Source organism: Tamandua tetradactyla, chromosome 9, assembly GCF_023851605.1.
Source record: "Tamandua tetradactyla isolate mTamTet1 chromosome 9, mTamTet1.pri, whole genome shotgun sequence".
In the NCBI taxonomy this organism is placed as follows: Eukaryota; Metazoa; Chordata; class Mammalia; order Pilosa; family Myrmecophagidae; genus Tamandua; species Tamandua tetradactyla.
This window is the reverse complement of record NC_135335.1, coordinates 97,941,561-98,085,739: the sequence shown is the minus strand read 5'-3', so window position 1 is coordinate 98,085,739 and position 144,179 is coordinate 97,941,561. Positions and strand designations below refer to the sequence as shown.

General features: G+C 35.3%; 1 long non-coding RNA gene across 3 annotated transcripts; it reads right to left on the bottom strand.

The window, feature by feature from the left end:
* Positions 1-46,685: 46,685 nt before the first annotated feature.
* On the bottom strand, positions 46,686-137,610 carry LOC143646222 (uncharacterized). Of its 3 annotated transcripts, XR_013157393.1 has the most exons (12): positions 137,526-137,610; positions 131,982-132,069; positions 127,147-127,423; positions 121,710-121,887; positions 119,633-119,750; positions 86,411-86,484; positions 84,466-84,540; positions 82,751-82,921; positions 80,261-80,353; positions 79,627-79,696; positions 79,058-79,130; positions 46,686-46,818 (listed from the first exon to the last, which is right to left on the bottom strand). It is a non-coding gene; the product is annotated as an uncharacterized LOC143646222 (long non-coding RNA). The 3 variants fall into 3 exon arrangements; XR_013157395.1 differs by lacking the exons at positions 46,686-46,818; positions 79,058-79,130; positions 79,627-79,696; ... (2 more) ...; positions 84,466-84,540; positions 86,411-86,484 and adding an exon at positions 117,344-117,570; XR_013157394.1 differs by lacking the exons at positions 46,686-46,818; positions 79,058-79,130; positions 79,627-79,696; ... (2 more) ...; positions 84,466-84,540; positions 86,411-86,484 and adding an exon at positions 118,334-118,436.
* Between the last annotated feature and the right edge of the window lie 6,569 nt (positions 137,611-144,179).

Here is a 144,179-nt window from a genome sequence, read left to right as displayed (position 1 = left end):
TCAGAAAGAATATGATAGTATAGTACTAAGGTAAAAAACTCGTACTAAAACTCGTACACTGCTCAAAACTGTGAGCAGTGGTTTGAATATGTAGAAATACCAAGGGACTGTACATAGAGCTCACATTCATTCATGGGTCTTACTTTTATTCAACGTATATTTATTGGATGTCGATTTTATATATTAGACACTATGAGTAGAACACAGAAAAATTAGACATAATCTCTGTAGGGGCTTATAATGTAGTCATTTCTTCTAAAAACTGGCACTATTACACAGCAAAAGGTTCTGAAAAGGTCGTTCAGATAATGGTAAAATATAATAAATAGCATTATTTTTTTGATTGAAAGTTTGGTATAGGTTTAGGTGGAATACTCCACTCATTGGTAGATGAGCCAATGAAATATGTTCTCATCATTTTATATTCATTCAATAACAGTAATTCCAAAATGGCCAAGTTTCCAAAATAACTGACTTCATTACTGCCTTAATCATCAAATCTAATACTAATGCACTTATTAAACAACACTAACCATTATTGAATTGCCAACCTTTTACAAAATAAATTCGAAATTTTTGGTAAAGGAACCACAATAAAGATAAACTCAGTGAAACTAAAAGTTAATTAAATAAATATATAGCATAGATTATGGAAAATTTTGGCTTGACTGTTTCTTTTGTTGTGTTTGCTAGGTAATTTATATTATGTTCTTCATAGGTAGAAATGATGTCTTAAACTTTATTATTGTTCCTCAAAAATTTCTCAGAGTACAACAAACATAATCAAATCTCAACAAACCTTTGATCAATTAAAGAAAAATGATTTCAAAACTAGAAATATACTAGGAACTTCACTGTTATTGTTTGGGCCAATATGACTTTCATTTGCCAGTGTTGTTTTTCATATTTGAGAACGATATAAAAATAAGGCAAGTAACAACCAAATTCCTCCAAAGGCATTTGAAAGAATGTTCTTTTATTTTTGTGTTTACATCCACTTTTTCTCCTGCCCTCATAATTTTGGTTAATTTTTAAAAGTGAAGCAGTTTTAGAAATGATACTTTATTCTTCCAGTTATATACTCACTCAAGTAGATGCTCATATTTTTATTTTTCTTAAGCTATATGTTTTCAAATTTTATTTCACAAAACAGAGCATTAAAAATAAAATTCTTGAGGATTTATAACCACTTTCACTAACATGGTTATTTGGCCTGAAATTTTACCATTGAAATGATTGATCAAGATCCTGTGTCTCTATAAATGAAGATGAAAACAGAAGGTAGAATTGAATTGACTTGCTTTAGAGCCTAGCTGTAAAATTTGATGAGACTCAACATTTAGCCTGTCAACCTATTGGTTCCAGGCACAATACTTATCAAATTAAGAACAACAAGAGAATGAAATTTTTTTAATTTTGAAGAGTGAGGAAAATGAGATTGTTTCAAACATGTGTACTCTTTACCACATCTGCAAAATGGTTTTGAGCTAAGATCCATAAACACAGAGTTGTAACTCTCTGTTCTATAATGTAGTCATCTGTTTTATAAGAAGGGAAAAATGATGCCTGTGGCAAGCCATGCCATTTTTAGAGATTATGTAAATTATATAAGCACCAAGGTAATAGTGTTTTAACAGAATTTCTGTTTCCACAACAAAAGTCTTACAAGGTAACTGTAGACAGCATTTTGACAATTTCTCTAGCCAGTAACTTCTCTCATTCATGCTTTTCATTTAATCTGATCAGGGAAAAAAAATTAAGAAATATTAACAATTTGCTGGAAAGTATACTTCTGAATTCTCACCCAAAGCTTCCTGCAAATGAATTATGACAGCCTCAAAATAATATTTACCTTTCTCACGACCCAATTTGAAATAAGGAATGTCTGTAAAGACTTGCTTTGTGTCTGTTTGTCATCCAGTGTATATAAATGTCCAGTGACAACTAGCTAATGAGTCGAAAGACCATATATCTAAGTCAGCGTTTCTCAACGGTGCAAATCATGATGTTTTGGGCTGGAGAAGTCTTTTTGGTTGGACCTATTATGAGCCTTGTTGATGTTTAGTGGCATTCCTGGTCTTTACCCCTAGATGCCAGTAGTGCTGCCTTCCTTTCCCCTCCAACTGTGACAGAAAAGAAAAAAGAACTGTACCCAGATGTTGCCAAATACCACCTGATGAGCAAAATCATCTCCTGATAGGAACCACTGATCTATACCATCTCGTTAAGTGAGATAGCAGGGGCTGAAGACAATACCATCCACAATGACAACGTGCAAATTTAGATCTCTTCTGCTCACTATTCTAAGTAACTTATATACTGATCTGGAAACCTCTGTATCATAATTTTTGTTTTAGAGAAACAATCTTCAAATTAGTCATGCAAAATATAATACAGTGAGGTGGATGAAAGTTTGGTGATTTTCCAGTTTACTCTACAGTAAAACTGTCTTCATCCCCAGTTTAAGAAGTTTCTCACTATGCCAAGTTTATAGTAACCTATAAATTTCAATCCATATCAAACAGCATATGGTTTCTGATCAACCAAATTTCAGCCACTATTTGCATATGTACCACACACACACCCAGAGGTGATTGTATATATTCACCCCGACTTTATTGTTTAATGTCACTTGATTGAAGGAATTAAATGGGAAGTATGCCCGTATGCCGAAGTCTTTCAAGTATTTGTGTTTCTACTGTTAATTCCAATTATTTTACAACCACATTTTTTTTACAGATTTTACACTATGTGGCTATACTTTAATCGTTATATTTTAAAGGATTCAAATGAGTTTTTTTAATTAACAGTATTCTTAGAAAATGTTTTTGTAGTGAAATATTTAAATGTGCAAATACTAATCTTAATAACAATGGCAATAACAAATATTTTGTCAACCACTTTCCTTTAAGTTTTTATTTGTTGTTACTCAAACTGCATGACTATCCTAAGAAAAAATATTATTTTCCCCATTTTAGTGAAGAGAAACTAGAGGAGTTACCAGAGAGGCTAAATATTTTTCCTGGAATTCCAAAATTATGAATTGGGAGACCCCGGGGTTTAAACCCAGCTGATCTAGCTGTAAAACTTGTATTATTAATCCATATCCTATACCATCCCTGTTAGAAATATTTTAAATTAATTCACTACCTCAGTTGTAAAGTATTGAAAATGTAACTGGATCTTCTTTCTACACTAGTTGTAAGCTTGAAAGCGAAACTTTGTGTTTCTACAATCCTTTAAATTGAGAAAAGTTGCCTGAATGAGAGCCTCTTCAATTGCATATTGGACAGCTATATGTTACTTTACTATCTCTAATAGAAGTGTAAATGTCGAAAACTTCATTCCATGATGTTTAAAAAGGTACTTTCATTGCTCTTCTCTGGATAGACTCTTATTCTTTGTAACCTAGATTTTATTTCTGCTATATATATATATATATATATATATATTTCACTTATACTAATCTAACAATGGGAAGGCTGGCTATCTAATTCAGGTCAAAATGCAATCCAGAATACATGTATCCAAGATGCCTAAGAAACCCAACATTTTCCCCCAGATGCTCTAAGAGATGAGAAAAAGGATGCATTCTTTCATAAATAACGACAAAACATGCCTTTAAGAATAAATAAACTATTTGCAACATTTTGAACTTTAAAAACAAAGTGAGAGAATAATTTACATTTGGTGTACTGTTCCAAGAGCCTGAGTAAATTATATTTTAATGCTCTAATAAGATAAGCATTTTACATTCTAATAATTTAATTCTAAAGTTCTTATTACTGTGGTTTACTTGTAAACACAGCAATCTCTTCTTTATAGATTACAGTCCTCTTGCCAATCAATAATGTGTTGATTGTTACAGCAGTATTATGCAACTATAAACAAATAGGTGGTGTTTTTACGTGACATTGCCCTTAACATTGTTTATAATATCAATAAAGTGCATGTAACATGGCTCTATTTACTCCCTTTTGATTTTTATTTGAAATTCAACATCAACAAAGTTATTTTTACATATGTGTAATTCCTAGGGAAAGCTACACCTATTAATGAATGCAAAAGAGTCTCCAGAAGGTTTCTTGTGCACCTTTCCATCAGGGTTGCAACAATGGAAACATCCATTTTAGTGATTGCAAACATGCATGCGTAATGAAGACATGTGGCTTTAAACAAGAAAAATATTATCAACAAAATAAATTCCCTAGATACTACTGATTTATGTTATCCAAATACAGATGGGGGAAGGTAGACAATATAATCTGTTTTTAATAAGAAACATAAGCAATTAAGCAATAGTTTGTATAATAGGACACTTGTATTCTGGAAATATTATGGAAAAAAGCCTTTGACATGTCTGGAGTAAGGTATACAAACAATATTCCTGCTGAGGAATATTTAGAATATTTCAGATACTAGAAATGACGTTGTCTTTGTGTATAGTATGCCTTTAGTACAATTTAGACCACAATTTGTCCTCAAGTAGGTCTATTTAAAGTATAATTGACTGCCCTAGCAATTATGGTGAATAGCAGCTGTCTGCTGATAAAAAGGCATATATATAATGAGGGAGAAAGGATCAAATACATGCAATAGAAAAGAAAAGCATAAAGAAAATATCTATATGAAGTATTTCAGCACAGATTTTATATTTGAAAGGGACAAGACCTATTAGCCATTTCCAATTAGGGACTAAAAAAAAAAAAAAAAAAAAAGAATGAAAACACTCATCTATTTATAGAGAGCAGCTGGGACTCCCTAAATCCAAAACTAGCAAAAGTTTATTTGTTCTAAAATTTTTACAGCTTACAGCATTACATTTATTTTCATTAGCTATGTTAGGTTTTGTGAAAACCTTTCTTGTATCATGTATCTTCTGCAACACACAAAAACACCTTGCTTTGTTTTTCCCCTAAATAGCTCCATAATTAAACGGATTATTTCATGTGTCTGCGCGTGTGTTTGCTGAGGAGAACAAGCCAGATAAATTAGCACTTAGCAGAACTCACAATAGCACATAATATGCCCTTGTGTTTCAGATAAAGCTTTATTTGTCATTCACGGCTGGTTGGCAAAACTGACTTCGCTTTTGAAATGACAGGTGGTACTCTGGTGAGTTCTGTATGGAAAAAGAAACAACCTTCACCAAGACAATCTCTGTCAATAGCTTCCATGATTTAATATTCAATATGGGCTGCATTTCTTCTAAAGTTCTGTTTCATTTGTAATTCTTGGATCTGGCATCACCAAGGCTCTTTAATAATTGGGATTTTATACTACAAGGCTAGAAAGGCAGGCCTCCTCTCTTCTCTGCAGGCCTGATTAAAAGACAGGTGAAGTTCAGTGTATTTCAATAAGCCTCAACATTCCATGTCAGGAATCAATAGCCCTCCTTCTTTTTTTTAGGGGTTATTAAATTGCAGCTGTAACATTAGCCTTCTTTATCTAATTGATTGTCTTTTCACAGGGCTAAGAAAATCAATAACAGTCAATGGGACTGCCCTGTTTTTACCTAATAGATGTTTTCTCCTAATTGGCTGCCTGGGTGGCTTCACCGAGCTTGGTATGTTTTCAGAAGTCCACAGTACGTTGCAACCCTTGTAAACTATTTTACCCTGTGCAACAGTTATTGATTTTATAATGAAATCTAGAAAAATCAATAGCAATCAGGAATATAGATCAGGATTCCTAGGTACATTACGACAAAGGGCAAACTCACTTTGCTATCACTTCATACTGTGATCCAATTACGTATGTCCTTAAAACACTCCATTTTCCAAAGACTCTGATCAAAGTCACTTGATTTATTATGCAAAACCTTGCTCAAAATCCAAGAATCAGAAGATTTTAATTAAAAAAGAACATAGCAATATTGAACTGAATATTTCTTTACAAAATGAGATAAACTAAAATCATTAGGAGCAAATGGTGAATTTGCTGGAAAAAATGTGATCCATCAAAATTTATTGTACATAATATTTAGTCAACCATTACAAATTGCTGAGATTTGATCCCAAAATTTAAAACTTTATATGAAAAAATACACTTGGTTCTTTTCCCAACTTCTTGCATTTATATGATCCTAGCAAGTAAAATTGCCCCTCTGTTAGAGGAGCAATTGTGCTTTCCAATTGGTCCTGCATCATGGAATCTTCATCCAGATTCCATCACTGAATGTTATTAGATTTTCCTTCTGAATCTATTTTGAACACTTAACTATATAAGTAAAACCATGCTTTAAATCAATTTACACTACAGACTATAAAGTTATCAAGAATGACTGTTTCCTATGGAAAAAAAATCACAGTTTAAGAGGTATGAATGTTAAGTTTTGCTTCTTAAACTTTTACTTTGTCTCTTGAAACAAAATATCAAGGTCTTTATTTCTAAAACTCAGGAAGAATGAGCTGCTCCTCATATTTTGTTCTTTCACATCTGTTTTGTGGTTACTGACTTCATTATTTTCTGCTCAATTGCTTAATACCTCCTCATTTTTGTATGCTATTATTTTTCTTGATAACTTAAATTCTAGATTGGTTATGTCTCTCAGGTGTATTATCATAGCCCATCTATTTTTGACTCTGTATGAGCTTTGTATTTCTGTACCTTTGAACCCCATTTTTTTTCATTCCTACTTAATAAAATCAAATGTTAAAAGTCCAGAATTTCTATCCAAAGTCTGCAATTTAGCAAGCAATTCTCCTTTCTCCCTTGTTATGACAACACACTGGACATTGTCATTTCTCAAACCAGAATCATAGGCTGCAAAACAGTTCCCTAACACTTTCCAGATTGGCATACATATAACTTAGTCTTTATCATTCTTCATTGAATTGACATTCCTGCTAAAATGTCATGCCATTTACTATGCCAAACCATGATGGGGATGACAGTTCCATAGTCGGTGACAGCCAGTCCATGTCTGTGGAGCTGTTTCTGGCTGTAAAAATCACACATCTTATGGTATATGTCGGTTTGACCTCAGCTCTACCAGTTCTTCCTCCCTTATCTGACAAATGAATAAATCAGTATATCGCACCATAAGCCTAATGCCATTCACAAGAACTGGGCATCCACTCATGCATACTATTCTTAAAGAATCTAGAGACAACAAATTGTTTCATCGAGCTTTGTAGTTTAGGAGTGGGGAATGAGAGTGAGGTAGAACATTGGAGATAATGACACCTTTCTTCAACCCGACAGACATATGTCAAAAAAAGACACCAGAGTGTCATCCAGACATTGTCAGTGATGTCTGCCTGCCTCGTAACATAAGGCTGCTGTGTCTGGTTCACAGAGTATATCAAGGTCTGCCTTGCTCTATAGCAAAGACATACAACAACAACAAAACAGTGGAAAATGTGAAATTAACAAAGCTGGTTTTAAATTTCCTTCTCCTCCTGGAGCTGATTTCCCCTATGATGTCCACTTCTCAATTCTCAGGCAGTTAATATTATTGTTTTCTTGCACATAATAGTTTCCTCTTTTTAGGTTCTAGGGACAGATTTTGATAAAGTGATTCATGCCGAGTACGAATGACTGCTAAAGATAAATGTGTCAGCTCTCTTCAGTGTAGGGGCATTTAGTATGGATCTCTATCCATACTAAATCTTGGCATCAATGCCAAGAGAATGAATCATTAATACAGAACTTTAGATCATAGATATAGGATCTTGCATTATTTTAAATTCATTTTATGTAAAGTATTATGTTCTCATGACATTTTTAAAAAGTGTTATCCTTTATTTATGTTCTCAATGTATTTTTTTTATGCTACATGGTGGGAAGTCACATTTCATTCTTTTTCCATGTAAGAATCCCATTATTGCAGCAGCATTTGCTGAATTTGCTTTTTTGGGGGCGGGGGAGGCGGACGAGGAAAAGTGCATGGGCTGGGAATCGAACCTGGGTCTCCCGCAAAGCAGTCAAGAATTCTACCACTGAACTACCTTTGCACCCCATTGAACTACACTTGCACCACTCTCATGGCATTTTAAATGTACAGCATGATGTTACTACACTCAGAAAGGGTACCCTGAAATGTAATAGAAATACATGTGTATACAAGAAACCAAAATATGTAAAATGTTTTAGGTCTTATATTTACCAAGGATGTTGTTTCATTGATCATGGTTATCACAGTCAGTTAGAAATGTGCAAGATTCTTTTGGTGTGTGTCTGGAAGAACTCCTATTTTGGTTCTTGTCCTAGTCAGGATCTTAAAAGTCATCTAATGCATTAAGGTTTATGATCCATTAAATTAACTTTCATTACTCCAACACTGTTCTTCATTTTCATCAGTAATCAACAATGTAAGTTCCTGAAGCAAACGGAAAGCAATTTCTGCATGATCCGAGTATCAGTCTTTGCCAGCAGAAGATTTTGGCTGCACCTTCTGCATTTCTTTTATTTGTGCATGCATTATTCAACGAAATCAATCTCATTTCTATTTTATCTCCAGATTTTATTATCAAAAGCACTGATTTCCAAGTCTAAATTTAAACGGATCAAATATGTATGTATATTATATTTAATAAAATGTATAGTTCATAAAATGAATAAGTGCATTTCTATAAGCAGTATATATAGACAGCATTCTGTGACTATTCAGGCAAGAAAACTTTCAGTTAAAAGTTTGTTTTCCCTACATTGCCATCGAAGACTTTATAACAGGAATAAAAATGACATTACTAAGTTATAAAATGATGTTCCATCACAGTGCAGCTGCTGCTTCACCATCCCCTTCTCTTCCTTCATTAACTTCACCACCATCATAATTAGTGATATGAATCCAATGTGATTAGAGTTCTGATGGTAAGGATGGTGATTTTGTGGTTTATTTCATTTGAAGGACTGTAGTTATCTTTTTGTACATTTTTTCACATCTTATTTAACCCAACTCAAGGGACTTTTTTATATCCCAAAACATAAAATATTTGTACCTGTGAGTAGGGGTAAATGAAGAAGACATTCATCCTTTTTCTTTCTTCTGTAAGTGTCTTTTATAGAATTGTGAGCAAGGATACTGCACTTTAATCTAAATAACTTGAACACTCTTTCAATTGCTTCTTCTTTGACTTGCCGATGTACGAAAAGGTGGAGCCATTGCCTTTAAGCATATATGACATTTCATTTTCAAACTGGCAAAAAGGATTGTAGTTTTAAACAAAGCAGTTTTATATGGAAATTTAATGTAAAATTTTACATTAAAAATTCTTGCTTTGGAAATGATTGGAAATATCATTTATCATTCAACCATTTCATTTATTTTTCTCAAACAGGACATATATTATGCTCTTATTGAAGTGTATGAATTGATGATCATCCTGCAAATATCCACTGGTGTTTGGCCATAATCTCAGAGAGGGTCAGGCTCCACAGTAATCCTGCACAGCCAAGGTCACGTGGGATAGCATAAAAGGACAACGTGCACAGACAAAGAGATGGATGCAATATCTCAAATGAAAGGCCGATTGCTTTATCCATAGAAGCTGAATTAAAAGCAATATATGGCATTTGAATGGCCTTCCCCTCTAACCTTTTTCTTGCCTTTGTATACTGTGCTAGATGAAAAATATAAGTAACAAGGAGAAAATGATTATTAGAAAAATCATGTACGTTAAACTGAGAACTTTTTTGTTATGCTGAGGACATATTCATTATGCAGAGGACAAGAGGAAGAATTTGTCAACAATAAACAAGAACAAGGGGTTTATCTGTGATCTCTGTACAAAATAAAAGTCAGATAATTTAGGAAATGAGACAAAATGATGGCCTTGTAGTAGGTAAATTCTAACATCTGTAGGCTAAATTGTCACAGGTTATTGAAAAGCCTGTTGTCAACAAACGTCTGTCTTGACGTGGGAGTAGTTACTGTTCTAGTTTGCTAGCTGCCGGAATGCAATTTACAAGAAACAGAATGACTTTTAAAAAGGGGAATTTAATAGGTTTCTAGTTTACAGTTCTAAGGCTGAGAAAATGTCCCAGTTCAAGCAAGTCTATAGAAATGTCCAATCTAAGGTATCCAGGGTAAGATACCTTGATTCAAGAAGGCCGATGAAGCTCAGGGTTTCTCTCTCAAGTGGAAGGGCACATGGCAAAAACAGTCAGAGTTTCTCTCTCATCTGGAAAGGCACGTGGTGAACACGATGTCATCTGCTAGCTTCTTCTCCTGGCTTCCCATTTCATGAAGTTCCCCGGGGAGGCATTTCCCTTCTTCATCTCCAATGGTCACTGGCTGGTAGACTCTGCTTCTCATGGTTATGTCATTCTGCTCTGCTCTCTCTGAATGAATCTGTCATTCTCCAAAATGTTTCCTCTTTTATAGGACTTCAGAAACTAATCAAGACCCACCCAAATGGGTGGAGACATGTTGTCACCTAATTCAGTTTAACAACCACTCTTGATGAAATCACATCTCCAGGGAGATGATCTAATTACAGTTTCAAGCATACAATACTGAATAGGGATTAGAAGAAACGGCTGCCTTTACAAAATGGGATTAGGATTAAAACATGGCTTTTTCTAGGGTACATACGTCATCTCAAACTAGCACAATTACTGAGTACAGGTCTCTCTCTGACAACATAATGAGCCATAATTACTACAACACTTGGACTTCACCTGAATATTAGAGTAAAGTTATGCAGTATCAATCCTGCAGTGGGAACCCATGATTTTTAGATATTAGATGTTCTCATCAAAAGACATATAAATCCGCCAGTGCAATGGTGCCTCAGTGGCAGAGTTCTCGCCTGCCATGCAAGAGACCCAGGTTTGATTCCCGGGGCCTGTTCATGCAAAAATAATAATAATAATAATAATAGGTCATCTATCTGACTGGATTTTCAAAGGAGACCTTACTTGATGATGAGTCTGATGATAAATATAGGTTTCATATTAAAATCATGAAAATAATTTATTCCAATGCATATATATGTGTTCTGCTATGTCACAAAGGAAACGTGATTTCAAAAGAAATTAATAGTTTTCATTGGGATACCAGCTATGCAAAGACGGATTGATGCTATGAATGTGTTGAAAACTGATCACTGCCTCCTGGAAAATTGACATTGAGAGATAAATAGGGGAATTGAAGATTTAAAAATGTTTCCACATTCTATGAAAGATCATTTGATTATCTTAGAGATTTATTTCTATGTGCACTAGAAGATTAGTCTGTCATGGAAAGGCAGAATTCTGGGGGGTAAGTTCCATGGTCTGGGAAACGAACCCGGGTCTCCTGCATGAAAGGCGAGCATTCTACCACTGAACCACCTGTACACCCAACAGAATTTCTTTTAAAATATGGAATAAATGTGAATGCCATGGAAACATGGAAAGGCAAGCTAACTTCTTCAGCTGTAAAAAAAAGACCTCTATCCAGCCCAAGTCCCTACAAGGGTCTATTTTTACTTGGTCCTCTAGGATTGGGATATGTTGGGGAGAAGTGGAGAGTGTGGGAAGAGTGCAAGGGTCAGATTTATTAATATTTAACAAAATTTGTTAATAATAATAATGAAATACCTATGTGGCGTTATTTCTTGAGGGCACCCATTCTGCCTTAACAAGCTCAACAATCAATATTCTCCAACATAGTATGTCTAATTTATTACTGCTTTAGTATAATTATATGTGAGTGATTTTGGTGATATATTTTGAGGGAGTTCATTAATTAAATAATACTTATGGTATGCTCAAACGGCAGGTATTCCCTGCCGTCAAGAAAATTAAAATGTGGGATAGTATGAAAATGAATATTAGCACTGTTAACCCAAACTCAGTAATTAATGACTATGAACAACTCAGTATGTCTCTTAGTCTCAGTTTCAGACTATCATATGAGAAATTTTTCCCACTCATACTTATTTCCTCACATTTTTCAGTGAATACTTACTAAGGACCTACTGTATGTCAATACAATTCTCACTCTGATAGGCAATAGTCTCAAGCCACACACTTTGCCATAAAACCACACTTTCCCTTTTTTATTGTGGTTCTACAGTTTTTCCAGTAATCATACTTGCAAATCCCACATTAGTTAAAATAGCTTTCCATCTCCAGGATCCAGAAGTCAATTAGTCACCAAGAAGTGCTATTTAGTACTATAAATTTACTTTCATATTCCTCAATCTGTCCATTTTCATCCTTTTAATTGTCATTAATAACTTTACTTCAATAAGCTCCAATCCATTTGGAATTTCTGAGCTTAATATATACTGCACTGCAAACTCTACCAAACAAGTGTTATTTACCTCCACTGTATACTCAGCTAACTTTTCTATAATATAGTCTCTTCAAATATATCCCACCAAATTTTTATAATGATGATTTTATCGAATAATAGAACATGTGCAGATTCAATGGGGAAAATGGAAAAAAATCCAGAAAAAAGCTAACAAAACCAAAAAATTATTCATGATGATTATAATTAGCCATTATAATTACTGTTAATGTCTTAGTGAATGAATTCCTAGTTTAATATTACATTCATAAAAGTTGAGATCTTGTCATAAATACTTAAAATAATGTTAAGGTATCATTTACATAAAATAAAATGCACCCATTTTAAGTACATAGTTTAATTAGTGTTGACAATTTTATATACTCATGCAACCGTCACCCAATCAAAACATAGAACATTTCCATAATTCCACTGTCTCACTTTGCGAGGGATGTTAGTTGACTTAAACAACAGGAATTTTTTATTTCACAGTTTTGGAGGCTTAAAGTTCAAAATCAAGGAATCAGCAGGACCATTCTTTCTCTGATAGCTGTTGGGTTCTGCAGGTGGCTTGGCAGCAATCTCTGCCTCTGTGAAATGGTCTTGTCTCCCCCTCTCCCCATCTCCTATTTCCCTTCCCTCTCCCCCTCTCCACATTTACCCATTCACCTATTGATGGACTATTGAGTTGTGTTCTTGTATTTTGGATATTGTGAAAAAAGTACTATGAATATTTATACACAAATCTTTTTCTGGATTTATGATTTTCATCCAGTGTCTATTAACTTTACGGGAAACTGCCAAGCTGTTTTCCTTATGGTTCTGCTCTTTTACATTCTCTCCAGTGATAGATGAGAGTTCCAAATGCCACACCCTGGCTAAGCCTTAATACTACATAATTTTTAAATTTTAACAATTTAGTGCATGTGAAGCAGCATCTTGTTAATTTGCATTTCGCTGAAAACTAATGGTGTTGAATGTCTTTTCATGTGCTTATTGAACTTTTTTTTTTCTTCTTCTTTGTCATGTGCAGGCTCTGGGATTCGAACCTGGGTCTCCGCATGGCAAGTGAGAATTCCACCACTGAGCTATTCTTACACTGCCCCGTTTATTGTACGTTTGTATATTTTCTTTTACGAGGCATGTGTTCAAGTCTTTTGACAGTTTTTATTGGGCTGTTTTTTGTTGTTATTGCTTCGGTTTCTTAATAGTGACTAGTTAAAAGCAAAATGTATTTTGATGAATTGAAATTCATCATATCATTTTATATGAGTCCTTTTAGGGTCTTATCTAATATAGTTTCACCTACCTCATGGTTGTAAAGATTTGCTCCTGTATTTTCTTTCTAGAAATTCTGCAATTTTTGTTTTTGGTTTAGTTTATTGTTTTTCATCAGTTTTATTTCATAGTTCAGTATAGACTTATTTACAAGTCTCCATCTTTCACACTGTTATTGTCATATCTTTTATTTCTATAGATGTCATTACCCCCTCCTTACAATATTGTTATTTCTGCTTTGAACTGCCAGATGTGTTTTAAGGAAATTACATGATTTTTAAGAGTATTTTATATTTACCCAAATATTTACCTTTCCTTTCTATAGATGTGACTTTTCCATCTGAGTTTATTTCTGTTCTATATGAGGAAAATCTTTTAACATTATAGTGCAGGTCTGATGACAACAAACTCTCTCAGCATTTGTCATGTACAAAATGTCTGTGGTTCATCCTCATTTCTGAAGTGTGTTTTCTCTGGCTATAAAATTTAGGGTAGCTTTTTTGTCTTTCAGCACTTTAAAGATATTCCAATTTCTTCTAACCTCCCTTGTTTCTTATTGTATATAATTTGTCTCTTATACTCTGGTCATCTTTTTATTAATATTGGCCTTTAACAATTTAAATATGAAGTGCCTAAAAAATGATTTTCTTTGCACTTAACCTGATGGGGGTTTGCTAGGTCTTGAATCTGTAAATATTTTCACCAATTTGGGGAAATTTTTGGCCATTATTTATTCAAACAAACTTTTAAGCTTCAGTTTTCACTCTCTTCATTTTCTGAGACATTTTTACATGTATTCCAGGTGATTTATTTTGTACCATAAGTACCTGTTCCTTTGTCCTCAATATTTTTTATCTGTTGTCCACATTCTATTCATCTCTATTGTTCTTTCATAAAGTTCATTGACACTTCCATCTGTCTTTGAAAATCTGTTAAGAAAATTTTCGTGGTATTTTTTCATCCCAGTGAGAGTCTTGATTCTTGTTTATAATTTACCTTTACTTGTTGATACATTCCCTATCTGTTCCTTCTCTAAGAGCATATTTTTATTTTTCTTTGAACTTATTTCCCTGTATTTCTATAAAAATAGTTATAATAATAGCTTTAAGTTTGTTTTCTGCTAAATCCATTGTCTGGGCCTTCTATTCATTGATTGCTATTGAATTTTTATAAAATCTTAACTATAGATCACACTTTCTTGTTTCTTCGCATGCAATTATTGATTTTTCATTTTGCTTTTTTGGCCAAAGATTCATTCAAATTTATGGCATCTCCTCCTACATAGATGTCTCCCCGCTAGACCCCTGTACAACTTCTTCAGCTAAACCAAATGCTGTTGGACTCTGCTTGGATCCTAGTTTGTTGTTTCATGGTCATAAATGTCTCCCTGGGAAAAGTTTAGGTGATCACAGGGCACAAATTGTGAGTTGCTCTTTACTCAAGGATCAGAATCTTGCTATTCCATGGTCCAATATACCTAAAAACAAATGCTTCATATATTTTGTCAGTCTTATAGCTTACAGTGGGAGGATAATTACTGTCATAGCCCAAAACATACACACATACATTATTTGTACTTTTTTCTCTTGCCAACAGATCACGTTTTTTTTTAAATTTTTATTGGGAAGTAGTCACACATATACATTCTATACATGGTGTACAATCAATGGCTCATAATATCATCACAGTTGTGTGTTCATCACCATAATCAATTTTTTAGAATATTTGCATCACTCCAGAGAAAGAAATAAAAAGAAAAAAAGAAAAAAACTCATACCATACCCCTTATCCGTCCCTCTCAGTCAATACTAGTATTTCCATCTACCAAATTTATTTTGCGCTTTGTCCTCCCTGTTATTTACTTTCATCCATTCTTTTACTCATCTGCCCATACCCTGGATATAAGGACCATCAAAAACAAGGTTTCCACAATCACACAATCATATTGAAAACATTGTACCTTTATACAACTAGGCTACTGGAACACAGCTCAACAGTACTTTCTTCCATCCACTCCAATATATATAAAGTAAAAAGGAATATCTGTACAAAACATAAAAATAACCTCCAGGATAACCTCTCGACTTTGAAATCTCTTAGCCACTGAAATTTTATTTTGTTTTATTTCTCTCTTCCCACTTTTGGCTGAGAAGGTTTTTGCAGTCCATTAATCCTGGGTCTTGGCTCATCCTGAGATTTCTGTCCCACATTGCCAGGGAGCTTTAATCCCCTGGAAGTCATGTCCCATGTACAAGGGAGGGCAGTGAGATACCTGCTGAGTTGGCTTAGAGAGAGAAGCTACATCTGAGTAATAAAAGAGATTCTCCAGGGGTGACGCTTAGGCGTATTTGTATATAGGCCTAGCCTATCCTCTGCAGGAAAAAGTTTCATAGGGGCAAACTCTAAGATTGAAGGCTCAGCCTACTGATTTGTTTGTCTCCACTGCTTGTGAGACTATCAGAAATTCTCCCAATGGGGAAGTTGAATATTTCCTTTTTTCTTCCCATTCCCCAAAGAGGGCTTAGCATATACTTAGCACTACCTAATCATCTGGGATCTATCAGCGTATCACACTAACCTAGACAAACCAACAAACTCTCACACCTTATTCAAGATTCCATTTATTTATGGTATTCAACTAAACTGACCATACAAGTTAAATTAGGAAATGCACTACCAAAGATATAAATTTTGCACCCAATAAATATCTCTCCCTTTAGTCTTACATGTTGAAGTTTCAAAATATGGACATCATCCTTTACCTTGTATTCTGATATACCTTAGTCCTATCAAGATCAGCTACATTTATATCTCCTCTTGATGTCTGATCACTTTATCAACTTTTTAAACAGTTCCTGTGTGGGGTACTACTGAATTTCATAACTTCAGACCTCTAACTCTGATTCTCAGGTGCAATATAAATACCCGAAGTTTCTGGGAAAGACCATGTTATATACAAATAGCTCAATATTTAGAATTAACATCTCCTCAATATATGTTCTGCTGTAAAAGTTTAAAAACTAGGACCCTTTACAATTGGCCCCAACCCAATCCATGTTCTCTACTTTAGTTCACCAAGTTTTTATATTATAGTTTGTTCATATGATTGAAGTATGATAATATTTGTCTTTTGGTTCCTGACATTTTATTAAACATATGGTCTTAAGGTTCATTCACCTAGTTGCATGTCTCACAACTTTGTTCTTTCTTGTAGTCACTCAGTAGTCCATTGTATGTATACATCGTAGTTCCCCCTTCCATTGCTCAATGTTGTACCCTTAGGCCACCTCCATTCCTTGTGGATCCGGGAACACTGCTGCCACAAACAGCAGTGTGCAAATGTCCATTCCTGTCCCCATTCTCAGTTCCTCCAGGTATATACTGAGCAATGGGGTTGCAGGATCATAAGGCAACCCCACACCTAGCCTCCTGTGGAACCACCCCACTGCCCTTCAAGGGGCTGCACCTCTTATTTCCCTACCGAGAGTGAATAGGTCCATCTCTTTCCCACATTTTCTCTAGCACTAGTTTCTCTCTGCTCATGTTTAAACAGTTTTATTCACACATCATACAATCCAACCTAAGTGTATATAGACTTGCCTTTACCACCATACTCTTATCTGAAAACATTTCCTTTGCTTCCACAAAGAAATCCTACCCTTTCCCATTCCCCTCACCTGTTGACATCTAGTTTTGGCATAATGCCTTTGTTACATACAGTGGAAGCATATTACAATGTTACTGTTGACTATGGACCATAGTTTGCATCGATTGTGCTTTTTCCCATATACCATCTATTTTCAACAACCTGCAATATTGACATTCATTTGTTCTCCCTCATGCAAAACTGTTCTTTTTTTTATTTGTATATTTAATCACCATTACTGTGCACTCTAGGCACTCCTAAATTATACGGTCTAAGTCTTTACCCTCTATTTTTCCTTCTGGTTTCATTACTTGCCCTCAGCCCTTTTCATTCTATCATACCCTCATTCAGCTTCATTCAGTGTACTTACATTATAGTACTACAATCAGGTAGTATTGTGCTATCCATTTTGAATTTTTACAATCAGTCCTGTTGCACAATCTGTATTCCTTCAGCATCAATGTGAATTTTTAACTTTGCATAATATTTTATTATAAATGTGAAGTAATATAGAATATAATATAACACGATTTGATTGATATATGGTGTGAAAAGATAGAGTATACATTACGTTATAGCCAATATTTTTCTATGTTCGGATATTTGGATTATATCAAATATTTTTTAGTGTTTTCCATGTGCCAGACAGTAAATCAAGTGTTTTATAGGCATGAGATCATTTAATCCTCATAACAAACAAAAATAGGGGTATAAAATTCTTGCTTTTCCAGATGCGAAAACAAAAGCATAGAGAATTAAAATTATTTACTAAAATTCGAGAAATTAATAAAGGTGAATCAAAACTTTGAACCCCATTATACTATACAGGAGAAACTAGCTGTTTAACTCTTAAAATAATTATTTTCTCCTTGATGAAAAAAAGTTGTTTGGAATAGACTCACCAAAAATTCATAAATACAGAGGTTTGCATTTTTTATAGGCAACCGGCCATCAGTGGTTGTAATTTGCCTATCTATTTGCTCAATTTTTTCTGGGATGTGCAATTTTTAATTTTTTTCCAAGATTTATTCTGAAGTATTAACTTATTAGTTAGTTCTTATATGTTTGTATACTACCTCTGCTATTCAAAAAAATCTATCACATTATGAAAAGTCCATCTAAAAGTTTCACTTTTAGTCATTATTTTTTTGTAACTTTTCAGTCTTATATTAGGTATTTATTCTCTAAATGTGATATCAGTGATTAAAATGACAAATTCATTTATAAAATAATTAAATACGTTTATGAACTTTCTATTTTGTTCTAGTTGAATATCTGGTATCAGTAATACATTCTTTAATTATTTTAAGTACATGATACATTTTATTATCTGTCAGTAGAGGTCTCTTTTCAGAATTTTTTTTGTCAAAATCTGTTTATTCTTGCCTTTTCCACATTCCAAATAAAATTGAAGATATTTGTGTATGTGTGTGTTTATATCAATATGCATACTTTATGTTAAATTTCATTTATACAACAATTTCTACAAAATTAAAACTTTAACTTCTCAGATGAGACAACATATATTTCCATTCACATGTATATGTATATATAATATCTAAATATTTTAAAATTATATTCACTCATGTAATGATATATTTGATTAGGACTACTCCAAGAAATTTATGTGGTTTATTGCTGTGATCGAATGCATAAAGGTTATGAATAGCATAAGGAAGTTATTTCATTTTGAATATTAATTTTATAATCATTACCTTACTGAGAATGTGATATTTCTTTTAAATGTATTGATTGTCTTGAATGTAATGAAATAGATTGTTTCCTGAAATGCAACAAATAATATTTATAAATATAATTATTTTAACAAATAGTTTCTTTTTCTTGCGTAGATTTAATGCCGAGATCTTTTGGGAATTTTTTGCTTACTTTCGTGAGAAAAAGCATCCTTGTCTAGGGCAGGCCACGGTGGCTCAGCAGGCAAAGTTCTCACCTGCAATGCTGAAAACCTGGGTTCTATTCCCTGTGCCTGACCATGCAAAAACAAACAAAAAAAGCATCCTTTCCTAATACTTGATTTTAATGAAAATATTTCTAAAGTTTCAATGATAAATAATGACTTAAATAATGACTTTAAAATATCCTTTTATACCTAATTTTATCATGAAGAGATATGGATTTTAATCAAATCACTTTAGTATCTATTTAAGTGGGCTTAGCAATTTTCTCCTTTCATTTTTATATGTGATGGATTTTATTAAAATATTGTCTAATGAAAATATGCCCTTAGATTTCCCAATGTGAACTATAAAGTTGAAAAAATCTAAAAGTTTTTAAACAAAAATAAAACTCATCTTTTAAATTAGTAGAATTCAATATAAATTATATTCACCAGATAAAATAAAATTCTTTCATTTAAAAATATATTCCTTCTCTTTTCTCAGTTGTGAATTTTTAATAATTTTTTTCTTGATTTTATTAGTTGTTTTGTCTTTTACAACATTTTTTATTTTGACAAAATTCATACCATAAAAGCATTTGTCAATTCTATGGTACTGTCCTTAATTTGCTTTTTAATTTAAAAATATGTTTCTGCTACTTTCTGTAGGTTCATTTTGTTGTTATATTCCTAAACTCCTCAGATGGTGCCTCTACTTCATCTACCAAAAACTGAGAGAATGCTAATAAAGTATTGAACTATTATTATGTTTCAATGGTTTTCTGCATTTATTTTTCCATTTGCTTTGTATATTTTGCTGCCAGATTTTATTGTTGGAGCATGTAAGAATTATAATTTTTCTGTGCTTGAATAGTACAAAATGCTTGTTATTTTCAGTTGGGAATAAGGAACTAAGTCTAAAATTATTGGATTACTAATATTCCCTCTGAAATTTGTAGTTGTCTGAACTTTGTTGTTATAAATTGCTATTCATTTCTACACTAAGGTGGTCAATTACCCCTGACTTTATTTTCCACATTACAGAGATATTTCAATATTTCAGGAATATCTTTAACCTGTTTCCAATTTCATCTCCCTCTTCAACATTTTAGATCTCAGACTGCGCCTTACCTCCGACCCTCCAGAAAAGCTCTCTGCCCACTGCTGCACTTAGTAGTATAGCCAGTCTCCCAGTGCAGCACAGCTTTCTATGCCATAATCCATATCCCTTATTGGTACAACATATGGGTAAGTACAGAGTAGGAGACATTTTAGTGTCTTCCATTCCCTACAGAACCGATGTACCACCATGGGTGAAGATACGCTAAGTAACTTATTGTGTTGAGTCCCTGCAAACTGGAATAAAACTCTTTGACAACCACATTTGCTATTCTCTGGAACAGAGGACTTGTTAGAATATATGACTATGATCCAAAAAATAGGTCATAGTGTTTAGGTGCAAAAAGGCTGTTTTAAGGATCAAAATTTAAAAAAATACATTTTAAAAACTATGTTAGACCTCTGTGCCCATTTGAAAACATTGTATACCCCCAGAAAAGTAATGTTGTAACCCTGATCCAATCTTGTGGGGGGTGGTCATTTATTTTAATCGGATTCAATATTGTAGGGTGGAACTTTTGATTAGATCATCTCCATGGAGATGTGATTGCCCAATTGCAGGTGTGACCTTTTGATTAGATGGATGTGACTGCACCCATTCCAGGTGAGTCTTGATTAGTTTACTGGAGTCATTAAAAGAAGAAACATTTGGGCGAGAGCTCAGAACAGAGACACTGGATGTTTGGAGATACTTACAGCCCAGCAGGCATTGCCATGCACCTGTCCATGAGATGTTAAGCATCTCTGGAGAGAGCCAAGGGAAGCCAAGAGATGAAAGCCAGCCCTGCAGAAGCAAAGTGAGGACCCTCATAGGAAAGAGACTGAAAGCAACAGAGCCCAGGAGCAAGGGATTCGCAAATGCCAGCTGTGTGCTTTCCCCACTGACAGTGCTGTTCCAAAGCCATCGGCCTTTCTTGAATTAAAGTATCTTTCTCTGGGTGCTGTGGTTTTGACATTTTCTTGGCACTAGAACTGTAAAGTTGTAACTTATTGAATTATCTTTTTAAAAGCCATCCATGTTTCTGGCATATTTCATTCCAGCAGCTTAACAAACTACCACAGGCCCCCTCTTAAGCACAGCAGCCCAGTAAGAAATCAAAGATAGAAAAACCTAACAGTGATACAGGAAGAAGTTATCTTATATGATTGTAGGAACTCCATTGAGTGCTGAGGTTTTTTTTTTTTCTCTCTCTCTCCAAATTTAATAGTACAAAAGACAGACATGGGCCTTTTTGATTCTTCCTGTCAGACCTGGAGAGTTCTTTACTCCATACTGGTTATACTGATCACTTAACTTCAGGTCCTGCTTCACAAGGAACAAAGGAAATATCAGGGAACCTCATTCACTAACTTCTATCCATTTCTGGCATGCGTTATTTACATTTCTTTGTTGTTATTTAATAGCAAACAAATAGGAAAACGTCATAACACTAAAAGTCATTCTTTGGTGCAGCCCCTCTGGAGGGTTCCACAGGAGGTCAGCTATTGGGTTGTCGTGTGATCCTGCAACCCCATTATTAGGTATGTACTTGGAAAAACTGGAAGCAGGGACATGAATGGACATTTGCATACTGATGTTGGTGGCAGCAATATTCACAGTTTGTGACGGAAAGAGATGGCATAAGGATACATCAACTGATGAACAGAAGGATGAATTGTGGTGTATACATGCAATGGAAGATTGAGCGACTGCAGGAAGGAATGAAGTTGTGAGGCACGCAACTAGGTTAATGAAACTTGAGGGCAATATGTTGAGTGAAATAAGCCAGAAACAACAGCAACAACAACAACAACAAAAATGCAAATATTATAGCACTTCACTAATATGGCCTAACTATAATGTGCAAACCGTGAGAATCAAATTCAAGAACATAGGTTATCAGGGAAAGGCCTATTGTAAAGCTTTCTAGATTGTAAGCTTTCACAGCAGTCACATTTATTCCTGTATTGTAATGGTTATTTCTAAACTCTGAGATGCTGAGCCTTTTGTGCATAACCTGGTCATTCCCTGGAACTATGGTTATCTATGTGATAACTGAGACTCAGAGAGAGCATTCTGCACCTTTGAAAGTCAGCATTATCCCATTCAGCAACTGTTAAAAAGCTGAAAAATGTGTGAATAGAGTTATGAATGAAGCTGATCTGGTTAGGACTAAGGGAAATCAGATTAAAATGTAAAGGGTTATAATGACTGTGTTTAAAACTTCAACTTCTGTTTAAGACCAAAGGAAGACATGTTTATTTGACGAAAAATTTATATTTTACATTGCACACAATCTAATATAACCGGTATGATCGATTTATTTGAATACCATAATTACATGAAAATTTGAATAGGGAGCGAGATCTTATTGGTTTGTACAGGTTAGTGTGTGATGCCCCAATATACAATCCCAAAGTAATCTAGGCAGAAAATAAAAAAGTATTTGCAAGTGCACTTGAGGAACTGGGGTAAAAAGTGGAAATATTAAACTTCCTCATGTGGAGAATTCCTGATATTCTCACAAGCATTGGGGACTAACAAACTTATTAGGCCAAGCCCTCAATCTTGGGGCTTGCGCTCATGAAACTTGCTCCTGCAAAGGAGAAGCTAAGCCTACTTATAATTATGCCTAAGTGTCACCACTAGAGAACCTCTTTCATTGCTCAGATGTGGCCTCTCTCTTTCTCTCTCTAAGCCAACTCTCAGGTACACTCACTGCCCTACCCTCCATGTGGGATGTAACTTGCAGGGGTGTAAATCTCCCTGGCAATGTGGGACATGACTAGCACAGATAGGCCTGTGGCATTGTGGAATGAGAAAGACTTTTTGAAAAAAAAGAGGAAGAGAAATGAAACAAAATAAAGTTTCAGTGGCTGAGAGATTTCAAACAGAGTTGAGAGGTCATGTTGGAGGTTATTCTTAAGCATTATTTAGATATTCCTTTTAGTTTCTAGTGTATTAGAATAGCTAGAAGGAAATACCTGAAGCTGTTGAACTGTAGTCCAGTAGCCTTGATTCTTGAAGATAATTGTATAATTATATAGCTTTTAGGGAATGACCATGTGATTGTGAAAATCTTGTGGCTGACACTTCCTCTATCAAGTGTATGGGCTGGTGAGTAGTACAATGAAGACAAATGGATAAATAAGTAATGGAGGGATAAAGGGTATGGAGACTCTTGGTGTTCTTTTCTATTTTTATTCCTTTTTTTTTAAAGTAATAAGAATGTTCAAAAATTGATTGTGGTGATGAATGCACAACTGAATGATGATACTATGAACCAATGACAGCACATTTTGGAAGATAATATGGTACGTGAAGATCTGAATAAAATTGCATTAAAAAAAAGCAGGCAGTGACATGAGGGAGAAGGCAGAGGGAAAGACAATTGAAATAAACTCATTTTTATAAGAAAAAACTCATTCTTGACAATTTCCAAGTGGGGCAAAATTATTACTGAAAGTCATAGAGCAGAGCCTTTGTAAATGTGACTTAAGAGTTACATTATTATTTTATATTTGAAATACCTGTGTGATTTATATGAAAATGTGTGGCACTATTACTATTACTGATACTTTTCCTGCTATCAGGACATACAATTATTGTTGCAAGTTTTGAACACATTGACACTTCAAGTATAATAGAGAAGTCAATTACAAACCATGTCCTACAGAGGCTATTGAAAGTTTATTACTTGAGGTCTGTGGCAGATTTTGTACATTTGGGTGATGACATTTTCTTAAAGGGAAGATTTTAAATACTCATGAGAACACTAATATTGAAGATATTTTTTCTCTAATTTAATCATGTTGCTTTTTTCTTTTCACCAAGTAGCTGAACATAACAGATTAAGCAAAGTATGTAATCTGAGGTAGACAAAATAGTAGTCTCTCAAAGATGTCCACACCATAATCCCTGGAATCTGTGAATATGCAAAGGATCTTTGTAGATGTTATTAGGTTAAAGACCTTGAGATAAAGAAATAATCCTTTATTACGTGTTAAGCTTATTGTAATTACATGTTTCCTTCAAAGGGGAAATTTTTTGCTGAATATGGTAATTGGAAGATGGAATTATAGATAATCGGTCAGAGTAATATCATATTACTGTCATTGAACTTGGAGTTGGTGGGTGGGCCACAAGCCAAGGAATGCAAGTAACCTCTAAAAGCTGGGAATACAGGGAAGCAGATTTTCAACCAGAAGTTCCAGAAAAGAAGGCAGCCCTGTGGATGCCTTGACTTTTAGCCCAATGCTATATTGAACTTCTGACCAACAGCTATTGGATAACCAACAGCACTGTAGAATAGTGAGGTATGAAATTTGTGTTGTTTAAGCAACTAAGTCTGTGTTAATTTGTTAACAGCATTAAAATACTAATAAACTACCTATCAACAAAAGCATACTAAATTTGCTTACTAATTGTTCTACACATATCCCCAATATTATTATCTGTATTAGCTTCCAAGGACTGCAGTAACAAATTACCACAAACGGGGCTTTATAAAACAACAGAAATGCATTCAGACACAGTTCTGGAGGTTAGAAATCTGAATTCAAGATGTTTACAGGGCCATGCTCCCTCTGAACCCCATAGGGGAGTATCCTTCCTTGCTTCTTCTAGTTTCTTGTAACCCAGACATTCCTTGGCTGTAGCAAAATAACTCCAATCTCTGCCTCAATCATCACGTGGCATATTCCCTGTGTGTCTGTTATCTATGTGTCCGAATTTCCATCTTCCTATAAGGACACCAGTCATACTGGATCTAGGATGCACCATAATTCATTACACTCTCATTTTAACTTAACTAATTACATCAGCCAAGACCTTATTTCCAAACATAGTCATAGTCATAGGTACAGGGATTTGGGATACATACATCTTTTTGAGTACACAATTTAAGCTGCAATACTGAGGTTTTTGGATCTTTAAAGAAATCCACTCTCAGTACACTTGACCCTGTAGCCTACACAATATCGGACAGTATAGTGAACTTTTGTCATACATGGCATACCTTCCTTTTATCTTTGTAATGGCCAGTAATATGAGCTACACATTCCCAGTGTAGAATCTAGAAAAATTTAATCTCCAGATTTTCTTGAGGTTAGTGTATCGTCTTCTGACCCAAGGTCTTTCAATCAAGACATTTATGCAAATCTTGATTTCAGAAGTAAACAATATGTGGTCAGGGCCCTCTGTGGGTAAATCACCTTTACAGTGGTAGAGGCTTCTGGTTATCCAGGAATGGCAGAGTGGCAAGCTTCTAGCATCTAGTTCTCAATCTTATGGATGCTTAGCCATGAAGGCAATAGTATTCTTGCTAGGTAAGTCTCTGTGGTTTTCATTGGCATTGTTTTTGACTGGATACCATTTATATCTAGTTTTATGGCCCACCTGTCTATGTTTTTTTCCTGCTAAAACTATTAAGAGTGGACTTTGATGCTTGAACTGAGACTCTTGATTGATTTTGCCAGACAATTATTACTCACTGTAGGCAATAGAAGGGTCAAGGTGCCCAAACTGCGCCAAATGGAGAAATTTTTTCTGCTTATAATCAGAAAGTTACTCTCCAAACAGAAATAGTTGAAAGCATTTGTTAATTTCCTATGTACATATAAAAGATATGCCAAATAGGAAATACCCAGAACTCTAGTTTTCAAACTGCCAGAATGCAATATACCAGAAACAGAATGGTTTTTTAAAACGGGGAATTTATTAAGTTGCAAGTTTACATATTCTAAGGCCATGAAAATGTCCCAATTAAAGCAAATCTATCAAAGTATCCAAATTAAGGCACCAACAAGAGGTTACCTTCACTCAAGAAAGGCCGATGAAGTTCAGGGTTTTTCTCTCTCAGATGGAAAAGCACATGGTGAACATAGTGACATCTGCTAGCTTTCTCTCCAGGCTTCTTCTTTCATGAAGCTCCCCTGGGGGTGTTTTCCTTCTTCATGTCCAAAGGTCTCTGGCTATATGGGCTCTGTGGTTATCACGGCTCTTAAGCTTTTTCCAAAATCTTCCTCTTTTAAAGGATTCCAGTAAACTAATGAAGATCCACCTGTAATGGGTGGAGTCACATGTCCATTTAACGAAAGGTTAATACCCACAATTGGATGTGTCACATCACCATGGAGATAATCTAATCAAAAGATTCCAACCTGCATTATTGAATAGGGATTAAAAGAAGTAGTTGCTCTCACAAAATTGGATCAGGATTAAAATATACCTTTCTAGGGTACATAAATCCTTTCAAACCAGCACACCCAGTTTTCTTCAGAGTTGAATCAAATGAAAACCCAGGAAGACTCAGAAGAAAGTATTCCCTTGGTTAATAAGTACTGTAGTAAAAATTTTGCCAATCATCTTGATAGACATGATGCCCTACATGATAAGTACTTAATGTCAAGGGAACTTTCAGTACCTGATTTAAGAGAACATAGTGTCTGAGAATAAGGACCATTTTAGCACAAACCACTACCTGCAATGGGATAAGAATAATTTGGTTAAAAATATAATCTTTAGAAATGAGAATGCTCCATCTCTGTTTTAGCTCAAATGAAATCCCCATAGTAAAGCCTTCCCTCAGCCCTCAGACTAGGTTGGGTGTCCTTATTACATGTTTACAAATCATCAAGTACCTACCACTCATATAACTCAAGATTTCTAATTACCAGTCATCCTTATCCTCCATGATAGAGTGTAAGTCCCATGACAGCAGAAACATCATCTGTCTTACTTGCTGTTGTATTCCCAGTGCCCAGCATAAGATGTGGTGCAGAGAATAAGCCCATTAAAATATTCTTTTCTGACTAGCGAACCGACTTAGCCAGAACATGAGACTGTTCCACAAAGTATATATGTAAACTTGGGAAAATAAACATCTTTCTTTAAACTAGTTCCCTCATTTGTAAAATTTTGAAAATTTCAAAATGCAATTTTAAAGGAAAGATCATCCAGCTCAAAGATTTATAATTTCCTGTGTTTCACAAAATTTATGGTAAATTATACATTGAACTTGGTAATTTCTGTCTCCTTTCATAGAACTTTTTTTACTTAAATGCACATAGCATATAATATTGAATATTTAAAGAAATTCTTTCTATTTCTTAAAATTGCTGTAAAACATATACCAATAAGTTCTCTCCTGTGTTGTTTAACTTAATTGACATTTAAAATTACTTATTAACAAAGCTTTTATGATACTTTCATTTAATGTACTCATTTGGGGTACTCCATACTACTTTTTACTGTTTTTAAATTTTTTTTATCTGTTCTTTTAATACTTGCCAGTATCAGGGTCCCTTCTCAAAATGGGAAAAAACAGTTCATAGACAATCATAGACAATCCCCAAAAATTGACTAGATCAAGTTATGACTTAGATACTGAAAGGGTTTGTCTCATAATAAAATCTCTTCCAATACATTATAATTTTATCTACTACAAATTTATTTGTCACTCTATGACATTGTTGGTACCCAGAGACATGATCTGAATGATGTTATTCAATAAAGCTACACATATTTTTCCAATAGTTAAAAAAAATTCTAATGACGTAAAGGAAAAGGAAGCATTTCTAGGCAAGCAATCTTACTTAAGTTGGGAAAAGAACAATAACCATTTTGTCAAATAAACCTAGAGCTATTTTACAATTACAGAAAAGAATTTTATCACATACAGTTCAGAGATTATCAACTAGTAAGCACTCAGTAAATAGTGTTAGACAACTGTTATTATTGTTATTGATATTTTGTTAATATTCAGAGAGTAAAAAATTTTTATCATGTGTTCTAACTTTATAATCCTGAAAGTCTTTTCAAAATACAAGTAAACATGTATACATGATTTTTTATCATTTAGAATCATGCTCCTAATTCATATTGAGTTATATACTACAGCCAAAAAACATACTTTAATATATCTAATATGTCAACTTGTGAACTAATGAATTATTTTTTCATTCATTTAAAGAGCAAACACAAGGAATAATCCAAGAAAACAAAAAATATAAATGACGTGAAAATAGAAGAACCCATTCAGCTTGTGATGACAAATGAATAAATACCTATACGAAATGTAAAGGATCAAAGAACTTCAAAATTATGGCTATTCTACCATGTTAATCAGTGTTAGAAGTTAGATGCAGAGGCCAAGAGAGGGTTTGATATGCAAATGAAAGGTTGAGGGTCATGCCTATGAAAGATTAAGTCAGGGGGAGTAAAAGTAGGTGGAGTGGAGAAGCAGGGCAACGTGGTGGCTTAGGGCTGCATAGAATTTAATTCATTCTCTAGGCAGCTAGTGAATAGCCAGGAACTGTCTGGAATAACTGTCTGGGGAACTTCTCTGCCCAGACACACATTGTACACAAGTCTGGAATGGATAGAAGACTCCCAAATGATGGAATCTGAAGTCCCTCTTCCACTGGCATGGCAGACTGTTACGTAGACACATTCAAGTAAGGAAAATAAGCAATCTCTACTAGGAGCCAGGGTGAGAAAGCCCAAGGAAACTCCAATTTCAGATTTAATTAGCACATTTCAATGCTAAAATATAAGCTCTGAGCATAGATAAACCCAGAGTAAACACATAAGAAAGCAGAGGTCTCTCTTGGCAAACAGGAGGTGGGACTGATGGGGAAAAACTTAGGCTCTGACTGAGCTCAGAATACTGGAAAAGGGTTGTGTCCCAAGAAAAGGGCCACATAGAGCTGTGTGTCAACTCCAGCTCTTGATTGGTGAACCCAGGTAGCTGGAGACTGGCTCTGAAAAGGACTTTTTCTAAAAACTTTTTAAAAACTCATTAAAGAAAGTCTCAGGAAATTTCATATGTTAGTATTGCCCCAAGCAAGGGTGAACTTAAGGGAGTTATTATGCAGGGAGACACAATAACTACTCAGTTGAAGAAAGTATTTAATTCCCTGCTGGGTATATCTTCCCTAAGAAAAGTGTGGGGCCATGCCCTGCACAAGTGGTGGCTCTCATTCAGAGAATTCAGACCCCAGGGGTTAGAAAATAGAAACAGCTTAGGATGTCCTTCTACCTTCGCCTTTGTTTCAGCCATGCCCCTGGCAAGGACAGTGTCTGTTGAGAATTAAAGGCACAACACCATTTTATGCCTGTGGGGAGCTGAGGGCTGACAAGCACCACCTGCTAAGCAGAATAAGAAAAGCAGAGTCAAGTAGCTTCACAAGAAAGGCTGGTACCCTGCTGTGTCACATCGCCAGGGAAACTTGATACTGATTACACTCTCTTCTTGAGACCTGGGCCTACTTGGTCTGAGAAAATCTGGTTGGGGCCAATCATACCTTGGGAGAAACTCCTCAAAAAATTTCCCTATAGGCAGAGCAAGAACCAGAAAAACAAGAGTTTAATAATTCTGTTCAGTTAAACTGAAATTATGTTAGAGGCCATGAATAAGTTGAACTGAATGTGAAAGAGCAGAGAGAAAACAAAGCCAACCAAAGAGAAAACCTTGGATAAAAGAGAGAAAACAATCTCTAGAATAAACCAATCAAGGAAATCAGATATCTAGACATCAACAAAAAGTCGTGTGTCAAACTAGGAAGCATGAAGATATGGACCAGTCAAAGGAGCAAACTAAGGATTCAAATGAGATACAGAATTTGAAAAAATTAATTCAGGATGTTCAAACAAATCTTCTAAATCAAAGTCCCTTTTGTTGCCCAGATATGGCTTCTCTCTCTAAGCCAACTCCGCAGGTGAACTCACTGCCTTTCCACCTATATGGGACATGACTCTCAGGGGTGTAAATCTTCCTGGCAGTGTGGGACAGGATTCCCAGGATGAGCCTGGCCCTGGAATTGTGGAATTGAGAAAGCCTTTTTTGACCAAAAGAGGAAAAAGAAATGAAACAAAATTTCAATGGCTAAGACATTTCAAAAAGAGTCAAGAGATCATTCTGGAGGTTATTCCAATGCATTGTATAGATATCACTTTTTAGTTTCTAGTATATTAGAATAGCTGGAGGAAATATCTGCAACTGTTGAACTGATGAACTGTTATACAGCAATCTCACTTCTTGATTATGATTTTGTAACTATACAGGTTTTGTGGTGTGACCAAGTGACTGTGAAAACTTTCTGGTTCATGCTCCCTTTATCCAGTGTATGGGCAGATGAGTAGGAAAATAAAGTAAAAAATAATAAATAATAGGGGCTTAAGGGGTACAGGATGTTTGAGTTGTTATTTTATTTTATTATTTTTTGGAGTAATAAAAATATTCTAAAATTGATTCCAGTGATGAATGTTCAACTATATAATACTGTAAGCCATTCATTTGGCTGATTATATGGTATGTGAATATATCTCAATAAAGCTTCATTTTAAAAAGAATAGATGGAGTGAAACTTCAGAACACATTGCCAGCCTGATTTCTTTGAAAAGAGAGAGGGAAGGAAGCATTGTGTAAGAAGAGTTACAGTCCACAGCATAGCTCTGAGAAAGACTTGGCCAAGTTGATGAGAGTTGACAGGGGAAGCTTGCTTGTAGATGGAATCCCAGATCAGGCATGAGTGGCCTGTGCTTAGTGACTCTGCTGTGCTAAGTCATTGGTTAGGAGCAGTTCAAGGTAAGTGTATACTCTGTGTGAACATCAAAGTCATAGCAGATGGAAGCTCTCAGTCCACTGTGCTTCCTGTGGCATTTGAGGGAGCTCTGAGCAGTTTACTTCATGGCTATCTCACACTAAGATAATCTTTTTGTAAATGTATCCACTGATAGCATCTAAATAGGAATATGTCATGGTCAGGTTCATGTGTCAACTTGGCCATGTGGTGGTGCCTGTTTGTCTGGTTGGGCAAGTGCTGACCTGTCTGTTGCTTTGACATTTCATGGACTTAAATCATGATTACATCAGCTGCATCCACAGCTGATTGCATTTGTAATCAGCCAAGGGGAGTGTCTTCTGCAATGAGTGATTCTTAATTTAATCACTGGAAGGCTTTTAAGGAGGATTCAGAAGAGACAGTTCTCTTCCTGCTTCAGCTGGTGAGCCTTTCCTGTGGAGTTTGTTCAGACTCTTCACTGAAGTCATCAGCTTCACAGCCTACCCTATGGATTTTGGACTCTTCCATTCCTACAGTTGTCCAGCCAGCCTCTCCTAAGAGTTCACTGAGGAACTTCATCAGATTTACCAGCCTATGGCCTGCTCTACAGACTTTGGCCTCTAAATTCCCATAGTTACATGAGACACTTTTATAAATTTTGTATCTATACATATATCCTGATGATTCTGTTTCTCTAGAGAACCCTAGCTAATACAGAATGCAAATATAATTATTTTTTAACACATTAGACATAAATAGATAAGTTTTAATTATTGGAGAAATTTGAAGAATAATGAAAACAATGGGACAATAGTTTTAGAAAACAGAGCCTATTTTTCTCTCTGTTCAGCTATTTTGTCTTCTTTAAGGAATATTCTAAATTCTTTCCTTCTTCAACTACTCTATCTGCTTAGAAAATACTCTTACTTTTACTCTACTCTAACCAAAATACTCTTACTCTAACCAAGACCACGTGTTGGTTCAGAAAACAAGCTTCAAAAAATTAAAGGGCAGGCCACGGTGGCTCAGCTGGCAGAGTTCTCGTCTGCCATGCTGGAGACCAGGCTTCAATTCCTGATGCCTACCCATGCAAAAAAAAAAAAAACAAGGTTAATTATTTAAAAAGGAGAAGATGTAAGGCATGCAATATTGTGAATGAACCTGTAGGACATTTGATAAAGCAAAATAAGCCAGAAACTAAAAGAGCAATTAGTGTATGGTCTCATTTAGAAAATCCTTATCAAGAAAACAGGGGCCTAAATTGTAAGCTCTTGTAGCAGTCACATTTTTTCCAGAGTGGTAAGTAATAAGTATTATTTCTGGATTTTGAGAGACTGTTTTATATACGCATAACCTGGTATTCAGAGTTAAAAACAAAGGTGATCAAGTCAGGATTAAGGTAATTCAGAACACAGGGGTAAGGAAGATATTGTCTATATTTTAGAACCTGACCTACACTTTGAGACCAAAGGAAGAAAACTTTTTTTTTTGTCCAGAACCTAAATTTTCTGTAATATATAATCTAACTCAACCTGTCTAGATAGCTATTTGCACAATTGAAACACAGGGAGCCCAGAATAAGAATGAAGGCCCTTAAACCTGCATAATGTGAGATAATGTCTGGATATAGCCCAGAATATATTAAGCAAATAGTCAAAAAGGATTGACAAAGTTCCTTGAGGGATGGGAGAAAAACTATGGAACTATTAAACTTTACCACTGGGGAAATCCCTGATACTGTGTCAAACATTTGGGACACCCAAATCAACAGGTCAAGCCCTTGATCTTGAGGTTTGCTCTTGTGCAGCTTACGTATATACTGGAAAAGCTTAGCTTACCTGTAGGTGTGTCTAAAAGTCACCTCCGGAGGATGTCTTTTGTTGCTCAGATGTGATCTTACTCTCTCTAAGCCCAACTCTGCAAGTGAAATCATTGCACTCCCTTCCCACACACACGTGAGACATGACATCCAGGAGTGAAAGTCTCCCTGGTGGCACAGGAGATAACTCCCAGGGATGAATCTGGCCCTGGAACCAAGGGATCAAAATGCCATCCTGACCAAAAGAGTGAAAAGAAGTGTAACAAATAAGGTATAAGTGGCTAAGAGAGTTCAAATAGAGTTGAGAAGCTACTCTGGAGGTCACTCTTACTCAAGCTTCAGTTAGACCTTGTTACCTATCATAACTTGCCAAATCCCAACCCAAATCATTCCAGCCAAACCTAAAGAACACCTAGGACAAGATATAAGATTCCACAAAGGTTCTGTGTACTAGAGTAACTTTCCAGAAACCTACAACCTCCAGATGGGTCCCTGGACCAGGTAAGTCCTGAAACCTAGAGGTGCCAGCCTTTCCAGAACATCAGCTTGTTCCCTCTCCCTACCCCTTATTATTGACAGCTCTTCCAACATGAAAAAGTTAGAATGGGCATAGCCCACTGTCCACTGAAGAAAGAGTCGGGGAAAGAGCAAAGGTAGGGTTTAAAAAACAAGTATGGCTGCTTAATCATTATATTTCTTTTAGTCTCTAGTATCTTAGAGCAGCTAGAAGTCAAAACCTAAAATTGTGAAATTGTAATCCATACCAAACTCTGAAATCTATTGTACAACTAATAGTTCCTCTGTGCTTTGAAATTTATTGTTTTTCAAAAAAGAGGAAAAAAAGTTGATTGTGATGATAAAAAAAAAAAAACTTATTCCTTCTAGCTTCCTATAATCTAGAGCAGCTAGAAGGAAAAATCTGAGATGATGCTATGGTAGCCCATGACAAACTCTGGGAACTGTCCTATAACTACTTGGTGAAGAGTACTTCGAAAATAATTGTTCTTTTTTCCTTTCTTTTCTTTGTATATATGTTATATTACACAATAAAAAAGTTAAATTAAAAAAATATTTAATTATGCAAAGAATGTTCTCTGATAATACTAGAATTAAGCCAGAAATCAACAACAAGTGGGAAACTGGAAAATCCACAAATATATGTAAGTTCAACAACACAATTTTAAACAATCAGTGGATCAGAGAAGCAATTGCAAGGGAAATCAGTAAATACTTTGAGACAAATGAAAATGAGAAAACAGCCTATTAAAGCTTATGGAATGCTGCAAAGGCAATGCTGAGGGGGGATATTTAGAGCCCCGAATCCTCATATTAAATGTAAAGAAAGAGCTAAAAGAAAAAGCCTTATTTCACACCTCGAGAAACCAGAAAAAAAAAAACAGCAAACTAATATCAAAGAAATATAAGGAAGGAAATCACAAAGATTAGTAAAGAAATAAATGAAATTGATAATAAAAAACACAATAGAAAAAATTAAGAAAACCAGAAGTTCATTCTTTGAAAAGATGAATGAAATTGACAAAGCCTTAGCCAAACTGAGAAAAAAAGTGAGACTACAAGAATAAATAAAATAAAAAATAGCAGGGGTGACTTTATTACTGAACCCACAGAAATAAGAAGAAACATAAGAGAATGCTATGAACAACTGTATGCCAATAAGTTAGACAAACTAGAAACACGAACAACCTACACTGACTCTAGAAGAAATAGACCTCAACAGACCAATTGCAAGTAAAGAGATTGAATCATTCATCAGAAATCTTCCAACAAAGAAAAGCCCAGGAACAGATGGCTTCACAGGTAAACTCAACCAAACATTCCAAGCAGAAATAATGCCAGTTCTTCGCAAATTCTTCCATAAACCTAAAAAGAAGGGGACACTACCTAAGTCATTCTACGAGGCCAACATCACTCATTTACCAAAGCCAGATAAACATACTGCAAGGAAAGAAAATTACCCTTATGAATATAGATGCAAAAATCTTCAACAAAAGTACTTGCAAATCAAATCTAACAGCACATTAAAAGAATTATACACCATGACCAGCTGAGTTTTATCCCAGGTATGCAAGAGTGGATAAGCACATGAAGATCAATTAATGTAATATGCCACATTAACAAAACAAAGAGAAAAGCACGCACAATCATCTCCATTGATGCAGAAAAAGCATTTCACAAAATCCTGCATCCCTTCTTGATAAAAACACTTAGCAAAATAGGAATAGAAGGGATCTTCCTTGACATGATAAAGAGAATATATGAAAAAAATCCACAACTAACATCATACTCAATGGTGAAAGAGTGAAAGCTTTTCCACCAAGATCTGGAAAAAGGATTCACACTGTCACAACTGTTATTCAACACTGTACTGGAATCTCTAGCCAGAGCAGGCAGGCAGGAAAAAAAAACAGACAAAACAAGAAAAGGCATCCAAATTGGAAAGGAAAAAGTAAAATTTTCACTATTTGAAGATGGTATGACCTTATGTTTGGAAAGTTCTGAAAAATCTACAATAAAGCTACTAGAATTAATAGTCAAATTCAACAAAGTGGTGGGGTAGAAGATCAACACAAAAACATCATTAGTGTTTCATATGCTAGTATTGAGCAATCTGAAGAGTAAAAAAAGAAAACAATCTATTTACAATAGCAACCAAAGAAAAAAAATCTAGTAGCAAATCTAACCAAGGTTGGAAGGACTTGTACACAGAAAAATACAAAATATTTCTGAAAGAAATCAAAGAAGACATAAATAAACGGAGGGACATTCCTTGCTCATGGATAGGAAGACTAAATATCAATAAAATGTCAACTCTATAAAATATTTACAAACTGATAACAATCCCAATCAAAATTCCAAGAGCCTATTTTGAAAAATTGGAAAATTCAACTGCCAAATTTATTTGGATGGGTAAGGGGCCCCAAATAGCCAAAAACATCTTACAAAGAAAGAACGAAGTTGGAGACCTTACAGTTCCTGACTTTAAAACATAGTACAAAGCTATACTGGCCAAAACAGCATGATACGGGCAGTAGGAATTGGTATATTGACCAATGGAATTGAATGAAGAGTTCAGAAATAAACCCTCACTTCTATGGCTAATTGATTTTTGACAAGAATGCCAAGTCCCCTTGGGTTGGTTTGAATCTGTTATGTACCCCAGAAAAGACCACGTTCTTTTAATCCATTCTTATGGGTGCAGATCCCCTGCAGGTGGGAGCTTTTTAATTAGGTTTTTTCCCAGAAAAATGTGACCCACCAAATTCAAGATGGGTCTAGTCCTTTCCTGGAGTCCTTTATGAGAGGTCACAGCGAGTTCAGAGCTCAGAGACAAAAATACCCTGGTTGGAACAAGCACGGGTACAGAGAAGCCCAGAGATATTTTGGAGAGAAGGACTAGCAAGACATCGCAATATGCATTTCTGTGTGGCAGAGGAACCCCAGATGCCACTGGCCTTTATTCAGAGTGAAGATATCTTTCTCTGGATGCCTTAGTTTGGACATTTTCATGGCTTTAAAACTGTAAATTTGTAACTGTCAATTTGTAACCTAATAAAACCCTTTTGTAAAAGCCAATCCATTTCTAGTATATCGCATTCTAGCACCTTTAGCAAACCAACCACGACTCAATTGGGAAAAAATATTCCTTACAAGAAACGGTGCTAGGAGAATTGGATAGCCATATGCAAAAGAATGAAAGAGGACTCCTATCTCATCCAAATACAAAAATTACCTCAAAATGGACCAAAGAGCTAAATATAAGAACTAGGAGAATGAAACTCCTAGAAGAAAATGTAGGGTAACATCTTCAGGATCTTGTGCTAGGCAATGATTTCTTAGACTTTACATACAAAACACAGGCAATTAAAGAAAAAAATGGATATATGGGATGTCCTCAAAATTAAAAACTCTTGTGCCTCAAAGAACTTATGGAAAGACAACCTGCTCAATGAGAGAATATATTGGAAAACCACATATCTGATAAGGGTTTAATATCTAGAATATATAAAGAAATCCTATGACCCAACAATAAAAAGACAAATATTCCAATTAAAAATGGGCAAAATTTTTGAATTGACATTTCACTGAAGAGGATATACAAATGGATAAAAAGCACATGAAAATATTCTCAATATCTCTAGCTATTAGGGAATTGCAAATCAAAACCACAATGAGATATCATTCACATCCACTAAAATGCCTACTATTAAAAAAATAAAACAGAAAGCTACAAATTAGAGAGGGTATGGAGTGAAATGAAAGGAACACTCATTCATTGCTGGAGGGAATGCAAAACAGTGTAGCCACTGTGGAAGGCAGTTTGGCAGTTCCTTATGAAGCTAAGTATGGACTTGCCATATGATACAGCAATCCCACTTCTAGGTACATACCCAGAAGAAGAAACGAAAGTAGGGACTCAAACTCACATTTAAACATCCATGTTCATAGGCAGCGTTTATTTACAATTGCCAAAAGATGGAAGCAACCCAAAGGTCGATCAACCAAGAAATGGATAATCAAAATGTGATATATACATTCAATGAATATTATTTAGATAGAAAAAGGAATGAAGTCCTAGGGTGGTGCGACGGTGGCTCAGTGGCAGAATTCTCACCTGCCATGCCGGAGACCTGGGTTCGATTACCCTGTGTCTACCCATGCCAAAAAAAAAAAATCCTATAAAAAAAGGAACGAAGTCCTGATGAATGAAGCAGCATGGGTTAGCTTTGAAGACTTTATGCTGAGTGTGATAAGCCAGACATAGAAAGACAAATATTGCATGATCTTACTGATATGAACTAACTACGATAAGCAACTTCATGAAGTTAGAATCTAAAATATAGGTTACCAGAGGACAAGTTGGAGACAGAGAATGGGAGTTGATGCTTAATTTGTACAGAATATTTATTTAGGTTGATTATAAAGATTTGGAAGTGGATGGTGGAAATGGTAACACAATATTCTGCATATAATTAACAGCACTAAATTATATAGGTGAATGTTGTTAAAAAGGAAACCTTAGGTCATATAGGTTACTACAATAAAAACAAAAAGATATAACATAGACTCTATAATACAGTGAACTCTATAAGAGACAATGGACTATAGTTAATAGTACATGTGTAAGGATGTTCTTTCATTATTTATAATCAATATGTGGCACTAATATGAGGTTTTAATAATAGAGTGGTATAAGGGAAAAATACATCTAATTAAACTATGGATGATAGTTAATAGTACAGTTCATCAATTGTAAAAAAGGTTTATAATTTTTTGTAAAAAAACTGATAAAAAGTAATACAGTTATAAAAATAGTGATCTCATCAATTTTAAAAAATATTCTATGCTAATGCAAGGTATTTGTGATGAGGTGGTATATGGGAATCCTGTATTTTATGCAGTATATTTCTGTAAACCCACAACTTCTGTAACAAAAAATAATCAACCTTTTAACAAAGTTCAAATGAAAAATGTTAATGCAATAACTGACAATGTTTTACTGAAACAAAATCACAGTTTGCAAGGGAGTATTACACGTTGCAGATTCTTTTTGTTTCCTTATATTATTTTATTGTGTGTTGCACACTGCTTTAATTTCTCCATCACTTTTCTCTATTTGATTTCTTGCCAATCTTTCATTTGCTCAATTTGTTGAGTTGTTATTTGGCCTTCACTCTTATGTACAAAACATGCCAGGTCTTTACCTAAGCAGCTATGATGATTAAATTATTTCTAATAAATGCCAATTTGATTGAAAATAAAAATATTAACACAGACACTGACATCTGCTATAAGATCATTATCTAAATGATGCAGAATATGTTTATATATTTTAATATATCATTCACAGTAAAGAGATAAAATAACTGCAAATATATGAGTAAATATCTATATCTATCGAATCATAAAAATATCATGGCAGTATCTGCTTCCCTGATGTTTTGCCCCTGCTAAATCAACTGTAATAATTCTACCTTCTATTTGATTTTAGGATTTTATGTCTGTATTAAATAGGCAAATTGTACATGGTGGTTTCATTCTGAAATATTACCAAAGACCCATTAATTCAAAAGGTCCTATAGTCTGGAAGTAAGAAAACAATATGACTTAATCTAGACTCTGCAACTAATTGTATTATATTATTATTTTATATTTGAAATACTAATTACAACTATTAAGAAAAGAAAGAGATTGTAAAAATTATCTAAATCTGCCATCTCATTTTACAGATGAGAAAAAGTAGAATGATCTGCTTTCGAAGTGTCATGCAGTTAACTATTGGGAAAGAAGGAAATATACTTGCCTTCTATAACTCTTACACATGTAAAGAACAATATGAAATTAAACAGTTGAAGAGAAATATAATTTTTATACTACAAGATGTATCAATCTGTAAAATGACCCCTTCTCAAAAGTGTGATGTCATTTTACTTAAGCCAGGCACATTGTTCTCAAACTTCCATTACGCTAAGAACTGTAAGACAATATACATTTAGATGAAATGCTCTTCTTTAAATGTTGTACAGTATTCTGGATATTAAGATCATAATTGCAATGTCCAGAAGAACCATCATGTATGAGATGAATTTTTCCCTTGATTTTTTGACATATTTCTCTCTGGTAGGTTTTGTTTTGGGAGGAAAACCATATAACCAAGTTGAGTTACCTGCAAAGTAGAATTTGAGTATATAATTAACTGAAAACTTAAACTGAAAAAGGAGATACTTACAAGGTTTTCTTTTGGCTTTTGAGACACCAAATAACAACCTTTTTGTAAAATATATAAAACCTTAATCAGGCTATTGCCTACCTAATAATGTTGACAGGCTCTTTTACTATCATAAAGATGAGGACATCTAATGGAACTGAACAGAAAACAATTGTTGCCAAGTTGTATTTTATCCACACTTAATATGTTAACCTTGTTTCCAGAAAACTTTATGTGATTTAGGAAATTTGATTGTGCAGATCCTATTTGTTACGTAAAATGAAGCAAGAATATAATTGTTTCCCTGTCTTTCTGTTTTCTTTTAACAAGGTCAACTGTAGACAAACTGTATGTTGCTAGTATGCTTGCCAAGTTTTAATTGAAATGTTGTGATAAATTTCACTGCCAGGTCAGATGTTATTTTCTGGTTAAGGAGGGTCAAGCTGGTCTCTTAAAGAACCACTTTTGATTTTTATAGTGTTCAATGATTTGTTCCTTGGAGGTTGATTTACTGCAGATTTGACCTCCGTCCTCTCGGTTGACCTCTGCCAACATTGTGGGGTCTCCAGTTCACCTATGGCCACTGGTAGAGAAAAGTATTTTATTAAACTCAGCTTCTCATTTTATTAGTGTGAAAATAGGCCTTTCCTAATCGATAGGACAGGAAGCATTTACTTTATTGCTTTAGACTAGAGACTAAAGGTCATTTAACACAAATAGTATAAGGCACATAACAAAAACAGCAGTAAATATTTGATGATTCAGCATAAATACCTCGATGAATGTAAAATAAAAAAGTGTGCTCTCTTGAGTTTACACATTAGGCTAATAAAAATACTAAAATTGCTGACATTTATAACATTATATGTGGAGTGATAATAGCTACAAATGGCTAATATTGAATTAAAGCTTAGGCTTGATTATTGAAAACATCAGTTCCAAGATTTTGCGCAAAGATTTACATGAAACCAGTGCTTATAAAGAATATAGCTTCTATTCCACAAGTTTAAAGTATTCTATTGTTATAAATACTATAAAAGTTCCTTTAGAGAAAAGAGGTGGTGAGTTTTGGAGAATGACGATAAAATACATGGAGAAATGAATGAGAATGAAGCAATAATTTTGCCATTTCACCAATGCAAATATTGTAAAGGTGACCTCATGAATCAGGGAGGCCTCACTCACTGTCTGTCTGACTCAGTATTTCCCAAGTGGACTAATGCATTACTATTGTACTGGCCGTGATTGTCCAAAGCCATCTGCCTCAATCATATCTCTCAGCTTTGCAAAACCTACAGGATCTTCTGGTTCAATTTCAAATACAAATAACTTCTCAAGCATCTTTGTACCTTAAACACTTGCAATTTTTTCATGAACACTTAAAAGTTCAGTTATTACTTTATCCACAACTTCACTTTTACCATTTTAAAATTAAACGTATTTAGTGACACACAAACTTATGCAGATACTAATATAATGACCATCTTTTAATCTACATTTCCGAAGTCTTATCAGTATTCTTTGCTATACGGTTTATTGAAATATGAGTATACATTGTACTGTGGCAATAACTTCCTGTCAGAAAGGTTTTAATCAGTATAGCAACAATAAAAGAACGATTCAATTCTGTATGAAGGGGTTCTCCCTGAATATTGGACAAGAATTCCTGATAAGAAATCTGAACATTTTAAACAGCTCCCATAAAGCTTATGACTCTATATGAGCAAATGATTGATATAAGATAGAATGCATATTATTTAGATTATAATTTAGAATTGAAGAATCATTATTTTTTAATTTAGTGTTAAATGAGATAATATACAGACAGGCATAAAACACAGTATATGCACCAGTATTTTTATTCTTTCGTGGTGGATTTTATGCCAGATTCTTACTTACCAAGCTAAATGCAATGCTGCTATCATTACCTTAGAATTGCAGTGTATGCACTTCAGTGTTCTAGTTATTTATGTAAATTATTGACGGTTGTAAAAGGCTCAGAAAAGTTTACTGCAAAAGAGCATAGTACTGAATAGAGTGCTGTGTCAGACTAATCCTTTTATTGTGGAAGGCAAGTAAGACATTTGTCTTTATAAAAAGAGCAGGATTTTACAGGCAGTGGTCAATCGTGCTTTGGGAGGCTTCTAGTGTACAACTTCAGTTTGAATGATTTCTTTAAATTCACATGAAAGTAAATAAATAGATACTGTCTTTCTATACATGAAGATGCATAATTTTCATTAATGAAATTTTCATTTTCAACCAGTTATTTAAGCATGGTGTTATCATTACAGCTCTGGAGTATGAGAGACACTGCAATGGTGAAACGAATGGTCTTGGACTTATTTTTCTGCAGACCGTGGAGCAGCTGGGAGGTCTTCAGAAGTGGGAGTTAGGAGCTGATTTCATGAGTTCTCTTTTGGACCCTGGAGCACAATGAGTATTCTGTGACCAGGTGACACATCGTGGCGGAGCACTGCAAGGGAAACCCTTCCCTCCATAGCTGCTGCAAGAACCCATAAGAATGGGAAGCTTTAAGAACCTGAAAAGACAGACACTTGAGATCTCATTGTAGCAATGGTGACAGAGAGGATCTTTCATGCAGCTTTGCTATTACTGTATATAAAACAGGGTCAACCAAATGATAAGGGAGTAGATACAGAGAATATCATGTGGTGATTGTAGAGGTCATACCAGTTAATTTAGGTACATTTTGAAATCTCAGAAAAGAGTGAGGAGGCTTTGAGTGGTGATGGTGTCATCCATGTGCATGTTGTGATTATTAATAATATTTAGTATCACAGGTAGGTAAGGTCTCAACAGCCCTAAGTAGCACATAATAAGAAGAAATTATAACACTCTGGGTTTATTATGTACCTAGCACAAAGACTCACTTAATCATTTCATCCTCACAACAATCCTATAGTTGGATTCTATACCCATGTTGTATAGAAGGGCACAAAATAAGCAAGTGGTGGGTTTGTGATGAAAACTTAGGTCGTTTATGTTGTAAAGTGTTTATTGCTCTACGTCTCATTTTTCAGGTGAGAAAATGAGTTAGGAAGTTTAAGTAACTTTCCAAAGTGCACAGACTAGCAAACCACAAAGCCTGGATTTGAACCTAGTTCATTCTGACGTCAAACTCAGAGCATTTATCCATTCCAGCATACTTAGGTGCATGAAAAATGTCTGCAGTAATGAAGTTGCTGAGAGTCAGGGCTTTTTGGTACTCTTGCTTTAGCTGATAGTGTTTCTACTGGTGAGGACTATTCTCTTACCTGTACAAAGTTAGCAAATCAACTATGATTTGACCCACTCCTTTCTTAATTGTCTTAAAAGGCCAGTTGCCTCAGTAGGGAGAAACTTTTTCCAAGTCAGCTATCAAAGCTACCATTTATTGAGAGCTTACTATGTGCTGGGCCCTACGCTGAGCATATGCACACTACGGCTAAGCGTATATACACTGCACAATGGCAGTAGAGAGGCCTTTTCAAGAGAGTTGCTATCACTATGTATATAACAGAATAAACCAAACAACATTTAAAGGAATATATTGTTAACTTCATTTCTACAGAATGGAAAATTGAGATCAATAAATCTAACGCACCTAAGGCCACCCCGATGGCAAGGAGCAAGCCAGGTCTGTCCAATGACACCACTGATTCCATAGCACCTTTCTTAGGATGCCCAGATTCACTTAATTGACTCCATGTTATACAATTATATGGACATAGGACATCTATGGTACATGCTTTGCTGAACTTGACTTTATCATGCCTGCCACCTCACTCAATTTGCCTATTTTATTTCCACTGATATTCAGACATAATTGGTGCTAATAGAAATGAAGAGGATGAAAACAGAACTATATATGTATCTGTATATATGTATATGTGTATATATTCTTGTTAATATACCCCTAGTATGAAGTAAATATCCAAAGTAGCTGAAAAAAAAGTCACTGATTGTTTTACGAAAATTATCTCATGTTTTACTTAATTCATATTTATTTATTGAAGGAGTTGCTTCCATATTTCTCACCTGCCTTCATGCACTTTGTCCCTTGGCTTATACATGAATGAATCACTATTTGACAGCACCCCTTTTTGTTTCGCTCTATTCCGTGTTTAGCAGATGCCACCTGTTTCCAGAGGACAGGTTGTTTGTTGTCATTAGGGCACAATGCAGAGTAAAGAGGATATAAACACAGTTGTTGGAGTATAATTACTTGAGCTCCTCACGGAGGTGGACCATCTCATAGTACAATGCTCAACAGGACAAAGTGGGGCCAACTGTCTTTTACAGCATCAGCTGCTGCACCGAATTTGGTGTTTTGCCACCGACACCAAGTCTTTTTTTGTTTGTCAGGTAATTAACAGTAATGATGTCTTGCAGCTTGGCTTTGTTACAGAACCTAAGCTCCTTCTTTGCAGATTCGGGTGCACTACTAAGCTCAGGCCGGTGGTCTGACTGTCACAAGCACCAGCAGGCAATTCTGGGCTTAATGATCTCCCTGTTTTGTTCTTTACATTGGGCAATAGACATCCAGTCTAAAGGCAATTTGAAGGAGAAACGGGAAAGAAAAGGGAGGGGGCCGATGCTTCTCGTAGCAAGGCAACCAGCAAATAAACTAACTTAAAAATGTTTTGACCTTGAGTTCTTAAACATTATTGTAATTCTCCATCTTATAAGGAAAAGCCTTTTAAAGAAAGTTATTCAAATAAAACACAACCCTACAGATGGGGAGTCTGTTTATGAAATATGAGGGAATTCAATTACCCATGAATGGATGAATAGATTTTTTTCCCTCTCTTTGTCTGGTCATCATTGTTACTGTGGATTTCTTTAACAAAAGATATAAAAATAAACAGAAATATCTTCGATGTACTGTGAGCCTGCAGTTAAGTGGCATATCTATGAGAGTGTGTCTCTCTGGGATGCATGCAGTACAGGTACGATTTCAAATTGTGGAAAAAAATTTCCTATCACATTTAACAAATTTAAGTAAACTTTTTGTGGAAAGTTTCATATGAAAAGGAGTGACCATTTGTACAAAAAAAGTGACTTTTATATTTTCCAAAGGAATTCTGTGAAATTCCTCCAGCGTGATTGGTTGGAAATGTTCCTACTACTTACTGATGTTCCTCAGATTTTTCTGGATGAGATGTGTTGTCTCTAATATGAAAAGGATTAGAAATGTTTTTCTCTCTAATATGAAAAACCAAGGAAGCTACTACTTTCTTTGACATTCAAGTAAGTATTTTTCCCCATTTTTAACTACATTTTGAAAAATAAGGCTTACTGGCTTCATCTAATTATATTCCCATTTTATATATGCATATAAGATATAGTATTTTCAGAGTTAAATAATAACCAATTTATTAATCACAAAGTGTCAGACTTTAAAGGCATCTATAATTTACCACAAAGCTATGTCAATGTCACTGGAACATGTACATTAAAGAAGAAACTTGCTTGAATTATTTTTCCACTGAATTTATTTGTTATTGGGTTAGAACATGTAAAATTAACTCTGCTGGCAGATAAGAAATGCACAGACGGTTGAAGTGGGGTAATTTGTGGAGGTATATAGATTTCAGTGCGAATAATTCACAGACATCTTACAAAGGTGATGCGACATTGAAAATCTACCAAAATTTATCTGCAAACTTCTAAAAATATAATGGCTCGCGCTCTCTATTCATCTGAATATTTTGTGCAGCCTTAGGATTCACTGAGGAAGCGAGAAGCCCTTTATACCACTGTTTCATATTTTCTCATACCTACAATAAAGAGTTTAGACAGAATTGGCACTGAATAAATCACAGCTATTTTATTTTTAATATCACAATGATTATTGATGCTTATTTTTTTGTCCAAAGAGAACATTGTAGCAATTATCCTGGAACCTGAGTTTTCAAATGCAAGAAAATAATATTAATATCCCTCTGTAGAGGGAAAGGATCACTCACTGAGAAATAATATCAGTATTGTTGCAGAGCTGGGTGATGGCAGGGATGAGAAAAACGTAACTGCCCTAGTGCCAGAACCCACCCACTTTTCCTCCAATTGGCAGATTTGGGGTGGAGTCCTTTTTCTACACTGTAAGCCACAGAGCAATACCAGGAGTGGTAAGGGATGCAACAATTTCTTCATTAACTAAGAACCTGCAATGCACTCCCTCCAGATGGAAGGAAGAGGTCCCTAAAATCAGTTTCATCTTGGTCTGTCTGTTCCCGACAGCAAAATGTTTTGGCAATTCAAATGTGTGATGACACAGTAACAGCATCAAATCAGCTGCTGCTTATTGGTTTGTGTAATTTGATTGTGTGGAAAGGAAGTATTAGGACACGGACTGACTGACTTCATTTGAAAATGCTTTGTTTATTTAGATAGCGAAGGTAGGTCTATATGCAAAACCCAATTAGAATATCCCCAATGAGAATATTCATAATTCTATTTTAGTATTAAAAACTGAAATTAAATTGTCAACTTGAACATGAATCTAAAAAAGTTAATGTGTGATCAAGTTTTAGGCAAGGATAAAATTGGCTAATATGATGGAAATAGTGTACCAGTTCTCGACATCTAGCAAATATTAAGCAGCTCATTTGGGCACTGGTTTTTCTTTCGCATTTCAGCGCCAAATTGCTTTTACATTTTCTTCACAAATCATGGAAAAGAAAGGGAGTAATAATAATGATGATGATGATGATCCATTTTGGGCATCTTATTATTTTCCCCTTATTCATTTGGGAGCTCCAGTGGAGTCTTAACCATCCCGTAAATACTTACTTAGTAAAAGGAAATAGAATATATTTTCCCTCAGACTCTCTACATTGATATATTGAAATAGCAGGGAAGAGAAAAAAAAAAAGACCCATAATGCTTCATTAGTTAATTGTGCAGAGTACAGCTCTTTAGGGGTAAACAAGTGAAGGACATTTGCTGAATGGCCCATCCTCGTCATGCATATTATGGCCTAATGATGCTAGTAATGGTAGAGGCTCCTGGAGAGTCATCTGTCAAATTAGCACATTGAATTATTTATTGCCTCACAGTAAAATTGTTGAAAGGTAGCAGCTGAGACATGGTTTTTATAAATCTAAAATTCAGAACAAAATACCAGATAACTTGTGCAGCTGCTTGAAGGGTACATTTACTTCTTAATGGTTGCATTTGTGAAGACAATAGTCCTCATTGGGTAAATAGACTTGAGTTTATTTCTAACTTTTAATCTGATACGTAGCACTAATATGTACATATGTGTGTGTACATGAAATCCTGAGTGTTTCAAGTCATTACTTATAATGTGGTAGTCTAAAATTTATATTGATGGTTATGTTAAAGCTTTGTAACTCACCAAGTAGATTTTCTATGTGAAATATAAGACAAAATGCCAACTTTTACTAGACTCTGTGCCCAGAAACTAATAGAGAAGGTAGGTTTCTTGACTTCAAGTTGTATCCATTGTTCATGTTTCTATTCCGGTATAAAGTTTTATATGAAAAGAAGTCCTCCTTCCTGAGACTCAGAGAAGCAAACAAACCTGTGTTCAGTTCTATAAAACAAAACAATAAGAAACATAAACTCAGAGGAAGCTAAGCATTTGGGTGTGAGTAGGCTCATAAATTTGGGGTCCTTCAAAATTATTATTTCAGGATTTTATTCAGTATTCATTTGGTGGATTTGAGCAGAAATTGATTTTCTGTTAACAGACATTATATAGAGAACTAAATTCACCTACCAACGTTTCCTTCTGACCAATGAAGAAGCACTGCCTTAGAGGGGATTTAAGAGAAAACTGTTTTTCAATTCTGTATGGCTCTATTAACTCTTTTCTCCCCAATTCACATTAGATAACTATTACATATATTTAGATAACTATTTGGGAGGATTTGAATTTTTTTTCTTTTTTTGCATGGGCAGGCACCGGGAATCGAACCCAGGTCTCCAGCAGGGCAGGCGAGAACACCTGCTGAGCCACCATGGCCTGCCCAAGGATTTGAAATTTTGGTAATGAAATGTATCACTAACTTCAAATAAGCAGAGCTATACCATGCATTATTTGGCCTCAAAGTAATAATGAAATCACCTCAAAAACACTACATTTGCATCACTATGTGCAACTGAAGACATACATACATACATATATACATATGTGTGTGTGTGTGTGTGTGTGTTTGCAAGTACCCTTTAAATTTGAAGCAGCTCCAGTTTATCCTAGGGATGCTTTAGTACCCTTAGAGTCTGGCATATGGTGATTTCTGGATTGGGTGCCCTCTTTTCTTTGTTCCCCCTATTATTTACTTATTTTTAATCCATATGTTTTATTCATCTGTCCATAAGGTAGATAAAAAGAGCATCAGACACAAGATTTTCACAATCACATAGTCTCACTGCGAAAGCTATATCATTATGCAATCGTCTTTAAGAAACATGGCTACTGGAACACAGCTCTACATTTTCAGGCATTTCCCTCCAGCCTCTCCACTACTTCTTGGATAACAAGGTGATATCTATTTAATGCGTAAGAATAACCTCCAGGATGACCTCCCGACTCTGAAATCTCTCAGCCATTGACACTTTATTTTATCTCATTTCTCTCTTCCCCCTTTTGGTCAAGAAGTCCCACGTTACCAGGAAGGTTCACATCCCTGGGAGTCATGTTCCTCGTAGACAGGGGGAAGGCAGTGAGTCTGCTTGTCATGTTGGCTGAGACAGAGAGGCCACATCTGAGCAAAAAAAGAGGTTCTCTGGGGGTGACTCTTAGGCTTAATATTAAGTAGGCTTAGCCTATCCTTTGCAGGGTTAAGTTTCATACAAACAAGCCCCAAGATTGAAGGCTCAGCCTAATGCTTTGGCTGTCCACACTGTTTGTGAGAATATCAGGAATTCTCCACATGGGGAAGTTGAATTTTCCCCCTATCTCACCAATTCCCCAAGTACTTTTTTATTCACTATTCAAATCACTCTGGAATGTATCGGGGCATCCCTCTGGACACTGACTGCCCCCTTAATGGGCAAAGGACTATAGATGAACTGGCATTAGATCAGAGTCTTGAAATATGAATGGGCCTTTGATGGACAGAGAAAAAGACAAAAACAAAGTTAACTGGTAGAAAAAACAGTCAAGGCGAAGGTATTGGGGAATAAAATAAAGAAAATTAAACTAAAAACTAAGTTGTGCCCGATCATGAAATGTTCTTGAACGTTCTGTTAAGAAGTTTAGAATTTATTTTTAGGGAAATTAAACCAAAACTTTAGTTTTCTTTTGAGCAGTGTTTGAAAACTCTGAAATTATGTAGGGCACTACAGGTGAAATCCAGGCAAGAAATGGAAAAGGTATTTGCTAAAATAATGTTGGTGGTAATTAAAATAAGGAAATGAATTCAGCAAAGAAATCTTTAGCTAAAGATGAAAAATTACAGGTGAAATTTGGAAATTACCTTCATACATGTAAATAGCCATGAGAATACTAAGTTGCTTATTTGGTATTGATTGGAGCACATGTTGTTTGCCTGCATATTTTATTGCTTTTGAGAAAGCGGGCATCATATTGTAGCAATATTATTTTTATTACCACATCAGTTTTGTCATCAAGACCTTGTTTTTCCTACTGCTGTTGCCATTTTTTAAAATATATTTTAGCTACCCTTTCCTTTTTTATTGCCTTTTCCTTTTTATCATGTTTTCACATCTACCATAGCCAAGGGTCTTTATTTTCCTATTTCTCTTTTAAACTCTTCAAAGGAAGGGTGAAGTAAATATAGATATTTGTGTATATTTATGTTATATTCCAGACCCTTAAGTTAAGCAGTTTATCTAATTCAATAAAAACAAAACACAGGGACTCTGCTATTGTTATTTGGTAGGAGCAGAAAAGGATTCTCAGCAAAGTTAAAAACTTGGATCAAAATCACAGTGCTAATGACCCCAGGTTTGTATAATTCCAGAGTTTTGATTTTCCCCTATAATTCTTTCTATATCGTATTGCCTCCCACACAGAGATGCCCCTCTAGTATCTTGCTCTATTCCTCAGCTTTTTGCCCCCATGCTTAGTGGTCATCTTTAATCCCTTATTTCTACTTCATTTTCCCTTTTACTTCTATGCTGCCATTCTAGGTCTACTCTACCAATCGGCAGTCTTCCTCATGGTACAGTTTTGTGTGTTTAAATTTTCTTTTTGTCTTTCTTTTCTACTGATCTACTAAATTGCCAACACATTACATTAATATGGTAAAATTTAAAAAGCTTTTAGTTCTGAAACTTATGAAGTTATAAGTAGTCTCAAACCCACCCTTCCTTTGCCAATACTGAAAGATGGAGCTACAATTGCATGCTTATGTTCCAAAAAGCAATAATGGGACTGCTGAATGGAGAAGAATAATTTCGGTTATACACCGTTGGCCAGAGAAATCACCAGTACATTCGCTGCTCATGTGAATATACTATGGATTGCGTTATTCTACATATCCATATTCTTGTGATAAATGTGGTGCAAAAATTATTTTGAAGATGGAAATTTGTGTGGTGGTAGAACTGCTTCAAAGCAGTCAGATAAATTTTGTTGAGTCTCATAAAATAGATTTCTACTGCAAATACAACACGACACTTTGGTTCATTGAGGCAGGATCTTGAGCTGATGGCTAGCTGACATTTAGAAACCCAGTTCCCTCTATCTTCCCCCAGTGAGCTGGGAGTGAGCTCTTGATTAAAGAACAGTTGCAGCTAACTCTCTCTGGAGGATAATTAAAATCATTTGACATCTTCAAAGCCTCTGTTGAAATCATTGTGTGAAGGCTTTGTATACAAACTGGGGTTTATTTATGAAGTATGCAATTTTAAAGGAGTCATATTTACATTTTAGACCTACGGAGCGGTGCTGATGAGCCAGTAGGTGGCAATCTTCCCTCAGAATATGTGTCAACGAAGGGTCCCAGCTCAGGTTTGGGGTGTGCCGGTTGACTAAATTAACATCAAGGAGTCTGTCACTAAAAATTCAAAATTCTTCCAAAAAAGCACATTTCTCCTTTTATGTTAGAATGTTTACCATTCTCTTTGTGGGCTAAATTTTACCAACTCCACTTTTCATCACCAAACTGAAGTAGGCATTCTTTGTCCATGGTGGTATTATATATTTATCATTAGTCCATGGTGGTATTATATATTTATCATTAGTAATAAAGGTATAGATATATTAGAAATAAATCTTTCTTTTCAAATCACTCATGTACTGTATATTAGCACCTGCACTTTGCCAAAGTCTTATTTAGAATATTTTCTAAAGTGTAAATAAGAAGCTGTAAAATATCATAACTCTTGCAAAATGTTAGGCAGAAAACTTAAATGATTTTGCGGTCTGCATCTAACTCTCCATTGTAGCTATCCCAGCCAATAAGTAATTTAAAGTTTAATGTTTTATGAAGGCTTGTTCAAAATACCAAACGTGTTTTTCATTGGGCAATTTTAAAAAATGCATTTTATGAGGAAGGACAAAAGAAATCCGAATGCCTTATGTGGGAGAGGAAGTTTGCAGGATATTTTCAATATTTTGTGACATTCTCATTGTAAATTTTCTGGAGATGTGTAGTATAACTGCTACCGGTGTGAATGCAGTTCTTCTTAGCAACTAGAAGGTAAGCTTGCTGTAGCCTTCAGTCTGCTCATCATTTCAAATCAATAAACAAACCCACAGCTTTATTTTAAATAATTGATTTGAAGTTGGTATTGTCCCGGGAATACTGACTAATGTTCAGTAATATCTAGCTCTTCTCTACTTTTGAGAAGAGAGAATTGTGCCTCGCTGCTCCCTTGATGTTACATGTAGGTCTAAAGCTTGCCCAAAGGAATGTATGTGGAAGAAATAAATGTCACTTCTGAGCAGAAACTTGAAATTGCTGGTGTCAGACTTTGCTGTACTCTCTTTCCCTTGCTGCAGCTGCCCAGCAGCTTCCCAGACTGTGACTTCTTTGTCACCCTCAGTTATTTAGTGAATTCAAGGGGAAATGAAGGCCTCAGTTTACTATAAGAGATATGTAGCATGGTCAAGGAATAGCCTTTTATTGTTTGATATTACCGTGGTTTAGGATTTGTTTGATAACTTAGTGTAATTTAACCTATGCTGACAAATAGATAAGAAGAAATTAAACCTTGCACTGTGGATTAGGCAATATTAAATCATATATTCTGCTTTATTCTCCCCTTTCAGGAAGACAAAAAAAAATACAATGCATGCATAGGAAAAAATACACTTAGATGGATACACTTGGGCATTAAAATTCCCTTCAAATTTTCAAAATGTTTTCTATTATTATCACTAATGGAGGAAGTAATTGCTGCTGCACCTTCCCTCCCTTGCAGGTAAAAGTTGAACCCGCTCTCCAATAAAGCAATGTACTCATTTTTTTTTTTTTTTCAGTAGTTTTGATAATCCACTGGCAGATGGATTCCAAGTCAATTTTAGAATACGAAAGATTCAGTTGAAAACAAATAGATGTGTTAAACCTCAGGACTAAGGTAAGTGATGGTTTTTACTGGCAGATAGCTAATATAAATGTTTGTTTGGTATTTGCCTCTATTGCAGAAATTTTAAGATACTTCAATATTTTTGTGACCTTCCCAGAATATGATATAGTATTACTGACAAAGCCAAAGACCTAAAAATTTCTATGAATTGTAATCAAACTGTGATTTGTGCATAACAGAAATGATATTCCTTTTTTGGGAAAAAATCGTCACATATTTAACGATTAGAGATAACATTTGCTTCACAATCATTCCATTCTAGAAGCATGCCTCTGAAAAAAATCACAGGAAAATGTGCAAATGCTTTATTCTTTTATATGTTAGAATTAATTCAAGGTTCTTCCTCTAAATATCATCATTCTCACTTGCTTGCATTCTGATATGTTTCCTGATTGGGAGAAAAGGGAGATGTGTTTAGCACTTTGGATATTGTACACTACCTTTGGTACACAGTTGTTATGTGCTAAATACCAAAATCCCATCCGTCATTCATCAGGGTATTAATGAAACTTAACTTGATGCATGGCTTCGCTGTCTGATTTCTTTATCTATTTAATAGTTAATGGTTTGAGACTCATTTAGTCAACAAATGTTTATTGCATACCTGCTGTATGCAGGCTCTGCGTTAAAGCAGCATAGATATGAAGTTGAAGGATATAAGATTTTTATTCTAGAGTAAGTCATTATGTATCTGAAGTAAGTCAAGAATATAAGTGATTTGGATGTATTGTAAATGCCACAATTCAGGTATCTTCAAATTCTTTGGATACCAGGAAGATGGAGCAATTAATGACATTCTAGAGAATGTAAGAAAAGAATGATGAGAAGTACAAAGTTACCAAAGGTTATATGTTATGTGAGAACCATGTGTGACCTGGCTTGGTTTGAATGACCCAGGAGTATTTGGAGTATAGGACTTACAGAAGAATATTTATTGATATAAAATAAATACAACCATATAACTTTGCTTGAGAAGAAACACTCTAGGTAATTAAAGATAGAAAATAACAAAGGATATTTGTCATTCACAAAATAATATATCCCATAAATTGTCCAAATAAGAGACAGATAAATATAGTAAGTTGGAGGATTGGGCCATAAGTGGAGGTGAGGAAGGGAAATAAGCACTTATTGATCAATTAGAATTTTCTAGACTCTTCGATGGCATTTTGCACGTATCATCACATTTGCCACTCACAACCACCCAGTCCAGTAAGCATTACAACTCTTATTGTGCTAACACTTTCAAAGGGGTCTTGGGCAGCAAATAGATAAAGATTCTCCTTAAACTATGATTGCAAGTCCCTTTTTTGAAAATAAATGTCATAACTATTAAATAGTGTGTCATTTTTCCTTATCCTACTTACAGAGTTGTAATTTGGTTTTACAAGGTTTACATTTCTTATAAAACTTATTGTTTCTATGGTATTAAACTAACCTTAATGGACTCTGAAGGGCAGGGGTAGTGTTTGCTGTCTTAGGCACAGTCTGTAATCTGAGATTCCTTTTTGCCAATGAGAACAAATAATAACCTATTTTTCTACACCCTATTTATTTCCTGGCTATCTTGCTCTAACTTTCATTAAAGCAGAAATAAAATTACTTCTAGATAGCTAATATTATTTAAGGTAGTATATAAATATTTTCCTACTAATCACCCACCCCAAAATTCTGTTTCATTTTTGCAGCAAAGCAGAGGGATACACAAGCCTTTCAACTATCAGAAAGCCCTCTGCTGCTTTTTAGACCTTAATATTGGGCAATTTGATCAAGGCTTCATCATCTCTTAGTCCCACTTTCTGCCACTCTTATTTACTGACCCTAGCTCCAGCCTAAAGCAACCACAATCCCTGGAGGCCATATGTCCTCTATATTCAACCAAACTTTGGCCAAGGATTTTAGTCCACATGACTTGCTTTGAGATTTCTTAACTCCTTCTGGTTAATACATTACCGAGGTTGTTCTACTCACAACTTGCACATACTGACAGAAATCTTCTAATATGCACAAATTTAAAGCAATATGTATTACTGATAGAATAGCCTATATAAGAGACAGTATCAGTGAAAGCTATCTATTGTGCACCGGGACAGTCCTGAAACCAAGTGCTTGCCACAGTAAGTTTCTGCTATTGGTACAAAAGTATCCTAATGAATTTTCTTGGTGCCTTAACCCTTTGTGTTAGGGGAACATGGCTGAAATTTTTCTGAGAAGATTTGTCATATCTCCTTAATTACTAGGTGCTTTCCTATCGAGCAATTTTCTTCTATTTTCATAAAATATGGCTTTATAGCAAAGGTGTGCATAGTAACCAAGAGTGCAGTAGCACCCTTCATGTCTAATTGCTGTAATTCATAAATTGTCAACGTATGCCAGATAAGTTGCGAAGTTGCAATTATTTCTTAAATATTCTCTGTATGGTAGTGAATGATATCTCCAAATCAGGATTCAGCTTCAAAGAAGATAAACAAGATATTCCACTGCAAGGACAAACACGTATAGCCAGTCCTTAACTTCTGTTTGTGTTTCCTGCCAGATTTGCTTTTGCCAGTGTCTGTGTTTACATGGTGAGCCACGGGTAATTATGGTGCCTAGTCATTCACTGGTGATTAGCATTAGCACATTTTGGTGCAGGCATCTGAAAGGGGAGCCAATCAACATATACAGATGTTAAAATCGCACATTTACAAATAATATTCAAATACTCGATATTTAAACCATTCCCTCCAATTTAGCAAATTTAACACTAGCAGTTATTATAGTAACCTTCTCCTCTTCTCCTCTAAAAACAAGAAACACACAACAATTGAAAAACCAATTTTAAAACAAATTGCACTGATTCCTCCAAATATTTCAATAACGTATTGCTAATATATACTGACTTAAACCCTTCATTCAAAATAACTTGAGAACAACTCAAGGAAATTATTGCACACAAGGATCCATAACATGAAGACCAAAAGCAGCTTTTGTATTATTGCTCCATGTCTTGAGTGTGCTACCCCATGCATTCATCTGCAGTACTGAAATCAGTCAAACAAAAGAACTAACTTCTGGTAAAAAATAAATGTACAAATTTATACATGTATAAATCTGATCTTAGAACATTCAAATGTGATTTTAAAAATGTGAACTCTCAATGCTATGAAATTGAAAATTTTCAACCTCCAATATACAGCACAGCAATAGCAAATTGAATTTCTGCTTACTTTTAAGACTCAAACATATACTAGTTTCAATACGTTTTATATAACAGATATATATGTAACTCCATTATAATAATAGGGTATATCAAGATGGTGTACTATACAAATATAAGGAGAAAGGTGTGATTATACTTTAGCAGGTATTTCCATTATCCATTCAACAAATATTTTTTGAATCTCTAATATGAGTCAGTCTCAATGAGGCATAAATGAACCTATACCAGTTCCTTATTAGAGGCAGTTTCTTTTTCCCATTAGAATTATAGTTTGTGTATTATAGTTTAATAAGCTTGTATCTGAGATTGTAAAAACAGCAGCTGACAGGCTACAATGTGACTATATAAAAGGTTCACAAGGTTTTAAAACACCTGAACTGAAATTTGAAAATAGAAAAATTTCACAGGAAATCTAGATTTTTGGTGTCTTTCAAAATACAAGAATATGGTCACAAACATGTGCAGCCGAATTCCATGTACTATCCAGATTTCAATGGTTCCCACTAATTCCTTTTGATTTGCCCCCAGGCAGCTGATTCTAGCAATCTCCATCATGGGTCTGGCCCCTAATATACTGAATTGCAGATCCTTGTCTTCGATTTTCCCACAAGAGATGGAATAAATTATGCATCTAATGTGTGTGTGTTTCCTTCTCAATCTCTACCTTAAGAGTAACTTTTTCTTTTGTCCCCTACCTCAATTTTTGCTCAAATATCCTCAGACCTAAAGCAATACAGCTAATGTTGACAATACATTCAAATTCTGATCATTTTTCACTTTATAATTAAAATTAGTTGATTTATAGCTAATCAATAAAATTAGTTGAATATATGTTGGAAACAAAATTAAAATGCAAGTCATTAAAAATTCTATGAATCAATTTTTTATTGCATTTAATTGTGTTAACTGCATTTTTAATCAAGCATCTATTGCTAACGATTTTATCTCCATAAAGTCTTTTGGTGTAAATAGTGTAATTAGCTAGGCAGAGTCTCTGCATCAGGTGGACTTATTTGGTATATCGTGGAAAAATAAATTGTTTTTGTGTCTTCTTTTCTTGTACCAAAGGCTGATCTCAACACCATACACTGCTGTTTATATACTGCAGTGACAAAGTCAGTGGGGAGGTGTTCTTTCTCCTGAAACGCTCGCACACAGCACTATTTTATTTTATACCAAAGCCTCATCAAATATAACTTCATATCTAAGATTTACCACAAGGAAGATTTCTTGTCATTATAAAAGTTAAATTCATAATAGGTTGTTAGAATGACAACTGATCAGCACTAGGCAGAGCCAGCAAGAAAAGCTCAGAAAGCTATGCTTTGAACACAAAGTCAGCAAGAAAACTTTAAAGAAACACAAAAATTCGGATACAGATAAATTTTGTCGGATGACAGAGACAGATACAAGTAAGGTAACAAGATACAGTCTCATGTGCACAAGAACAAAGAAAAAAATAAAAGACAGCAATGACAAACACACACACACACACCAGGATGTTAGAACAAGCAAGGAGCGTGTTGTGCTCCTGTTACAAAAAGGAAAGGGGACTAGTGAGACTAACTATTGAAGAGACAGTTAAGGTCATGGATTCCCGACTGGCCATTTTTGTTTGCATGGCAAGGGGTGAGCCAAATGGGGTATCCGCGAGGCGATATTGACCCAGGCATTCAGGTCACAGACAACACAATATAGAGTTCACAAAAGGGGGGGGGGGGTTTAGGGAAGCTGAGTAAGCTGAAAGGGCTGTTGGATCAGAACTCTACTTGGTGTATGTTTCATTCGATTTAACTATACAAGGAAGCTACTGTAACTTCCATTACTGTTTGCTCCTCCTCTGGAACTTTCAGGCCAACTCCATGAATTTACTCCTTCCTGTCTTCAAACAGTCACTTCCAACTGACTCACATGTGGGGTCTTCCAGAGCCTGATAACGAATAGTGTCCACCTTATTGGAAGGTAGTAATGGCAACAGATGTATCGAGCACTAGGTTGATTTCTTAGTTCTACGAGCAATCATTGATGTGTATGTGAGCCTTGGGTAGTGGCATGAGAAACAGGTGTCAGCTGTCAAGACACTTGACACTGTCAAGACACTCCTCAACATTTGGGAAAAGATGGCTCCACTCCATGGAAAGTGGGATTTTGGTATTTTAAGAGAGGTGTTATAGAAAACTCTTTAAACATCATTAATTATTTTTGCACTGTAGATTGTTTACGTGATTCTTCTCTAAGAGCCTAGACATGAGCTATTCTGGGTGAGCGGGTATGAACAGCTAGCAGACAAGCTGGGAAGGAGCCCTTTGAGGGCAGAACACGACACATATAGTGAAGGCTTGGGGTACACAATTACTCACTCCTCACCCTACCTTCTTTCAGCTTACTTGTGCCTGGAGGAACAAGGAGAAACATTGCATCTGTCACTACAGGTCTCCAGTTTTTTAAATTTTACCAGTTGTATGTAGTTCTCTTTTGATATAGTATAACCTTTTGTCAGGAAAAATACTTATGGGAAAAAATCTTTAAATTTAATATAAAACCTAATTCTTTTGCTCCTATTGAATGTGGGAAGACTGAATCTTTATTAGAGTGCATTTCTACAAAGAGATAAACATTTTAAAAAATAAGCATGAATGGAATCCAGGCTAAAATACATCCATTTATGCAGGAAAATAGCTTTTACTGAAGAAAATAGCACAGATTCATCACACGGAGAAAGATGTCATTTTCAAAGCCTATTTCCAAGATCAAAATGCAGAACTTTTAATATAATACATTAGCTTTCTAGCTACTTTTAAGTATGCAACTTTTTTTAAACCAAAGGATTTACTTTTTATCTTTTTTAAAAGACAACTTCAGCAATTAATTACCTCTATGAATAGAAAAATTGTCAAAACTAGTTCAAAGCTTCTTTGCAGGACCAACATACAAGCGGGGCTTGAAAATTGTTGTAAACCATGGACACTGTGCTGAGCAACAGTTTTATTAAAATATTTTAATTATCTTAATATATAGCTAAGTACTAAATGCAAATTACTAACTTTCTGAATAAACCCATGTCTGTACTGCTAGTTTTGTCTCATTCATGTTCAAAGCAATTCAACATGCCGTGACATTCAGCTAATAAAAGGGCATCTGTCACAAGGGAATAAGTACCAAAATCAACAATTTGCATAGCGAACAAGGTTTATATTGTGGCGACTCATGTTGCCTTGTACCAAACAATAGGATGAACACTCCCTTATGGCCTCTACTAAGTACTAGACATGTGGCCTTAGAAAAAGAAATCCCCTCTCATCCCACTTTTTCCCAGTGGTGCTTTGTTAGTTCACAGCAAGGGTTTGACTTCATGCCCTGGTCTCTGTCTGAGAGGAAGTCCAGCTCAATTCAATTTGCATCTTTCTGCCTTTTCATAATGAAACAGCATCTATTTGAGCAGGCCCCATGATAATGCAGAGCAGATGGGCAGAGTTTTGTCTAATTAGATTCTGGGCGGCCTGTTTGCTATAGTAAATGCGCGTGGATTTGCTTATTTCACACTTATTTCAGTGACAACAGCTTTGTGGAAACTAGATAGTAATGAATATAGCAGAGCAAGATAACCTCACCAAATAACTACTTAGTACAAATCAATAATTTTAATTCCATTAGTATTTACTATCACCTTTTAATGAGTTGATTGCTTTCTGTTTGATTGCAAAAGAATAAAATTTCACCTCATAAAAATCACTGCATCTCTTTTGATTCTCTCTTTTTTTTTTTTTCATTTAGCCTTTCTTTCCCACTTTTTTCTTTCTTCTTCACAGATTGTTGAAATATCCGGATCTATAATGCTTACCAATTATTTTTTAATCCAATTATTTAATCTATTAAAAATCAAATTCCAAGAGAGTCACTCTGAATTCTATTCTTTTGGCTTTTAGAGTTCTCCAAAGACACACAGAAATATTGCAAAACATACCCACAGACTTATAATTTACACATCCAATCGAGTCATATTTATGATTATCACTTGCAGTAGATTCACTGAGGTGTACTTGTTCACTCTACTTTCCAATTAGAGAATTGTCAGAGAGCAAACAAGTTCAGGTGTTAGTCTCAGAAGCACAATTTTCAGATTCCAGGCTTGACCTTTTCCTACTAACGTCTTCTTTATTTTTCACACACACACAAAGTTTGGGGACCTACATGAGAGATAATCAATAATGCTGAGATTGAAAAAGTTCATATTTTGGGAGTCATAGTTTTCTCTCATTACAATTCTCTCCCTTTTATTCCCCTGTCCCCTCAGATCGCCATTACCTAAGCACTTTCTACCTCAGTCAGTTACATCATAATGCGAATGTAAATCAATATCTTGCAAGTAAGGAGTTAAAGACTGTGTTTCTTATCACATAACAAAAGTCTTTATCACCCAAAAGAAGTTCATGCTTTAAAATTAATTATGTATTAAGCCTTTAGGAAAAGAGAGGAAGGGAGTCTTCTATGCGATTTCTCACCACATACACAGTGGACTACTTGATGTCATTATAAAGAAATGACACATGATAGTTGGAGAGACACATTGGAAAGATATATGTTTTATTTAGATTATGGCTAATCAATCATAAGAGAAGATCTATTTCCTGAACACCTGGAGGCTTTTAATATAAGTATCTCCTTCTATCTTACTTATTTGTAAATATCGTTATATTCATTGCGCAGAAAACATTCACCTAACCAGACTCTGAATTCCAAACGCTCGGCACACCTGTCTTTCTCATAGGCATCTTCAAAGGAGAACAGTGAACAGCTGGCTCAGTTCTAACAACAATAACCAAAGCGTAATCCCTGCTACAAAAATCCAAGGCTAGTTTGGGAGCCCAAATATTCTTTATCAAAATCAAAAGATGAAGGTCCCTAAAAAAATTAACATGCACTGATACACGTGGTGAATCATTTTCTCACATTGGATGCAATGAGAGATGTAGGCTAATCACCTTTTCTTCTTCAGGTTGAAGATTTATTTTCCCCAAATAGTGCAAAAAAAAGTACTGTGGACAACTCAATTTCAACATCCAGCAGCATGAATTTATTGTCTGTCCCTCCTCCACCTGAGACCTGCTTCTCTTCCAATCTTCCATATCTCAGTAAATGACACATCCTTTTTAAGTCACACAAACCAGAAACCTTACAGTGTTCTCTGACAGCTTCCAACTCCCTCTCAATTTCTCCCTCTATCACTGTTAATCCAGTCTTCTAAATAGCTCTTGAATCCACTCCCTTTTCTCCATGCTCTCCACCTGACCCAGAGAAGGTCTTCATTCTCCCATCTGGAAAAGAGAGGAATTCTGGTCATCTTTCTCACCTCATCAGCAATAAATCCCAACATAAATTACTATCTCTACAAGGTAAATATGATCCTATTATTTCCCTGCTTCACTGGTTCCCCTTTGCCTATAGAGTGAAAGCTGAAGTATGTGTTATCACCAGCAATGCTCTTTGAAGTTTTGCATCTTTGATCATCTTCACTCCCCCCACTACCTGAGCATCGAGAATCACCAAATGTCTCATCATCACCAGACTTCTGCATAATCTTGGTTTCCCCATGACTGCAAACATTGTCCTCTGACCTCCAAAGTTCTTCCCTCCTTTTCCAGCCTGGTAAACTGCTATTAATTTCTTTCTTTCTTTTTTTTTTTTGCCTGGGCAGGCACCGAGAATCTAACCTGGGTCTCCAGCATGGCAGGCGAGAACACTGCCTACTCAGCCACCATGGCCCGCCCTAACTGCTGTTAATTTTTAATGCACATCTCAAATAGGGCCTTTTCTGTGATGATTTATCTGACTCGTCTTCTATCAACTTTACCTTGTTCCCAGCTTTGTACTTATCGCATTGTATCACATTCATTTACAAGCCTCTCCCACAGGTTACGAGCATCTGGGGAGTGAAGATGCATTTCGCCATTGTCCTCTGGGTTCCTGGAAAAGTGCACAGGGTCTAGAAAAAATCAGTGCCTGTTGAATCAATGAATATCGAATACTGGTGTCTTCTTTATTTTTCCTTCTTTGCGAAGTTTCCCTCCATGTTATCAGTCGCCTAGGCAGAGAACCATGGGGTTGCTTGTAGGCAAACAGGTCTTCAGGCCCCATATCCATATTATCTTTCTTTGTCACACCAGATAGTCTTCCTTATGTACTAGATTGTCCACAATATATCCTCCAACTTCTGAATCAGTCACATAATGATTTCCTGAAACTTCCACTCAATCACTTTTCTCCCCATTTCTATACACCTGAATTTGATAAAAATAGCCTCTTTCAGGGATCACAAGTGAGCCTGCCATGTCAGATTATCTTCTCATTTCCAGTGGTGTCTATCACATATACGGGAATTTCACTAGGACTATACTTTGCTTGTCGATCTTGTAACACCCTGACTGACTGCCTCCTTTAATGTACTAAATATCTTTAAATTTGATTTTTAAAATATGATTGGCCTGCTAAAAAAAGCTTCCAATGCCTTCTTTTGTGCTGTTATGGGATATATTTTCTTAAAATTCTCTCCATACCTCTATCTACCTATCTTTCTAGGCAAGTGTCTTAGTTTGTGAGGGCTGCTATGACAAATATCACAAACTGGTTGGCTTAAACAACTGGAATTTATGATCTTGCAGTATTGGAGGCTAGGAGTCCATCATCAAGGTACTGGCAGGGCTTGTTTTCTCCATGAGTCTGCAGGATTCTGGCAAACCTCCATCATGTGATGGTTTCTCTCTCTCCTTGTGTCTGCTCCTCTGATTTCTGCTGATTTCTAGCGCCTGGTTTCTTGCAATGACTGCATCTGAGTTTCTTTGCTTATAAAGATTCAAGTTATATGGATTAAGCCTCATCCTGATTCAATTTGGGCTCATTTAAAAGGGAACTTCAAAGTTCCTATTCACAAATGAGTCCAAGCCCTTAATAATAACTATTTTAAAGGTACTATTTTCAATAAGTTCACACACACAGGAACATGGATTAAGTCTTGAATACGTTTTTATGACGGACATGATTCAGTCTCCAACAGCAAATATTTCCAACTGTCCAGGTGTACGTCCTTTGTCTTCTCAGAATTATCTGCAGAAATAATTTAGAATTTAATTGTCCCTTGCTCTATGCAAAAATTATCATAAATTATATTCAGGACCAGTGATATTCTAGGATGTGTGTTAGATAACTTTGGACATCAGAAGATGATTTGATGTATAGGGTCACTACAGATTCTAGCAAGAGGTCATAATACCCTTTTGTTAATTATTCTTTGGGTGGGACCTGTCTATTTTCTCTTTAAACCCTTCCATAGATATTAAGATGCTTCATTTTATTGAGAGGGGAAGCTTTCCTCCTGGTACATGGCCTTGTCAATAGATACGTTTCACTATTCCCAGATGTATCCTAGCCACTAGTCACTAATGCCTTTTCGAATTTAAATTCCTAATTTTGATTAACTGTACTTTTTTACTGTTGACAAGTCACTTTTATTCTGTAAAGAATAAAAATCTTTGTTAAAATCATTAGCAAAACTTCAAAATGGGGTCATAATTGATAACTAACATCACTTCTAAAGTAAAAGACAAAATCATTCTCCTTTTTCTTTTAAAAAATATGTAGATTTCATTTTACTTGCCACATATGATAGGGGCCAAGAGGCATTTTCTCCTCATCAGAGAGATATTCTTGATGCAAGGAAATGGCTTTTCTCAGCCTTTCCTGTCCCTTCAATTACATATTTCCCCTCTCACTCATCTCATCAAAACCCATATGATATTTTCTTGGCTTTCAGACAACTTCTGTGCTTTGTGGATAGCTGGTTTTCCCACTCTAGTTTGCCCTCCATCACTTTACATGAAATAATCTGCCAAATTAATTTGATTCCTTAATGTCAACAAATAAATGCCAAACCCAGCCTACCATTTACAGCCCCCTCTGATCTCGCCTTATCTAACATTTCAGTTTCATCTCAACTACCATCTTGAACATATATATAGATTTATACGTATTTATATATATGCATCTTTCTAATGAGAGAAAATTCACATGCTGTACAACTCACTCTTCTAAGCCTACCATTCAATGTTTTTAAAAATATTCTCAAGTCTATGCAACCATTACTATTTTTATTCCAGAAAAATTTTATCTGAAAAAAGAAACCCCACACCTCTTACTGTCACCCCCAACTCTGCTCTTCTAACAGTTCCTGTCAGCTATTAATATTTTTGTCTCTAAGGATTTCTTTACCTATTCTGAACATTTCCTATAAATGAAATCATCCAATATGAGACCTTTCGTGCCTATTTTCTTTTATTTAATATGTTGTCAAGATTCATCCATACTGTGGTACATATCAGCACTACAATTTTTTAATGGCCAACTACTATTACATAGTATGGATTTATCATATGTTCATCAGGTGACGGACATTTGAGTTGTTTCCACTTTATGATTATTGCAAATTACTCTTCTGCAAACATTTGTGTATAACATTTTGTGTAGAAATATGTTTTCAGTTATCTTGGTTATATATTTAGGAGTGCACTTCTTAGATCCTATAGTAACTAAATGGCTCACTTTTTGAGGAATTGCCAAACATTTTTCCACAGTCGCCTCATTTTACATTCTCACCAGCATGGTATGGGGATTCCAATTTCTCTATATCTGCACCAACAGTTGTTATTGTTCATCTTTTTTTTTTTTATTACAGCTATCCTAGTTGTTGCAAAGTCTTATTTCATTGTAGTTTTGATTTACATTTCCCTTTTCTCCCATTCTGTGGGTTGTTTTTTCACTTACTTGGTTGTCGTCCTTCGATGCACAGAACTGGCCCTACATCTTATCAATTAAAATTAAGCTCATCCTTCAGGATCATTTTTAATGCCACACACATCTTGTGGTTCTCCTTACCTACCTCAGAATAATGGTATCCCTTCATCTTTGCATAAGCAGATCAGTTAGCACCTGCTATTGTAGTTACATAACTTTACCTTCTGGAAGCAGTATTTCTCTCTACATTTGGGTCTCCAAGATCAATGACTCTATTTTATACATTTTACATTCCCCATGGTACCTTTGATTGTAGCAAGAGCCCTAAAATACATTTTGTTAATTTACGAAGAAGAGTCAGTACAGCTAACACAGGTCGACAGCATATGGTTGTGCACAGTACGTACAATTTTGAGAGCATGTTTAAAGTGACCTTACCCTATAAATAGACTTTTATGAAAACTGCTATCTCTTGGAATGCAGATGTCAAGATAAGACAATTAATTTGAATATTACTAAAAAAAAACTAGCAGTAGGAATTGTATATGTAAATCTGACATTATTTTGTTTACTTATTCTTCAACTAGAGAGTTTTAAAGTTGTAAATACAGTTAAGAATATTCTCTTGATCAACACACAATACAAACTGATTTTGACATGTTTCTTATCTTTTATACCCTTAATTACATTTTCTTTTACTGTTCACAACCAGAAATTTCCCTTCTGGTTGTCTTTAAAACTATGAGTTCGTGATTGCTCACTTCTCAGAGCTAAATTAGCATTGGTCTTCTTTCCTTCTGACTAGGTAATACTCTACTAATGAAAAACAGGGCTTCTTTATTTATAATGGCCTTGGGGTCAATTATCAATTTATCATCATGTCCTGTACATTTAAAATAAAATATGCTGTGCAGTATAACCATTGTACAAAATTGACATTAAGTAGATTCCCTGACTTTGGACTTAATAAAAAATACAAAGAGTGCTGCCTAAAAGGTTTCTCCAACTATAAATTCTATTAGGTAGCTTTTAATACAAGATAGTAGGAAACTGAACAACTAAATTACAGAGATTTTCTTCATTGCTGTTTTTTGTCTCATACATGTGAACTGTCACAGGACGACAGTTTGTTAATTCACAGAAACAATATTTCATATCTCTATATCAATAATTTCAAAAGCTGCCAAATTTTCACTTGTGTCAATTTCTATAAAAGTCTTAAAATAGTTGCATCTGACATTAACCTATTTGCATGGGACATTCTGTTAATCCTAAGGAACATATGCTTGTAACATGAAGGACAAAATAATCCGTTTCAGGGTGGTGCGACGGTGGCTCAGTGGCAGAATGCTTGCCTGCCACGCTGGAGAGCTGGGTTCGATTCCCGGTACCTGCCCATGCAAAAAAAAAAAAGAAATCCTCTTTCACGTTTACGAATTAATCTATATACATCAGGGTCAGACCATCTTGAAACTATCTTCCTGGAAGGTTGTGAGATAAAAACGATCTACGTTTCATCTCCATTTGAAAAAAGCACTAATTTCCACACTGGCATTTTATCATCCACCCTGAGACTCAGGTCCTGTTTCTGTGATGTGGGGGTCCGCATATCCTTCCCATGCATATGCCATAATTCACACAACTTAAGGCCACAAGACTCCAGGGGAATAAAAAGAAGACAAAGTGTTTAAGGCTGATCCTATATTTGAGAATGTGCGGGTTTTTTTTTGTTGTTGTTGTTTACAAATTTCTGATGACAGAAACTACCTGTTAAGTCATACCCAGTGCAGAACTTGATATTCTAGGTATTCTACTGTCTGCTTCTTAGAAGAAATAGCTCTACTTCAATGTGGCTGTATTAACTGTTGCATTGGAAAGCAGAGACATAGAGTACGTCTATCTCTGCAGCAAGTTCTACTGGACAGGGACCATTAGGGTCCGTTGTATCTCCATTGCTCTTTACATCTCCAGTTGCCTTGCTTTTGAGATTGGCCTAGTCTGGATCTGGAATTGTGGATTCTTCCAATTTTACATCCCTGCCTGCTCCTTACAATTAATGTTCTCTGTTGATAGGAGTAGAAGTGGAAGGTGAAAATGAAAGAGTGGAACATAAATGAAGAACAAGATATGAGGGTACAATATATTAATAATATCATAGGACTTTGTCTCCCTGTTTAGAAGATTGTTTTTAGGAAAACATATTCAGCCCACAGAATCTCTAAAAATCCAATATGAAAGTATAAAACTACATTGAAAAATTACTTTTGTTGGTTTAAATGGCTGCCAGAGCAGGGTATTACTTACTTTCTCAGTAACCAGTTTTCCATTTGTAATTCTTCATATTAATTTAAATGATAAAAATAAAATTTAAGGCATAAGAAAACAAATTGATATATAGATAGATAGATGTATATTATGTCAGGGAAATATAAATAAAATATCTGGTTTAAATACTGGTATCTGATTGAATTGGAAGTACTGAAAATATTTGAACATAATTTGCTCTATGGAATTCAATTTCTAATAAGCCAAACTATTTGAGCATATTGGTATTAGGGCCAAAAAAAAATGCATTTCCAGAAAAAGAATTAAACTCTTATTTCAAAGGAACATTTCAGGAAATACATATACTGAAACAAACATGAGTAACTGTCTGTGACACTGATTAAAGTACACTTTATTTTATGTGAACTACAAAGGCTATTCCGTCACTTTGCCAGGAGTAACCGAGACAGTAACTGGCTTTAGTTACAGATAACTCTTCCATTTTAATTCTTTCTCACCTTTTAATCTTAAAATGAGTCTTCCAAATCATCCCAATCACACTTGAAAAACTCATGAAAATATCTCTTAAAAATTCAGCACCTCTGAGGCAGGCCACGGTGGCTTAGCAGGCAGAGTTCTCACCTGCCATGCCAGAGACCCGGGTTTGTATCCTGGTGCCTGCCCATGCAGACAAAAAAAGAAAAAAGAAAAAAATTCATCACCTCTAACTGCTCTAGAAAGAATGCCCTACATATTAACTGGGGGAGGGAATAGTGTTCTTTGAAGGAAATGCATTACCTGCTAAGCACTTTGACTCTGGGTCTAAACTTTGGGTAAAGCACACCAACAGGTTGTACAGACAAGGAAGGTTTTCAAGAAGCACCTTCTGCTAAGCCCTCCCACAGCATGGCACGCCCAGATCCTGTCTGTGCAATTGATGAATGTACTTCAGGCAGGGCTAGGACACGACTCAGTACAGTTCTCTAAACGGTGATAAATGACCACCTTTGTGTGAAATGGGTTAGGTGGGAGGGCCACCCTTTGACAAGGCAGAAAATGAAATGATTACTGTTAGATTCTATTGACTTGTCTGGTTAGAACAGTTGTGCCTCTTCCTAGAGGTTAATTGGACTTGAACTCAAGAAATTAAGAGGTCAGTTAGGGTCACAGTGACAGCAGGCCCCCTTTTAACTTACTGCTAATAACATTTGGCAGAAGGAGGATGAATCTGGGAATTTTTGCCTGGGCGTAGTTCAATTTCTTTAAGAGTAATGGTTTGTACAAATTATTAAAGAAAACTTAACTTTGTAGTGCACACAAAACTGCAATGTGTTTTACATTCTATCTGAAACTCCTATATAATCATGGATTTTTGTGAAATAATTAATATTAGAATATATGCCCTGGTTTATTTCAATTCTGAAAAAAAATTTTTAGGTAGATAGATGATAGATATAGATTGATATAGATATAGATATTCTCATTAGAGTGAAGCCTCTCCATCAAGATATTAGATTAAAATTGACTAAGATATGCTGGAAAATGATATTCCAATTTATGCATTGGTATCTATATTGTTACTCAAAACTAAATGCTAGCCTTACTCAATCATAATAAATATAAGGCAACAGAATTAAATATTCCACAATATATACAGTAAGAAATATTCTAAATCTTTTTAAATTCTCTGATTTCATAAGTGTATTTGCAAGTATCACACATTGTGACTTGAGAACATAGTAAAGAAGTTGGAATGTTGTTACTACCTGAACAAATAAGCAACTTCAGTCAAATAAGATTTCAAGTTCACTGTTCTTTCTTTGGTGACTCTTCACCCAGGCCCTTGTTTGACACTGACCTTGGCGCTTTCCCATCATGCACCTGCTACACTACTGAACCCCATAAAGAACCCCAGTGAGAAGCAGAGCCCCAAGAGCTTTGCCTTTAGAGGGCAGAGGTAAGGAGGTGGTATCCAATGCCAGGGAAGGGAGCCACAAGGGAGACTTGGAATATGACTGGGCAGTATTGTCCAGATGGTCAGGGACGGGGCACATTGCCTAATTAGTGGCGCTCCTCCAGCAGCTGTGTTACCAGGGCAATGTAAGGGGGGGGGGCTCCTTGGTAGGTCACAAAACTGCTCTCTGGCCCTCTAGCTTTTCAGAGACCAGTTTGTGCAGGTCAACTACTCTAGCAAAGAAGAAACGTAGGCACAATGAAGAAGTGATTTTTGTTTCTTTGCCCAAGACAATAACTAGGCTTTGGTGATCAAGCACACAGCTTTATATGCATATGCGCGCGCACACACACACACACACACACACACACACACACACACACACACACATATTTCTCTCATATGTTATGGCAACCAAATAATAACAAAACCACACATAAAGTTCTAGGACTACTATCCTATCAAAGGAGCATAGTATACTAACCAAACTCTCTCAACCACCTGACACTAAACCTCATTGCTAGTTTATGTAATAGATTATAAAATACCTAGAGTAAAAGAAATATGCTAGGTTTGATCTATTCAATATAGAAGAAAGTGCTCTAGCTTATCAGGAAGTTCCTGATCCAGCCCCATCTCTGCCACTTACTCAAAATGATCCTAGACAAATCATTGAAATATGCTGGTTCTCATTTCCATCTGTAAAATGAGGGCATTGGTTGAGCTATTCACTAAAAGCCCTTATAGATTTTGAAAATCTGAGGGTCTATGGCTGTGGATCTCAACCTTGGCTGCACATTAGAATCACCCAGGGAGCTTTAAATTGAATTCATCTCTGGGGGTGAACCTGGGTGTTGGCATTTTGTGCAAGTCCCCCAGGTGCTTCTAATGTGCAGGCAAGGTTGTGACCCACATCTCTATGATATCATCAAAGCCAGGCCTGATGCCTATAACTGTACCACTACTTACATTTATCGAGCACTTAGCACAGGCACTGTAATTGCCATTAATTATCTAAATTATATAATCATTGCAACCAGCTATTGATTGGGTATCATTAGCCCTGCTTTACCCCATTTTATAAATATGGAAACTGAGGCTTATACAGAGGAAGTAAATCAGCTAAAAGCAGCCAGCTGAAAATTGGGGAGCCAATGGAACTGGAGCTTGTGCTTTACAGCCTTAAGACACCCTCTGATCTGCTTCTCTGATATTGAGTCTCTATTGGAGAATCCATGATGGGATAGATGTAACTGCTCTTTGCAGCCAGAAGCCCAATGCCTTGCCTTGACTGAGAGCATATATGTCTGCATTGATGCATCTGAAGAAAATGTCCATTCTGGATTTAAACCCCAGCCTTCACAGCACCCCTATATGAGCATGGGCAAAGTTTTTCTGGAAGCTGAAGAAGTATATCACTGCACTAAAGTCTTGGCAAAATCCTTGGGATCCTCCCTTGCAGAGCTAAGAGTGTCACAGATGACAGAATATTCAGATTTTTAATTTACTTTTCTGTTTCCCATTTAAATTAGAAATGCATGATGTAGAGTCAAGTTGGATCTTAGCTGATCATAAAATTAGTGTATCATTCTCTTACTTATTAAGATATGGCCTCAAAATTATATTATATTAGACTAAAACACATACAAATACGGGCACATTTTGCATTTGGAGGTACAGTAGTCAAGGGAATGTACCAATTGCATTCATATTCTTTGAAAAACAAAGCCTGGCCTTTTCTTTTTTAATTAACAAATCTTCGCATGCATGCATTCTATACATGATGTACAATCAATGGCTCACAGTATCGTCACATAGTTCTGTATTCATTACCATGATCGTTTTTTAGAACTTTTGCATCACTACAAATAAAGAAGTGAGAAGAAAAAAGAAAAGATTTATACATACCATATCCCTTACTCCTCCCATCCGTTGACACTAGTGTTTCCATCTACCCAATTAATTTTACCCTTTGTTCCCCTTAAAATTTATTTTATTTATTTTTTATCCATTTTTTTCTCATCTGTCTATATCCTGGATGTAAGGAGCATCAGACACAAGGTTTTCACAATCACATAGCCACATTGTTAATGTTATATCTTTATACATTTGTCTTCAAGAATCTAGGCTACTGGAACACAATTCAACAGTTTCAGGTACTTCCCTCTAGCTACTCAAATACAACATAAACTAAAAAGGGATTTCTATATAATGCATAAGATAACCTCCAGGATAACCTCTTGACTCTGTTAAAAATCTCTCAGCCAATGAAACTTTATTTTGTCTCATTTCTCTCCTTCCCTGTTTGGTCAAGAAGGCTTTCTCATTCTCTCGATGCTAGGTCTCAGCTTATCCCAAAAGCCTGGGCTTTTTAAAGAAATGCATCAAAATATTCTGGGTAACTTATAGTAAATCATCAAATGACTATTTAGTAAAAATGTTTTGATGCTCCAGGACCTGTTTGAAACTTTTAAAGATTATTAATTTTGTTTTTTGCTTAAACAAGAAAGTTAAAGAGTAAACAAACCTGAACTCACTATTTTCTTGTGAGCTTATTCTATAGGCATCTCATGGGAGGAATGCTTGAAAATTCTCTTGCTAGTTGTTAAATACCATCAGTCCTCCTCAGCTGTGTTGTTGTTTTCTGTACTAGTAGGGTTACTCAACTGTTTTATTAAATCCTGATTCACTTGAGAGAGAGCTGTAGGTTTGCTGTCATTCAGCTTGGCTTCAGTTCAGGAAAAAAGCACCAACCCATATTTGGGGTCAGACCCAGGTGAGAACAGATGTATATAGATACCATACATCAGTACAGATCTTCCACAAAGGAAAGCAAAAGTAGATTCTTTTCCTTTGAAAATAATTCCTCTGATATATACTGCGGCCTGTCCACAAAATGCAAACATTTATTTTACAACAATGCCCGATTAAAGGTAAGACAGCAGGCTACAGATGCCATATATGTATTCTTTTAACCTCAATCTTTTAAATATAACTTACCCAAATAGAACGGGTAACTTCAGGGCATATTACCATGCTTTAAGTGAGAAAACGAACTCATTCAGTCCACCAATATTGACTGAATACCTTCCATGTGCTTATCGCTATGCTAGGCACTGAGATAATTGCAAAATTATATTGCAATTTAAATTGCAAAAATTCAATATGCATTATTTTTGCCCAGTCTTGATGCTTAATACTTGGTTACTGTAGCAATGTAGTCTGGACTTTTATGCTTTGCATACTACAGAACTATTCATTTCTGATAATTTACAGTGCTTTATACTCTTCTCTCATTGTGTTATTAAAACCTTATAAAATGAGGAGTTATTAGCACTGATATCTGTATATTTAAATTGGGGAGCAATTAAATTGCTTTCTTATACTTTAAAGAGCCAGTGCAACAGAGAAACATGCCATTTAAATATGACGACTATTTAAAGAAAGTGATACTAAAAAAGAAATGTTTTCCTCTTCTCTTCTACTTTCTCGTTCCTTCCCTTCCTTTCCCCTTCTTTTCTTGGACTGGGCTTTTGCCCTGGTTGGTTATTGGGAATTCAAGTTCAGGTTATAGCTGGAGACATTTGAGAAGAGAAGAATCCATATTTCTCAAGATAATAGAAAAGTGAATAAAAACAGGAAGGAAAAAAAGAAGGAAATAACAAAAGAAGTTGGAATAATGGAAGGAAGGCTACGTGCTGGGAGAATGAATGAAAGCTCAGTACTGGCAGAATGCCCAGCATAACTGTTATGAAAACGACTGTCTAATGTAAGACTGAAAGCTGGTTTTATGTGATGTGCTATGGGATTCATCCTTATGCCTCCCACTTATAAATGCTCATTTTGCTTTCTTCCTGGCAACTAAGAAAAGGGTGGAGTTTCACACCTGGGTAGACGGAAACAGTGGATACAAACAGGAGGCTGAAGAAAGTGTGCTCATGGCATCTGCAGAGATTTTGGGGAAAGATTTAGACATCCAGAAAACCTGACATGTAAATTTGTGGCCTGAATTATCCAGTTTAAGAGATATAATGTTAAAATGCAGATTGAATGGTATAAGGAACCTCAAGGCTATCTCTGGGTTAATAGAACCTCAAGGGCCTTGAGAAATGAGGACTGAGGTGTTTTTACACCACGTTTTTTTCTAGGTTGCAAATGGCAGCAATAGCTTTGGAACTCCAATTCAAGTGTTTCCTTTTGTTCTGCTTTATTTTCAATAGCATCGTTTTGCATTTTTTTGGAGCATATAATATAAAACATTGTTTTCCACCCTCATTCCCCTACCACTTCTTTAAGCTTCCCAGTCTTACTGGCCTCAATTTGTTTTTAAATGCATATAGCAATTATACCCAGGGTTTTCTTGGAAAGCAAAACAAGATAATTGGATGTGAAAGTGCCTTACATACTGTAAAGTTCCATAAAATATAGGGTACTGTTATTGCTGCTACCCAATTGGGTAAGAAATCTGTATAAATATGTTCTCTTTCATTTGCTGAGGAACTCTGAATTTATTTTAAAATCAGCAACTGTTTAGAAAATATACTCTGCTCTTAACTGATATGGTACACCTTTCTATTACTGAGTTTTCCAGAAGACACGTACACTAGCACACTGAGAAATATACACGCATACACACACCCCTAGTGGAAACATCAACTGCGGAGGCGGGAGAATGGATAGAAGGGCGCTGAGGGTGCTCAACAGGCCGAAGGGAAAACCCTGACTACTCTATTCAGCAGTCGGTCTGCCTGGAATAATTCTCTGTCTCAGTTTCCTCCTCTGTGAAACTGGACCAAGGACCTTTTCCATGGGATTGCTGTGGAGTACAAAGGAGATAAAAAAGATAAAGCGGGCTTTCCCAAATGCCCTTAACAGGAGTGTGTGTTTGTGTAATCCTTGAAGAAATGACCCATGAATGAAACGGGAATGTCAGAGGACAGCATGCAGAAGACCTGGCGAGGAGAAGACACACATGGCAAATGCCTTCTCCCTTCCTTCTTCTTAAAACCAATCTTTTATAGATTTAATTTTGTGAAATTAAAGAGAGCTTTTTTGCTACAGCCATGATCATATTAAGACTTGGTTTCCTTTAGTCTATTAAAAAAAGAAACAGGCATGAGAGATAAACAAGGAGAAGCAACTAATACATACTTATTTTGTCCTGCAGTCCCCTGTCAATCCTTAAAACTGTTTACCTCAGTAAAGCGCTGCCATAAGATGGCTCTGATTTTCTGTTAGGGGGATTGTGATAATGTTAACACAGCTCCACCGGGTCTGGCACATGAAAGCATAGACCCAAAGGGTAAAAGCAGTCACTGAAAGGGAAAGAATAGAAGGGCTTTTAAACTCTCCAGTTTCTAGCGCGCGTGAGATCATATTGGATGTGGTACAGACGTTGCTTTGCCTTGAACAGTGGGGCAATTCAAAGACTCTTGTATTTTTGCATCACAAGCACCAAAGGGAATATTTACATTTTAATCCATTGCATTTTTAAGCTTTTAGTGGACATGTAGAATATGGCGATTTTGTCTCAACTTGAGTTAATGTAAAGACAAAATGTTTTAAAGGTAAACATTTATTCCGATAAATGTTTTTATTTCATCAGAGATTTAAACAAGAATATCCAAAAGTGAATGGAAAGGTAAACCAACCTTTAAAAAGTGAAATAGTAAGAAAATAGAATTATAACAAAGATATTTTGTTCCATCTACTAATTGATGCTTAAAGCAATTTAATTCTTGACTTGCTTTTAGATACTTAGAAATTCCCCTCACTCTAAGTTACTCAGCATTTGATAAGGATTCTGAGGCTTTGGACATAGTTTATAATTGAGTGTGATAAATAAATTTTTAAATGTCCTAAATGTTTTTCCTAAACCAAAATATTAAATTTTTGCAGTGTAAATGCAAAGCAGAGCAGATTGTGAAGGCAAAAAAAAAAGATCTATTGCAATTATTTTAGTTAGCAACCTAACTAAAAATGCATAATACACTTATAGGATGTGATATTTCATTTTTGCTTAGAATAAGCATGAGACTCTAAATTAACATTATGGAAAATGCTATCCATTTGGAAAAATACTATCCAATTTGATGATAATCAAAAGTCTCAGCAATAAAAACTAAAATATGTTACTGACTTAATATCAGTAGGAAAGTACTAAATACATTGTAATTTTACTTTGAAGAAAAGAAAATCAAAGACCAACGAAGTAAAATGAGTTCTCATTCATGCAAATATATTTCAAAAAATAATAAAGCAAAAATGTAAGAACTTAGAATAATGAAGTAATTCTTAATTGTATATAGTCCCTAAAACTCATAAGAACTCTCTTGTATCCCATGAACTCAATATTCCAAATATCAACAAAACCAGATGAATACAGGATGAACTGAGTAGCTATGTAGAAATGGGTATAAAACTGAACTTTGCAATATTAACCTAGTAGTATGCATTAATTCCTTCTGTTGATGTTCATACTATGCTGACTAAGTCTGGTCTGTCAGAATATATGGGTATTTTTCAAACTCCATAAGTATAAACTATGAAGTATCCAATGTACTGTTTAATTGAAGCTTTTATCTTAGAGGAAAAGGGTAACTGAATCCTTTTATTTAAGGTGACAGCAATATATTGGTAGAAGATGAAAAGAGAAACTCTTTGTTTAACCCTCCAAAATTCAGATTTAAAATAATTTTTGCCTAAGCAAAAGACACCATGGTGACAATTTAATGCTTTTAGACTATCTGGAACCAATGAGCCTTTTCTAACATTCCGCACCAAATTTCCAACTGAAGACTCGCCTTTCCCCTGCTATGTGCAGTGTGGGGGAGTTGGTAAATCAGGTCGCTGGGTCCTTCTACCAGGAAAGTCTGGTTTTTTAAAATTTATTTTAGAGACTTTCTCTTACTCCCTGTGCAGATAAAAAGTAAGAACATGACAAATATATTCAAATGAATGTTTTTCTCTCAAGAGTTAAAGAACACAAAAAAAATAGAAGGAAAAATGAAAAAAGGTCATGTTTGTTCTTTGGTTTTGGTTACAGATCATTGCCTCGTATTGCACCATCAGCAGCTTTCTGGCTCATCAGCATTCCTTGATATTCTGAGCAACTCCGTTTTCTTGTAGCCATTTTTTTTTTTTTGGCCCTAGTCAGATTGTTGTTAGAAACTAAATATCAAGAGTCAACAATGCAGTTCACCTGATTCTTATTCCTTTTAACTCCCAGACATGCCATTATGCATAAGTGAGTTCAGAAAGAGTAAAGCCAAGAGCTAAACTGGGCATCATGCAGTACACAGCACATGAGCTCCTACTGTACATGTTGCAGGCATTGCTTTGTTCTACCATGTATTGCATAAACATGTACAAGACATGGTCATGAGGGCTGGGATGAATCAACTCATTTATTCTCTATCACAAACATATAAGATAGCTGCTATGATAATGCCCACTTTCACATGGAAAAGTTGAGACCTAGAGAAGTGAAGAAGTTTTCCCATGTTTCAGAGCTAGCAAGTAGCAGAGTTAGATGAGATAAGCACCTCAGAGAAGAGCTAAAGAAAACATAATCAATATGATAAGATACATGGACAAAGATTCTCCCAGAGTTTTTCCCTCTGCTGCTGGAGGGATAAATTCTTTTCTCCTCCCCCTGTTATTTCCTTCTGTGGAGATGTATTTATTTCCCTCAGTTTTGCAGGTTTGCTTGGTTAGTGGATTGTAGCCATCGATCCAATTTCTCAATTGAGTAGATCTAATCTATCAAAAGTTTTGACTTGAGATTGACAAAATAAATTAATATCTTCCTTCTTCATTTTTTTCTGAGTAAATATCTGGTCTAAGGGCAACATTTCCAAAGTCCAGACCTCAGGGAAAGGAGTTAAGTTGATTTTTTTGTCCTAAGCCATAGCATTCATTGCAACTTTTTTTGATACTCAATATCTCATTTAGATGCTCAAATCTTCAAAATCCCTTCTACCATTTTTTAGTTAGTTCTGACCACATATAAGAGAAATTATAATTTAGTGAGGCCCCTAAAAATCTAAAGATACATGTTTTCATCTTTCAACACTGCCTCCATTCTTTACATTATAAATTTGTAGAACAATTTACCATTTTTCTTAATATTAGCAGTGGCTAGAAGAATGTCTCACCATAAAGCAATTCTCATATTCTTCATCTTTCCGGAGATGACACCATTGAGCTCACTGTCACTCCTAACATTCATGTTCCCAAAATAAGTGATAAACTTGGCTATTTTTTTATAAAGGGGAAAAAGGAGGCATATAAAAATCACAAAGGAGAACACATGCATTTAATAATCCTTGAGGTTGACAGAGATGAAGGTATTCATCTTTCTTTTCCCCCTGGCAGCCCATGAATATGATAAAAATTTCTGATAATCTAAACATTTTTTCAACAGGCAATATTAAAACACATCAGCAAAACTGAACCCACGCCAAGATCATTTAGTAGCTCAATAGGGAATGCTTTAAGGAAAAAATCTTTGTCATTGAAAGGTACAAATGGAAGGAAGGAAGGAAAGAATTTGCAACTTGTAGCTTTATGTAAGGTGTATCACCTATCTAAGTACCGCTCCTCCTGCCTATTCTATAAACTGAATTGCTTCAGGTAGAGTATGCCTAAAAAGCTCCTGCAAATAGAGAAATCATAGGATTTCTGAGCCAGACCACTCGTGCCAGAAAAGGAATTATTGGGTAGTTCGCTCAAGGATTATCATTAAGAAAAGTGAATTCAAACATTGGGTGGATGAGATGAGCCAGGACCTGGCATCACGGGACTGAGAAAGCTTTCTTGACTAAAAGGGGAAAGAAAGAAATGAGATAAAATAAAGTTTCAGTGACTGAGAGATTTCAGAGTTAGGAGGTTATCCTGGAGGTTATTCTTATGCATTATATAGATATCCCTTTTTAGTTTATAGTATATTGGAGTGGTTAGAGGAAAGTACCTGAAACTGTTGAGCTGTGTTTCAGTAGCCTTGATTCTTGAAGACGATAGTATAAGGATATAGCTTTTACAATGTGACTGTGTGAATGTGAAAACCTTGTGCCTGATGCTCCTTATATATATAGATATGGAGAGATGAGTAAAAAAACATAGGGATAATTAACAAATAAATAATAGGAGGCATAAGGGGTAAAATAAATTGGGTAGATGGAAATACTAGTGGTTGATGATAGGGAGAGGTAAGGGGTATGGAATGTATGAGTTTTTTCTTTTCATTTCTTTTTATAGAGTGATACAAATGTTCTAAAAATTGATCATGGTGATGAAGACACAACTACGTGATGATTTTGTGAGCCACTGGTTGTAGACTATGGATGGACTCTACATGAGTGAAGATTTGTCAATAAAAATATTTTTAAAAAAACCCACAAAGTTGGGTGGAGCTCTCTCAACTTTCAGTCAGAAAATTATTGAGTAGTGTGCTTTTCTTTTGGGGGAATAGGCAAAAGATTAGCTGAAATCACATGACCTGAGGACTTTTCCAAATAGGAACCAAGACCACCTTCTAGAGGTGAGATGACCTTCCCTTTCTCTTTGTGTTCTGATTATCTAGACAAGCTTAGATCATCAAGTACAGAACATAAGCTATAAAAATATGTTAGGATGCTATCATGATAAATTGATACCTTTTTTAAAAAAATAACACTTTCAAGACCGTTGTCTCTCTAACCAACTCATCCTTAACTATCTATTGCAATTGCACAGCCATAAGCTGCTCGTCGAGAGACTCTCCTTTTGATTTGTACATAGAATTGTTTAGTATATTGAAAATTAGTAACTTAAAATCAGGCTGCTGTAAAGATAGTGCTGTGAGTTACTGTCATTCTGAGAAAATGCCTGTTGTCATGTCAATCCATCAGAAGATTTAGCACCACCTAACTGATCACCATAGCGTGGGGCGATGTTTAGAATTTTTTCCCTCAAGAGTAACCACTTCAGATTCTATTTAAATCTCATTGGTACAGTTTGTCTAAAATCTAACAATATTAATAATGAAATGGTTTATTTTCCATGATGTAAGATTCAATGGACTTTCCTTAGAATTCTCGCTCTGGATTTTTCTAGTTAAGGACTTTGATATTATCTTATTTTAGTTTCTTCACTGGTAAAAGGGGATGCAATGTTTATTTAATAGACTGGCAGTAAGTTTAAATTAGACATTGTAAAGCATTCAATATATATTGATACTGAAAAATGCAGCTAGTAATATATGATTATTAACAAAATCAGACATCATGAGTTTTAAAATCCTTATGTAAAGATCATAAGCTTTCTGTAGAACTGCACAGAGCTTTTAGCCTTAGGGAGAGTTAAGTTACATGTCTCCTGTGTGTGCTAAGCACAGATTTACTTGAAGAGCCAGGGTTCGTAGGGCTGGAACCAGATCCCATTGATGGAGCTAGAGGCCAGGAGAGAGCCATAGATTAGCATGAAGAAGTGGTCCAAATAATACCATATCTGGATAGAAGGAGTTGGTGGAGACTTCTTCCCACCCCTTCCAGTCACAATTGCTAATAGCATAAGCTAATAAAAACAAATTACATAACAAAAATAAAACAAAAATGTAAGAGAAGAAGTGGCGGTGTTAAAACAATGCAAGAAATATTTGCCTTTAGCAGTTAAACTCAGACATTATGCTGTGCGGGAAAAAAATGGCAAACAAAACTTCGCATTCCATCTGATTCCAGTTATTGAACATTCTCTAAATAACAAATTATAGATGGAGAACAGGTTCATTGTTGTCAGGGGCTAGGGATGGGGAAAGGGGCTGTTGGTGTGGCTGCAGAATAGCTCAAGGGAGCTGCTTTCAGGTGATGGAACAATTCTGTATCTTCAGAGTGATGGTGGTTATACAAATCTGTACATGGAATGCAATTTCGTAGAACTACACACACACGCATACACTGGTAAAAATGGTCAAAATCTGAATACTGTCTATAGTTTTGTTAGCAGCCGTGTGCAAAGTCAATTTCTTTATTTTGATATGGTACTATAGTTATTTAGGAATTACCTTAGGCAAGCTAATTAAAAGGTTACCTGGATTCTTTACGATTTTTGCTTCCTTCTCTGAGTCTGTATATTCTCTGTATAATTATCACCTCCTTTGAGTCTATAATTATTTGGAAATAAAAAAGTTAAAATCTGAAAACACAAAGATTGAGGTAATAGTCACAAAAGGCCTAAAATAAAATATTGAACTTTTAAACTATTATTCAGTAAAGCTATTTAATCCTAAAAATTCACAGAAATAAAGATATATTTGATTATATGCATATACAAAAGATAATTCAATAACTTATTTTAATAATTATAAGTAAATAAATTAGGAAGTCAAATACAAACTGATACAATTATTTATGGCAAGATAGGTTAGTGGACAAAGCATTGTTCACAGGAATATATGAAGAGCTCTTATAGATCAAATAGAAAAAGCCAAGACTCATAGGGGAAAAAATGGGTAATAACATGAAGATATAACCAGCAATAAACAAGAAATGACAAATAAACATACAAAACAACTTAACTTTTCTATTAGTTAGATGCAGATTTTTTAAATGTTAAACTTTTTATAAGAAATTGGAAAGCTTGTATTTTAATACATTTACCAGTATTTGTTCATGGTAAAGGGCGCTCCCGTGCACATGACAGAGGGAGTGGGGCGTGGTGCAATCATTCCTGCAGGCAAATTAGCAAAATACATTCCAAAAGCTTAAATAAAAAAACCCAATCCTTTAAATCAAGGAGTGTGTATTTAGGAATTTATCCTACCAGATAATAGGGATTTATGAACCATGAGATCCCTCATATCAGTATTTTTAATGTTATTTTATTTCTTTAATAGGCTTTCTTTTCAGAGCAGTTTTGTTTTCAAAAAAGAGTTCCGGTATACCTCCTCTCCACCCTCACCCACATAGTTTCCCCTGATAACTAAGATTAGTATGAAATAAATTATCGTTAACTCAAGTCTATAGTTTGCATTAGAGTTCACTCTGTGTGGTGTAGAGTTCTACGGACTTTGACAAATCCATACCGTTATAGCGACAGCATTATGGCTTCATACATTCTATTTTCACTGCTCTAAATGTGCCCTGTGTTCCACCCAGCTTACAATATACCTTATTAACTTATTTAGGTATCAATCAATCCCTGGACACCATTGACCTTTTTACTCTATAAATCTGTTTTTTCCAGGATATTCTATACTTGGAATTATAAAGTTTGTAGCCTTGCTAGACTTACTTGTTTCACTTTGCAATATGCATTTGTTTCCTCTTGTCTTTTGATGACTTACAAGTGCATTTCTTTTCATTGTTATGCATTGTATGGTTACATCTATAGCAGTATTTTTACACACAAAAAAAGAGAAATATCATAAAAAAGTAATTGGTACTATAAATAAATTATATCCTTGCCACGAATCCTTTAAAAACTGATGTTATGAAAGTAAACTAATTAATGCAGAAAGAAGTTCTTGAATTACTTTTGCATGAAAAGAATGGGTGATACAGAATTATTTTTAATAAAAACTACTATCTTTTTCTCCTAACTTTTGCTAAACTTTATTATTTAAAGTTACTAGTTACAGAATTTAAATTATGTTTTGAAAGATGAGTTTTATCTTATTACTCATTATTAATTTCTTTAATAAAAAATAATATTGTTTGTGTTTTATTATTTCTTCCCAAATACTTAGTATGAGTAAAAAAGAAATGATAAGGTCAGGCAAATTAAATGTTATAGAAATACATATAGAAAGTAACTGTGCTCCAAAATCCATCACCCAATGATAACTACTGTTAAAAAGAAAAATAATGCATTTTATCTAGAAAATGCTGAAATAAATAAAAATGAATGTAGAAAGGAAAATGAAAATAATCTACAATCCATTTTCTGTTAGATATAAAAATAACCCCAAATCTTCACTCTGTTCAATCGAATCAGTACTCTGGGCATATCCTCTAGACCCTTATAAAAGCAGTGCACTACAAAATTCCAAACTCCAAAAGAAAAATTGATATCCTCCATAACATATAATGGGAATACCTAAAATATTTTATAACTTCTAATAGCATGAAACCTTTTTTATTGTTTCTCCTGGTTGACCAATAAAAACATGGTAGCAAAGAAAAGATGTTCAAATCCCATTACAGATCTTATTGTTCCTAACATACATTTTTACTTCTTTTTTTAAGCAAAAGGAGATTGTATTCTGTAGACCATGATGTATGCAATCACAAATAAGAAGCAATTTGAGAATTTGGAAAGTTGACGATACAACAGGATATTTTCAATTAATTAGTTCCATGACGATGAAAGTGTTTAAACGGTGTTGCTTACATCTTTTTAAGTGACAAGAAACTTCTATATTTACCTGTACTAAAAGGGGCAGTGACCTCTGCTTTAAATTGGAAGTAGCCTTAGCTGGCTAAAGTTGCAAGTTATTAGAGCAGGGATTAAATATATTAGATATTTAAATTGCATGAATTTCCCTTTGTTTCTCTTTTAACACAGAAAATATATAATTTGTGATTTTAACACTTTATATTCGGGTTGTGATGTTCATTTAAAGAACTTTGCTCTTACTGTTTGGACCAGTATAATATTGAAGATTTGGAAATGTTAACAAGGAAGCAAGAAGGAAACCATAGCATTCTATGGTTATGATTATTCAGTTTAAAATTTTTCTTATAATAGATATTTAGTTCTTTAAACATGTGTCTTATGCTTTTACACATGTTTTTTTTTCCATGACTCTATTATCACAATATTCAATGAGCAAAGAACCAGATTTAGCATAATAAATGCTCCATAAATGTTTCTACAAAATCTTAAAAGAAACCCTGAATAGAATCAATGTGGCTCCTGTATCCATTATCTCACTGAAATAGTCACATTTCAAAACAGGTACTGTAACAGAACTTTTACATTTGGTATGAAAAGATGTGCCCTCTTTTCCTTGCGTATATTTTTTTAAAAAGCTAATAATGAAATTGCATTAAATGACTTTTTCAGGGAGCTGAGTCTGATACTTCTTATTCGTTAGGGGGAAATTTTTTGTTACCATTCTACTCTATTTTTCAAGGGTAAAAGAAAAATTGTCACTGTTTAAGGTGATCGAGGAAGTCTGTTTGGGTGACACAGATGACCCTGTGGTTTTGGAAATAAGACAGAAGCACAGAATTATCTACAGAAGTAAAATCTATCTGCCAATGGAGAACAAGCAGATTTGATTAAGGTGAGTTATTCTTTCTTTGTTCTTCTTAAAAGATACAAAACATGAGTGATTTGGACGGTTCCTTCTTCTAAGAAATCATTAAATTATTCATTCAAACTGTGTTAAGCTTTGTGCTAGGTACTGAAAATACAAATATGATGAAGATAGAGCCTCCATCTTTATATAAACTCGAAAGGAGAGGCAGACAAACTTATTTTTGTAATACACGATGGTAAATGACAGAAAAAAATCCATAATTAGAAGGTATCAAGAAGAAACAAAGATTGTAATGAATTCAGAAGAAAATCTATTCAAAAAGCAATAGAACTTTAGTTTGCAGAATGATTGAAATTTTGCCGAACACATAAATATGGAAAAGAGAAGAGCGAAATAAAGAGGGGAAAATGCACAGATCCAACACGTGCAACAACATGGAACCTTGGGCAGTACAGTACAGAGAGCATCCCAGAATTTTGTACCAGACAGATCAAAGGTGTCCCCTACATGAAACTTACCTCCTGGTCTTCACACCCTTATGTAATCCTCTCCTCTTCAGTGTGGGATGATGCTGTGACTTGCTTTAAACCAATAGTGTATGGCAAAGGTGATATGGCGTACCTCCTATGATTTTGTTACATTGCACAAGATGATTAGAGTTCACTCTTTGTGGTGTAGAGTTCTACGGACTTTGACAAATACATACCATTATAGCGACAGCATTATGGCTTCATACATTCTATTTTCACTGCTCTAAATGCGTCCTGTGTTCCACCCAGCTTACAGCATTACCTTATTAACTTATTTAGGTATTAATCAATCCCTGGACACCACTGACCTTTTTACTGTCTCTATAAGTCTGTTTTTCCAGGATATTCTATACTTGGAATTATAAAGTTTGTAGCCTTGCTAGACTTACTTGTTTCACTTTGCAATATGCATTTCTTTCCTCTTGTCTTTTGATGACTTACAAGTGCATTTCTTTTCATTGTTATACATTGTATGGTTACATCTATAGCAGTATTTTTACACACAAAAAATGAGAAATATCATAAAATACCATAAAATCTTACTAGCAGGCAAGATTCTTTTTGATGGCTTGGTGAAGCAACGGTTCTGGGGAAGCCCACATGACAAAACTTGTGGACAACATCGAGGAGCTGGCAGTCAGCAAGAAGCCTAGGCCCTCAGACCTACAACTGCAAGGAAATCAATTCCACCAACAACTTGAGTGACCTCAGAAGTGAATGCCTTCCCTGCTTTAACCTCTAGTTGAGAACCTAGCCCTGCAACAAATTTATTGCAGGCTTGTAAGACCCTAAACAAAAGATGCAGCTAAGGCATGGCCAGGTGTCTGTCCCACAGAAATTGTGATATAATAAATGTGTACTGTTTTAAGCATCTAAGTTTGTGATAATTTGTTGCATAGTAATAATTAATACAAAGGGTGAAAATAATGTGAAGCTAGAATTAATTAAATTCTCACTAATTTAATTAATTCAGTTAGTATTGTAGCAGTCTAGTGAAGAGATAATAAATTAAGACAGTAGCAGGCATTTTAGTTTGTTAAAGCTACTGGGGTGCAATATACCAGAAATGAATCGGCTTCAATAAAGGGGATTTAGGATGTTACAAGTTTACAGTTCTAAGGTCTTAAAATGTCCAATCTAAGGAATCCATAGAAAAATATCTTAACTCCAAAGAAAAGCCAGTATCTGCCACTTGGGAAGGCATGTGGCAGGCGTCTGCTGGTCCTTGTTCCTGGTTTCATTGCTTCCAGCTTCTGATTCCAGTGGCATCTATGGGCCCTCATTTAGTTTATCTAGGATAAAACTCTGGGTTTCATCTCTTAACTTAGCATCTCCTAGGGCCAAAGATTTCTTCTTTTCAAGCAACTGTGTCCTGGTCACTATGCTTCTCTAAGCATCTCTGTTGGCACTCCAAGTATCTCAAAATGTCTGTATCTGAGCTTTCTCCAAAATGTTTCTCCTTTTAAAGAACTCCAGTAAACTAATTATGCACAACCTTAAATGAGCGGGTCATGCCTCCATGCAACTAATCTAATCAAAAGGTCACACCCACAATCAGGTGTGTCACATCTCCATGGAAACAACCCAATCGAAAGTTCTACCATAAATAATAGGACAAAATTGGTTTAAAATTAAAGGACATGGCTTTTCTGGGGGTACATAACAGTTTCAAACTGGCACATAGGTTAAATAAAGAGTCATACCTCTAGTTGGTGTTTGGGGTAGAAAAGAGCATTTTAAGGTAGAAGATCCAACACACGTATTCACAGAGCACCATTCTATACGAAAACAGTAGAATAATTAAGCAATTACTCACTTAACCAACATTTAGTAAATGCTTATTGCATTCTAGATATTGTAATTTTTAACTGCCTGGCAAAAGAAGAGAAAATGTCTACTAACTTCAAATATGAAACACATTTTCTGTGGGACTTGATTTAATAAAAATAAGAAGCACAGAAATTCACTAGTCTTTTGTCAGAACCATGGTCCATCCAGTGTATCTGTGTCCAATACTGGTTCCAAGTGTCATAACATGTGTGCTGTTGCAAAAAAGAGGTTCTGGAATGCCTCTAGAAGGCACTAGTTTGCTTCAGTAATTGACTATATTATACTATGAGAAAGGATTCAATAAAACCAGGCCAGAAAATATTACTTAGACCCTGGAAAAGATAGAGTCATTATCTAAGGCAGCATCAGGAACACTGAAGCTGGTAAAAAAGAGAAGAAAGGCAGACCATCGTGCCTCAACAGGCAGAGTTCTAACCTGCCATGCAGGAGACCTGGGTTTGATTCCAGGTGCCTGTCCATGCAAAAAAAAAAAAAAAAAGGAACATCAGCTAAGGACCTAAAATGCAGATCAACAGTGGGTAGAAAGCAGCAGAGCCTTCAAAATACCTACAATGCCCAAAATGCTGTTCCCTGCTCTTAACTCTAGATCCCAGATCAATTCCTATGTGCTTTTTCTTTTACTTTCCTGACAACTAAGTTGCCCAAGAATTTTTTAAAGACATCTCTATATTTTAGTTTATACTTATCACTTCTTAAAGATAAATTTCATAATATTTCCCCGGCTGGTTGAGCAGAAACAGTTATCAGCTCTTAATAACAATCCCAGTCCTTCAGGGGTCACTTCATCACAACTGGAAGGTTGAAGGGGTGTTTCTTCTTTTGTCTTTACAAAACTGAACACAAAGCTCAACAGTCAAGTTGTCAGACATTAGATGGTCTTATTTTGGCAACCCAAATCTACAATTAGAGTTATTTTTCACATGAATATTTATTAGCTTTTCTTCAAAATTGATCGGTTTCATCTGCATTAAACACTTGCTGCAGCCTATTAATTTTCTAATCGATGAGTGCCTGAAAATCGTGAAGCAAGTTTTACTGCAACAACTAATCTCCAAAATCTCCCCACAGATAACTATGCCTCTTAGTATTTGTGCCTTTCAGTGTTCCTCTCCCCTTGTCTGCTATGACAGACGAGCTTATATTTAGTACAATGCAGCAGAAATGATCCTGTATGATGTCAAGGCTGTGTTAGAAGAAGCCTTGTAGTTCTGCCTTGATATCTCGGATGCTTGCTCTGAGGGAAGCTGGCTGCCATGTCAGGAGTTTGGCTACCATGAGGCTACCAAGTCATGAGAAAACACAAGTTGGCCATGTGGAGAGGTCACATGGAAAGATAGATCTTGAGTCACCCTTAGCTTTTCCAGCCCTCCTGGGCCAGAGGTCAGATGTGTGAGAGATGGAGCCATGTTGTTCCTCTAGTCACCCAACTGAGCCTTCAGATGACCCCTGTTCTAGATCACACATCCCTGCAATCTTAAGAGAGACCCGAAGTAAGAACTGGCCAGCTGAACCCAGGCCACCCACAGACTTGTAAGAAATAATAGTCAATTGTTATTTTTAACCACTATATATTTTTTTCATTTTTTTAACCACAATATTTTATGATGCTTTTATTTATTATGCAGCAGTAGAAAACTGGAACACTTATTCATTGGAAAAATCAGTTCATTAGTTCCACTGGTACATTCGGTACCTGTTGTTTTATGAAAAGGGTAGGTACAGACAGATTAATTTCATTCAAATTACACTTTTTAAGAATAAAATATTTCCAGTACACATATATAAGCAAGAACTTACCCGCCTTTTTTGACTTGCAAATAGTTTGATTTCTCATTCACAAAAATGATTGCGAAAATTGCTTTCTCTCTTATCTGAAAAGATCATAATGTGGAATCATTCACTTAATAGACATAGGCCTCTGCCAAAATTGATATCCCACACAAAATTTATCCAAACCTCCAATTTTTACTAAGAAATATATCTTTCTTGGGACATGTAGCTTCTCTTCCTTTCCATGCCTGCGATAGCACCTGGCTTACTTACCAGGACTATTTATGTCATTTGATTATTGAATAAAGTAATTTAACAAATACATTTGAGAGGTGATGATAAGCCAGGCGATACAATGTGTTCTGGTAATGGGATAGTGAACAAATTTGACTTGGTCTCTACCCATCTGGAGCATCGAAATGGTCCCATTGATGGAAATGATCATCATCAGAGTTTCTCAAATTTTCTCCATTCACACTGTTCTCAGGATCGGAATAATGTTTTTCATACAGTCCCTAGTGACTAGCATTCTGTTTCATAAGCAGTTAAGTAAAAATAATTTAATAAGTATTTTGATTCTAACAACCTAATAATTTTTTGGACATAAAACATAAATTTAAAGAAAAAATAATGTTACTTCATTCTTGAATGTCCACAGTTACTTATTAATGGGATGTGTACAATTGTTGGATACCACAAAAGTTCTCAAATGTGGAAATCAAATTAGACACCACCACACTCAACTCCTGCTCTACCCTGAAGTTCATGTGGTACTTGCTTTTTATCACTGGAACCACTGAAAACTCAGCCATGTAAAGATATAACATCAAAGGAAACGTAGCATGATCTAATATGGAAACTGTGATGTACTCAGGCGGATTCATTTCAATTTATTTTCTCACAATTCTGAAGACAAGAAGTCCAAAATCAAGGTTTCATCCAGGCCATGCTCCCTCTGAAGTTTTAAGGAAAGAATCTTTCCCTGACTCTTCCTAATTTCTGGCGGCATCTAGCAATCCTTGTCATTCCTTGGCTTATAGTCACATCACTCCAGTCGCTACCCCTGTCTTCATCTGGTCTTCTTTCTGTGTCTTTGGTTCTAAATCTCCCTAAGCTTTCTCTTATAATGATATCAGTCATTGGATTTAGAGGCCACCTTAACCCAGTATGACCTCCTCTTACATTGATTACATCTTAAAAGAGCCTGTTTCCAAAGCTGCATGCTCATGCATTGGGGATTAGAATCTGAACATTTTCCTCGGAGGGTACAATTCAACTCACTACACTTGAGCAAGTGGTTTGCATCATTTCAACTATGGATGAGTATTATTATCTTTTTGCAAAATTTTAAAATATTCTGCGGAACCCCTGTGAATTTATTACAGAACCCCAAAAGAACCTGTGTACACAGTTTGGGAACCATAGACAAAACAAAGCTAGAGAATCTCACACTGACTTTTGGGGAATGATATATCATGCTACTACAGCGCTTATGGCAAAGACCACGTGGCAAGGATCTGTAGGCAGTCTCAAAGATCTCAGAGCAGTACCTGGTTGACAATAGAAATAGGGACTTCATCTTACAATCACCAGGACCTAAATTCTGCAAACAACACCTTGATTTCAGTGTTAGGAAACTCTGAGCAGAGGAAATAGTTGATCCATACCTGGACTCCTGAGAGATCCTGTGAGATCATAGGTGGATGTTGTTTTAAGCCCCTAAATTTGTGGTAATTTGTTACATAGTGTGTTGGTTCTGGAGTACAGAATACTCCAGAAAAGCCATATTTTAATCCTGATTCAATCTTTTGGGGGTAGCTGTTTCTTTTAATCCTCATTCAAGATCTTAGCATGGAAACTTTTGATCAGATTGTAGGTGTGACCGTTTGATTAGATGAAAATATGACTTCACCCATTCAAGGAGTGTCTTGACTAATTTACTGGATTTTCTTTATTTTTTTTTTTTTGCATGCTATATAACAGGTGTCACATGTCATTCTCCTTTTTCCATTTGAGTATCCCTGTATTGTAGCACCATTTGTTGCATTTTATTGTTTGTTTGCTTTTTTGTTTGTTTAGGAAGTGCATGGGCTGAGAATTGAACCCAGGTCTCCCTAAGGGTAGCCAAGAATTCTACCACTGAACTACCCTTGCACTCCTTTTTTTTGGAGTCTTTTAAAGGGGAAAACATTTTGGAGAAAACTCGAAGCTGACACAGAGAGAGTGACAGAGAGAGAGTCAACAGAGAGAGAGCTGACAGAAACTTCAGAGCCCAGAGCTGACATGGATGCTGATGCTTGGAGAACAGAAGCCCAGCAGATGTCACCATGAGACGTTGAGCAAACCAGAACCTGGAGAGAGCTGAGGGAAGCCAAGAGGTGAAAACCAGCCCCAGAGAAGCAAAATGAGGCCCCATGGAATGGAACCTGAAAGCAGTGGGGCCCAGGACTAAGGAAGCAGCAGATGCCAGCCACGTGACTTCCCAGCTGACTGAGGTGTTCCATATGCATTGGCCTTTCTTGAGGTAACTCTGAGAGGTAACTCTCCCTGGATGCCTTAGTTTGGACATTTTTATAGGCTTAGAACTCTAAGCTTATAACTTATTAAAGTGCCCTTTTAAAAAGTTATCCCAGTTTTGGTATATTGCATTCTGGCAGCTTACAAACTAATACACATAGCAAGAGAAAATTAATATTAAAAGATCAAATTTCATTTCTCTTTCATATAATAGAAACCCAGGACTAATATATTATCTGAGTCATCAGAATACAGGCAGCGACCTCTGTTTTCTGCTCTGTCATTCTGTATTTGTTGCCTCATGGTGTTCTTAACATGGCACCTCAAAATCCAGTCATCACGTCTATTACTAGAAAGAAGAAACAGAGTAAAAAAGAGGGTATGTCCATTCCCCTTTAAGAATATTTTCCAGGAATACACAACACTTGTGCTTTTGTCTCATCGGCCAAAGTTCAGTTACCCGGTCACATTAGCTACAAATGTGGTTGAGTAAAGGAAGGATTTTGATAATCTAGAAACACCAAAAGCTAACATGTTCCTAAGCAATCTCATCCAAGTGAAAACTATTTCAAGGGGATAGATGGCAATAAACTTGTGGTTACTCTGTGTTATTTTCGGAAGAAGGATTCATATGCTATATAAATTAAAATGTATACAGAGCTCAGAGCTTGGATTTAATTACATCTGAATTCAAATCACAACTCCTCAATTTATTATGTGGCCTTGAGAGACTTGTTTAACTTCTCAGAACATCAGATTCATTTGCTTGTTTTAACTTACAAAATTGAGCCAAGAATTCCAAATTTTAGGGGGAAAAAAAGAATGGGTATTTTAATTCCCCTGCTCTGACCATAAGTTTACATCAACACTATAGGAAAATGAAATGGAACATGCAAATTTAAATATCAAAGAATATTTGTTAAGAATAATAAATTACTTTAAATTGACATTTTCTTTACTCTTTTAATGATTACCCACAATATCATCTGCAACATAAAGTTGCTCTTGTTTAGCTATAATAAATCAATTCTGTTAACACAGCGAAGATATCAATCTCTATTTGCTAGAGCTGGTATGCATTCATCCAGTTTCTTGTTAGATAGTATGTTCTTTATTAGAGAGAAGGAATTTATACATTTGAACGTATATGTGTCCATCTACATACCACATATACATTGGAGGTATATACTCTATAGTTATGTGTGTAGTATACATATTTGTGTTTACAGAATACTAACAGTAGCAGATTCCTTTATAGCAAAGGAAAATAGAAATTTAAGGAAATTTATATGCATCCATTCACATCCTCATTCAGTGATTTTTCTCAATATGTGGTCGGTATAAGAAATTTAGAAATTAAAGATGTAGAGATATGAAAAGGCACTGATCAATAAAAAAATAATAGCAAATTCAATAACAAAAGAAACATTCACATGATAATATAAAGTATGTACCAATTAATATAGGAAGGGACATCTTTCTGAATATTGATAAACCCAACGAAGATGCTTAAAAAACCCAGAATTTGCCTAAAATAACAAATAATTATGGAAAAATGAGAATGAAGGGTCAAACTCATTTTCCTACCTCTTTAAAACCATACTTTGTTTCATTGCATGACAACAGAAATTATGATAATTGAGAATTTGTAAATTTCCTGGTTTTAATTTGCTGATAATTTGCTTCGTTAATGATTATAATTTTGAGCCATTCGAACACCAGTTTTAGAGAAAAATCTTTTTTTTAAAAGAAAAAAGATATTCCTGAATTACAAATAATTGAGCCCTATTATTGTCTGTGCGTGGGCCAGGGAGTAGGAGAAAGTGGAGTAGTTAGCCTTAATTATCTGGATAATTTATTTCTGTCAACCCAGCCTTGGTGCCCTTTCCTTTCAAAACTGAAAAGTTATATTAGAAATTATAGTTCGTCTTAAAGGAACTATAACATTAGAGATGACATTTCAGCACATTTGTGGATAAGTTATTTCCACGATGTCACCTTTCCCTGTGATGGTTGTACAGTGTTCCTATGGTAGGATAGAGATTGAGAGAGTGGATGACAGAAGGGTCAGGGGACTCTTCTGTCTCGCTCAGAGCCTCCTTCCATTGCCATCTGCAATCAGATTGTTAGCATGTCAGCTCAATCTGTCAGAATCCCCTGAGTGCTGCTCAGCCAGCTAAAAGAAAATACCTTGTATATTTGCTGTGGATGCGCCTTAACAACACCCAGTCGCTCAGTCATGCAGCCTAAATGGGGCAGCTGACGGCACCTTCACACCAGTGTACAATAACTGAGCTTCCCATCCGCGTGTCTTGACCTTATAAGAAGGCCCAGCAAAGGGCCAAGATGAAGAGCCCAGAAAGGTTTGATTGCTACTAACCTTCTCTTGTCTGTTAAAAATGGCAGCTTCTTTTACTCCAGTCAGTCAGAAACAAATGTAATAAAACAATCTCTACTAGGAAAACTAGGAAGGCATTTCCTTTTTGCAGTGATGACATACAACCACTAGATGACACCAAGAGATAGTTTCTATATGTCTGATTAATATCCCTTATTTTGTTGCCTGTTCAAAAGGTGACATTCTTGCTAAGAGTTCCATTGAGATCACAGACTTAGGCCACAGATGGGGTGTGCTATGTTTTTAGAGTTTCCTTGCTTTGACATTATCATTTACCATCCAATCGGAAAACTAAACAAGATAAACAGAAGCAAAAACAAAAGCCAAAATTGTCAGATATGGACACTCAATCTTGAATATTTCTACTTTTCTTTCTTGCTGTATATACTATTAATAAGGTATTATGGGGGAGAGTCATTTTGGGAATTTTGGAAAGATTTTCCTGTACCACTAGCATAAAATATGAGGGGCTTGACACTCAACGGTAATAATTTTCCCCCAGACTACTTTTCTCTTCTTTCTTTTCTTTTCTTTTCATTACTTTTCTTTCCTTTTTTTGAAATTAGTGTTGTAGGTTTATAGAAAAATCAGGCATAAAGTACAGAGTTCCTATAGTTAGCAGTACAATTAGTTTCATTAAAACTAATGTAATTACAATCTCACTCACTGTAATTACAATGTGGTACAAATGTACCACACTCATGCAAGGTGTGAATAATGATAATAAAATGTGTTATGGGAACCCAAATTGCATTTTATTAGCCAAGTCTCAGGAATTTGCTAATATCTTTTACTTGGTTGTAGGCAAATTGATCTGTTCATGTGTCCATGTCAACAAGGGAAAAGAAGCCTTAAATACTAAGAAGCTTGAATTCTCAGGTGATTATTTAGATTTCCTTTTAAAAATAACTGATGCTCAATTTCAGATTTAGAATGCTGTTGGTTCATTGCAAATTGACACTATTTGTATTTTGAGGGCCCTTTTAAACTTTAAAGCAGTAGCTTTACTATGTAAAAATATTGTTTTAATAGCAGAGTATCTATATAATAAGAGTTGCATAAACAAATTTCTGAATGTGCTGACTGAACCAGTAAAAATATTTAGCATTCCAAGTTCATAACAAAACTGTTCATATTGGATACATAATTTCTTATGATGTTTCAATGTGCAGCTTTGAAAATATAATGACGATTTTGTTATTTTAGCAACCATTGCCAGTTGGTAAATTAAACTACATTTCTTTCACAGAATACATTTATTATTAACAAAAAGGGTTTACATTAATTAAATGATGGGGGAAATAAATGTTCTGTGGTTGTAAAAGCAACATTTGAGATATATGATCATTTCCAAGAACTAAATGTATGGAAATTAAGATAATACAAATTCACACTCATGAATTGAATCGTAATTTCTTTTTAAGCAAAAGATGTGCATATCAGTCAATTTACAAATCCGCAATGACGGGGAAAAACAAATACAACTTCATGCTTCAGTCACCTTTTATATTTTTGAAACCAAAATTCAATACATCTTTTCTGTTTTCTGTATGAATCATGAGTTTTAGAGAATTCTCTGAAATTATGACAAGATTTTCTTATTTAAATATCACTTGTATTTCAAAATCAACATACAAAGGCATACTTCACATTAAATATCCTCATTAGAAAACTCCTTGCAAGTTGGATAAGAAATGTTGGTTCTTATGTAGATTTTTTCATCCCTTTCCTTTCTTTTTAAATGGAAAAACTAAGGATGGACCCACTAAAAAATTAGTGTTTTTTTTTTCCAATACAACAAACACTAACTTTATTATACATTTCAAATGGATAATTTTCATAAGATTTACTCTGAAATTCTACAAGAACATTGAAAAAGAGTCACTGAAAATAGTTTACTTTCGGAAGAAATTTTAGAATCTAAGAAAGGAGTCATTTTAATCTATTGAAGGATATAGGTGGAGAAAGATCTTGCAGTTTGGCACCAATCACTGATTCTCCCCATGGTTTTACTGACTTGTCTTTCCTGCTTAATTGCTTATATCTATTTTCCATTTCTAAGAGAAATATGAATTTAAAGTCTATAAGGTAACACACATAGACACACATATGCACACACATACACCCCTCATTCTAAAATGTATTAAAAATGGCTGCAGAGCAATGCTGTTTTGTAATTCAGTGACATGTTAACTCTTCTTTTGTGATTGGAAGCCATGGATTAGTAGATGTCACCTTCTAACTCTTATTATAAGCAGTTAAATAGAGACATGGTAATGGAAGGAAAATGATCCCTGGGATTTTCTCATACCCAGTCAAAATGGATCAAGAAACAACATCAAGCTAAATTTGGTATTTTTTGTTGTTCGTGACTTATTTGTCTCACAACCTTTGCAGTCACTTACGCTGAGATGTTTTGTCATTTATTATCTCGATGAAAAACTTTGGATTATCATTCTTCGGAGTTTTAAAGGAGACCTCACCATGCCACTTACAAACAATTTGGCCATCTAATTTATTTTTCTTCTTTTTAAATTTTTTTTTTGATAGAGATATTTTCTTTATTTTCCCCTCCATTTACAGGTGCAGAATTAAAGCACACGTGTGCTCACTATATTATTGATGCACTTAAGTGGAGTGTTCCAAGGCATGTAATTACCGTGTGGGCTTATGGCCCTGAAGTAGCCGGGGATAGTGGTGCCGCATATCCATGATTTGAAGGACATACAGTGATGATTATAGAGGCAGTACTCTACATCCATTCCAGCCCTTTTGTGTTTAGCTGGTTGTCATGGCAAATAATTGGATAGAATTTAAGCCACTTTCTTCCAAGTGGGAAATTCATAATTTTACCCTTCACCTAATTTTGTAGATACTTTTAAAGAATCTTAAAGTTTCTAAAGGAATGACGTAGAGCAGTGTGGGAAAAAAAAATTCACAGACAGCACGCATCTCGGAAATTAGACTTCTGTTTCTTTGGGTAATGAAGTCAATTTCCTTTTGCATCAATTTGCTTCATTTGCTTATAACCAAGTCACAGACTTGGAGTTTTTTCAATAAAACATGGTTTGCTTTGACAGTTTACTTCTGAGAGAAATGGAAAAAATATTTTAAAAACGTGTATCTTATTAAATTGTAGCTAAGATGACATTTTGCCTAGGGTCATATCTGGAAAAGGGAAAACCCTTTCAAAACACTGCTGAAGGAGGAAATTGTAAATTGACATGGCTTAATAGCACAATAGGGTCTGCCATGGTGGGGGTGGAAAGCAGGATTAATTGACTCAAAGGATATATAAGTCATTTAATAACAGTGTATTTCAATCATTATCTTCTATTTTAGCTGCATAACATTGAAAGGTATATGTAGTATAATAACCTTCCCTTTTTATCATAAAATATATCATGAAATCTTAGACAATACAGAATGGAAATCTTTGGAATATCATCCTGTGCAATTATTCTGAGAGAAAGCAGTCGTTCAGTCATTTTTTTTTTAAATAAGCCCCTATTGTTATACCAGCTCTCTGCCAGGTATTGAGAATAATGTGATAAAGAAACAAACAATAAAGAGAACAAGCACCCAAATAAAAGCAATCATGCCCTCAAGAAACTTGCATTCTAAAGAAGAGGTAAAAATATGGACGATGATGACACTGAGAACTGTGGGCACTTTATAGGTGTGATTAATTGTGTATGACATTAGCATCCAAATCTGGGTTCCTAATGCCATCATGCTCTGGACAAAAAGGTCCCCATGCAAAATGTCCTTGGTGTTGATTGCAGCACTGCACATGTCCTCGTAAGCTTAGCTGTACATAAGTACTAAATCAGATCGTAGACAGTGCAATGTGAAAACAGGGTGGAATCCTAGATGATGTGACATGCTCCTTTAGGATTGGACTTCCTGCCCCCATGCTCTGAGCCATGACTCCTTAGTCAAAGTAAAGGGAGTTTTAACAAAGAATTGAGAAGATGTGCAAACAAAATGGTGGGAGACAGAGAAGCAGAAACAGAGGGAGACAGAAACAGAGGCAGAAAAGAGATGAGCTTTACTGTATTACTTAGAAAGTCTACTGCTCATAACTGTAAATTTTTATTAAAGTTTCAATTTTGCCAGTGTCTCACTGCTCCGATTTTTCATTCATCTTCAGAAAATCAACCCTATGGGTCAGTGGCTGACTAAACATTTAAAGCTAAATAATACTATCAGTATGAAAAAATAGTTTGACCCATTCAAAACAGAATTTAACTAGATCCCCATAGTCCTGACTATGGTTTCTGTGATAGCCTAAAGATAAAACATCGGACTGTTGCTTCAAAGGAGCTTTTGTTTTATAGTCGCTCAAAGTCAGATTTACTCTGAAAATCTCAATGAAAACAGACACCATTGTGTATATATTGTGCAGTCTGGAAGAGTTGAGACAAACTGGACCGAAAACTAAGAAATCTCTTTTCCCACCAATTTGTTAGTTATTTTTCAGTACTTTGAAAGCATACTGTCCTTTTTCTCTTCACCAGCATTCTGGGTTTATCTTTAGCTTGACTGAGGTATTCTGAGGAAGAGAAATGTAAACCTCAGATCATATATGAGGTTCTTTGAGATCCGCTAAGATAAAAGCCAGATACAATCAATTCTTAGTGTTATAATTACACATTATAAGGAAGAAGAGAACTATGAAAAGTCCATAAAGAAATTGAGAAAGAAAATAAAACTGATACATATTCACAAACATCTTCTACACTTCCACCAAAGTATAATCTAAAAACCATTCAGTCTTTCATTTGCAAATGTCTACAAATGGGCACCTGAAGAGCTAAAAGGTTACCGTTGATGCTCAGCCAATTTTAAGCAAGTATTATATTATTCCAGTGTACTGGGGAAGCTTTCTAATGGAAGAGATTCTTCTCAGGGCAATTATAGTTAAATGCAGAAACTGAAATGTGTAGTTTTTTGTTATTAACTGAAAGGGATACTGAAGAAGTCACATACTGTAGCTTACTTAATGCACAAAAACAATATAATTGCTAAGTGTACATCACAAAGAACTAACCTATTCTTACTCTAACATTTACCTTTCTCTTCATTATGCAACTGGTAGGTCATATCTGCCTATGGTATGCTGTACTTAAATAACTTTGGGAGGTCTTTTGCCCCTTGAGATTTTCATGCCTAGAAAAGACTTCCCTTAGAAATTTACCCAAAATACAAACTTAGAAATAATAATAAAAGAGTTAAGATCTTTTAAAGATCATTGTGTGCCAAAATATGAGAGTAATAAGTTCTGGATGGATCTCAGAACAGAAAAACAAGCTTACATGCAACAAAACAGTTTCAGTAAGATGGTGATAGACATTTCTTATTGAATACAGAGAAGGGTTTTCATTCCACACATAATTTTCAGATTACATCAGAGAATCATCAAAGCTTGCCTATAAATTTAACTTCTCATCTCCTGGCTTTGAAAAATTCTGTATGGAGTCTGTTGAATCAGAACTTTATTAACTGTGAAGTTCCACCTATAGGGAACAAGTTGAAGTATTGCATACCCATCCTTTTGCCTCTGTGAAAACCTAGCATGGACTCACATCCCTTTGAACTCATTTTCCTTTGATGCCCCATGTAAACCACTTTAAATAAATCTAGCAAATCAAGGAACAGGAAAGTAGTAAGCATTCATAAAATTGTTTGTACATGTAGACTTAAATCTTGAGGTTACATACACAGTGGAAATACTTTGTAAAATGATTTTAACAACAAAATTATTTTGTCTCCTATGAATTACTCCTGCTACAGCTATTGCTATTTTAGTATATTAGCTGCAGGGATTGGCAAGACACAGATGCAGAAATCGATTTATTTTCTTTTTCTTTACTTCACATATTGTAAAATTCACCCTTTAAAGTGTTGATTTGGTGATTTTAAGTATATTCACAAGGTTATGCAACCCTCACCACTATCAATTCTACTGTTTGCTCTACTTTGTTTAGTTTCTTATGGTGGAATATTAGGTTATTAATTTAAGAACTTTCTCATCTTTTTCTCATTTTTTAATACAGGCACTTATAGATATAAATTTCTCTCCCAGCACTGCTTTAGATACATTCCATAATTTTTGGTAGATTGTGGTCTTGTTTTCAATCATCTCAAAATATTTTCTAATATCCCTTGTGTGTTAGTGAAGTTTCTCCAGAGAAACAGAACCAACAGGAGAGATTTGTAAATATGAGATTTATGAAGGTGTCTCACACCAACCACAGGAATGGAAGAGTCCAAAATCTACAGGAGAGGCCGTGAAGCTGGAAGCTCCGATGAATGGTCTGGAGAAACTCCACAGGAGAGGCTTCCTGGCTGAAGAAGCAATGAAAGTCTCTCTTCTTCCTTAAGATCCCTCAAATGATTGAATTATCTTGTTGTGGGGGACACATCTTACATGATCGCAGATGTAATCAACTACAGATCAAATCAACTGACTGATGATTTAATATACCAGCGTCCCAATTTATCAACCAGCCAGGAAATATCCTTGCAGCAATAGTTAGGCCAGTGCTTGCTACTGGGCATTGTCACTCGGCCAAGTTGACACCAGTACCTAACCATCACAGTCAACCCCTTATCAACCTGGCACCTACATACATCGCCTTGAAACATGCTTAATTTCCAAACAGAACACAATAGCAGACATATATTTCACTTAACAATACTCAACTGTCCTATGTACTATGGGAAATACACTACAGCTCTCCAGAATAGGGTGGAAGTCCTTAGGTAACATTCACTCTTAAACTTTATGTCCTTTATGTCCTTTTAAATCTTAAAACATGAGCAACTTATGTCATATGGTAAGAGGAAAGCAAGATATTTTCTATGAACAAATACAAAAATACTCATAACAAAACAGGGAGGAAATAGTCATATAATCACAGTCCTCAATTCTGCAACTGGTTCATATGGTCATAGATCATATTTATCACTACCTTCTTCTACTACCCATTCCATGTTTCCTTTATCCTTAGTAAGCACTTTAGCTGGCTATGGTTCTTTGCCAAATGGCTGAACCAAAACTTCATTCCTGAAGTTTGTGGGCCACTGGTAGTCCTGCCTGGATTGCCTTGTTGCAGCTTTCCATTAACTTTAATCACAGGGCATGGTAGAAATAAGAGGCATCCTAGGGGATCTCTTGTATTCCTGGAAAACTCTTCTTTACCTCCATTGTGTAGTTGCAGTCCTATTTCCCCTTGATAGTTAGAATCAATAACCCCAGACAGAATACTAATCTCCTTTCATTCCTTTTGATTCAGTAGCATGAGAAGCCCAAAGTGACTGGGTGGCAGACTTAACCTCCAGTTCAAAAGGAGACATTGTTGTGTCTCCCGGTAGGAGCACTCCTCCTTTTGGAACTAAGAGCTTTAGAGCAGCAGAGCTTAAGGTTTCAGGGACAGGAAGTGCTCTAGTATGCTAGCTGCCAGAATGCAATATGCCAGAAACAGAATGGCTTTTAAAAGGGGGAATTTAATAAGTTGCAAGTTTACTTAGGCCGAGTTCTAAGGCCGAGAAGATGTCCCAATTAAAACAAGTCCATGGAAATATCCAGTCTAAGTCATCCAGGGAAAGATACCTTGATTCAAAAAGGCCAGTGAAGTTCAGAGTTTCTTTCTCAAGTGGAAAGGCACATGGTTTCTCTCTCATCTGGAAAGGCACATGGTGAACACGACATTGACTGTTAGCTTTCTCTCCTGGCTTCCTGTTTCATGAAGCTTCCCAGGAGGCATTTTCTTTCTTCACCTCCAAAGCACTGGCTGATGGACTCTCTGCTTCATGGCACTGCAGCATTCTCTGCTCTCTCTGAATCTCTCACTTTCTCCAAAATGTTTCCTCTTTTATAGGATTCCCATAAACTAATCAAGACCCACCCAAATGGGTGGAGACACACCTCCACCTAATCCAGCTTAACAACCACTCTTGATCAAATCACATCTCCAGGGAGATGATTTAATTACAGTTTCAAACATACAATACTGAATAGGGATTAGAAGAAGTGACTGCCTTTACAAAATGGGATTAGGATTAAAACATGGTTTTTCTAGGGTACATGCATCATTTCAAGCCAGCACAGGAAGTAAAAATTTTCGTAATGGATCATTAGGAGTGATAGTGAGTCATGTGACTCCAATTTCTACCCCTTGACTCCTGGACCTGTGAATCCCGGCTTTGGGAAAAACTGTACCATACGGTGAAGTATGATTCAGAGTATACACAGCCTCCTGAAGAACACTGCCCCAACCCTACAAGGTATTGCCACCTAGTTGGCACTGTAATTGGGTCTTCAAAAGACCATTCCACCAAGCAGTGTGCCCAGCTGCCTCAAGATGATAGGGAATACGGTGAGACTGTAGAATTCTATGAGCGTGTGCCCATTCTCACACTTCTTTTACTGTGAAGTAGGTTCCTTGATTAGAAGCTGTCATGAATTCCACTATGGTGGATAAGGCATTCTGTTAGATGGTCTTTTTTTTTACAGAAGCATTACATGCAAGAAATGTCAACCCATATCTGGAGTATGTATCTATTCCAGTTAGAAAAAATCACTTCCCCTTCCACGATGGAAGTGTTCCAATATAGTCAACCTACCACCAGGTAGCAGGCTGACCACCTCCAGGAGTTGTGCCATCGTGGGAACTGAGTGTGGATCTCTGCTGCTGGCAGATTGGGCAACTCAGCATTAACTGTAGCCGTGTCAGCCTTGGTGAGTAGAAGTCCATGTTGTTGAGCCCATGCAGAATCTCCATTCCTACCACTGTGCCCACACCCTGTGATTTCTTCTTTGACCTTTTGGCTATTTGGAGATGAGATTTTGGCATGTGAATTTCCAAAATTTCCTTCTGCTATTAGCTTAATTTCAATGTGGTAGAAAGCATATTTTGGTTAATTTCAATTATTTTAAAGATTTTAGGCCTGCTACATGGCCTAAAATTTAGTCTATCCTGAAGAATGTTCCACGTGCATTTGAAAAGTGTATGTATTCTGCTGTTCTTAGGTAGATTATTCCATAGATCTAAGAGTGTCTGGTAGCTCTAGTTGGCTTATAGTTCAAATTTTCTGCTTTTTGATCTTCTGTCTAGTTATTCTATCCATTATGGAAATTGGAGCACTGAAGTTTCCAACTCTTAATATTAAATTTTCTATGTCTCCCTTCGAATCTGTCAGTTTTTCTTATATGCATTTGGAGCTCTGTTGTCAAGTGCATATATGTTTACAGTTGTTATATCTTCTTGATGGATTGACCCATTTATTATTATAAAACATTCTTTCTTGTGTTCCAATAACAGTTTTTATATTAAGATCTATTTTGTAAAGTCACTCCATCTCTCCTTTGGTCTCTGTTTGAATAGTGTATCTTTCTTTTTCCGTTCTCTTAACTTTCAATCTAGTTGTCTTTGAATCTGAAATGTGTAACTTGTAGACAACAGATATTTGGAACATATCTTCCTTTTTTTTTTTCCCTCTGAAACACCAATCTCTGCCTTTTAGGTGACTATTTAATCTATTTAAACTAATAATTATTGATGAGATTGGATTTATAGTTGCCCTTTTGTTATTTCCATATGAGGTCTTTTTTGTTTTCTATTCTTCCATTACTTCCTTCTTTTGCATTAAAAGTTATTTTTCAGTGCTCATTTTAATTACCTTGTCATTTATTTTACTATAGTTTTTTAGTTATTTCTTAGTGGCTGCTGTGATGATTGCAATTAAAATCTTAACTCCTAACTATTTCATTCAGATTAATATTATATTAACTTCAGTAGTTTACAAAAACTTCTACATAGTTCCTCCCCTTTATGCTGCTGTTGCCGTACATATTAACTCTTTATATATTGTGTGCCTATAAACTCAGATTTATAATTATTGCTTTAGGCAGCTGTCTTTTAAATAAGATGAGAGAAAAAGGATCCACAGAAAAAAAATGCTGTCTCTTATAGTCACCTACATAGTCGCCTTTACCTATGCTTTTTATTTATTCATGTTGATTCAAGTTACTTTCTAGGGTCCTTTCATTTTAGCCTGAAAGACTCTTTTTAGTATAGGATAGGTATGCTATTTACAAATTTTATTGTGTTTTTTTATTATTTTTCTTTTTAAATCTGCAGATGGCTTCATTTCTCCTTCATTTTTGAAAAAATAATTTTGGGGGAAGTAGAATTTGCGGTTAAAAGTATTTTTCTTTCAGCACTTTGAACATGTCATCCCACTGTCATCTGTCTCCATGGTTTCTTATGAGTTTCAGGCTTGAAAAATTGTATGTGTTAAGATGTTGAACAGTGAGGCACTACTGCACACTGGAGAAGACAAGATTTATGAGAGGAAGATGATGAGATTGATTTGAGGTACTGAAATTAAGGCACCTTTAATATGTTTTACTTGTCTCTTAATATATTATAAAATAGGAAATTATCTCAATTTTTATAAGAGGAAATTTAGAGATCAAGTAAATTTTATAAGTTTGAATGATCAGGTATTTAAGCAGTCTGAACTAATGGCCTAGCATTACAGATTAAGTCTTTAACTTGGTGAACAGTAGAAGAAAGAAACATTTTCCAAAACAAAAAGTAAATCAGTTGGGTACAGGATACATATAAAAGCTGACAGGATAGAATAAATTGAGCAAAAGAAATGGAGATGATTCTGCAACTATAAAAACATATCCCCAGCAAGCAACATTGTCGATTCTTCCTGATTGTCAGGACTAAACCAACAGCTTGAATTAACTGAGCGCATAGATACAAATTCTACAAATAGTTAAATAGAGTTGCTTGCTGAAGGAGAAGTTTGGAAGTAGAGAGAAAGATATATCTTAACATCATAATCATCAAACACCCAAACCTTGCATTACAAATGTTCTGATAGAAGAAACTTTTTTCTTTTTTTCCTATCTAATTTAATGAATATTTGTTAACCTCAAACTAGCTAATTTATATGAAAACACTCTAAAAAATAGGAAGGAGAACTTTAAAAATGCAAGATATTATATGATAATTTATGCATGAAGGGCTCTTTCAAAGTTCTGTAATATTTTCAATTGTCCTTATAAATTCTCTGCAAAGAAATTAGTTTTCTCAAGATATCTAACATTCACTTTACCCTTTGTGACTAAAAGAATCATTTATTTTTGCTATAGCAGGCCAATCCATAGCCATTCCCTTGTTTGTTATTGTTTGTTAGTCCTTATTATATATGTCTGTGTAAGTGTGCATGAGTGTGCACATGTGTGCTTGTGTGTGTTTGTGTGAAAATCAGGGTGGGACTCTAGTGAGGCCTACCCTGGACAATGAAATTGTTGCTTGAGTAAACTAATGGGGTGGACCATGTAAAGGTAACAGCAAAGGAGAAATTCTGAGGATTTGTAGAAATAGTAGGAAAAGAGAATTAAGGGACTTCAGTTTGAAATAGCCACTTTATTCCAAGAGGCCTATTCATTGACCCCAAAATGGGCACCAAAAACAGACTTTCTGCTTCTTCAAATTATTTGACTTCTCTGCCTTAGGCCATTTGACCTGCTCCCACTATCATTGTTCTTCCTCACAAGTGACTAATCCCCTTGACTTCTGACCTTGGGTTTGTTTTCATTACCAAAGCATTTATTCTTTATGTTGTGGTTCTGACCTCTGATTTTTCCCTTTGGCGATGCTTGACCTATTTAATTCTGTTGCTTTAAGCCCAGGACCTTCCACTTCATCCACAAGTTTTACTCCATCAAAGAATGATGATGCATAAATCCTTTCCATATAATAAATACCTGGGAACTGCCCGAAGCTACCATTGCAAACCACTAATATTACTGAAATTTAAAGAACTGACAATATCATCTCTCAATGATGAAATAAAGCAATTGGAGCTCTCTTGCATTGCCAATAGATACGTGGATTTGTACAACGTTAGAAAGAGGTTTGACAATACGTTGAACATGAGTATACACTAGGCCCCAATAATTCCATTCGATTTCTGAGTACATGAATTTATATTCACCAAGAGACATGTAGAGAATGTTCATGGCAACTTTATTCATAGTGGAAAATAAGGAAACAACCTGAATGTTCATCAATAACAATTGTAAGTAAATAAATCCTAATATGTGCACGGAACAGTGCAATGGACACATAGCATGTAAAAGCAACTGTTGATGCCCACCACAACATGTATAAGTCTTGCAAAATCATGTTGAGTGAAATAATTCAGCCACTTGATGAAAGCCTGACTTCATTTCATGAAGTTCAAGACTAGCGTAACTAGTCTGTATTGACAACAGCTGTGATAGTGAGATGAGGCCGGAGGGAACCTTCTGGAGGCTGGCAGCATTCTATATCTCAATCAAGGTTTTAGTTACATGTGTGTATACATATACAACAATTAATCTAGCATCACTTAATATTTGGGCACTTTGTGTAAATACAATTTTTAAAATGAGAAAGAATGTCTGGAATTAACACCTAAAACAACAGTATATACCAAACACTGAAGTGATTCAAAAAACTATTCTCTGAAGTATAGTCTCAAGCTTCATAGAACACTACTACCCTAGCTCCTCTCTGCACCTATAACTGAGCCAGCATTGTTGAAGATCTAAACTTGGAGATTATGCAAAGGCGGGGTGGTCAGTAGATCCACCAGTGATCAACTGAAGACTGCTTAAACTCCATCACACAACATTTGCTGCCTCTTTATCTCCAAGGTAACAAGTGGCCCAATTGACCTGAATATAAGCCCTGTGGAGTCTCATCAGCTCCAAATAAAATACTGGACTCTTGAGTTGACATAAAGCAAAGATTTTCACAGAGGTTTGACACAGCAACCAGCTTGAGGACAACTGCCTTAAGAAAAGGACTTAAAATTAAGAATGACCAAGACCTTCTGAGGCTTAACTATGTGTTGGGAAGTGCTCTCAGAACCATTTCATTATCCTCATCACCATACGAGGAGAGTGATGTTAGTATCCTCAGTTTACAAAGGAGTACATTTTGGCCCACAGAGTTTAAAAAATGTGCCCACAGTCAGAGATGCATTAAGTGTCCAGAGATCCCACCTCAGGTTTAGCTTAACCCAAAGACTTTAACCATTATACTACACTGTCTCCCAGAAGTGTGGTTAACAGTCAACCCTGTGAATTTATTTGCCTTACTTTGTGAAAATGAGAATGGTGCATTAGATTATCTTAAATTTAGAGTCTGAATGCACCCCTCCTCCTTTACAAGCATACATGAAGTGGTAAAAAATTGGTCTTTGACCACAATGGTTGAACACTCTCAAAGAATCAAAACTGTGCCAAGGGTTCAAAGAGGACAGTAGACCTCAGTGAGATTGCAACCCACTGCTTCAGCCTTAAAGGCCCTGCAATTAGCAATTTTCCAGTTTCCTACTTAAATTTATGAAGCAGACAAAACACAGCATGGTGGTGAAGAACATGCATCCTGGAGCAGCTTGACTGCTTTGTAGTCTTGGCTCTGCTTTTTCCTTACTGAGTGATATCGGGCAAGTCATCCAAATCTATGGGCCTTGGTTTAACCATCTACAAAATGGGGATGATGGTAATAATAGGACTTACCTCATATTAAGTAAATTCATATTTGCAAAACACATATCACAAAATCGGGCTCATAGTAAATGTTTAATGAATATATTTATGATGATAGATGGGATGTTTTTTGATTCTCATAGAGAACATTCATGTATTACACATGGCTTTTTAAATTACTTTATCATCTTCCAAAATCTTGCACCCAAAATATATCAATATTTTTCTCAAACCCTAGAAGAAAAGTTGATGGTTTATTATAAAATTTTGTTAAAGGAAGACCATAGGGACTATGCGATTTTTCTGTGTTATTGCTTCTCATTGCTTTTTTTTTTTTAAAGGAAAGACAGAGAGAAGGAAGTAAGGATAGAAGGAAGGAAGGAAGAAAGGGAAACATTTTTAAACATTTTCTTGTTTTATTGTATTCTGTTTCTCCGTTTTTGTTACATGGGCTGGGGCCGGGAATCGAACCGAGGTCCTCCGGCATAGCAGGCAAGCACTTTGCCCGCTGAGCCACCGCGGCCCGCCCGCTTCTCATTGCTTTTTAATTCACACTTGTTTATGACATTAGTGAGAAGGAAAACAAATAGCTAAAATAAAGACTATATCAAATTTTGTACTACAAAACCCAACTCAAAATCTGGGTATTGCCTTCTTCTACTTTTTTGTTGATTTTCCATACACTATGTTGTCAGTTCTGAGACAGAAAAATGAGAAACAATTCATTTTTCCTCCCTGCATAAAGTTAATAGACTTAAGCGCATTAATCACTATTCTCCATCTAATACAAAGCTACATTTTATATAGATCAATATGAATAATCAGAATATTAGCTTTTAAAATTTTATAATTATGTTTGATTAAAATTTTGAAACAGGTGATTCATATGTTTGGCAAGAATTTACTTAAATGTCTATCACTGCTGGATTATTTGATAAAAGATTCTTCAGCTTGAGGGAGTCCTTTAACATCTCAGCATGACAGTTTCCTTAGCCATGGTAAACACACACCTCTAATATATTGTTAGATTCATTGAACCTCTGTTAATCTCCATAAGCAAGAAATAAACTGAGTTTTATAAAAGATAGTAAATTAGAAGTTTAAAAAAATAAAAACTAACTCAATTATTATGGGCTCAGATTCTTAAATGGGGTTTCATGTTAGACAGCTGGCTCTGAGTCTGTTTTAAGATGAAAAGGGTCTCCAACTTGCTTGCATGATTGAATCATAATTTATTGGCTAGAGAGCAGGCATTGGTCTTTGAGTTCCTATTCAGATAAATTGAATCACCTACCAAAATAATTGTTCACCGAGATATGAGATGCATGCCAAAATGTAAAATGTATTTCTGTTCATTTGTTGCTTGTGTAATAAAACTTGCTCTTTCACACAATGGGAATAAATAGATAATTGAAAAATATGCTAGCAAGTACAGAAAATGAATCTCCTCTTCCTCAAATTTTATTTCTACTAAAGTAACAGCGAAGTTTGAAAGTTGAGAAATTGAGGTTTTTAAACTGGGAGGAGGACAAATAGAAAAAAACTCAGAGTCTGAGAAGTACCTGAGTGACCTGGGATAATCAAGGTATTAAGCATTAAGAATGCTTATAATAAGAAAAGAAGGAAACAGAAAAAAGACAAACAGCAACAAGAATAAAAAAAATAGGGAAAATTAAAAAAGAAAAAGAATGCTAATAATATTAATGACTTTTGATATTGATGTGCCTTTCTGCATGCATTCATTGCCCTCTCTTCCTATGGTCAAAACCTCTTTCCAATTCCTAGTGGCCAACTTCAGTGTAGATGCAGGCATGCCTGTATCCAATATAGATGTAGCATAGTTAGCATGCTATTTAATATGTGACCTTCACATGGCAACCAGGTGTAACTTGTACCTTTGGGTGGGGGGTGGGACTGGAAATACTCATAAGAAAATATTAATTCATTGTTGCTTTCCCCATTCTTCTGCATTTATGTGAAGTCAAAAATTCTCTCATCTTACTACAGTTTGGACACACATGTTCACATCTGTGGTCTCCAGGATAGAGCAAAATTAAATCTGATTAATTATAACCTTGTCCTGGGTGATCCGCTCCTTTCCTTCCAACAGCAGAGGTAATTGTAAGTTCACTCGATTTCATCACTTAACTTGATTTGTCAAGATGTTGTTTTAAAACATATATGCCTGCTGTTTTCAAGTCTTTCTGAAAATGTTCCCGATGGGCTTTCTCCCTGACTACCTGGGACACGAGGAGAGTGTAGGTGACCAATCTGTGAGCTGACTGAGAACTTCAGCAAGTCCCACAGGAAGAGCCAGTAGGGAGTTCATATTTTGGGCCGTGAATCCAAGGCTTTCATTTTAAGTTTCAGGACACATCATGCAGTTGAGCTCTGATTGAATGGGAGCACTGGTGGCTCTAGGGATCAAGCTGTGACATTTTCTGAGCCCGAAGGTTGCTCACTGCTCTTACTGCACAGGCCTCGCTGACTGCTACTTCAGGGAAACAGGGAGGAGGCTGTGCCTCTGAGTGTGGGTGGTCGAATAAACTCTTTTAGCAGCAGCAGTTGGTCTATTTAGCCTGAAAAAGAGACCACCAGCAGCCCCCAAAGTGCTAAAAAAATTACAATCAATTTTAAAAATATATATTATATTACATAAAAGACTGTAAGAGCGAATGCTGAGCATTACTCCACAGTACGACCAGCTGTAAATGGGGCAGTCGCATGCAGTCAATGGGGTTTATCCTGTAACCCAGAGAATTTCTAGCTCTCCCAGCACTCTCCCCTTCTCTCAGGGGCAAGGGAAAAAAAAAGGAAATCTAAACAAAATAAAAACTAGCAGCAGAAGGAAAATAAAATAAGCTAGTTTCGGAAAAATGTATTAAAGGGAATGACTCAAATTTAGTCATTTTGACCATGTCCTCCGGTTGTGTTTCACCATTTTTATTTGCTCAAAGGGATTGTTCAGGCTCTTATATGATAGGGATAAGGGCCCAATTTACATCTTCAAGTCCATATAGGGTGTTGGTTATTAGTATTTTTTAAATATTGGTGATAACTCATTTTGAGAAATGATAACATTTCTCAAAGTTTTAAAAGCCATAGAAAGTGTCATATAATTCTACATCTAGTTTAAGAAATTCTTGACTTGCAGAATCTTTCTAATTGTTAATTTACATTATTAGATGCCATAAAAGGTGCATCAACCATCTTATCAATTTAAATGATCAGATTTTTAATCCATGCCATCAAAAGCTAAAGGGAGAAGGTAATTTGTATATAACATAAACATAGGTAGATTGACTACAGACATGGTAACTTCAAGTAAACAACATAAAACTGGTTTCACACTTTGTGATTTCCATCAAACCCAAAATTTAAAGTATAGTGTGTGGAATAACAAACCTTTCCAGGTCAATCTTTAAAAAAAAATCTCACATCTTGAACAATTTGGAGACATGCCCTGCATGGGAACTCTTCTAATGACAGGACACAGAAAATCTTATTGTACTTTTTAGCAACTTTATTTATTGGAACATGTATACTTAAACCAAACTGCATTATGTTTCAGTCTTTCCAGAAATCAGGCTGCATATCAGTTACAGAAGCGTTTTTATATAAAAGGAATGCCATGACCAGAAAATGGCAGCCACACATTTCCCTAGGCTGGAACCCCCCTCTTCATTCAAGCATTGCCTCTTCTCCAGCTGCTCTACAACTGACAGATTCCCCATTTCTATTCAACCTCCCAGTTATTTGAAACCAAATGACTCTGATTTTAGTTCTTCAGTTTCCTGTTTTCCAGGTTTCTGATCTATAATTTTATCTTGTGGTTAATGACGTTCTCATCCCTCTTGATGAGATGCTGTGATACTAACCTGTCAGCAGTGCAAAAATATCTTCGGGTCTTCCCTTATCTTCTCTCACAGGACTTCTTAGGTAAGTATGACCTTCTCTTTTTCTGATTCTGATCCTACGAGCCAAGTAGCTAATTCTTTATAATGGCCTTCCATTTAGAGCTGCATAATATATATATACACATGTATAATAAATAAATATATATATATATATTTATTATACATGTGTATATATATATATATTTATTTATTATACATGTGTATATATATATATATGAAATCCATTGCCCATTTGACAAACTGTTGTATATTACAGGCTAGCTCAACTCTTCTGCTTGTCTTTACCATAAAAATCAACAGTATTTCCTTTAGCAGTTATTTGTTTCTCTTACAGTGTGAAACCCAGAACTAAAAACTTACTTCTGACTATACTCTGGCCAGTGAAATTACTTTTTCTTTTTGTCTGAGCATGATTTTTCACCTTAAAATTGTATTCTCTATTTTAGAAGTTAAATTACATTACTGAGCTAAAAATAAACGAAAATCATTAAGCCATTTTCATACAAACTTCCATTAGGATGATGTCTACTTCATCCTATAACTCTGTAAGCATATCCCTATGAATGTATTCTTATTCTTTGCAATGCCAGATAGGAAAATCCAAAATTTTAAAATCTTTTAAAATTTAGCTTCTTATTCAATATAGTATGTCTCACTGCATCCAAAATTTTGATTTGTGGTATGTAAACATTATAAATTTTTATCGAGATATGTAAATATTTATTGAAGACTTATTGTGTACACTTTTAATAAGATCCATTCTTCCTGTAGTCGAGGACTTTATAAGACTGTGAACTCTATGAGGAAGGGGCCATTGCTGGCCATTTCATCACTGTGCACTCTATACCAGCATTTTGCTTGGCATATTTCAAGTCCATTAGGTCCTGTGAATTAATGATTGGCTACTGGAGAGGAAGCACGCATGTGAACAACTAACACAAGGCATGTTGACAATTGCCAATCTAATTTCTATCAAAAATGAGGACCAATGGCACAATTAACAAGACAATATATTCCCATTGGAACTTTTCCTCTACATTTAATTTGCTTTATTCTCGTTGAACACAGCCTGCATAAAATACTTCATTCAGGTGTCCCACCAGAAAAGAAAGCACCTTTGGGTATTCAAGACACACTCTAAAACATTATGTTTAAAACATGCTCTTGATATCCAAGTTTAGACTATCTAGCAGAAATGAAAATCTGATTATTTAAGTACAATTCTCCTATAACCTGGGCAATGAAAGTTTGTAGGACCAATCTAGTGACGAGATTGTTTGTTTAGTCATAACTGTGGGTAATAATGAACTCAAGAATGAATGCAAATTCAAGAATGAATTTGGCTTCCTATTGCTTAATAGGAATTTAGTTGAACTGAAGAAGTGGCCAAAAAAAAAAAAAACATTTTAATAACATATGCCCATAAGAGGGTCATTCAAGCATGAAGGACTATAGCAAGGCATGATCTAGCCTATTAACGCTATGCTGGCTTCTAAATGGTCATTCATTTAATTTATATACTCTAGTATAAATTCAAGAATTTTGTTGCAGATAAATTGCAGGTCACCATTCATGAGTTTCACAATCAATCTACCTTTTTGGTAAAGCAGGGCAATATTTGCTCTCTGTAATTATTATTGAAACTATTCTACAGGATTTTTATAGACATGGTTTTTAGTAGCATTGTGTCCATAATAGCTTTGTGTCCATGCACATTTTACTTACCCAGAGTAATAACTAATTGAGTTATTTTACAAAAATCCTAAATCTAAATGGTTACATCATTTCAGAACAAAACAGTTATCATAAGCAACTGTGAAATTACATGTGGGTTGTATGAGACACTGTCTGATTTTAAAGACAGGCTTTTGAAGGTATATTCAAGTTTTAAAATTTTCTTATTGTATCAAATCACTCAATAATATATGAAACTTATTTAGCATATAATTATGTTAAATGTCGGGATATTCTCAGAAATATATTTATTTCATTAGTGCAGTGTCTTTCTAACCTGTTTTTAAGTGGCTTACCCCTTTTTTCAGTGGAAATCTTAAATATATTCATTTTAAATGACTGCAAGAATAATGAAAATAACAGATGTGATAAATTTCTTGTGGTTCAATCAGATGGGAATGGGGACAGAAAATTCTCCTCAATCTGAAAATGTCAAGTGCTCCCTTGGAAGGCTTTGGTTAAATACTAAGTATTAGCCAAGGAAGAGCTCCTTCAAAATGTAATTGTCCCTGGATTGATTAACTATCTTTGCCTTTTTCTAACCATGAACTTCCAGAAGTTACTTAGCTGAAAGTGACCTCTCTGCAGGTCCAGGTCAGAACATCTTCACAGCATTTTGGTAGTGTTCTCCAAAACCACTTGATTCAAAGATACCCATTTTATGGTGTTGACTCTTCACCATACAGAATAGACACATTCAGATGTCAAGTGTATGCTAAGAAAGGCCAGCTTAGTGGTGAGTGGGGGTGTTTAATCCCTTTAAACAGAATCACCCCTCCATCAGATATGAATGTTTATGTATTTTTTAAGTGTATGATAAAAGCAGTTACTCTAACAACATTTTAATCCTGCAAAATTTATTTTTGTTTCCAGTATTTAAGTAGCTGAAATTTTTCATTAAATGCCATAATGTTTTGAATCAATACCATTTCTCATCTTCCATATGACTATACAATGGTAAAGGATATAATTAAATGAGCTCTGGCTATGTCACACTGTAGCATTTCAGTTTCTTTCTTAGTTTTTTAAAAAAGAAACATATATTGTTGTTTTCCATCTAGCACATTAGATAATTTCCTAGAAAGATGTAGTTGCAATATTTTGTTTTTGTTAATTAAAGATTAAGGAGGAGCATTCAGACAATGGGTTATGAAGGGATTTTCATAAATAAAACTAATTAGCTAAGTTAAGAGATATGTCTTTCATGGCCAAAATAGTTCAAATATACTCTTCTGCCAGCAGGAAGAAAAGAGAATAAACTAGAGAATCCTCCAGATGTTTAACTGACATTCCAACCTCACATATTATTTTCCCAGCTATTTAACTTATAATTAGAGTAATTAGTGCAGCTTACTCTGAAATTACAAAGAGGATCATTTTGCCAAGCCTAACCTCCCTTATTCTAATTTTTACACTGATTAATGGTTCTTTCTAATAATGTGATTTCCTTTAACTTAAGGTGTTCTTAAAAAAACTTGTTGGTTTCTTTTATGTACTTGAGCTGATTCTTTCTTATTTGATTCTGATGGCCATCATTCAAGCAATTTTTTTTTTTTTTGGTGCATGGTCTGGGAATTTTTTTTGGGGGGTGGTGCATGGTCTAGTTATTGAACCCAGGTCTCCCACGTGAAGGGTGGACATTCTAATCACTGAACTACCCGTGCACTCCATTCAAGTAATTTTGTCTCTGATATTCATTACTATAGGTTTGTTTATTTTTGTGTCTCAACTATGTTTGCCCCACCTGAAAATTGCTTGCAATAGTAATTTTTGCGTTTTATTTTTCAGTAATATTTGTAATGAAAGAAAATGGAAGTAAGCATTTCTTATGAAGACATTCTATACTTTTCAGAAAACAATTCATCTCATTTTCAACTTCAATTCAGTGTTACAAAACATCAATAGCATTACTGCTTTTCTTTTTCCTCCTTCTTCTCCATAGTTAAGTATTCTTTTAATTTCTTCTGAAAAGTATTCAGCATTAGAAAGTTAGGAATATAGAATGTTTTCAGGGAATGACAGTCTAGATTGAAGCAGAAGGAACCTTTCCTAGCCAGCAGTCATAGGTTTCCAATTCTTTTTCTGCTTCCCTTTAGCTATGATACTTCATATAAATTGTTTAAACTCCTTGTGCCTTGTTTTCCTCATCTCCAAAAAAAAGGAAGATGATAACATCTCTCTCCTGAAGGTTGTGGTGAGGGTTAAGTATGTTAATATGAACAAAATATTCAGAACTATGATTAGCACTTAGTGTACATTTTTGTAATAATGATTTTAAAATATTTTCAATATTAATTGACTTAGATTGGTTGACAATCTCTGAAAATCAGATCGGGAAATGTTATTTTAGTCTTTTATTTTTTAGTGTTCCTCAAGTGCAGTCAGTTAAAGTCCATCTAGTTAGTCATTGAATGATAGGAAGGGGATTATATCTAGCTATGCTCTAATGAGGAAGAAGAGAAGAAAAGAGATGGAGGGAGGGTAGTGGATTAGAAGTGAAGATAATTTAGCTACCTCATTACAGTAAATCAGAAGTCAGCAAGCTTTTTTTTGTAAATGGCCAGATAATAATTACTTTAGGCTTTGTAGGCTGGAAGATCTCGATTCCACCTGCTCAATGCTGCCCTTGTAGGGAGAAAGCAGCCGTTGACAATGTGTAAGTGAGTGGTTGTGGCTGTGTTTCCATAAAGCTTTATTTATAAAAACAAGAGAGGTTTGAATTTGTCCTGCAGGCTCTAGTTTACTGCCTCCTGCAATAGATTTTTGAATATTCACAAACAGTAGTGGAGTTTTTTCTCTAATCTTTAGGCTTCATCATGGTACTTTGAATGCCTGCAGGCTCTAAGGCAGTTTGACAGGGGAGAGTCCAGCAAGTAATCACGGACAAGGAATGCCCAGAAGGAAGTCAAAGACATACAACTACTTCCTATAATAACTAGATCCTTGAAAATAAAATAAGGTGTACATGTAGATTGTCTTTTGTAATTTATTGGAATTTAAGCCAATAGTTATGGTAATTTAAGTTTAAATTATATTAAAAGACAGTGAAAAAATCTGATGCAACTTCACTGAATACATCCAAATAAATAAATTCATTCCATATTTATACATGATAATTTAGTAAACTCTTGGATATTCTGTTGTAATTATATATTTACTATATATTTACTACATAATCATTTTGTTGCAATTTCTAAATGTAGTTTGCAAAAGTGTAAATTTATGTTTGTGTTTAATATGTATTATAATTATATAATTATTTGCTGAGACATGCACCAAGTAGAGCTTAATGAGAAAATATACACAAAATGTAAGATGAAAAGGTCAGGGAAAACACTTTATTCTACGGGGAAGAGACTGATTTTGGGAGGCCAGTTTTATTCCTTGAACCCCATGTTATCAGTGGTATTATTACTACTATTTAAGCATTTATTGAGCATCAATAACATGGTTCCTTAGAGCACATCTTTGGTGTTGATAGAGGCATTTTTTAATGGAAAATAATCCCTTCTTAACACGTATGACATATAATGTTCCAGTGGACAAAAAAAAGGGGGGGGATGTGTCTTAAGAAGATCACTCATGCTAATGCATTTCTTTTAGAAAAAAAATGATCAGATGTGTAATACCAGTAAGATACATTAATCGGCTACGTTTTTCGTATTGTTTTCTTTCTTAATATTTCTCCAGTCCTCTATTAAATTTCACTCTTGTGCCTTCTCTCTCTTGCTTTCTGTCTCTCATGTGTTCTGCCTTGCTCCAAAAACTCTTAAACCTTATTCTTACCTACATTTACTATTCTCATGCTCTTCTTTTAGTCCATGAATTTGACAATAAATAGGAAAGAGTGCATCGTTTATGTGATCAATATATGGTTAGCTATCATAAAGGTTTATTGACCCAACTTCAAATTACTGACCACCCTTTCAACTGAGAATGCAGTAGGAGGGTAAACTGAAAATAGTATAGTATATACATGCTTTTAGAAATGTATATTCTTGTAATGTTGATCTGTTCATAATGAAGAGCTATCAATAGCTTTGACATATCGCAAAGAATCTCTAGACGTAATTTTTAGATGAGAAAGATAAAATTTATTCCTCAAAGTTTTAGATGGTTGCCCATGTTAGAAACAAAGGCCCAGCTGTACTTAATAATTTATTTCATGCCATCATAACCCAAGAATCATCAAATTATGTGCTGTTCCTTTTTTCAACACCATTGCAAATATTATTTTTATGTTAGTTTCTTTTAATCAAACAATCTTAGCAATAGTCAAACTTTACTCTCAATTTCCCTTCTGACCTTGAAGCTACATTTTCAGGTCCTCATCTGTGCGACCCTTATCAAACCCTCAGTCCATGACAGAACTGTCACAGGATTCACCAAGGCCAATCTTTTTTCTCTAAGGAGACAGCTGTTCACTTCTTACAATCTCTTGCCCCAAGCACTGACAACTAGAAAACTTGCTTCTAATGTGGTTACAAATCTTGATCCAGCTGGTGACTCCTTTTCAACAATGAAGGTTACTATGAGCCCCATGATAGCACTTAGAATTGAAACCACACTCTATGGTACTTTAGGCTCCATATGCTGGCCCTTTAACCCTTATTCCAAACCCTGCCTTGCTCTCAAGCATATGTCTATTACCAAGTAAGATAATGTCTCTGTGTGTGTTTGTCTTTTTGTCTTGCTCTCTCATTTTGTCTCATGTATTCCAAGTTATAAAATAAAAATCATTTATTTTATGTTAATATTTTGAAAACAATTCAAGTATTTCTGAGCCACTTAGCTGCAATTAAGGTGCAGACTTATCAGCATACTTAGTTTTAAGCTAGAGAAACACAGCATTTTATCAAATCCCAATTTTCATGTAGCGTTTTACAGAATTTGTTTGCTACAACATGCAACATAAACTATGAATTTCTAAGAAAATGACTGAATGGTAACTGAATGCATGTTATTGTTGTTAAAATTTTAACAAGTTTTGCACATTGCACAATGAAAGCTATTTATGTTTCATAAAGTATTAATCAAAGCTGATAAGCTTAAAACTGAGTTAATTTTTACTATAGAAAAGTTTAACTAGTATTAAACAATTTCCAGTTGATCAATTTTTATATATATTCACTATCTTTCATTTTTTTATGAATTACAACATTTTATGGCTTTTTGGAAATATATACCTTGTTCCCACATATATTGTTGAGTCTAAATAGGAGAATCATACTACAATTGGCTGGAATGGATTTTATTTTTTGTTTATACGGATGTTATGTTAATTACCACACTGATTTTTATTTGAAGAGCTAGCTAAAGCAACATTTAAAACATAACTGTGGGCAGGCCACAGTGGCTCAGCAGGCAGGAATGCTTGCCTGCGGTGCCAGAGGACCCGGGTTTGATTCCCAGTGCCTGCCCATGTTAAAAAAAAAAAAAAAAAAAAAAGCTGTGAGTAGAAGATACTAAGATAGGCTATATACTCACTGGAATTGAAAACTGAGACATTTTTCATACAAACATTTGAAATGGAAATAAAAGTTATTTAAAATCTCATTTATGGTTTTTATTCAGAAGACAAATAATTGAGGGAGGTCAAAAATATCATAAAATCTTAGTCATTATTCTTTCCCCTTTTAAATGAATCCTAAGTATTAATTACTTTACATATGCAATGAATCTGGATTCTGTATATATATCTATATATATACACACAGTATATAAACTTCACATACATATGTACAGTGTATATATATGTGTGTATATATACATATAACAAAAAGATATATGCAGTTTGTCCTTATTTAAATGCATATATTATTAAGGAAGAGAATGCAATTACATTTAGTTATCACTTTCATAGCTCTGGAAAAATACAAACTAATTGAAATTTCTACCTAAATAAGTCACGAAAAGGAAGAAAAGTAATTGAAATGTGGAAAATATTTTTTCACTTTTATAGTAAGAGATAATCATACAGAAAATTTAGTTTCTGTTATTACAAATTTTCAATTTTATTCTGTTTTCTCTTTCGCATTCTTATACCAAGAAATTTTGCATCTTTTGCTATGGGTGAAAAAAATAAAACAGTGTGTTTAAGCCAGACACTGTGTGCAGTGTATTAGCAGTCTTTTGACACAGTATGACCTGAACAAGTAGTTCATTTTACTAGTTCTAGGAAAATAAGGAAGGTGCCAGAGCCAAGTTCATTTAGACACAGCAAAATTAATAGCAGATTATGAAAATAGGTGTCACAGATAATTAATTTGAAAATTATGGGAGAAGTACTCCTACTGTGAAGTAGGATATTGGCGGAATTATTTACTGCTGAAGACCCTGTTTAAGATTTCTGTCCTTGTTAGAGATAAAACTTACAAAACATTGATTACCAGATAGTTGGTAAAGAAGTTTATATTTTCCTGCTTAATATTTGGCGATTCTGGATTGTGGACTGCAGCTCTAGCACTGAGCCTTTCCATTCATTGTTTCACTCGACAAGTTAAGAGCAGCAAACTATACTCCTGAAATATTTCTCAAACTTAATTTTATTGTTTTGCTTTGTTTTGTGGGTTTACATTTTATTTTGCTGGAATTCAGATATATCTTAGGTGTCAATGAATTTTGAAAATATAGGTCTTAACCCAACTGAAGTTCTGAAATACAAATGATTGAACAGTCATTTTTCTATAAGATGTTGATAGTCACAATAATATTTTGGCATTTGCCTCCAAGATACACACACACACACAAAATTATGTTTGTATTATATCTGTAACTGTCTCTTTTTAAATATTATAGGCAACTCAGTTGGACACATGCTACAATAATTTGAAGGAAAGAGTATTTTGCAATATCACACCAGACAATACCTAATTAATATAGAGAGAAATAGAATTTTGTGTTTTTCTCATTTGAATGATTGAAGAAATGAGACACATCAGGAGAATGTAGAAAAATTTTAAAATATGGATAAAAATTAAAATTCTTTCTCTTCCTTCTTTCCATGGATATCTTTTTTCCTTCTCTGCTGGCTCAAACTTTTTGATTGCCACACCTATGTACCGAGAGAAATTATAGATATTTCTAGTATAAACAAGAAGTTCAAGAACATTAATGAGGAAATAAGAATAATGAACAATGTTTTACATAAAACACTTGATATAAAGCCTTCTTTCTCTACACATGCAAGTTGGGATAAGATGTGTTTCTTTGGATGGCCATATGGGTTAGAATGTTACCTAATAGGTATTGTTCAAGATCTTCCAATAATTCTTTAGGTAATACAGCTTGTCTCTTCAGCTATTTACTAAATTTTGTCAAGTGTCTTAAATGATTTTGCATAGCAACTCGCTTGAGGAATTATTGAAATTTAACTTCAAAGGCAAAAGGATCACAAATGACAGCTATCACCAATGAGTCTGAGCATGCAACTGACTTAAGCTGTATTGATTAGGAGTTCTGAACAAACTAACCTGGTAAAATGCTGTGATCTGGTCTACCCATTCATCAAAAGGTGGGACTATGAAAAACTCTGAAGGGCAAAAGCATTTCCATGTGACCATGCATGAAAGTGGGGACAAAGTAATCCTCACAACTTTTCCTTCACACTCACTTGATGCTCTGCCTAAGACCTTAGCCCCTAATTGTTCCTCCCGGCTTTTTTTTTTTTTTTTTTTGACAAATACAAATAGCCACAGTCAGTGGCTGTTAAATAGCAAAGACAATGCTTCCCTCTTTTGAGGACTCTTTCGTCAGCTATTCCCAAAACATGGTTATAGCTGATTCCTCTTTCTAAAGCACTATAAATATGTTTTCCTTCTTCGTTAGCCAGAACACTCCTTTAATGTTATTCTTATGCTGCAACACTCTGAATAAATTCTCATATGTAATGGCACTCAGTTTCTTCCACAGCGGATACACCTATATAAGAATATAAATAAACTGCATTAACCAAGGCTTTTTTTATTAAATTGTCGGGAGAGTTAAAACATGTTTAATCAACAAGATTTAATCTGAAAGAATTGCTTCTTAAACATAAAGTTGATTACTGTTAACTTGTTTGAAATGTCTTTAAACTGGTTTATGCCAATGGATAATTCTTATATCTATGATTATGGGTTGCAAAATATTGCTATATATCTCTTGGAAACATACCTAAAGATTAGTTCTTGCCCTTGACCAAAAGGGTTTCCAAATGCAAAAAAGAAAATATTCCCCTATAATTAAATGTCCATGATTGCCACCTAAATTGCTTATCTGGGTCCTTGGATCCTGTCTTAGCTAATTTCATCTTTTCTTTGAATTTCTCTTCCCTTTAACTTATTAAACACTTGGTTCTCCCCTACATTTTGCATCTAAAATATTAGTATTTCCTAGTGTTGATTCATCAATGATTTTTTTTTTCTGCCCCTTGAGAATCTCATCAATTCCAAAGACTTCAACTACAGTTCATATGTTGGTGACTTAAATTTCAATTTCCAAGACCATTCACTCCTGAATAGTTTTGACCTTGAATGTCAACATGTGAATGTTCCTCCAGCATCTTTAAAATTAAAGTGACCAGAAACAAATAAAAGATTTCCCACCATAAATTTTCTGTATGTGACTGCCTACCTCCATTTATGTCACCCCATGCAGATGCACACACATGCATAGGAGTACCTCTCTTCACTTGGATTATCTTGCGATCTCTTCAGGATTCAACCTAATGTTTACCTTTTAGGAAATCTTTCTTCACCATCCAAAATCTAAATCAGACCCAAGGCTTATTCTTTCCTAACACATGAATGTACCTTATTGTAGATATGATAATTATCCATTTTCTTATAATACACCATCACTGGACTCTTATAGGTAGGCTGAATAATTTATCATCTAAACCTAATGTCTTTTGAGAAAGAGATAAAAACCCACTAATAGGGTAGTGCAATGGTGGCTCAGTGGCAGAATTCTCACCTAACATGCCAGAGACCCAAGTTCAATTTCAGGAACTTGTCTAAGCCAAAAAAAAAAAGAAAAAAGAACCACTAATAATCAAAATATGCATCATGATATCACCAAACATATGTAAACATAGCATGTGTTAACCTGGACTGTCTCAAACAAATTATGTTTACCTTACTGATAAGCATCAGGGTATGTCCATCTGTCCCATTGTCGTCGGTGTGATTTTCTCATGACATAAATCTAGTCACAGCATTTTCCCTTCATATGTCCTTCAAGCCTTCTTCATACCTAAGAGATGAAGATGAACTTAATCATGAAATTAAATTCCTTATATAGTCTCATGCCCACAATCTTTTCAGTATCCTCCACCCCCTACCATTTTCCATGCACACTATGCTTTGACCACACCCAAATCATGCCCCATTGCCTGGGTGTCACACTCTCTCACATTGTCCTATCTTTCTATCACTGTTCTCTTAGCCTGGAATACCCTTCTCCCAATTGCTCAACCTTATCTCCTCCTAATTCCCCCATTCCTTTCTACTTCTCCCAGACTCATCTTGGTCCAAATCGCCTCAACTTCCTTCTCACTCCCACAGTCTTGAAACAAACTGAGTGAGAGGCAAGGCTAGCAATGTCACAATGATTTAATGGACTATTAATACTTAACTCCGGATTTCAGGAAAATTTAAGGCTGGAAAGGACCCTGTTGGGTCATCTAAGCCATTTCTCTTCTTCATCAAAGACTGTACCTTCACAGCTAACTAAAATAAATATGCAAATAAATTATACAATTTAAAGGAGCACACACATTTTGTAAGTCACTCTCAGGAGCCCTTAATGATGTGTAATGAACCTGCTTGTTAAATTATTGTTTAAATTCCATAAATTTTCCATCCTGAGATTTAAACTGATTTCCTCCTTTCAATTCAAGGAGAAGATTGAGATGGGCATCGTATATTTTTAACTTGAAGATTTAAATAACTTCTCAGTTCTTGCCTGCCAGTTGAATAATTCCAGATCTTTTAACCTTTTCTTGTAGGTCTTACTTTACAACCAATTCATTATCTTTGTGGCTGTCCTCTGAACCCTCTCCAAGTCTTCACATTCCTCTGAAGACTGGGAGTCTTCCACAGGCCACAGATTTCCAGGAAGGGTTTGACAAGTTCTCAGCTCACTGGCAACATTACCTCATAGTTCGTATATCTGAGGTCCTTCATTCTGTACCACAGCTTTAACTTTGTTTTGTAAGCTGTGAGGCTGCGCTGCTAATTCGTTCCACTTGATTTCTTTTTCATGCCCTGATTTTTCCCCCCATCACTCTCAGTTGCAATCAACTCATTCCTTCCTCTTCTCTTTTTTGTCTTCTTGAACTGTTCTAGTTTAGCTTTCTCTTGATGAAGCTGTAGTCTGTTTACATTTGACTGTCCCTCATATATAGTAAAATAATATTGTATGTGAATTCTGTCTTCCCAAAGTGCCATTTGTAAATTGATGATAATTACTCTTTAATGCACTAATATAATAGTAATAATGACAAGTGTACTTGTAGCAAATACTTCTATAGATTATCACACTTAGTAATAATAATAATAGCAATAAGAATAATGAAAAATGCAAAATGGTACTAGCTAATTTATCCTTACAATAACCTTCTGAATTACTAATTTTTATCACTTGGTTACAGACAGAGAGACTGAAGTAATTTGCCCATTGTCTTAGACAAAAGTTCCAGAAGATGATTCAAACCAATGCTGACTTACTCCAAAATCTGCGTTCTTATTTTCTACCCCAGTGGTTTATTTATCCCCTGCTTTTCATCAGTTATGGTTTTAAATGATAAATAAATATTGTTGTTGTTTCTGTTTTTCCTACTCAGGTGAGGAAACTGAAATTGGGAAAGCTCAATGTCAAAGTTCTTCACTCTTACACATGTTGGATTTGGCCCATATAATATGACTTTCCAGAACAATTTCTCATACTGCAGACTGAAAGAAATACAGAACTTTACTGAAACAACCTCCATATTTTTAAACAGGAGTTTGATGCGATTTAGATATGTGCAACATATTGATTTTTATTTGTATAAATTTGTTTTCTTAAAATAGCAAGTGGGATATGTCGTTTAAAATATATTTATATTGCAAGCATCGTATGCACACTAAAGAAATCAGTGCCAACCACATACCGAATTTAATAACATACTGAAAATAGACAAACAGCATTTGTTTAAACCTGAAAACATACCAGTGTGTGCATGTGTTGAGTTAATTATGATCTGGAATTGCCACACAATCACCTTGATGTTCAGAAAAGCAAAATCAACTTAGAAAAAAAGCTTTTGGGGGAAAAAATCCACTTCTTTTTCTTTAAAAATCTCCACATTCCAGCAATGGAGAAAAACAGATTTGGATTTCCAGTTGTCCTGAAAAAAACGAAATAGATAAGTGAGGAGAGAGCAAACAGACTGAACACTTCTGTCTGTGAAAGGAATTACTAAATTGCTAGAGAAAAGCTCTGCTCCAGACCTTATTAGCAGAAGGAAGCAAAAGTGATGCCGTACTTTGATAAGATAAGCAGAAGTTTACAAGGATAAGCCGATAACCAGTACAGCTTTAAAATTCCCTTAGGCTTCCGTGAGTTTATTTGAGACTAGGAACTGCATTAAGGTTGTAATAATATGAGCATTTTACGAAGTTTTTTCGTCAACTAGGTAGGTTATTCATGTTTTTTTCTTCAGTGATATTTCTATTAAGGTTAACATACAGATCGTGGCAATTATTATTTGATTCAATTTTTAAAGTTACATTTTATATAAAAATTTAATAGCATAGAACAATATAATCTCTGCAATGCTAATGGGATACCCTAGGAGTTAATTTAAATGTTGGAATTATGCTACCAAAGCACTGTGAACTCCTCTTGTTGCACAGTACAAAGTACAAGCTTAGACTTTCAGAATAAAATAATGAGCCTTTAAATTCAGTTTGGCTCAAAGAATATTTCTTGAACAGCTATTCAATAAAAGGCAGTCTGTTTAAATCCAGCTTTATTCAGTGGCAGAAATTATAAAAAATTCTTCTTTAATTCTATCAATTCAAAGTTTAATGGCGGGAATCACAAAGGTAAGGGAATGTTGCTCTTTTGTTCTGCTGATAAATACAAATTAATTAAGTACATTGCTTCTGGAGGTTTGTAGGTATGAAAGCGATTCTAACCATACTGCAATTCTCTGGTACATCCTTTTTTGCTTTTAATAAATGCCATAATATAATGATCTGTAATATCTTCAGGCCATGGTGATCTTCAAAATAGTGCAAATAATATCACTGTGATTTTTTCAACGTTTCCTTAACATCTAGCTTTTACTCTCTTTAATTCCTCTGTCGTTGGCATTTAAACGATAGTATTAACTTTGAAGAACCTCATTGATCAAGCACCACCAGTCCTATCTGATTTCTAATTACAATTTGTAAAATTGAAATTCTATTCTCAAACCACTTCATAAATTTTGAAACATTTTTAGACGTCTTATCTAATTCCAAATTTTGCATTTAAAAGGTCTGAAAACTGTTAGGGACCTTGCTCTCTATTATCCTGAATGTCATTTTCACCCTTATAAGTTTGCTTGGAGATGAAACATTTGATGATAATATTAGTAGTATTTTTATGACAATGGTTTTTTATTTTTGTATTTTGCCTTCCCTCTCCTTAAGCTCCGTTATCCAGATTATTACATCTCTGAAACCAATCAATCAATAGGAATGTAATGGATACTACAGCATACAGGACGCTTTGTTTGATGCTAGACCCTGCTAATGAGATTGTTATTTAGACGTATGGATATAACAAGAGGTGAATGTGTGAATATCAGGTCTACATTATGAAATTCCCTGACACCTGGTGTACTGAGCATTTGATTGGGTAAAGCCCAATTTCTTCTGTATTTCTTTCTAAATCAGGGCTTTAACAACCCTCATTTTAGAACTGTCTCCATTATATCAACCGACGAATCTTTCTTAAACGAATTTAGGATAGAGGTTACCCCGTGAGGTAATAATCTTGTTTATTAAGAACAAAAGCAAGGAAATCCATAACTGTTCTATCAATTTCCTTCTAGTCCCCACAAATCTCTCTTCATGTTTCAATAAATGGGGTGGAGATCTGCCAATTTATCCCTAAATTTCAATTTTCTGGTTACATAAAAAATGGCATAGCTCTAAACCTTATTCATACTTGCTTGAATTTTAATAAGACAAGGAAGGAGAAAATTCTGATACAAAGAAAGAGAAAATAAATGTTGCTTACAGTTTTGTCCTTATGTTGGTAGTGATTTATTTGGATGCTTTGTGAAGATGGCTGGAATTATCACATTTCTTAAGTTTCTAAAGAATGATAAGTAATCCCTGTATCTCAAAATGCCAAGGCAAAACATTTTTTAATTGATTATACTACTGATAATTAAACCATGCAAATTTAAGCAATCATGGAATAATGGTAGTCCTTTAATAATTTGGAAATATGCAAAATATGATAATATCAAATACTAGGGAGAAAAATGAGCAACAAAACTGGTACATCCTTTCCTTGGGGCAGCTTCATTTGTATTAAGAGCCTTAAAAATGCCTTTACCCATTGATAAACAAATTATCTTAAAGTAATCATCAGAAACATTTCTAACGATTTCTACACAAGCATGTTCATAATATTATTGTGAATAATTTCAAAATAACAAAGTGAATTTAAATGCATAACAATTAGAAATTGGTTAAATGCTGAAGATGCAGCCAATACAATGTCTTATTATGCAACCATGGACAAATATATGTGGAGATATACCAAAATAGAAACAGTGGCTATTCCTTTATCATTAGATCACTGAAGATTTTTGTTTTGTCCATTTGACTTATTTTAATTCATAATTCACTTATCCCCTAATAAACCCATCTAATTTTATAATTAGAAACTTAAAACCAACTGACATGTAATTAGCTAAGTAATAGAAAACTAAGAAAGTTGTATTGAGTACTTGCAATTTATGGTTTAAATTTTAAAAAATAAATTTTTTTAAACACTGGTGGTGTTTTATTCTTCCAATTGGGAAAAACTTATAAGCAGCAGAGAGAGAATCATGATTTTAAATATCGATATCGTAAGGTTGAAATGAGATGCTTTATCCTTCCTGGTTAAGTTCACACCATAATCTTTAAAAGTATCATTGTTCTCCTGAACATAAATCTATACTATTCATTGTTGTTTTTTTACAGCTTATGTTGTTGGTTTTTATTTTCCATCCTCCAATCCTTATTCCCTATTTTCCTTCTTCTTTTTTTTTCTTAATTGAAAATTTGACCATTTCATTACTTAGCTAAAACTCACCATTGAACCTATATCACCTTCAATGGAAAAGAAAGCGTCTCAAATTATTAACTTGGAAATCTGGTCTTATGTTTCATCTCAACCTATCTATGCATCTGTATTCTTATCAAATATTACAATACCTACACCGAGGACAGTTCCTCAAAATGGCAAATAGTTTCACAAATTTTGAAAGGCCCTCTTATTCTACCATTTAGTCTTAAACCCATTTTACTTCTACTTTTTACATTATTCACATCTGTTATCTTTTCTATGAAGACCCTACGTCTTTAGAAATTCCTACAAAACCTCAATTGATAGTTGCTCAATCCTTGGTTTTTCTCTACTTCTATTATATTTTTCATGCACTAATAATTACTTAATATATACTAAATATATATTTATTTCTTACAGTAAAGCTTTTTTCTCACTTTTACATCTTTATCACCATGTCCATGTCTGACTGTTTCTTGATTGGTGAGAACAATTTGGGATAACAGTATCTTAAGTAATGAAAAACTATAAAGGGTAGAAATACTGTCAAAATGGAATTAAGAAGAATGCAAATTACTTTTAAAGATAGAAGTTTATGAAAACAAATCTGTTATTTGAAATTAAATCTGTTCACTTAGAATATTTACGACTATTTTTGCATTGACTTAAAGTTGCAGTGACAACATGCCATTACTAATCATGATTATTTGAAATGTTGCATGAAACCAGGGACAAGGCTGCAAGCTCTAGGAATGTTATGTGGAAAGAGAAGAAACCGGAATTGTGGCTCTGAAGTTTCACGAAGTAGGTTTTATTGTCTGTGGCCATAGGGCTCAGCCGAGTAGCCTCTGAAAGCCTGAGCCCCAAACAAAAGGTTACCATCAGTTTTTATTGACAAGATGACATGTTAAAGACAAGGTAAATGATTGGCTGGTTTAAATCAGAAAGGGCGCATAGCTGGGTTTACAGAAGCAGATGAGAAGTTAGTGGGGAGGGGGCTTCACAGGGACTTCTCTGGTGCAGCCTATTGACCGTCCTTGGAGTCTGGGAGATTTTTCAAACAGGGCATGGCCCGAAAAACAGGGGTTTGCCTGCTGCAACAGGAAGTGGCTTTAACAAACAGAAGCTGCCTGCAACATTCCCCCCTTTGATGCTTACCCACAACAGCAGGCAATAGCATCACCTATATCTCATCCTCTTCCTGTTACAGGTGTTGGTATGTACTGATTTGAGCTGGGCATGGGAAATAAGGTAGCCGTGCAGAGTTTAGGCCCCTGCAAAGTTGGGGTGAGGGTCAGTGCCCCACGTCTGTTGGCCCTAAGTTTTCTCCTGATGGCCTTTTTGTGACTGTGCCTATCTTAGGTTGTTCCTTCCCAGAGGAATCTTGCTCATCTTTGGCTAACCAGCCATCTTCCGGGGCCAAGCAAGGTGATGTGAGGTGTGCAAGTGAGGGAGGGGCAATGCCCTCCCCCCAGCGGGTCTGATCTGTCTCCTTGACAGCCTATGCGCCCTGGCATCTAAACCTAGCACCTGCCTTAGGATTTCCTCACCTGCTGGCAGGGCCTGGCTCTGATTACATGTTTTGGAGAACCCAGGTTTTTCTTTTTTTTTTTTCCAGCGAGGGCCCAGCTCATAGCTTTGGGCAAGAGACAAATTTCATGGCACCAGCTCCCAAGAGGCTTCCACATCAGCATAGCCAGGAGCACCCCCTGATCTTGTATTCATTGCATTACCAGGAGGACCACACTGGGAAAGGTGTTGGATTCAGTGGGGGTAAAACTGTACATGTGCTGAAGGTCAGGGGAACTTGGGAACTGCTTCCCTTTCTCAGGGTTATGGTGATAGCCTTGATACCCTAGAGTAGCGAAAACAGCATTACTGAACCTGGAGAGGTAGAATTATAGCATACTGGGGGACCTTCCTTTAGGGAGCATACAGAATAATACAGGTCTGAGAAATTCCCTGGCATGTATACTGGTTATAGTTTTTATCTTTTTTCCAATATAGGTTGTTTTGAGGCATGCCTGGCATGTGTCATTCCCCTTGGAAGGGCTTATGGCCATGCCAAACAGAAACAGAGGAGTGAGGCACATGGTGCTGGCTATGGGGAGTGCCAACACATGAACATACAATTGGCCTCAGGGAAGGAATGGAGACACTCACTCTGGGTAGCGGCTAGGAAGGGAGAAGTTACCTGGGTGAGAGGGATCCAACCAAATTAGAGTAAAGTTGGTCTTCAGGAAGAACTCCAGATGACCTATTTCCAGGAGGGCTAAAACTGCTAGACGAAAGACAAATGCAAAGAGCAAGAAAAGACGATTAGTCCACAGACCTGACAGGCCGGGATGTCCATGAATCAATTCTTTAATCTTCGGCCGTGCATAGATTAGCCAGCTTCCAGGGTGACTGAGGCAGGGCTCGGAGGTCTCCTCAGACTTCGGCCGTGCATTGACTAGCTGCTTCCGGTGAGCTAGAGCAGGGCAACGTCGGTCATTCAGGCCTCAGTCGCAGGCTGGTCAGCTGATCTCGGCTGCGATGGAGAAGGACCAGTGGTTCCCAGATAATGATGCACATCAGGTGTGTAGGATAGGGGTTGTTCTTGTTGCTAGCTGCCAGAATGCAATAAACCAGAAACAGAATGGCTTTTAAAAAGGGGAATTTAATGAGTTGGTAGTTTTTAGTTCTAAGGCCAAGAAAATGTCCCAATTAAAACAAGTCTGTAGAAATGTCCAATCTAAGGCATTCAGGGAAAGATAGGCTGATGAAGTTCAGGGTTTCTCTCTCATCCAAGAAGGCACATGGTGAACACAGTCATGGTTTCTCCCTTGGCTGGAAAGGCACATGGAGAGCACAGCATCATCTGCTAGCATTCTCTCCTGGCTTCCTATTTCAGTGAAGCTCTCCAGGAGTCATTTTCCTTCTTCATCTGCAAAGGTCACTGGCTCGTGGACTCTGCTTCTCATGGCTATGTCATTCTCTGCTCTTTCTGAATTTCTCATTCTCCAAAATGTTTCCTCTTTTATAGGACTTCAGAAACTAATCAAGCCCCACCCAAATGGGTGGTGACATATCTCCCCTAATCCAGTTTAACAACCACTCTTGATTGGGAGACATCTCCAGGGAGATGATCTAATTATAGATTCAAGCATACAGTATTGAATAGGGATTATTCTGCCTTTACAAAATGGGATTTTGATTAAGACATGGCTTTTCTAGGGGACATATATCCTTTCAAATTAACACAGGGGTGCACTCTCAGGGGTTGTCTACAGTGGCCCTCTTGACCCAAGAGTGGTGAATTCATGGGATGATCTCTGTGATTCTGACAGCTGTTGAGGTTACTAACCCAACACAGTAAGGACCTCTCCATTGAGACTGGAGGGAGCCTTTTTTTTTTTTTCCAGTCTTTTACCCATACCACATCCCCTGGTTCAGCCTCGTGTAAGGAAGCGTAGATGCTAAAAAGTTTGGGTACTGTTTTCAACACTTTCCTTTTTAGTTCACCTAAAACTTTTCCTAACTTTGACTATAATTTCCTTTTTTGAAAACTTTTGGCAATTTACTACATTTGTTCAGACTTCGTCTTGCATTTTCCTTATTTGTAACAGCCATTTATTTTATCTTAAGACAAAACTACTTTCTTTTTCCTTTTAGTAAAAAAAAAACATCCTTTATATCCTTCATACTTAAGTCATGACTTCAAGCAAACATTTCACCACATGCAATTAGCATCAAAATTAAATTTGTCCAAATAATGTTAAATACTTAAAATGCTTTAGTCAATGCATATTTGAAACATCAATACACAATTTTTTAATAAGAATTAATGGCATATATCAAGACTTTTAAAATAAAAACTGCAAGGATAAAATTTGCAAGCAAGTAGTTTCACAATAATTAAACAGCTTCCCCAATCTAAAAATATGAAATATAAAACCAAAGGGGAGCCACAAATTTGGAGTCAGAGATAATGGGGTTTGGCTTAATCCCTTTGTCTGGAGAAAAGGACTAAATGAGGGTACAGAAGTGCTAACGGAGCTGGACGCAGGTCTTCTATCTTGCCAGGAGTAGGAGCACTATTCACTTTACTATTATGACCTGGTTTACATTTTTCTTCGTATTCTCATTTCACTATTTGTAAAGATGTTAATATTTTGTTGGTTGACCCCAGCTCCCAGCAGGGCTTGAAACATGTTTCTGTGGGAAATCCTTTTGCTGGTATTGGGGAATCATTTCACGTTATACCTTTTGGCCTTACCTTCCCCTGTATTCCAGTCTCCCATGTCTCTCAGTTCTGCCATTTTATTTAAGACACTGTTAAGTGGATTGCCTATTTTTCCTAATAATAAAGTTATTATCAAGTGTTTATATGCTGGAGGTGCTGCTTTAATGATAGCATTCTCTGTGAAGCATTGACAGGGAGGAGGTGGCATGTGACATCCTCTCCCAGCATAATTGCTGACGTCCTAACTTCCTTTTTTAATTTCTGCATAGTATCTCACAAAGTGTACTAGGGTCAATTATTCTGTTGCCACATAGTGTCAACAGGGCATTGTTTATTGCACCCTTGTGCAGCCAATGCCAGCAAATTAGAATTTTTTCCAGTCTGCCGACTAAACTCCTGAAAAGCAGCCTGTATAAAGGGATTGGTGCTAATTCCTACAAGTTTTATGCAATCAGTATAATCCAGCACTGCTACTCCAGCCCCTGCATCAGCAATTCTGACCATCCAGGTAACTAATGGTTCATCAGTTTTCTGAGTAAAACACCTAAGAATGTCAATTATATTTTGTTCTTTTAAAGTGGTTTTGAAAGTAACTGGATTGCCTTGTTTCTCTTCTTTTTGCCTTTGTATTGGGTGAGCTTCTATTTCTGGAGGATATTTGCTCTTTTCTTTCTGACAAACTTTCTCATTTAAAATATTTTCATCTTTTTTCATCATCTGCCTCATCCCACACAAGACCATCCACTTACCAGGTCCAATTAGCACTGGCAGTGGCTAGTACCATATGTACTTTCCCTTTGTTCACTTTGCCTCATCTCTTTTCATATTTATATTGGGCCACAAGAACTGTGACCCTCTCAGCTACGAACTGATAATTACAAATTTGATTCTCCAAAGCAAAATTTTGATTCTGTAACATAGACAGTTTTTCCTATAATTCTGCTAATTCCTTTTCATAATTCATTCAGAGATTGCTCCATCTTTCTATTCACACATTTTCTCTATATTCCGTTAACAAAACCCATCCTCCTACACACTCCAATCATTTCTTTCCCTTTTTCTAATGGAATGTTTTCTAGATATAGAGCAATCTGAATAGGCTCTAATTCTAGTCCCCCAATCTTCACAGGATCCTGGGCATTTTTCCCATTCCTTTGGAAATGAGGAGTAAGGTAAATCATCCCATACTGGCATTTTTTGGTTCTTTACCTTGAGCTTAGAGGTATTTCCAAATCTATGTCCAAAGCTTATGGCCCACTATTAATCTATCGCAAGTAAATCTTAAAGAGAGCTTACTGACTTAAAAATTTCCATATGTCTTATAGTATTAGAAAGTACAAAACCAGGGCCACAAAATGTTTAAATCCAAAACATTCTGCATACAAAAAGAACAAGAAACCGGCAACTTCAATGTATCAAGAATGGTCCTAATAAAGCATTACAATATTCAGAAAAGCATAGTCCATGTTTCTTGCACAAATTTTCTAAAGCTTGTGTCATTGATCTTGACCGTTATGAAGAACATGTGAATCCTGCTCACAGTGCCAGTTTTTCTGCATGAAAAGCGTCATGATATTTGGGGCCATTTGATTTATAGGTTTGGATTCACAGACAACACAGACTTCAGTGATATAAAAACAGATTTTATTAGGAAAGTAAATAAATAAAATACTTAAAAGACAGCAATTAAAAGGATCTTCAAAAATAAAGCGTATTTGTTTTTGCTGGCACCAGATCAGATAGCGCCAACACCCGAAGAGAAGTGCTGGAGCATTTTAGAAGCAGCATTTTAACTCTCATTAGTAAAAATCCACAGCAGTCTTTGGGACAGCATTCAATCTCCTTAGTTAAGACCCATAGCAGAGCATTAGATTCTGATGAGGTGCTCTCCCTTTCTCATAAGATTCTTCTCTCCCTTCTTCTGCTAAGTTTCTCCTCTTTCTTTCTCTAACTGCTTGCATGAAGTTTTTGTTTTTGTTTTTGTTTTTTTAATGATATCTTTATACAATAGTGGCCAAATTCCAATTACCTGATGTGACTGGACCCAGTCTGGTTCTCTGGGAACTAGCTACGGACCATGAGGAGCTTCCTGGGACCTGGATATCTTTATTAAAATACACCTCCTTCCAGGAGGATAGCCAGGCCTCCCAGATAGAGCACACATTTTAACTATTTCTTAACAAGGTCGTGCAATGGTAGCATCAGTTGTACAGAACAGACTCTCTTAATGAGATAAATTTTAAAACCCCTACACAGATGTTCTCCTCTTACTCTGAAATGTGTAAATTTTAATCTATAAGACAGAGTAATGATAAGCCATAATATAGGAGAATTTCATTTTATCACCCCCAAATGATACATTTTATCACACAGTTTCCTAAGTCAGCCAGGGGTCAGCTTGACTCCCCAGTCATCAGTAAAAGCTTTCTTAACATTGGACATCATGCACCGCAGTGGTGTCTTACTGACTTCTCCTCCCAGATTGGTGGCACCAACTATTAGGGAGAGGGCTCACAGACAAACAGCAAAGGGTTTTGAACAAACTGTTTCTTTGTTCAATCTGGCTGCTCCCCTAGCAGGGATGTTGGGAGCCTCTTGGCTTTGGTGGTCCAGTATAAACCGTTGGGCAGCCCCCAACGGTTTGCCTGCCCTGAGCCATATGAGGATCGCCATGAACTCACAGAATCTAAACTCACTTGTGGCCTGGTGCAAGGTTCCAGGGGCCCAGGACTTCTGTTCACTCACACAGTCACATGCGCAAACTCCAACACCCCTCCCACACCACCCTTCCCAGAACCAAACCTAAAGACTTCCATTTCCCCTGGTCCTCCAATTGGAGACTGGTACTCAGAGAGTCTCTGGGAGGTGATCAGTCTCCCCTTCCACTCAGGCTCCCCTAGTCTTTTACGAGTGGGCTGAAACTGATGTACTTGGGTGCTTACCAGTCAGGCAGGTGGTGCTCCCAGAAACTATCCCGGATCCATTGCTGCTCTGGCAGTGGCAGGCACCCTGCCTGGGGAGGTCAGGAATCTGAAAGATGGGGAAAAGTTCCATTGCTGGCACTGGATTCTGTCAGGTCTCCGGTCCAGGCAGTGCCACTGCCGCAGGTGAGGGAGGTGAAAATATCACCAGCCTCTTGTTCCCAGATGAGCCCCCAGAAATGTTGCATTAAACCAGGGACAAGGTTGGCAAACCTCCAGGAACATCACATGAAAACAGAACAAACTGGGGCCAAGGCTCTGAATTTCAGGAAGTAGGTTTTATTGTCTAGGGCTCAGCTGAGTAGCCTCTGAAAAGATGAGACTTGAACAGAAGGTTACCATCCGTTTTTATAGATAGGATGACATTTGAAGACAAGGTAAATGATTGGCTGGTTTAAATCAGAAAAGATGCGAAGCTACGTTTACAGAAGCAGATGAGCAGTTGAGGGGAAGGAGCTTCACCAGACTTCTCTTATCCTGCCTATTGACTGTCCTTGGGGTCTGGGAGATTTTTCAAACAGGGAATGGCCCGAGTAAACAGGGACCTGCCTGCTGCAACAGCAAGTGGCTTTAACAAACAGGGGCTGCCTACAACATTACCCCTATCACAACTGTTTTGTTATTGGAAACCTGCTGTGCTTTAATAATGCTTTATATATGCCAATTCTAAATCTTAAAGGAATCTTATAAGATTGTTAGTAGTATATGATTTCTATTTCACTCTTGAAGAAAATGGATTCAAATAAATATTGTATTCATTAAATATTAGTTTGTCCAGGGACAAAAAGCTATTAGGAAGTAGAGCTAAGATGAAATTCCAAACTTCTCTTTCTCTTTTAAATATACCATGCAATTTTTCCTAGAATAGAATAAGGAAAATTGTACCTATGAATCCCTTCTAATTAAGTGGAGCTTTTTATTCTTAGTATTGCCTTTGCTTTCAGGGAAGTAAATGATAGGTGGTATGTCTTTACAAACCTACTATTTTAGTCTGGGAATATGTAGGGGGAGGCTGGGATTAAAAAATAAAATGTTTGATAGTATTATATTAAAAATAAAGATATTTTTCATAACACACTGAAGATTTTAAAAAAACAATTTACAAGTCCCTTAATTGTTAGAAATCTGCCAATACAATGCAGAAAATATGAGCTAAATTTGAGATAATTTAGAGTGATAAAAGGAAAACTATAATTCTATGTTTTTTCACTTCAACCCATAGTTGCCAATCTCCTGTTTTCAATATTATCCATATGTAATTTTAAACTCTATGGTTAATCATACTTAGTTAGGAATATAAGAAGTAATCCTGTCAGTATCAAACTAGAAAATGAAATTTGCTCTCTCACCAAAAATCCCTCTATGATTTTAAGCCAAATGACATGATTTTCATATTATACTCTACTACATGAAAATTTGCATAGTGAAAAATACTTTTCTTTAGTAAATGCCCATAAATTATTCCAAATTTTTCATTATAATATTTAAACTCTTAAAAATGTCTTCCATAAGGAATGCAATGGTGCTCAGTGGCAGAATTCTCACCTGTCATGCCAGAGACCCTGGTTTTATTCCCAGAGCCTGCCCATGTCAAAAAAAAAGGAAATGTCTACCTATACAAATTTCACAATTGATCATTTCAACACACCAAGTAAAATGACTTTCAGAAACCCAGTTCTTTTCTCTCAGATCATCAAATGCTTGGTCCAACATAACAAGAGTATCTTGTTATTTTTTTTGACTTCTCCTTTATTGGGAGTGCATACAGGAAAACTATGTGTTATGACTGGTTGTTAAAGCTAATTACTGGATTATTAGTTACTGTTTTTCCATTGTAGAAAATAAATTTCCATCTAGATTTACTTATCAGTATTTACTTATTCTAGCATAATTGCATTTGGTTTGTTTTGTTGTGGTAACACATTCAAAACTAAAATGCCTCTGTGATAGACAGGATTTTCAAACATTCACATATATTCTTACTTAAAGTAATGATTATTTTCTCCCTTCACATCAAAGTTTATATAGACTAGATGAAACACAGTAAGGACATTTTTCCTGTTAATAGATGTTACTTGACATTTAGCTTTAATGCTGGAAAATAAAAGCAGTTTGTAATGTGTCCAGAATTGCCTTTTCTCTTCACTTACAGAGCACTTAAGTGTCATGTTAAGCCTGAGGCAGGTCTGTCTAGAATTGTGTTTACTGTATTCCTTTCAAAATGCAGCACAGAATCTTATCTCTTATCAGTGCATAAAGTCTAACAGATTGCAGACTCAAATTTCCCCTTCCAGGCAATGTTGGGTTTCACTATTGTTTGTCATGACAAAGGTTTTCATGAATTCTGCAGCTTGGATTTCTGTCTTGTTTTCCTTAGCATAACCCCTCTAGGCGACCAATCAGCATTTTTCAACTTCTAGAAATTGCTCAAAACGTTACTACAGAAGCTGTACTTTAAAATCCCTTGCCTTGCTTTTGATTCTTTCTTGAAAAAAAAAAGTTATACTGAGTAGTTTCAGTTAGAATGAAAGGAAGAAGCAATTAAACATTGTCTGCAGATGATGTGACTGTAAATGAGGTTGCCTAGTTTGGTGAAAGCAAATATGTTCACAATTCACAGTGAGATGCAATTTTAAAACTGCAGTAAGAGGGAACTCTCTTGGTTAGATACAAACTTAGCTATGTAGACTTTGTTTTTTTTTCTTTTTGCCAGATCATGTTTAGATTACTTAATAGCTATGCTCTCGTTTGCTAGCTGCCAGAATGCAATATGCCAGAAACAGAATGGTTTTTAAAAAGGGGAATTTAATAAGTCACTAGTTTACAGTTCTAAGGCCAAGAAAATGTCCCAATTAAAACAAGTCTGTAAAAATGTCCAATCTAAGGCATCCAGGGAAATATACATTGGTTCAAGAAGGCTGATTGATGTTCAGGGTTTCTCTCTCAAGGAAGAAGGCACATGGAGCAAACATGGTCAAGATTTCTCTCTCATCTGGAAAGGCACATGGCAAACACAGCGTCATCCACTAGCTTTCTCTCCTCATTTCCTGTTTCATGAAACTCCCCAGGAGGCATTTATTTTCCTTCTTCATCACCAAAGGTCACTGGCTGGTGGACTCTGTTTCTTGTGACTACATCACTAATTTGATCATATTAATTCCCTCTTTAAATCCCTTCATGACATTGTGTCTCTTACACTATTAAATCCAAACCTCTTGGCTTGACATAGCATGACTTTCATGATCTATCTCTACCCAAATTTCCAAATATAATGCCTTCCTAGGCCTTCTGCACCTCAAAACAATGATGTAGTTCTCCAGCCATGGTTGCATCTGTTTTCCTCTTTCAAATTTCTCTACGCTATTGTTCATTTAGTCTGAAATGGTCTTCCCCTAATTGTCTGTTATCTAATATCAAATCTTCTACTCATCCATGAAGACTGAGCTCAAATCCAATTGCTTATGGAAGGCTTTCCTAATATTCTTTGACAAGTTCAAGCAGTTTTTAATTCTGTATTTCCGTAACAATTGCTAAACACCTGGTTTTAGTATGGACCACATTGCTGGTATTATCAGTCAGCAAACACACACCCATAGAGGTGGGGCAAGAATATTAGCTTAGAAATTGAATGATGTTTTGACAAATAGAAGAAATTTGATACATTTGTTTTTCTGGAGATGTAAATAATCAATGTGATTGCTCCACCATAAACAAAACTTGGGGTACCTTGGTGTGCTGGTTTGAAAGGATGTATGTCCCCTAGAAAAGCCATGTTGTAATCTAAATCCCATTTCATAAAGGTAGAATCATCCTTGTTCAATACTATATATTTGAATCTGTAATTAGATCATCTCTCTGGATATATAACCCAATCACGTGTGGTTGTTAAAATGGATTCGTGACGATGTGTCTTCGCCCATTTGGGTGGGTCTTGATAAGTTTCTGGAGTCCTGTAGAAGAGGAAACATTTTGGAGAATGAGAGATTCAGAGAGAGTCAGAGAAGAACGACATAGCCACGAGAGCCCACCAGCCAGCGACCTTTGGAGATGGAGAAGGTAAATGCCTCCCAGGGAGCTTCATGAAACAGGAAGCCAGGAGAGAAAGCTAGCAGATGATGCCTTGCTTGCCATGTGCCCTTCCAGCTGAGAGAGAAACAGTGACTTTGTTTACCATGTGCCTTCTCGGATGAAGGGGAGACCCTGAACTTCATTGGCCTTCTGGAACCAAGGTATCTTTCCCTGGATACCTCTGATTGGACATTTCTATAGATTTGTTATAATTGAAACATTATCTCAGCCTTAGAACTGTAGACAAACAACTTATTTAATTCCCCTTTTTAATAGCCATTCCATTTCTGGTATATCGCATTCAGGCAGGTAGCAAACTAGAACATTTGGAAAGGCCTTTTTCATGAATTCTATAAAATGTCTTAGCCATTCTTCATTTATACAGTCATTTATTGAAGAGATGCTTTAGATCACCTCTTAGCATAAATCCTTATAATGATAATATCCCTGTATTTATGTGTGTAGGTACTGGAATGGGAAATAAATGAACTAAAAGATATGGAGCTAGGGATTGCTTTTTAAAAAACCTATTCTCAAGTCTTAGCAAGTGTGTGAGATAACTTCCATCATCAAATCAAATGAACTGATTCAAACACTGCCTTCCTAAACTCACACACATGCACATGCACAAACGCACACACACACAAGCACATAGAAATGCTGCATCAAATACAATAAAACATTAGTCTCACACATTGTGAGTTCTAAAAAAATGAATGAAAACTATGCAAATGTTAAAACTAAAGGGAAATTATCAAAGCCAGAATAATATTAATTTCTGAAACATGAATCTGATATGCTTTCTGAACTTCCATATCAAAGCAGAGATTGTCACATTAACAACATTCAAAGTTGTATCTTCAATATCTACAGCAGAAGATCTTCATTATGGATAAACTTTGTCATAAAATTTCTGTAATAACTTTTCTGAATTGGATTAATATCTTTACATATCATTGATTCATGAAGATAACTGTGGGGGTTTAAATAAAGATAGTATATATTTACAATTTAATCTTGCTTCCTGAGACTGAGATCTATAGTTGCCTAGCAAAAAGTTTTACTAGAATCAAAGATCATATGTTATCATTTATTTAAAATTTAAAAGATGATTGTACTAGTCAGAGAATCATACATGTATATTTTACCTTGCCTTTTTTTTTTTTTTTACATGGGTAGGCACTGGGAATCGAACCCAGGTCCTCTGGCATGGCAGGCAAGCATTTTTGCCTGCTGAGCCACCGTGGCCCACCTTTTACCTTGACTTTTAAAAACAAACATTAAATATTTTAAAAACCTTTCCAAGTAATCACATCCTTATTTTTTTCATGCCAATAATATCTTCACCCAACAAACAATAAACCTAGGTATAATAATGTTGAACCACCAATACCAACACCAAAAAAGTCTCCTTATTTTTGTTAAACCTAGAACTACCTGATTCACCTCACCATCATCTGCCAGGCTGGTAAGCATTGACTTTGACTTCAAATTTAGTTTCAGTGAATTACTAAGATATTTCAGATGACAGGTTTTCATAGAAACTAGCTCTGTTCTAAAGTTACAAAACAATGTTACTGACATGGAATTTGTCAACAGGCTTTTCCTGTTCTTGGTTCACACACACAACAGCTATATCTAGTTTTACAATGCCATGTCAGTCTGAAATAGCAAGCTCATTATCTGAGTGTTGGTAAACATCTTAATTTTTAGTTGTCTTAGTCAGTAAAGATGTAATGTAGTGGAATGAGCGTAGACATTGAGGTAGGACCTGAGTTTGAATTTGGATTCTATTACTTTTAGCTACCTGACCTTGGGCATATGATTGGGCCAACGAACCTCCGTTTTTACATATCTTTTTTCCGTTAATTAATAAAAAAAAAAATGGACATCATATTAGCTATATTGCTAAAAAGGATCTGATTAAAGAATGAAACCCTATTAGTAGGCAGCCAGACATCTGTAAAGAACCCAATAATTTAAGAGCACTCACTGTAGTGTAAAAGGATTTATGCAAGTGCTTCAATGAAAGTAAGAGCATTTTAGCAATCAGCTCCTCATCAACAAATGGCTCAAACTGTGGAATTTCTTCAACTACCCACTTAGAACGTTTGAATTACATAAGACAAACAAACATATATGGTATTGAGTCCTTTTTTTCATACTTTTAAGTTGAGGACAGCTTTCTTTATTTTTTTATCCAAGCACATGTATATTTTTAAATAATTTTCCCTTATCATTCTGGCTAGAAAAAATATTAGTATCTGTGTAATAACTTACATGATGACACTTTTTATTTGCATGATCCATAAAATACAGCTCAAATATCTCTTCCATATGTAGATGCAGAGGAAAGCCTTTCATTGACTTAACAAATTCAGGGTTAGGGCTGTATTAAGAGATGTCCCAAAGAACTTCTAGTTCTCTCCAGACAAATCAACTCAGGCAGGGAAATAGAGTCAAGGACTCTGACACCAAATAAAACTTGAAAACTCCTCTCTCTTTAGGTTTCTCTTCCTCTCTGGATTTTTCTTTCTTACCTTATTTGTTAACTCTTCTACACAGATTTTTCTCAGAGATGCTTCTCTTTTCCATCTCTGCCATCTACTCTCTTGCCTTCTTTCCATACTTTCCTTGAGAAAAATGATTGCTGCTCTCTGCTCCAGCTTTTCCTGTTCTTGGTTCACACACACTCTCACATACTCACTCAACACACACACACACACACACGTGCTCCTTGGGCATCCACTTCTCATACATTTACTCACACAGGAATCATTTTTGAGGATTCAACAAAAATCCCATCCAAAAAAAGAGAGTAAGAACTTAACTCATAGTCAGGGGTATTACGGGACCAGCATTCTTATAGATAAGTAATCTAAAGCTCCGAAGTGACAGGACTTACTGACTCAATTACAATAACTTTTCTAGCTCTTAAAGGCATCAAGGAGATGTTCTTGTTTGTGCTTTAACACCTATGTCCTAGTTAGGAAAATATTTCACAAAGTTTCATGGGGTAAATTCAGTTTGTACATTTTCCTTAGTAAAACTGAGCAAGAATCTGTTTCTCAAATGTGAAATTGGTGCTTTATATTTATGAAGTATAGAAATTGTGATTTCACTCTTCTGTGAAGGAAAACAAGGCCAGTTAATCAATTATTTATGTTTACATTTTTTTAAGATATGGAGTATGCTTTTAATCCCAGTATGCCCACTTTGTATATGAGTGATTTTCAAATACAATGGCCAAAGCAACTTTTTGTAAAATTAGAACACAATTCTTCCTTCAGAATTTACAATGTAAGGTGGCCATTTCTCATGTTTATCAAAGGTTGGTATGTAGCATTCAGATTCGCTAGTTTCCTTTTTTCTTTATTGCTTTCTGTTATACACGTCAGCTTCTATGATGACTAATCTTAGCACAATCGCTTTTGACTAGTGATTAGCAGAGGGATGGAGGTAGTTGATATAAGAATCCTTCAAGCATATACTGAGAAAAAGACAGAAAAGCATTCGCACGTGCAATAAGGGAAGGGCAGAGTTTGATGGTGAAGAAAGATTTCTTTGAGGAAGCAGCATTTATGTTGTGATTTAAATGATAGGCAAGAGTTGACAGAATAAAAATGGGCAAAAATATTCTAGGCCAAGGGGAAAGGTGGTAATTACCTAAAATAGAAGGGAATGTTCAGCTCAAAGAAAGTCTGTATGGTTGGACAACAGTGATCAATAAGAGAAAGGGACAAAATAGAGCCAGAAAAACAAGTCTGGGCATTTAGTTGATTCATGGCATTGTCCGGTACTTCTTAAAATTCAGCATCATTTCTAATTCTAATGCAGCGGGACTGATGCTGCCCTTCCTTAGATAGCACTTTAAGTAGCTGTGCTGAAATTGTATGTATAGCAAATGTATTTGCTATTAAAATGGTTTTAAACATGATCCTATTTGTGATTTAAAAGAACATCAGACTACAGTAAAAAAATGTTCCCCCAAAGCAGAGAGAAATGAAGTACTTGTATTAAAAAATAAATTATTCTCCTTTACGGAACCTAAATGATGATATTCAAGTAAGCCTAAATAAGCATTAACTATGTATCTTAGAGTGTTGGTAATCTTTACATAGTCTAGGGCACATAAGAGGTGCCCTTTTACAAAAGTAATCATGGAAGTCAGAATTTTTACAGGTGTTGCCAAGTAAAAATTGGATTAGTCCTAGGGAAAAATTTGTTTGAAACTTGTGATTGTGATTATTTAACTGCATATATGAAATTTTTTCAAATTAAGTGACTCAATTTATCTGTAATAATGAAATTTTATTAGGAAAAACAGTGACTTAGAATATTGTCAAATTGTTCCTAGTTTCCAAAATAAAGAATGTTTAGTATTATTAATATATAAAGAGCTCTGACAAATGACTACTAAAAAAAGATGAAAACCTCAAAAGAATAAATGGGCAAAGGATTTAAATTGGTAACTCAAAAAATAAGGAAAGTGGCTATTAAGTTTATGGGCAGATCTTTGGCAGAACTAATAATAAAATAAAGAAATATTTAACTAAATATTCTTAATTGCATTTAATTGAACTGGTGAGGATTAAACATATTGATAACAGATTAGTATTGTGGATAGTGTGGAGAAACAGGTATTTGCCTACTTCATGACATTCTAATGGAGTACCTTTTGTGAGGATAATTTGACAATATCTAGCAATTTTTCTTTATTAGAAAAGTTGTATGTTTACAGAAAATGCAGAATTTTCATATAACCCTATCATTTATACCTTTCATTAGTGTGGTATATTTCTTGCAATTCCTAAAAGTATATTATTATAATTGTACTATATCAAAATATTAAGTGTGCACATTGTTTGATATAACAACTCTACTTGTAGGAATTTGTCTTGAAATCACATTTACTATAGCATACAAATGACTGTCCACAAATGAGTTTATTACTTTGTTTATAATACCAGAAATATGAGAAAAAATTTAAAAGCCCATCAATAAGGAGTTGGTCAAATAGAATGTTGCATACCCATTCAGCTTAACTGAATAAAACTATGTGCGTCGACATGAAATGATAGTAATTGTTAACATTATTGAGCATGTATGCTTTCAACTTTATAACTGTTATGCATAATTATCATTACTGTTCCACTTTATTGAATGAACTGAGACACAGAGAACTTAAGTAACTTACCCAAAATCTCAAGACAGAGACTGCATTTCAACCCAGACTCTTGCTCCTAGTCAATTTATACTGACCAAACAGATTATTAAGATTATATGTTTATTATATACATATATTTATGTAATTAATATACATTATTTAATATAATTATATAGTACACAACATATTTCATACATATGTATTTATTATAATATACACACGTATATATTATATACATACACACATGTACCTAATTTGTTAAAAACAAATGGCACATATTTTCATATGCACATAAATCTCTGAAGGGATACATTGTAAAAGGGTATCTTATAATGCTTATGCTAGGAAAGCAGGATTGGAAGTTATGGAACTCTCACTCATTTTCTGCAACTCTGTAATGTCTTTAGTGACTTTTATTACAAGTACATATTACTTTTGCATTTAAAAATGCAAACTTAATGAAATTAGATATCAAATAGACTTTAGAAACTTTTAAAACCAATATATTTTTTAAAAATTCCCATCACTTAAGTGAATGGGGACATGGTTGATCCGTTTTGGTCATCGTGGTGATTTGTATGGATTGCCACCACCAAACTGCATTTGCTGTAGCCTGCACTGGGTTGTCAAGATGCTATGATAGACAGCATGGAGCAGTCCTGAGAGCCATGCATTCCATCCATGTGAACATGGCCACATAGTTCACATTATGGCAACAGGAGACCATTGCTATTGCCTATAGTCCAATTGAATGTAGATAATTAATTTTTTTTTGGACAAATGATGCAAAATTAAAGCTGTGTTCACTCAATTAAATGTTGTTAGAAAATTAACTCTCGTAGATAAAATAAGATTATGAAACTTGGAAAAGCAGTCATCAGGTTTTGACTTATTAATTTTGACTCACATTTTTTAGTCTAACTTTTCTTTAAATACATCTTGATGACTGTTTTATTTTGAAAAAGATAGAAACTAATACTGAACTATCATTTGCCATGTGATTTTATTTATTTTACATAATTTGATTCTTTATAAGGAAACCATGTGATAGAAATTATTTCATCTTATCTCATTACCTCCTGGGGAATTTCTAATGAGATTAATTAACTTCTCCAATACTACACTGTTAATAAAAGAAAACTTCGGTATATGAGCAATGGTCTATTTGCCCACTAAAACCTAACCAGATACGTTTAGCTATAGACTTATTATTTATTGCTTCAAATCAAGTTCAATTTCACTAATGCTTTATTTACAAATATGACTGTTCGAAAATATGCCAAAATATTTTGTCTTCATTATTTAATGGTCTAATTAATAGTATTTAAGGGCAAAATTTATTTTTTAATAAATTACTGCATATTTTAATTTCAACTTTTAATGTCACTATTAAAACCAATATTTTTCTTGTTATACTTCCCCCTTAAGAATGTATAAAATGACTCCATCATTCAGTAGCAAAGGATTATTTTATTTTTGGTAGTAGTGCATCCAAATTCCTCTATAGTAAGTGAAACTAACTCTACTTTAAAATATGACTTTTAAATAAAAGCATGTAGGTATCTTGTTTTTCATTTTCACCGTAAATATAAAATTCATTCTTGGAAAAATCTATGAATGTGGTGGCAAGTATTTTACAGTATAATATAAAGGCATAAGTTTAAATTTGAGCCTCATTTTTAAGTTTTCTGTTAAACACTGTTTCTAAAAATTGCAACTTGTATTTTAATGTTTTAATAGATATTTAATTGATGAATAAATTCATGTAACTTAAATGTTATTAAATTATCTAATAAGTTAGTCATCTTATCACTTTTTGCCTTACATAAAGAAGTGAACAAATGTTGAACAATGGAAAGGTTTTCATTTGACTGAATATACCATGAAAGCTTAGTGTAGACTTTTAGTGTTAGTGGTGACTGCATCTGTTTGTGTGAACAGCATTATTGAGGAATTAAATTCTTTGTTCTTTTGTAGAGTAGCCTGCTTGCTGGTAAAGGCAGTACCTTCCTGCCCTGTTACTGACCTCGACTTTGACCTGGCTGGACCACCCTCACTGGAATGGAGGTAATAAAGTCCTCTGGCTGACTCAGGTCTGAATTTAAGTTAAGCAGAGATAATCAATCAACTAAAATTAAGTGTTGTGGTTTTGTGATGTGGACATTTACTGGAGACTGAACTGAGATCACCAAACACCATTCATTTAAGTTTTCAGGGCTGTCTGGGGATAGGATAAAGTGTATTTTAACTAGTACTTCAGGAGCTATTTACCAGATTCAGAGGAGAGATATGATCTTCCAGGCAAAAGAAAAAGGAAAATGGACATACCAAAATAAGAAGATCAACTCACTATATACAAGAAGTTAAACAAATAAAAAAAAACCCTAAAAACTCCTCCAGGAAATACTATATTTCTTAATTTACCTCAAACTTTATTTGGACCAAACTCAGTATCTCACACTTCTCAATTGATAAGCTATATGTCTTCGCTAGCCACAATATTTTGCTTCCTGAAATCAATTTTGGAATACCAGGCAAATGATTATGCTGCATTTAAATCTACTTTTCAGAAGGTTGTTGCAAAACTCTTCCCTTTATCCCCCCCACTCAACTTTCTTAGAGTCTTTTAGTGCTTCTAAAGATCAAGATTCTCTTGGTCTGTTTTAAATGACCTTGTCTCCTAAATTGCAATCCCAGTTTGACCTTTCCCTTTTTAACTTTACCCTTAAAACTCCACATAAGTTTAAAAAAGAAAAACACAGGGGAAAAAAAAAGAATTTTAACCAAGCAAAGCAAAGCTACATGCAGCAAGAAACGCAGTTGTTTCTTCTGTACAGCAGTTTGAAATATCCCATCAGATGGTTGTCACGGATGAATGTACAGTCTGCCTTGAAGAATAGAACCAAAACAATATTAGCCTGTTT